The 143,434-nt window shown below is 48.0% G+C and overlaps 12 protein-coding genes across 12 annotated transcripts; 5 read left to right on the top strand and 7 right to left on the bottom strand.

Annotated features, from left to right (window-relative positions):
• Positions 1-15,993: 15,993 nt before the first annotated feature.
• Positions 15,994-16,794, bottom strand: PtA15_2A722 (uncharacterized protein; the record flags this gene model as incomplete). Its single annotated transcript, XM_053166772.1, has 3 exons — positions 15,994-16,396; positions 16,454-16,706; positions 16,785-16,794. The coding sequence occupies 3 exons, from the start codon at positions 16,792-16,794 to the stop codon at positions 15,994-15,996; spliced, it is 666 nt and encodes a 221-aa protein (XP_053017960.1).
• Positions 16,795-27,062: 10,268 nt separating this feature from the next.
• PtA15_2A721 (uncharacterized protein) lies at positions 27,063-28,580 on the bottom strand (the record flags this gene model as incomplete). The annotated part of the gene is made up of 5 exons (XM_053166771.1): positions 27,063-27,394; positions 27,460-27,687; positions 27,762-27,827; positions 27,930-28,417; positions 28,504-28,580. The coding sequence occupies 5 exons, from the start codon at positions 28,578-28,580 to the stop codon at positions 27,063-27,065; spliced, it is 1,191 nt and encodes a 396-aa protein (XP_053017959.1).
• Positions 28,581-29,371: 791 nt separating this feature from the next.
• Positions 29,372-49,502, top strand: PtA15_2A720 (uncharacterized protein; the record flags this gene model as incomplete). Its single annotated transcript, XM_053166770.1, has 4 exons — positions 29,372-29,425; positions 47,983-48,144; positions 48,234-48,784; positions 48,851-49,502. The coding sequence occupies 4 exons, from the start codon at positions 29,372-29,374 to the stop codon at positions 49,500-49,502; spliced, it is 1,419 nt and encodes a 472-aa protein (XP_053017958.1).
• A 317-nt stretch (positions 49,503-49,819) lies between these two features.
• PtA15_2A719 (uncharacterized protein) lies at positions 49,820-52,622 on the bottom strand (the record flags this gene model as incomplete). Its single annotated transcript, XM_053166768.1, has 2 exons — positions 49,820-50,207; positions 51,484-52,622. The coding sequence occupies 2 exons, from the start codon at positions 52,620-52,622 to the stop codon at positions 49,820-49,822; spliced, it is 1,527 nt and encodes a 508-aa protein (XP_053017957.1).
• Positions 52,623-54,295: 1,673 nt separating this feature from the next.
• PtA15_2A718 (uncharacterized protein) lies at positions 54,296-54,862 on the top strand (the record flags this gene model as incomplete). The annotated part of the gene is made up of 1 exon (XM_053166767.1): positions 54,296-54,862. One exon carries the CDS (start codon positions 54,296-54,298, stop codon positions 54,860-54,862), a length of 567 nt encoding a protein of 188 aa, XP_053017956.1.
• Positions 54,863-71,622: 16,760 nt separating this feature from the next.
• On the top strand, positions 71,623-72,318 carry PtA15_2A717 (uncharacterized protein; the record flags this gene model as incomplete). The annotated part of the gene is made up of 2 exons (XM_053166766.1): positions 71,623-71,842; positions 71,924-72,318. The coding sequence occupies 2 exons, from the start codon at positions 71,623-71,625 to the stop codon at positions 72,316-72,318; spliced, it is 615 nt and encodes a 204-aa protein (XP_053017955.1).
• A 487-nt stretch (positions 72,319-72,805) lies between these two features.
• Positions 72,806-73,080, bottom strand: PtA15_2A716 (uncharacterized protein; the record flags this gene model as incomplete). The annotated part of the gene is made up of 2 exons (XM_053166765.1): positions 72,806-72,851; positions 72,941-73,080. 2 exons carry the CDS (start codon positions 73,078-73,080, stop codon positions 72,806-72,808), a joined length of 186 nt encoding a protein of 61 aa, XP_053017954.1.
• A 6,828-nt stretch (positions 73,081-79,908) lies between these two features.
• PtA15_2A715 (uncharacterized protein) lies at positions 79,909-80,842 on the bottom strand (the record flags this gene model as incomplete). Its single annotated transcript, XM_053166764.1, has 4 exons — positions 79,909-79,995; positions 80,080-80,241; positions 80,347-80,468; positions 80,533-80,842. The coding sequence occupies 4 exons, from the start codon at positions 80,840-80,842 to the stop codon at positions 79,909-79,911; spliced, it is 681 nt and encodes a 226-aa protein (XP_053017953.1).
• Positions 80,843-89,909: 9,067 nt separating this feature from the next.
• Positions 89,910-90,470, bottom strand: PtA15_2A714 (uncharacterized protein; the record flags this gene model as incomplete). The annotated part of the gene is made up of 3 exons (XM_053166763.1): positions 89,910-90,100; positions 90,177-90,206; positions 90,239-90,470. The coding sequence occupies 3 exons, from the start codon at positions 90,468-90,470 to the stop codon at positions 89,910-89,912; spliced, it is 453 nt and encodes a 150-aa protein (XP_053017952.1).
• A 17,806-nt stretch (positions 90,471-108,276) lies between these two features.
• Positions 108,277-108,841, top strand: PtA15_2A713 (uncharacterized protein; the record flags this gene model as incomplete). Its single annotated transcript, XM_053166762.1, has 2 exons — positions 108,277-108,457; positions 108,549-108,841. The coding sequence occupies 2 exons, from the start codon at positions 108,277-108,279 to the stop codon at positions 108,839-108,841; spliced, it is 474 nt and encodes a 157-aa protein (XP_053017951.1).
• Positions 108,842-110,552: 1,711 nt separating this feature from the next.
• Positions 110,553-113,559, top strand: PtA15_2A712 (uncharacterized protein; the record flags this gene model as incomplete). Its single annotated transcript, XM_053166761.1, has 5 exons — positions 110,553-111,140; positions 111,486-111,748; positions 111,834-111,896; positions 111,977-112,069; positions 112,134-113,559. 5 exons carry the CDS (start codon positions 110,553-110,555, stop codon positions 113,557-113,559), a joined length of 2,433 nt encoding a protein of 810 aa, XP_053017950.1.
• Positions 113,560-115,042: 1,483 nt separating this feature from the next.
• Positions 115,043-120,405, bottom strand: PtA15_2A711 (uncharacterized protein; the record flags this gene model as incomplete). The annotated part of the gene is made up of 16 exons (XM_053166760.1): positions 115,043-115,248; positions 115,294-115,465; positions 115,550-115,870; positions 115,935-116,142; positions 116,211-116,347; positions 116,408-116,731; positions 116,831-117,079; positions 117,177-117,208; positions 117,334-117,520; positions 117,592-117,716; positions 118,438-118,508; positions 118,583-119,101; positions 119,178-119,254; positions 119,325-119,631; positions 119,715-119,779; positions 119,878-120,405. The coding sequence occupies 16 exons, from the start codon at positions 120,403-120,405 to the stop codon at positions 115,043-115,045; spliced, it is 3,528 nt and encodes a 1,175-aa protein (XP_053017949.1).
• Positions 120,406-143,434: the final 23,029 nt, after the last annotated feature.

The following is a 143,434-nucleotide window of genomic DNA, read 5'->3' as shown; positions in this document are numbered from 1 at the left end:
TTAGCTATGTGGGGGCTCATGGCGGGCTTTCTGGGAATTCAAAGGCCCATGGGCTATTCAGTGGCCCAGGTTGATACTTCTAGACCACCAAAAGCCCATGTTGAGATTTGGCCCCATCAAAAGCTCAAGAAGCTCCCAGGGCAAGGCAAAACTCCTTTAACACTGACCCAATGTGCTTTTGGGGCAGGCCCGTTGTTGCGGTTGCTCATCTGTTGTCTGCTTCAATCTTTGCTTTCATGTACATGTCACACCTTGTGACATCTAGTGGCTCATCTCTTCTCTCTATTTAACCCGGAACAGCAGCTGTTGGAAAGATTCTTTTCTTCATCCTTTCCAACACACTCGACAAGCTCACTCTGCTGTTCCAGGTAAAAATCTCTTCTTTCTTTTTCCTCTTTCTCTGTGTTTGAAATTCATCCTTTCCAACACACTCGACAAGCTCACTCTGCTGTTCCAGTCCGTTTTCATTGCAACAGGTTATGAGTCCCAGCTGCACTTAAATCAGCGCAACCTTTCTATAAAGCGAAGAAAACTCTTGGAAGCGTGGTGTGTTCACAAACAAACCTAGGATCAATCTTGACGCTGTTTCACCTGCTATCAGTGAAACACCTCTCATCATGGCAGAAATCGCTGCCCTTGACACCTCGGAACCCTCCTCACTAAAGGTCACCGGTATTCCGCAACTTCAGGCTCCCGCCCCGGATTCAAACTACTTGAACTGGACATTCGCCGTCTCCGTTCATCTTGCCTCAATCAATCTTGGCTATCTACTCAAGGAGGTCAAACCCGAGGACCGACCAGCAAAATGGGCAAAAGACAACTCTGATGTATGTTCATTCCTTGTCCGTACGGTGCATCAAGACAACTTCCGCTTCATCCAAGCCTTCCCCAGCAATGCAAAAGGAATGTGGGATGCTCTTCAGGAAGTCCATATTGATTCCACTGCAGGAGGTCGAATTTACTGGCTATGAAAGCTTGTTCTCCTTTGTCTCACAAACGATGATGTGGACGCCCACATAAAGGAAATGGCTCTATGCGCGGAAAGACTCAATTCTCTCATCACCGCCAAGAATCCCCTCACCATCGACGAAATTCATGCAGCAGAACTCCTGGGTTCACTCCCCGTAGACTGGCTACACTGTGTCTCCTCAATGATGAACGAAGACAACATTACTTCCTCTCAAATCGTCTCGGCCCTCAAAGCCGAGTCTCTCCGCTGTAAATCTTGCACAGAGGAGGATTCAGCAATCTCGGCTTCTAAGGCCAATGCCTCCTCCGGCAGCAGAAACCGTCCTCCCAGAGATAACTCACTCTATTGTTCGTTCTGCCGTATCAAGGGACATGAGCTATCGGCGTGCGAAAATGCGGCTTGAATTCTGAACGATCATCAACGTTCTAGACAACAGGATAATGACTCCAATCGCCGCTCGGATTCTGACAGAGCTCCCAATCGCCGTGGTGGTTCCGGTCGTCAGTCTTCAAACCGTGGCCGTCAACCATCTCAACCCAAAGCCAAAGCTGGCCTGACCACAGTTGTCGAGCTTGGCAGTGACTCCGCAAATGAATCAGACTATTCTGGTTCCGAATACACTGGCAACGTTTCTGCCCACACCAACACCATCCACGTATCTAAAGTCTCAATCAATGCCAATATCAATTCTGGATACTCCATGAGCATGACTCCGGACGTTGATCAAGTTACCAACATCAAAGCCGCAACCACTCCTGTCCGCCTTGCCGACCACTCAGTAGTTCGCGCCACCCACAAGGGCACCTTGTCCCTTCCACTCACTATTTCAAAATCGGTCAAAACTTTGGTCGTCCCGAGCTTGGCCGAGCCCCTGCTGTCCGTTGCTGGGATGTGTGACTCCTCTCTTTGTGTCATCTTCACCTTGGACTCGTGCGACATATATGACGCCAAGGACTTCAACGCGTCCGGTTCCGTTGTGGGACATGGCTACCAAAAAGGGAACCTCTTCTACATTCCCTCGGCTGAGGTGACGTCCCGATCCGCCTCTTTGGTTTCCTCCTCCAAGGCTGACAATTTCCTATTTGGTTTCCACACTCGACTCTCCCAAATAGGTCTCAAAGCTCTCAAAGAGTACCTCCGTGTGAACAACATCAAACCGACGCACATGAACAAAATCGATGTTCAGCAATGTGCTGTATGCATTCAATCTAAACTGCATCGTTCTCCTTTTAAATCACGTTCTCTCTATCGTTCTCGTTCCCCCGGCGAAATAATTCACTCAGATGTAGGATCTTTTGAGATTTCCTCCCGTGAATGCTACAAATATTTTGTCACCTTTGTTGATGACTGTTCCAAATCCATCTCCGCCATGCCCATGAAATGCAAGAGTGATGTTTTCTGTTGTTTCAAAATCTTCAAGGCGTCTTTTGAGAAAGATGGTCGATACAAAATTCTCTCTCTTTGATCTGATAATGGTGGGGAGTATCTCTCCAAATCCTTTGAGATTTTTCTTCTAGAAAATGGAATCAAGCACGAGCCAGGTCCACCACATTCTCCCAAGTTGAATGGGGTAGCCGAACAAACAAACAAAACTCTTGGAAACCTCATCCGGTTCCTGCTCCTTGGTGCCAAGCTCCCCAAATCTTTCTGGGCCGACGCCCTTCGCCACATCCTCTATTCCCTGAATTCCATTCCTTTTTAACTTCTCTAGGGTTTCACTTGCCAAATTCCATCCTTGGAATCCCCTCTGTCCACCTTGATGATCTCCATCCCTTTGGTTGCCTTGTGTGGTACCAGGTCCCGGAGGCTAATCAAAAGAAACTAGATCCAAAAGGGAGGGCATCTTTTTTTCTCTCCTATCTATCTGACGGGAATGGCTTCCGTGTGTACGACCTTCAAACCAAACAGGTCCTCAAAACACAGGACGTTCTTTTCGATGACTTGGTCTTTCCTTACGATCATTGCACCATAGGACCGTCGCCCACAATCACAGTGGAACTCCCATGGCCGTCTCGTCCCTCCCCTTCGTCTCTACCCCGTCTTTCCCCAGCACCCAGCCTCCCTGTTCCATCCGTCCTGGAATTTCCCCCTCTGAACATTCCTCTCAAGAATCGTTTTGATAGGAGGCTGACTGCCTTAATGCATGCCCCTCTGAACCGGCATCGCGAAAACCATCCATCATCGATACCGAGCTTGTCCAGCTCTCCCAAATCTGGAAGTAAGTCACCTCCTTCGCCAGGCTTGCTTCCTTCTCCATTTTTGCGGCCTCCCTCTCCCCCTTCTCTTTTGCCTTCCATCCCTCCGCTCCTGCTTCCATTGCCGGAGGAACGCTTACCCTCTCCGCCTCCCAGGCCAACATCACCGGACCCAACAATGGTCCCACTGCCAGATTCCCCTCCTCAGTCCACTACATCTCCTCCTGCCAATCCCGCCCGTTCCGGCCCCTCCTGTTCGCCGTTCCGCCAGGTCCCAAAAGGAACCCAACCATTATGGAAATTGGGCGAAGACCACCGCTGTCCCTGCTGAAGTTGACACTCCCAAGACATGGCGTCAACTCCAACGCTCGCCGGACAAGGACCGGTGGCTTAAAGCTGCAAACGAGGAATTCTCCTCTTTGCTCGGCATGGAGACATGGAAGCTTGTCCCGCGACCAGCAAAGCGGAAGATCATCAAATCCAAGTGGGTTTTTTATAAGGTCAAATGTCAACCCGACAAAACCATCTCAAAACTCAAAGCTTGGTTGGTCGCAATGGGTTACTCTCAGGTCCGCGGACTGGACTACAATGAAATATTCTCGCCGACTCTCTGGATGGAGACCCTCAGAATCATCTGCACTCTTCTTGCAGTCCAACGATAGAAGGGTCGCCAAGTGGATTTAAAGACGGCTTTCCTGAATGGCCATCTTGATGAACCCATATACATGGAACAACCTGTCGGTTTCGAGGACTCGGCCCACCCAGACTATGTATGTGAGGTGTCGCACTCTTTGTATGGTCTGAAAAAATCGCCTTGACAGTGGAATCAGGAGCTTCACAAAGCTCTCATTGATCTGGGTCTTCAGCAGTCTCAGTATGACGCCACTCTATATTTTCATCTCTATCAAAACAAACTTGTCGGTGCAGTCACGGTCCATGTTGACGATCTAACAGTGGTTGGTGAACCACATTATTTTGATAACCTGATTGCATCCCTTGGTTCTCGTTTCAAAATTGGAGCCAATGAGGAACTCCATCATTTCCTCTCAATAAAAATCACCCGCGAAATAGAAAACCGTCTTCTATACATGTCCCAGGAACACTAAATTGAGGACCTTGTTACTCGATTTCTTTCCGGTTCTCACGTTTCTGTCCCCACACCCACCGACTCTTATTTCAAAGACCTTCACAAACAAAAGCCGGACAAGCCTTCCTCGACTGGACCCTACAACCAATTAATTGGTTCACTTTTGTGGGTAGCTCAATGTACACGTTGTGGGGACTACTCCGTGGGATAGAGATAGCTGTGGAGGGGATGAGTGCGTGAAAAGGCTGCCCTCCGGGTGAAATGCTAAAGAGTAGAGGACACCAATAGAGTAATGAAACTCAAGAAAAGGTGTGGCGCAGAAGATCAAGAAGATATCAGGGTAAGGTGATGAAATGGCAAAGTAAGTAATGCTCTCCCACAGAATGGTTACTGGATGTTGAGCAGGCAAGATGATATAATTGTCAAGGCAGAATGGCTACTGTAATTGACTATAAGGTAACTATGAGACTATATAACTATTGACCAACTACTGTCTGATGAGCTGATGGGGGACAAAAGTGTGGACAAAGGGGCAGTTTATATAGACAATCTGGGGGGCGGTTGACTTGTGGTTGTGGGAAAAATGAAACAGTGAAAAACTTCAATCAAGGAGAAGTGTAAGAGAAATGAACAAAAGGGATGAGGCGCATGAAGATGAGACAAGTACTAATCCCAAAGTAGGTGCATTAGTGTGAAACCAAGAGACAAGTAAAGGGCTGTTGAGTTGATGACCAATGTGGATTGATGTTTGATGCATGTCTGGATTGGGCGATGATGGAGTGTTTGATGTTGCGGCGCCTGGGTCCTGTGTCTGGTGTTCCGTGTTGTTGTCCTGAGTGGTTGGTCGCCCTGATAGTTGATTCCTGGAGCCTGCGGAGAGTGAAGGTGCTTTTGATGAGGCTCACCACAACGTCCAGATGTCTCCTTTGCAGTAAACAAGCTCTCTCAGTTCCTCAAAGACCCGTCTTCATCTCATTGGCTAGCTGGTGTTCGTGTCCTACACTATTTGGCTACTACCAAACACCTCCGTCTCCGTCTGGGCGGCTCTCTTTCATGCAGCGGTTTTTCTGACGCTGACTGGGCCGAGGATCGCGAGGATCGCCGCTCAACCTCTGCCTACTCCTACCACCTCGGGGATGGGGCTATATCTTGGAAATCTCGGAAACAAGCAACCGTCTCCCTTTCAAGCACCAAGGCTGAATACAAAGCCCTTTCAGATTCGTGTAAAGAAGCGCTCCGGAATGTCCTGAGCGAGCTAAGCCTGCGTCCACGGGATGCCCTTCCGCTACATGTCGACAATGAAGGTGCCGAGGCACTAGCAAACAACCCTGAACACCACGCCCGTACCAAGCATATCGATGCGCGATACCATTTTGTCCGCGAATGTGTCAAGGATTCCAAAGTTAAAATCTTCCATGTGTCTACTCATGACATGCTCGCTGATATGTTGACGAAACCTCTGGCGCGGGTACTTCTGGAGCGACATTGTCAAAAGTTTGGAATAGTCTAGATCATTTGTTGTCCTGTCTTTTGTTTTCTTCTTCTTCATCTCAGTTTTCAGCAAGGGGGGGTGTTGCGGTTGCTCATCTGTTGTCTGCTTCAATCTTTGCTTTCATGTACATGTCACACCTTGTGACATCTAGTGGCTCATCTCTTCTCTCTATTTAACCCGCACTGCCAGCATATAAGCCTCGGATGCGTGCATCCCTGTTAGTCTGGGATGCACACAACCGATTTAACATTGGTTGCGCGCATCCGATGCAATCCGCATCCGAATTGACATCGGGGGACAGTAACCCAAGGGTTTTGCCACCCGATTCAAACTCGGCTGCTCCGCGGCCGAGCCAAAATCGGCAGGCTGTCTGGCCGAGGAATTGAATTCCTCGATCAGTGGCCAGCCGAGTTAACCTCGCCCGCCACCAATCGAGCAATGGAAGCTCGGTTGACAGTTCAACCGAGCTTTCATATGGTCATTCATAACCGATCATATGAAAGCTCGGTTGCGGACCCACCGAGCAAAATGAATATCGGCTGTTAACTCACCGATGATTTCGAATCATCGGTGGGTCAACAGCCGATGATTTTGAATCATCGGTTGTTAGCTCATCCGACGAAATCGAACTGGTCAAGAGAAACTCTCCGGGGAGAAGTTACCCTCCCCGGATAACTTTCCCGGGGAGGAGCCCTCCGGCAGTTAGCACGTCGAACCACAGTGGCCGGAGCCTGCTTGCTGGTCCAAGACGTCGACTTGCCGGTCCAAGCAGACTGCTCAGACTGGCGAGCAGTGCTGGCCGATCACTTAGAGGTACCTCCTTGGCGAGCAGGTCAGCCTGCTTGCCGAGCAGATACTTATACCTGCTTCGCCAGTAGGTCAACCTGCCAAGCTGCTGGCCGAGCAGGTTCAGGTACCTGGTCAGCGAGCAGGTCAACCTGCTGGCCAGGCAGGTAACTGTGCCTTGTCGCCAGGCACCTGAGCACCTGCTCGGCGAGCAGGTTGACCTACTCGCCGAGCAGGTAAAAGCTCGCCGAGAGGGTACTTTTACCTGCTCGGCCATCAGGATGACCTGCTTGCCGAGCAGGTACAGTTACAGGTACCTGCTCCGGCTCGGCCGGCAGGTCATCCTGCTGGCCGAGCAGGTAAAAGCTCGGCGAGAGGCTACTTTTACCTGCTCGGCCATCAGGATGACCTGCTTGCCGAGCAGGTACAGTTACAGGTACCTGCTCCGGCTCGGCCGGCAGGTCATCCTGCTGGCCAAGCAGGTAACAGTACCTGCGCGGAGCAGGTTGACCGACTCGCCAAGCAGGGAAAAGCTCGCCGAGAGGCTACTTTTACCTGCTCGGCCATCAGGATGACCTGCTTACCTGCTCCGGCTCGGCCGGCAGGTCATCCTGCTGGCCAAGCAGGTAACAGTACCTGCTCGGAGCAGGTTGACCGACTCGCCAAGCAGGTAAAAGCACGCCGAGAGGCTACTTTTACCTGCTCAGCCATCAGGATGACCTGCTTGCCGAGCAGGTACAGTTACAGGTACCTGCTCCGGCTCGGCCGGCAGGTCATCCTGCTGGCCGAGCAGGTAAAAGCTCGCCGAGAGGGTACTTTTACCTGCTCGGACATCAGGATGACCTGGTCGCCGAGCAGGTACAGTGCTGCTCCGGCTCGGCCAGCAGGTTGACCTACTCGCCGAGAAGGTAAAAGCTTGCCGAGCAGGTACCTCTACCTGCTCGGCCATCATGATGACCTGCTCGCCAAGCAGGTGCTTTTACCTGCTTTGTAAGCAGGTTGACCTGCTCGTCAAGCAGATACCTGTAGCCGCTGCGAAGTCAAGCGGGAACAAGTACCTGCTTGCCGAGCAGGTACAGGCATGTGCTGCTCGCCGAGCAGCAACCGTGAAACCATTACGACACATGTATCGTAATGGCCAATACAGAGCATCGGAAGCGGCAAAAAATTCATGTATTTTTTGAAAGTTGTAGCACATTGCTGTAACGATGCGCTACTGCTGCAATGTATCGGCCTCGCAGATCTGAATTTCTCAGCGCATGGGGAAATCTTGGCCGGCCGCTACAAATACTGCTAAAGCAGTTTTCCTGGGAGCAAACTGCTAAAGCAGTTTTCCTGGGAGCAAACTGCTAAAGCAGTTTTCCTGGGAGCAAACTGCTAAAGCAGTTTTCCTGAGAGCAAACTGCTAAAGCAGTTTTTGTGGGAGCAAACTCCACAGTAGGGATGGCAAAGAGGTACCCGGTACCACCCAGGGGGTACCGCTTGTACCCGCCTGACACCCGTCCGGCGGTGCCGGGTGCGGTGCTGGGTACGTGATTTTCCCAAAAAAAAGGCACACAACCGGGTACCGCCCAGACATACCCGCCATCCCCGTCCATATCCCCCTACCCCCGCCGGGGGTAGGGGGATTTGGACGGGAAGTCCAAGCCGGAAATCAAGTTCCACCTTGACATCCAACCACAAACCAACCTGCGATGGCCACCCGCAAGCAAAAAAAAGCCAACCCATCCCGTGATTCATCCGCCTCACCCCCTGCAAATGACAAACCCAAGGCAGCCAGCAAAACTCCTCTCAATATTACTCCATCTAGCAGTCAGCCGCCTGCGTCTGGAGGACGCCCTCTCACTGACAAGGAAGAGTTATGTGTGTAAAACCTTCCATTTTCTATTTCAATATAGTTTGACATTGCTTTCTGACTAAGTAATTATCCAGGAAAGGCTCAGAAAGTAGCTACAAATGGAATCAGTTCCAGCTACAAATCATATGCAACACCCGAGCTGTCCAATCAGCTTGACAAGCACGGTCGTCGAATGATTGCTTATCCTTGCCAAATGTAAGATTGAATCTGTCTTCTAAGTCTCTCTTCCAAAATAATCTATGAGCTAACATCCTTAATCAGATGTGGAACAATAATCAACCACCCAACATCGGACTCCTCTTGTGGAAACTTAAACAAACACGCTTCAATCTGCCTCCGGAAACAAGCCAAGGACAAAAAGAAATCCAATTTGGCCAGTTGTGGAATCAGGGGGACCGGAGACATCAATCCAAAAGAGGTAAAAATCTTAATGTGTGAATTGATTGTGATAAGAAAGCTGACATTTAAACTACCCAACTAGGTTGCCCAACTCTGTGCGGTATGGTGTGCCGAGGCGGCGTGGCCCTTTTCAGCTCTGGCTGATCCTAGCCATTGGGCAATCCTCCATCCAACAGTTGACAAGAACTTACCATGCAGACAAACGGTTTCGAGTGACATCCACATGCTTTACTCAGCAATACAACAGAGCTACTGTTCTGTTTTGAAAGTGAGTCAGTTTCCTTTAATATTGATTTGTTGGCTGACCCTTGTTCAATGTTATCTTAGGCACACACCGGGGCAATGTACTTAGGTGTGGATGTGTGGCAGTCCCCCAACGGGTTTGACATCCTGGGGGTTGTGATCTACCGGTTAGAACTCCATGAAACCGGCGATATAGATACAGAAGCAACGCTAGAGGCCATGCCTCTTGACTTTATTTGTCTCTCCCAGAGTCACACTAGTGAATACTTAGCTGAGACGGTACGTCTGGTAGTTGAGAAATTTGGGATTCAGCAAAAGGTTAGACTTTCATCATCTTTTTTTGGTCCACATTGTCTTCTTTTGATCGCTCCAAAGGCTGAACATTCTTATTTACTTCAGATATGGGGGATAGTAAGCAACAACGCTTCCAACAACAAAGTCATGGTAAACGAGCTCAAGAAGCTCAAGTTGACTTGCTTCCAAGGGGAGGCACAGTGGGTACGTTGTTTCGCCCATGTGCTTAACTTGATTGTCCAAAGTATCCTCCGCCCCTTTGGAGCTCAGAAGAAAGCAAAGTCTTCACAAAATCCAACAACAACGGTCCCTGACGGCTCAGACACTTTGGAATCATCCGACAATGACAATGCAGCACTGCAGATAAGGCCGTAAGCACCACTCCACCTTGTTTTGGATTCAGGCCCTCGCCCCTGAGTCTCTCTTTTCTCCCAGCTTCACCCGCGAGATAGACGACCAATCTGATGAAGAAGATATTGGAAGCGAGCGGGATTCTATCAACGGACAAGACTCAGATGATACTGAATTGCTCAGTCTGGACGACATTGATAATGCTAGCAATGAGGACAATGATGATTGCTATACAAGTGATTGCTGCAGAAGATCTCTGGCTAAAGTAAGACCTTAAATTGATTATATTGATTGAAGGAATCAGAACTGACACCTTATTTTACAGTTTTGTGCTGTTGCTAAGAAACTGAGGTACTCCCCAAACTCCAAGGCTCACTTTCCCAATATCTGCGCTGAAATGGGGTGTGCAACACCTCATACAATTGAACGCGACGTACGTACCCAATGGAATTCAACTCTTTTGCAACTCCAGGGCATTATCAGATGCGAGTCCGCCATGTAAGTCATTATTTTTCCAGATTTCCTCATATATCTACAACTAATGCTTCACCCCAGCCTCAAGTGGCAGTGTCATAAACGGCATGGGTTTGACCGGAAGTACTATTTGAACCAGTCAGACTTGGACTTGGCTCATGATTTGGTCGATGTGCTCAACCGTTTCTACAAGATTACGCTTCAAGTGTTGGTAACAGGCTCGGATCGCTTGGCAAACATTGTCATGTTCATTGATCAAATAACTGAACATCTATCAACAGCAATCAGTTGTTCTAAATATCCACCCGCTTTAAGGAATGCCTGTCGGCTTGGTTTGAAAATAACCAACAAATATTACAGCCTAACCGATACATCCTCTCTTTATAGGATTGCAATTGGTATGTTGAAGTTTCTTATCTACATCTCATGCGTTTGATCTAATACATTTCAATCCAGTCCTTCATCCATCTTTTAGGGACGAGTACTTCAAATCAGCCAAATGGTAGCCGGAATGGATTGCCAAAGCTATACAACTGACTCGGGATATGTGGGTAACATTTTATAAGCCTGAACCACCAAATTCAACCCCTGTGGCATCATCGACAGTAAACACAATTACTTCCAAGGTAAAGTTCTCCGTTTTTTGACAAAAACTCAGTTGGTTTTGTCATCCTGAAGACTAATATCCACCTTAATATTCCACAGCCTAGGACCAGCAGGCTTGCCGGACTTGGTAGTGCTGCTGCACCTTGAGGCGGACACCTCTTGTCTGACCCGTTGGATGCTTGGCTTGCCAGGGGACTCATACTGGATGGTAACGAACCCGTAAATCCGCTGAGGTGGTGGCTCCAGCAAAAGATTTCTGGAAAAACTCATGGGGGTCTCTTATATATGGCACTGGACGTCTTGAGCTGTCGGGGTGAGTTTGAAATTTAGAGAAATCTTTCATGTGTTAAATTAACTAATCATCCGATTCAACCATCTAAACAATTACAGCAACCTCTGTTGATGTGGAGCAGGCGTTCAGCTTTGGGCGCGATTATATTTCAACAAGAAGGCACAAGCTCTCAGCTCAGTCCTTAAGCAGAGGTATGACGGTGACTTTCTATTCAAAGAAGGGAAAGATTGCGGTAGGGACCTTGGCTAAGTGGAAGGATGATATTCAGCAAGCAAAGAAAGGAAAGGCAACAGAGACAAGAGACAAGGGGGGGAGAAATATTATAGTAGTAGAATGAGTACAGACCAAAGAAACACAATCTAAACCTTTTTTTGAGTGTTTTTTTTAAGGGCGGTACTGCCGGTATACCGGCAGTATACTGCCTGACACCGCCCTGGCGGTGCTGGGTGCGGTGCCGGGTATGAGGTTTGGCCCACAAATCAGTCTGGTACCCGGACCCGCGGGCGGTACCCGGGTCCTGTTTGCCATCTTTACTCCACAGGCAAACTGCCAAAGCCGTTTTCCTGGGAACAAGGCAAACTGCCAAAGCCGTTTTCCTGGGAGCAAACTCCACAGGCAAACTGCCAAAGCAGTTTTCCTGGGAGCAAACTCCACAGGCAAACTGCCAAAGCAGTTTTCCTGGGAGCAAACTCCACAGGCAAACTGCCAAAGCAGTTTTCCTGGGAGCAAACTCCACAGGCAAACTGCCAAAGCAGTTTTCCTGGGAGCAAACTCCACAGGCAAACTGCCAAAGCAGTTTTCCTGGGAGCAAACTCCACAGGCAAACTGCCAAAGCAGTTTTCCTGGGAGCAAACTCCACAGGCAAACTGCCAAAGCAGTTTTCCTGGGAGCAAACTCCACAGGCAAACTGCCAAAGCAGTTTTCCTGGGAGCAAACTCCACAGGCAAACTGCCAAAGCAGTTTTCCTGGGAGCAAACTCCACAGGCAAACTGCCAAAGCAGTTTTCCTGGGAGCAAACTCCACAGGCAAACTGCAAAAGCAGTTTTCCTGGGAGCAAACTCCACAGGCAAACTGCAAAAGCAGTTTTCCTGGGAGCAAACTCCACAGGCAAACTGCAAAAGCAGTTTTCCTAGGAGCAAACTCCACAGGCAAACTGCAAAAGCAGTTTTCCTGGGAGCAAACTCCACAGGCAAACTGCAAAAGCAGTTTTCCTGGGAGCAAACTCCACAGGCAAACTGCAAAAGCAGTTTTCCTGGGAGCAAACTCCACAGGCAAACTGCAAAAGCAGTTTTCCTGGGAGCAAACTCCACAGGCAAACTGCAAAAGCAGTTTTCCTGGGAGCAAACTCCACAGGCAAACTGCAAAAGCAGTTGTCCTGGGAGCAAACTCCACAGGCAAACTGCAAAAGCAGTTGTCCTGGGAGCAAACTCCACAGGCAAACTGCAAAAGCAGTTTTCCTGGGAGCAAACTCCACAGGCAAACTGCCAAAGCAGTTTTCCTGGGAGCAAACTCCACAGGCAAACTGCCAAAGCAGTTTTCCTGGGAGCAAACTCCACAGGCAAACTGCAAAAGCAGTTTTCCTGGGAGCAAACTCCACAGGCAAACTGCAAAAGCAGTTTTCCTGGGAGCAAACTCCACAGGCAAACTGCAAAAGCAGTTTTCCTGGGAGCAAACTCCACAGGCAAACTGCAAAAGCAGTTTTCCTGGGAGCAAACTCCACAGGCAAACTGCAAAAGCAGTTTTCCTGGGAGCAAGCTCCACATGTCAGCCTTAGAGTCAACACAGCTGACCTAAAGTCTGCCTTTTTTCTACTTTTTACATATGAATTACTACATATCGTTTTCATCTTAAGAGATATCCTTGTTCTGAATTCAGATTCTGCTTCCTCATGCAATTTCAAACCTAGTCACAACTTACCAATTCTTTGTAACTCTACTCCTTCCCTGAGTTCTTGAGTTGTGGCGCGCATGCGCAGTTGTGACGTGTCAGCGCCACCAGGCGCGCCAAACACATGTACATATGTAATTACATAAGCAAACTATGAAAATTTTAGAAGTCAGGATTCTACAAACCACGCCCCAGATAACCCAGGATCACCACCAAAGAGGATACCACGCTGCCAGTACACCTGCCGTCACAGGCGCCTAGGTTATTGACAGTAAGTATAATATTTCTCTGAACCTTGATTATCCAGAGTGCTACTCTGTGTCTCTTGATTGCTTCTCTTTATTTCTCTTCACACCAACCCCTCAAAAGATCAAGGTTACTCTGTTAATCCTAGACTTAGTCTAAAAATCAGAGCAGATTAGATTTACTATTCTGTGTCCCCCCACCGTCTCCTTGTGCGCGCGGAGGCTGTAGCCCCTGTTGGTATGGCACAGCTGTCCTTACCACTTTTCCAGGTGGTTCAAGTTGACTTTGAGGATCGTCTTATAAAGAGTAGATAGACCCCCTCCAGATCGTTTCTTTCTCTTTCTCCTTCTCTTTCTCTCTCTTTTTCTCTCTCCTTCTGTTTGTAGTTCTTTATCCCAAGAAATACAACCAGTGTCCCCCATTTCTCTTGTGTCCTGTAGTCACTTTAGAGGCTCAGGCTCACACCACAGGCAAACTGCAAAAGCAGTTTTCCTGGGAGCAAACTCTGCAAAAGCAGTTTTGCTGGGAGCAAACTTCCAAATCAGTTTTCCTGGGAGCAAAATCCACAGGCAGCTTTGCCAGGACGCCAAACTGCTGGCCGAGCAGTTTAAGGTGCTGGCCAAGCGGGTAACAAGATTTTTGTCCTATTGATTGATTAGGGGGTTTCAAAGTTGGCCAGATGCGACTTGCATGCACTTTTGCAAGTCAGTGTTCAAGTTCATTCTTGAACACCGAGTTGCAAAAGTGCATGCAAGCCACATTGTACTACACCCCTTAAGCCTGCTTGAATTTATTTTTGAAATTTGGTGTTCAATAAAAGCCTTGAACACCAACTTGCAAAAGTGCATGCAAGTTGTGCATGGCCAACTTTGAATCCCCCTATTAAACTTAAACAGATAACTCAACCTTCAGTCTCAAAAGTCTCAGCTTTCTATATCTTTAATAGCTTCAGCCGGCTCCTGTGCCACTCTTAAGTAAAAACACAGATTTCTAGCTTACTAAAAGTCCAGTATTTGTAACTAGTTCTAGCTCTATCATTGAAGCAATAACACTCTTAGTTGTTCAAGTTTTACAGTCTTGTAACACTCGAACCAGTCAACCTCAGCAAATAGCTAGGAGTGGAACAAAAAATGGCTGGTAGATCTTGTGAAACAGTAAACTCCAGTGCTTTCAAACCCTCTGCAGTAAATTAGAGTACAAGTGACAATCAAGACTCCATAAAGTGCCCATAACTGGAACCAGATGGCAACAAATTTCTTATCTGGAAGCAAAAAGTGAAGCTGTGGTGAGATCAATCAACCATTAACAATGTCAAGATAGTATAGTTTTAAATTATAAAATACATTATAAACTACATATTAATCTTTTTAGTACAAATATTTTACATTAAATCTTTTTCCTCAGATTTCACGTCTTTTTATCACCCAGAAAACCTGTGATAGTTCACTCAGCAGAATTCAATAACGCCACAAATTAGCACAGTAAAGTATTAGTTTCACACGTATATTCAAGCTCATATTAGGCGCACAGCCACTTCTGTCTGTTTTGTTTTCACACAAAATTCCCCACAGTGATTTACATTTCACATGTTGGTAAATCTCATCTTAGATGTGATTTTCTTTCCCAATGTAGCCATTTCATTTCACAACACATTAATTTCTTTTCAAACCACATTAATTTCTTTTTCACACTATGATAATTTATTTCACACTACATACATTATTGCAAATCACTAAAACCACTCTCAGACAAGTTTTCATCTATAAAAGGAGGCCTTCCTTGCCCCTTCCTGTTACCTTTTTCCCCATGCTTGCACTAAATAGTAATATTAAGAGATTACTTCCGCATTCATCACTTTATTATAGTTAGATCATCATAGTTAAGAATTAGATCATAAATTTAGAAATTGATAATTATAACTTGCCCTTGACAACAAACCCAATCACGTCATTCATAACATCTCTTTATGCGCACAAAACCTGGTTCTTAGGTTCTGAAAAAGCTAGATAATAGAATAATTCAGTAGATTGCGCCACACTAAAATTCTTAGTGTCAAATTTTTCCAAAGTTTATTATAGAAAGGCAGCCCTTCAAACACCTTTAGCCTAAACTTCCCTAGTTTTGCTATTATTCCCTTCCAAGCTCAGATCACGCCTTGTGTAGAAGTCCCACAATGCACACCCCTCTCCCGGGGGGATGCCCACGCCAAAGCCCTTGAAAAAGGGCGTGTGGGGCCACATGCCCGCCCCACTCCCTATTTTATCCCTTGGTGTGGGACCCAAAGGGCGTGCAAGGGCGTTCATGCCCCTACTTACATAATGCACTATGTAAATCCAAGTTTATTAAAGACACAGTTTTTCCAGAATTAAAAAAAAATAAGATCAAGGGTTCCCCCTTACAATTATACAAAATGAGAAAAAAACATCATGGGTTTCCCCATCAACCAAAGTTCAAAAAAAAAAAAAAAAAAAACAGGTGGGGTTTTCCCACTACAAAAACCAGGATACAAAAAAAGGGGAATTTTACATAAGAAAAATCTGAGTTTATTGACAAGAAAATCTCTACCAGCCTTCCAAAGTGTGTGACTTGTCCCTCGCCGTCGGGCCGGCCTCTCCCTGCTGTTGTCCTCGGCGGGGGTGACCGGCTGGGGGAGGCGGGACCTGCTCAAGATGCAAGGCTTGATAAGCCTCCAGATTGCTACCACCAGAGGGTTGTTTGACGGGTCTGACGACCACGGAATGGTGGCTGGGCAAACGTGGTCTCTGATGTCCAGCGCTGGCAGATTGAGGTGCTGTGTTGTTTGGATTGTCGCTCTAAGCAGGGGGAGTGCCTGGATTGGTGGTGGGGCTCAATTGGTGATTGGCTGGAGAAGGTTTTCCCAAACGGTTGGCGGAGTGGCTCAAATACAGTTGGGGTTCTTGAGCAGCTGGGGGTGGTTCCGAGGGAGCAGGTTGTTTGCGCCGGCGCCCTAGTCTGATGGAGGTGAGCCCATTCCAGGAGTGGTTTCCATGGCGTGATTGATTGCTATATTTGCCGCTTGGGTGCTCGCCACTCCTCCCAGGGCCTATCAATAGGCCTCGGATACGTGATCTGGAGCGGGATTGCAAAGGCGAGGTCTGTTGGACGGTCCCCGCTGGGCGATGAGAGGAAGTTGTCCGACTGGGTGCATTGCTGGCACCCATGTTGGAAGCCAAAGTTGTACAATCAGGCGTGTGACTGCCCAAGTGCGACACATCAGATGGCTTGAACGGCAGCCCATTGGGAAGAACTCACTTGATTTCAGGCACGTTAGAATGATCAAGAACAAACACCTTTTGACATTGGGATGGTGGCCAAGATTGGGCGGGTTTGCTGGTGCGAGAGTCCTTATCTTTGATGGATATCAACCAATTATTTTGTTTGATAAGACAGACGATCTTGTAGATTTTGATTATCTTCTTACTTTGAGGGATTTTGTCCAATTTAAATTTGAACAACAAAATTCCAGCGACCGTAAAGTAGCAAGAGCTTGTGGATAGCGTTACGGCTGTTGATGGTAGGGGCAAAAAATTAGCATCAATTATTTGAAGCTAGCAATGATTGAATGATCATGATTACATTCAACCCAACACCATCTCCACTGACCCCTAACTGTTTGGATAGCTGGGTCACATTGAGATTGAGAAATGCCTGGCATTGCCAGGCATTTGCCAGGCATTGCCAGGCATTTGCCAGGCATTGCCAGGCATTTGCCAGGCATTGCCAGGCATTTGCCAGGCATTTGCCAGGCATTGCCAGGCATTTGCCAGGCATTGCCAGGCATTTGCCAGGCATTGCCAGGCATTTGCCAGGCATTTGCCAGGCATTGCCAGGCATTTGCCAGGCATTGCCAGGCATTTGCCAGGCATTGCCAGGCATTTGCCAGGCATTGCCAGGCATTTGCCAGGCATTGCCAGGCATTTGCCAGGCATTGCCAGGCATTTGCCAGGCATTGCCAGGCATTTGCCAGGCATTTGCCAGGCATTGCCAGGCATTTGCCAGGCATTGCCAGGCATTTGCCAGGCATTGCCAGGCATTTGCCAGGCATTGCCAGGCATTTGCCAGGCATTGCCAGGCATTTGCCAGGCATTGCCAGGCATTTGCCAGGCATTGCCAGGCATTTGCCAGGCATTTGCCAGGCATTGCCAGGCATTTGCCAGGCATTGCCAGGCATCGCCATGAACAGAGCCAGAAGTTCATCAAGGCCACCTTGATCATTGATGACCGGAGCCGGACAGTCATTAAGGCATAGAGAATGTCAAAATGGACCTGGGTACCGGTTGGACTGCCTGTCAGCTGGTGTACCCGCGTAGGGAACAGGCTGGACAAGGAGTTAGTAACTCTATATATATAATTACTACAAAAATCTGGATACAATAGTAATAGAGAGGAAGAGAATATAAGAGAAGAATTAGGAAATTTATTTTAGCATCTATAGCGCTTATACTTGTCTTGTCCTTATGGACTGTTTAAGCTGCTTATAGCTAGCCTCTCCAATAGAATTCTATCAGAGGTTAGATCAAAGATATTTCTAACATATTTTGGTTTCTTTCTGGCTATGATTGCACGGTTGGGTTATTACCAAAAAACCCAAAGTAAATTTTTATAGTATTTGTGTTTGTAGGAATATTCATTATGGATAGTAAAAATGGAAAGTGATTTGGAAAGGATATTTATAAGAGGGGACTATCCTATAACCTTTTGTAAGGTTAGAGAGTTTAAACTTACAGAGGAAGTACCTGGTAGCAATATCTCTATTGAGTACAATGGCTTAACAAGTTCTAACGGATCTGAGAAAAGGGTCAGAAGATATTCATATCAATTATTCTCCTGTTCTGATTGCTAAGGTAGAGTAAAGAAGATACTAGATAAAAGATTCTGACACTTGAGTACTAAAATTTAGCAGTCTAGTACAGACTCATCCTGAGTAGTATGTTACTTTTTGTTTACGATTTTGGGTAGCAAGTTGAGTAAAATTATTGATCTATTTTTTCTCTGAGGGGGAGAAGAGAATCTCTCCAACTATTTCGAAGAGAAAAATATTCTCTCTTCTTTGGCTTTTAGAGATCACTGAGTGGACCTGGGTACCTGTGGCGGGTGCGGGTGCCTGCGGTCATTTTGGGCATATTTAGATACCCGGACTCGGACCCAGCACCCGTAGGGCAGGTACCGGCGGTACCTGTGGCGTCAAGGATGGTGTAACCTCTTCATGACCAACACAGACCGGTCATCAAGGGTGTATATACCCTCTCAATGCCTGACCTGGGCCGGGTATTGAGAGGGTGTATGTATACCCTCTCAATGTCCAGTCTGTGCTGGACACCAAGAGGGCATACAGTCTTGATGACCAGCACAGACCGGACATTGAGATGGTGTGTGTATACACTCCCAATGTCCGGTCTGTGCCGGTCATCAAGAGTTTACACCACCCTTGAAACCAGCATAGACCGTCATCAAGGGTGTATATACCCTCTTGGTGCCCAGTCTGGGCCGGATATTGAGAGGGTATGTCTGTGTGTGAATTCTTGATGTCAGTTCTGGGCCGGACATCAAGAGTGTATGCCCTCTTGGTGTCCAGCACATACCGGACATCAAGAGGGCATACATACACCCTCCTGATGTCCGCTCTGTGCCGGACATCAAGAGTGTATGCCCCCTTGGTGTCCAGCACATACTGAACATTGATAGGGCATACATACACCCTCCCAATGTCCGCTCTGTGCGGGAAATCAAGAGTGTATGCCCTCTTGGCGTCCAGTATGTGCTGGACACCAAGAGGGTTAGGTTAGCGGGGGCCATGATTGCGCTGCAAAAGGTCGTCCGCGACTGCTTGTCTCCAGACCTTTTGCAGCGGGTACCTGGACGGGTACCCGCCATCCAAAATTTACCTACCTGGACCCGCACACGGCACCCGCGGGCGATCTCTACTGGCTTTGTTTGTGATCTTCTCATCAACATGCATGTCAAAGTTTTTCTTCACTATTTGCTTTCTTTGTTTGTTAATCCTTGATTATCATTTCTACAGCTTATGGTTGTTCTTACCTTAAGCATGTATGCATTATTCTGTTTTCTTGCGCGCAGCTCTTGCGCTCCATAGCACTGATCTATCACATAGCTTATCATTACACATTCTTTAGCTCTACGCTCTGTGCTCTGCGTTTACATTTAATTAGAACAGTTTAATCTCTGCGCCTGCACATCTTATACAATTTTATATTATATTAGTAGTTATGATATTTTGCAACCCTCTTGGACGTTCTAAATGTCTCAAGGGTTGACACCGCCAGTACCCGCGTCTTTTTTACCAAAATCAGGTACCCGGCACCGCCGGTACCTGCCGGGGTTTTTTCAATCAAACCTCACTCTCACAATGGTTTCACCGTTGCTGCTCGGCGGGCATCACATTGCTGTACCTGCTTGGCGAGCAGCACATGCCTGTACCTGCTCGGCAAGCAGGTACTTGTTTCCGCTTGACTTCGCAGCGGCTACAGGTATCTGCTTGACGAGCAGGTCAACCTGCTTTCAAAGCAGGTATTGTGTTTTGAAGAATCCTTGGACGGATCTGCAGGATTTTCCTGGATTTTCGCCCAAGGTTCAAATTGCTGTCCTTCGGTTTTTACCCCTCCAAGGCCATGATGTCGTCATTGACAATCATCTCGGCCACAGCAGCCAGTAGTCAAGTGCACCCGGCCGGCCCCAGAGCAGTCAACTAGCATCCAGCCCTCCACCACCGTCCAACAAACCCAAACCTCAAAGCCTCAGCGACAAAAATATTGCAGTACGGGATTGATCTTTGTGCTAGGGAAACCCCACTTCCAGGGTGCCTCTCCAACATCGAGCACTGGCGCATTCACCAAAATGATCCGCTACTGGCTCAACTCTGCTCTTTCCAAGCTGTTCAGTAGGCTTGCGAAGGGCAAGCAACTCAAGGATTACAGCCTGACAAAGAGTGACTGGAGGGTGATGAGCAGCGAGATGAGGAGGGGCGAGTTCATCATTGATTTTGCTCTTGCTTGGTCCATCAGAATCCCAAGACTTGTTCTCAAGCAAAAAGAAGTCTCTGTAGGCGCAGCCCACCGCAGACAGGACTTAACTCTCACAATCTGGCAATAAAAAAAAATCTGGAAGTGTCGCAGGGAACTGTTTTTGTTTCACAATATGATCAACGATACATGAGTCGGACGCCAGCAGCATCACACAAGGCTGGAGCTTGCTCGCCTCGATGGTAGGTAGCGTTATCACATACAACAAAGGGTTCATGTCAGGGTAGCATTTGATTCTAGGAAGCTTTTCAGCGGGGGAAAGTCAGTGGAAATTCTGATGATACTGGCAACTGATTGGCTCACCAAGCCAAATTCCAAAAAATACTCGGATCGGCGACCGCTGAACATCTGAAAGGTTTTTGTGAGGGTCACCAGTCCTTCAATTGATATCGCTGGGAGAAAGCTGAGTCGGGCTACAGAGCAGGTCCTTATTGCAGAAGGCACTCTCATCTAGACAGCCAACCAATCAAAAACTGTCAGCTTTGGGAGCAAAAAAAGACTGTTTGGTTGGATATACACACCTGTTGACACTAAGCACTTGGCTGGATAAAACTCCATCCGCTCCATGAACGCTTATTTAGCAACCAGACATTTCCGAATGTTTTTGGTTTCAGGTTTTTTCAGGGTGATCACCAAACATATGACGAGGTTACGGTGGACACCTGTGGTGCTGAGAAGGACTTCGGTTGAGTTATACAGTTTCTCTTGAATCTCATGCAGAAACACACCTGGTTCGAGTCGTACGAGCTCGATCACAAAGGCACATTTGTCTCGAGAGAGGGCCGCCGGTCGGCCACGTGTTTTGTAAGAATCCGGGTCCCTGATCACACACCGAGTTTCTTGGTAAAGATCCAGCCGTCGAGCAAATGAATGCCGCAAAATCGGACATCAAGGAAGCTGGCGAATCATTCGGACGGCATGAAACTTTGTGTCCGGAGCGTAGGGCCGGAAACCCATTGTGCGATGCGTATTTGTGAGGCCACCGTTGTTGAGAGAAGCGGACCAAAGGCTGCCGTGGTCGTGATCGGATGAGGTGGGACGCCTGCCAATGCTTGATCACAGCAAGGCATGTGATATGACAACTTGCCGCTGTGGGTGGCAAAAACCAAAGGCAAAAATTGCTGCTGTGCAGCAGTAAGGACATAACTCTAAGTCATTGAGTTGCTCGTTTGTCCAAGACTTCATCAAAACACAATAAAAGCACCTGCTTGGCGAGCAGGTCATCATGATGGCCGAGCAGGTAGAGGTACCTGCTCGGCAAGCTTTTACCTTCTCGGCGAGTAGGTCAACCTGCTGGCCGAGCCGGAGCAGCACTGTACCTGCTCGGCGACCAGGTCATCCTGATGTCCGAGCAGGTAAAAGTACCCTCTCGGCGAGCTTTTACCTGCTCGGCCAGCAGGATGACCTGCCGGCCGAGCCGGGGCAGGTACCTGTAACTGTACCTGCTCGGCAAGCAGGTCATCCTGATGGCTGAGCAGGTAAAAGTAGCCTCTCGGCGTGCTTTTACCTGCTTGGCGAGTCGGTCAACCTGCTCCGAGCAGGTACTGTTACCTGCTTGGCCAGCAGGATGACCTGCCGGCCGAGCCGGAGCAGGTACCTGTAACTGTACCTGCTCGGCAAGCAGGTCATCCTGATGGCCGAGCAGGTAAAAGTACCCTCTCGGCGAGCTTTTACCTGCTCGGCGAGTAGGTCAACCTGCTCGCCGAGCAGGTGCTCAGGTGCCTGGCGACAAGGCACAGTTACCTGCCTGGCCAGCAGGTTGACCTGCTCGCTGACCAGGTACCTGAACCTGCTCGGCCAGCAGCTTGGCAGGTTGACCTACTGGCGAAGCAGGTATAAGTATCTGCTCGGCAAGCAGGCTGACCTGCTCGCCAAGGAGGTACCTCTAAGTGATCGGCCAGCACTGCTCGCCAGTCTGAGCAGTCTGCTTGGACCGGCAAGTCGACGTCTTGGACCAGCAAGCAGGCTCCGGCCACTGTGGTTTGACGTGCTAACTGCCGGAGGGCTCCTCCCCGGGAAAGTTATCCGGGGAGGGTAACTTCTCCCCGGAGAGTTTCTCTTGACCAGTTCGATTTCGTCGGATGAGCTAACAACCGATGATTCAAAATCATCGGCTGTTGACCCACCGATGATTCGAAATCATTGGTGAGTTAACAGCCGATATTCATTTTGCTCGGTGGGTCCGCAACCGAGCTTTCATATGATCAGTTATGAATGACCGATCATATGAAAGCTCGGTTGAACTGTCAACCGAGCTTCCATTGCTCGATTGGTGGCGGGCGAGGTTAACTCGGCTGGCCACTGATCGAGGAATTCAATTCCTCGGCCAGACAGCCTGCCGATTTTGGCTCGGCCGCGGAGCAGCCGAGTTTGAATCGGGTGGCAAAACCCTTGGGTTACTGTCCCCCGATGTCAATTCGGATGCGGATTGCATCGGATGCGCGCAACCAATGTTAAATCGGTTGTGTGCATCCCAGACTAACAGGGATGCACGCATCCGAGGCTTATATGCTGGCAGTGCCGGAACAGCAGCTGTTGGAAAGATTCTTTTCTTCATCCTTTCCAACACACTCAACAAGCTCACTCTGCTGTTCCAGGTAAAAATCTCTTCTTTCTTTTTCCTCTTTCTCTGTGTTTGAAATTCATCCTTTCCAACACACTCAACAAGCTCACTCTGCTGTTCCAGTCCGTTTTCATTGCAACACCCGTCTCAGGCCCGCTCAAGGCCCGCTCAAGCCCGCTCCAGGCCCGCCAGGCCCGTGAAAAAAAACCATCCCAAAACATTGTCCAATGTTTTTTGCTCAGTTTGGGACATTTTATTTTTTTGGCTCAGCATGCTCAGTTTGTTCTCCTGAGTGAAATTTTGGTTTTATTTTTTTCATATTGACTTTTATTTTTTTTTTGGGCAAAATAATAAATGTTTGTAGTGGTAGCAGCCCCATTTAATCAGCCGCAAACTATTGCCTCATTTTTTGTGTTTCTGCCACTATATTTCAACCAGGAATGTTGATTATTTCATGATATTGGTACCAGAATGTTCATCCATTTCCAAAGAGTATTTTGGTGTAGCTTTCATGGATTAAAATCCCAAAACCGAGCTACTAAAGTCTGATTTGTTTCAAAATATTGCCTAATTGTTTTTTTTTTTTTGTTTCTGCCACTGTATCTGAACCGGGGATAACATTCACTTCATGATATTGATACCATTATAATAAGACATGTTGAGAGATTAATTTGGGTCAGCTCTTGACCATGAAAATCCCAAATTGTGGCAGCTACAGTCTCATGAGTCTCAAAATATCACCAAATTGGGCTTTTCTTTCTGTTTCTGCCACCATATCTCAACTGGGAATGGTGATTATTTCATGATATTGGTACCAGAATATTCATTGATTTCCAAAGATTATTTTGGTATAGCTTTCCTGTATGGAAATGCCCAAAAGGAGCTGCTATAGTCTGATTAGTCTCAAAATATTGCCTAATTGTGTATTTTTGGTGTTTCTGCCACTGTATCTCAACCCGCAATGGGAATGATTTCATGATATTGATACCATTATGATAAAAGATTTTGAGAGATTAATTTGGGCCAGCTCTTGCCCCTGAAAAACCCAAAATGTGGCAGCTACAGTCTCATGGGTCTCACAAAATCACCAAATTAGGTTTTTCTTTGTGTTTCTGCCACTACATCTCAACCAGGAATGGTCATTATATCATGATATTGGTACCAGAATATCCATCCATTTCCAAAGATTATTTTGGTATAGCTTTCACCAGGAAAATAAAATGATCAGTTGATGACAAGTGACATCACAGCAGCTCCAGCCAGCTACCCACCATCTATCCAATATCTATCCACTATCTACCCCAATCTCCCAACCATCTCATCAACTTCCAAAATGTACCAAAGACCTCCTGTTCAGTTTTTGATGAGCCCAACTGATCCTCAGTTCTGTTCAGCTGATACTCAGCTTTGGTACCCAGCTCATACTCAGCTTTTTTGCCCAGCTCATGCTCAGCTATTTCACACAGCTCACTCTCAGAATTGGAGCACCATTTGATTTGACGGATTGAGTTTGTTTTATTGCAATTTTTTTAGGATTAAAGCGAGAAAACCAGCTTATAAGGAGAAACAAACTAGCTAGCTGAGATGAACTAGCTAATGAGAAATGAAGATATAAATTCAAGATAATATTGATAAGGAACTTATTGATAGAGTCAAGGTTCTTCTTCAAGTCAACCTTTGATCTCCCCTCTGTGGAGCTGAAAATGTGTGCTAGAGTCTCTCATTGAATAATAGTTTTCAATGAAATTGGAAAAGGAAATCGATGAGCCATCTCTTGAGATGTTGACCTCTGTGATGATTGCACCAGTAGGGTTCTTGTCAAAGGTATATTTAAGTCCCCCGTTCATCCTCCACAACCATGTTGTGGAGGATGACACACGCCTTCATGATGTTTGCGAGGTTGTGATGCTTCCATCCTTGGGCTGGGCGAGCAACAACAGCAAATCAACTTTGAAGTGCCCCAAATGCGCGCTCCACATCTTTGCGTCGGGCTTCTTGGAGCTTTGCAAAGTGTTTCTGGTCTGCTCCCTGGGGCTGCGTGAGCGTCTTAACAAAGGTTGCCCAGTATGGATAGATTCCATTGGCAAGGTAGTACCCTTGCTGGTAGTTGTGTCCGTTGATTGTGTATTCAAATTGGGGTGCCTGACCGCTCAAGAGATTCTCAAATAGTGGTGAAGTATCAAGGACGTTTATGTTGTTGTGAGAGCCTGGAAAGCCAAAGTAGGATTGCCAGATCCACATATCTTGTGATGCGACTGCCTCAAGAATGACTGTTTGTCGCTGAAAATGATAGTAGGAGGTCAGCATGGTACATCTACCCCACCTTTGATGTGGGGCCCTTTGAAGCTGATAAGCCTTCATGGCACTATATTTCCACTGGAAAGATTTGCCATGATACTAGGGCAATTTAATTGCATGTGTAGTATAGACCATGAATGCAAATCATACATTCAAAGGAACTCAATCCATCAAAGCAGTCGGTGAGGGACGATAAGGAAAAAGAAATTTAATACCTTTTCTTTTCCTTGAAATGCTCCTGCCCAACCGGATGGGCAGTTCTTACACTCCCAGTGCATACAATCGAGCAATCCAAGCATTCCTGGGAAGCCTCAGTCGGCACCTTTGGAGAGGAGTCGCTCCAAGTTGGCAGTTGTTGGGTGTCAAAGATATTCAACCGAGTAGATAGCAACAATATTGTTGCAAAATCTGTCCATACACTCTTGAGAAGTGGACTCCAAAAGCTGTAAGTATTTGCCGTTGCAGTTGGCAGCGGCTCCATACGCAAGCATTTGCAAAGCCGCCATTATCTTGACAAGGGGCCTCACCCCAGGTTTTCCCAACGCGTTGGCCCTGAGCTTAAAGTAAAGATCAAAATTTTCAACAGCCTCTGCAATCTTCAAGAAGAGGGGCTTTCCCATTCAAAAACGTTGCCGGAATACTATTTCATCGTAGAAAGGCTGTGCGCAAAAGTAATGACCCACAAGCCTCTGGTAGGCTCCTTCGAAGTCGCGGGGACGGTTGGGCTGTTTGCCTGGTTTTGATCCACCATGTGAAGAAAAATCCACGTCCTTGCAGGATTCATTGTCATCGAGCAGCAATGGCATGATTTGAAGAGCTGCATTGATTGTTGATCTGAACCTTGCCACTAGATGCCTTTGTTGGATTAGTATCTGCAGGACGTTGGGGTCAATACCCATGCTGATTGTGCCTTGGTTGATCTCCTCATTCTCCATGTTGGTTGCGTGTGAGTTTGCTGGTTGCTATCTTTGGCTATCGTGGTCACAATCCGGGGGTGAAGTAGGGGGAATTGGGGGTACAGCCTTTCACAAAGTCAAGGTGCTACTGTTAGGACCTTGCGGTCTGAAAGAGTCCTTGGGCAGGGGACTATAATTGCGCCGCAGTCGCGCAAGCTGAGGCTTTTTTCCCTCAGATAGTCCTGCGCAGTGGAGATGCTCTAAGGCCCTGTTTGGAGCCGATATAATCACACAATATAATCTATATTTTTGTGACATTTGATCAAGTTTTGGCGGACCTGATCAGATGTCACATAGGATGTCAAGCAAAAAAACTCATATATCACCCCATAGAAACCAGAAAGCAAACAATGACATGTATATCACGCTTGGCTCATGCAAGCTTTGTGTTTTAGTGCATAAGGCTCTCTGGTGAGACTGGGCTGCAGTGCCGCCCAGACCCGCTCATCACGAGTGGCCTAGTTAAGCTTGGGAAAGAGGGCTGTGGGATATTGAACCAGAAGCTGCCAGAAGTTAATCTATAAATTGAGAATTAGACCCATACAACAAAACAGAAAAAAAAATGAAATGGTCCAAGCTTCTCAGAAAACACAATAATATTTATGTTAACCTTCATCTTGAGTGATCCCTAGACCTGTGATAACAAACCCCAAAAGGTTTATGTGAAAACAAAACCGGGTTGTTAGGCTTTAGCCACTGTATTGAGACGGCTTGAACTTGAAAGATTGGACAGTTCATAGTAAGTTTGCCACAAACATGAGCTGCGGGTGTGAAGAAGCATGAATCAGATGGAAAATGGGTGTTGGAGCGAACAAGCCCAGCATTCAGGATAAACAGTTTTTCCAATTTGTTGTCAAGGACAAAACAAGAAATGTAAATGTCGAACTTCCGCCAAGAGGTCATGCACTCTTGATCAGATCTGAATTCCCTGAGCAGAGCGAAGGCACGGGATATCCGGCTATATTGTTAAACTGGATCGCTCGTCATCAGCCACCTTGCACAGACTACTGCTTTCTCGACTCCTTGACAAGCACTTCCATCGCACAGAGGGCAGGTTTGCTTTGAGCCGTAACGACCGATGATCTGGAAGGGGGAGGATACAGATCCCTGGAAAAGGCAGAAGCTGGTCGGAAATGAAGAATGTTTTGTTGTATCATCTCTTCAACGACTGCATTGCCGAGCTCTTCTGAAAGTTTGCGATAGTCAACATAGCCAGGTGAATCCACAAGGAGCTTGCAGACTTCCAGAGCAGTTTCTCCGGTGTACGTTTTTGCCTTCCCTAGCAAGTCATCTTCCATGAAGGTGTACGCAAGTTGCGTCGGCGGGAATTCCATAGCTAGAGTGAAAGGAAAGCTGATAAGCTTCTTGGTGTATTACTGTTCAGACACATTTCATACTTACGATTCTCAAAATAACCAAACACATGAACGTGATTGATATATTTCTTGATAAAGAACATTCTCCCTCCAGTTATTCTGAAAGGAATTTGGAAGTCGACAGATTCCAGACGGTCTTTGTTTGTTTTGGTGAGGTATGGATGGTTTTTGACCTTGTGAAGGAAATAATCTTTAGCCTCCATGTAGGGTAGGTCACCAACGACGAGTGTCTCAAAGTGAGCGTTATTGACATCTAAAGAAATGATTGAGAGGATTTGTTCAAAACATTGATGATTATGAATGCCTATTTCAAGAAGTCAGACTTACGTTTTTTCAGCCAACTCTTGAAGAACGAGTCGGAGGATGTGAATACAACCTGCATTTTCGCTTCTTCTTTTGAAACTCAAACGACGAATTTGAGGAACGTTTGGATGACCTTGAAGCCAGTTTGTCAATCCATCAGGCTATCATATGAACTGGCTGTGAGCAACAGACTTACCTCGTCACTCATCTCTTGGAAGACATTTGCCTCGTCAATGATTAAGACACAAGGTCTTGACCCGTGTGAGATTTTCCATGGCTTGAGGCGGTTTCCAAAATCTTCGAAGATGTTTGCGGCCGATTCTGTCGAAATTTTGGTTTCTCGAAATTTCGCAGAGAAGCCAAGTGCCTCCACCTTGGAGATGCTTGACACAACGTCCCGGAAGGAATCGGCCATATGCGCATGCTTGACAAACGCCTTCATGAAGCTTCCGTGTTCTGAAGTATCCACTGAACGGAGGTTGATTGTCAGTGAATGAAATTCCGGAGTGTCATCGAGTCGTTTTTGAGATGCAACTTCTCGAACTAAAGCCGTCTTGCCCGAACTCGGCGGACCTAGGATGACTCTAAACAAAGGGCTTAGTTTTAACAGAGAAGTAAGCTCCTTGACCTCTACACTCTGATTGTAAAACGTGCGTGCGGGTATTCGATGAGGAAACCAGCTGGGAAGTGTCAGAGGTAAATCAGAATGGTTAGGATGTGTGGGAAAACAAAACTCAAACAACATGCAGGAGGATTGATTACTCACGCTGGCCTGTGTTTGAACGCGCGCTGGCTGTTGGGGGCGTATAGGTACTTGAGAGTAGAGCAAGGTCGATAAAGCATGCTGCCGTTGAGAAATTGATGTTTGGTACCGGGAGCGCTAGCGGGAGGTGTAGCGCTGGAACCCGCAGGGGTACCCGGCCAATTCGACCCATCCCGGCTCCGGCCCGGAGGGTATACCCAACCCGTGTGTCCCGCATTTAGACAGCCCGGACAGATACCCGCGGGTACAGGGTACATCCCCTGGTTACCCGTCTAGCCTGACGGGGTGCGGGTATCCCCTGTCTAGACAGGCGCATACCTGCCATCCCGCACAATTATGCCCGCGGGCAGGCGGGTATACCCGCAAAATGGCTTGATTTAGACAGCCTAGACGGGTATACCCGCGAACAGGCCTGCCAGTACCGCCAGCCTCCAGGTACCACCTATGCACTATGTAACACATCACTGTTACACCGTGTATCCGGATTCTGTATCAGCATGTATTAGGACACTGGCTGATCCAACATATAGATCTGCCCTGTGAAGTTTTTGATGAAGGCCAGGCATCACATTTGAAGGGCCTTCCCTGTTGCTCATGGCGATTTTTGGCCGCTGAAAGCCTGAATGTGCTGATTGGGATCTAAAGTTGTAAAAGTCTAAACAGCCAGATCATTGATTGGCACTCCCTCTGGTGATCCAAGCCGAGCCAACAAAGCTTGCAGGGACCTTCTGCTGCTCTTCCTCCGGATGGGTTGGTGACTCAAAGCGTTAAAACAGGACCTCATCCCAGTGATGTCCGTTCATCTCCAGTTCAACTTCCATGCACAACATCATACAAACATGGAAGATATCAAAGTTTTTCCAGATCCAACATGCAAACGGCATCCTCTGAGTACCACCAGCACCCCAGAGTCACCATCACCCAGGTCAGCACCAAAAATACTACAAACATTGATCAATATTCCTTGCGGTATATTGATCAGTGTTTGGTATATTGATCATTTTTTTATTGATCTTTTTTTTTTACATTTTTTTTTTTGTTGTCTGACTTTTTTTTTTTTTTTTGATGGTTGCAGTTGGTTGTTTCTGGCTGTTGTTGTTGTTTTTTTTCTTGTCATTGTGTTTTTTTTTGGGAGGTGTTTTGATTTTTCTGATGTTTTTATTTTTTATTTATTTTTTCTTTTGTTGCTTTGTTGTAGTTTTTTTCTTATTTAATTAGACTTCCACTTATTTTCCCTTTTTGATGAGTCATATTTCATTGCAATTAAACTTTTCAATTTTTATACATATCATATCAATTGGTATAATTGAATCATTTCTGCATAACAAGATGAGGAAAGAAATACTGCTCAATGGATCAGCAAATTTGCTGATCCATTGAGCAGTATTTCTTTACATGCTTCCAAGTATTTGAAAGTTTCAGCATGATTTCCTTCACCTTGGTTTCTTGATTTTTTTATTTCTCATCTTTGATAATTCTCATTTGTTTGCTAGTAATTTTTCTTCTCACCTTTTTGCCTCTATTCTCATGTAAACAATTTAGAATATTCATGTTCTATCAATTTCTCTCAGGGATATCACCTAATTAATATGGTAAATTTTTCACAAAACTTGTTGTTGGCAAATTTGTCTGATAAATATCCCTGTTTTCACTACAATCTTTATTTCAGAGAAAGAATTTTGAAATAAAAATAATTACCAGAAAGAACTTTGATATATATTTCCAAGTCAAGTTGGAAATAGAAAATAAATGGTCTGATTGTAGATTAAACAAGATATATATGCAGGGTCGCCTACTTCAAATATCATCTTCCAATTCTCCATCAGTGCAGGTCAACGGTGTGAGAATGAAAGCTGGTTAGTTGGTGAAGAATGTCCGCTAACCGCCTCCTTCAAGAATATTGATGTCCGGGCTGTGTGATTGTCGGTAACTTGGCTCCGCACTGCTACTTTCCGCTAGCCTTCAGCGCTCCTCTACTGAGCCTGATCTATAGCGTAATAATCCGCAAGTGAATAAAGCTTCGCACTTTGTAAGCACAAATCCGCAAGTAACTCTTGAATAAGGATAAGAACACAGATAATCTCCCAATAACTCTAGTACGTCCGTAGTTGTCAGTACAATAATGAGTAATCCGTAAGATGATAGGATAATAGGATAAGGAAAAGAGAAGAGAAACCCATGAGCCACCCCCACCCTTCCCTCCACGCATGTCACCGTTCCCACCCAATACCGCACGCCTGACACTTTCCCGCACTAGTCCTCCAGCTCCGCCCGCTATCCCGCTTGTCACTCTCCCAGACTCTTCTCCTCTCCGATGCTTGTCCTCCCACCGTCCTCTGTCTAGCCCCTGTCAGTCGTTCTCTTGCCACCGCCTTCACCCCGGTTCCACCCGCTGGTGGAACCCGCTCTGGCTGTCATGGCTCACCGGCTGACGCGCTGCTGCTACCAGTCCACGTGTGTAGTCCCGCCGCAGTCCAGCCCTGTCTTTTCCGCTCCAATCCGAATATCCAATCCGAAATCCGCGATCCGCAATCCGCAATCCGTGCATTCCGGTCCGCGCGTGACTTTCCGTAAGCTTTCTTAGTGTGCTTTCCTGACCTCCTCCTCAGTGCTTATGTCACCGGAATGCACTCTGCCTGAGCGGCTTTGTGCATTCCCCGCCCGCGCTATCCCCGCGTAGACATTCTACCGCGCTCGCCTATATAAATCACCACATCCGCCCCAGTTTTGAAGTCCTGCCCCCAGCATCCCAAATATCCAATCCGAAATCCGCAATCCGCAATCCGCAATCTGTGCATTCCGGTCCGCGCGTGACTTTCCGTAAGCTTTCTTAGCGTGCTTTCCTGACCTCCTCCTCAGTGCTTATGTCACCGGAATGCATTCTGCCTGAGCGGCTTTGTGCATTCCCCGCCCGCGCTATCCCCGCATAGACATTCTACCGCGCTCGCCTATATAAATCACCACATCCGCCCCAGTTTTGAAGTCCTGCCCCCAGCATCTTCCCACACATTCACCCGCTCCCACACTCGTCACACATACCCCATACACATCATCCTCCTTTCCCACACATCTCTTCCCGTTCAATATGGTAGCTTGCGATCGCTGCACTCAACTCGGACTACCCTGCGTCTACTCCCGCGCTGGTCGTGCGTGTAACAACTGTAGGGATTCAAAACGCCGCTGCTCCGCCTTCACTCCCAAATCCGACAGCTCCCGCAGAAACCGCGAATTGCAAAACCGTCCACCGCCGTCTGGATCCCAAAGCTCTCGTGCGGAACGTTCCCCGTCTGTTATCTCGGTCAGTTCCCGCACCAAGTCGCCCTCCGCACACGGTGAAGACCTTATGACGCCGCCACCCAATTGTGCCGACTGCTCGAGCGCCAAAGAATACGTCCAACAAGCCCAGGCGTGGGCCTGTAAACACGGTGTCAACAGGCCTTTAGTCAACAAGCGTCTCAACCGTCCTCAAGAACCCGCATCAACCCCTGCCGCTGGACCTTCATCGGCTGCCAGGCCTTCTCCCACTACTGGTTTGAAGCGCCCCTCGGTGGATTCTACGGATTGATCCTCGAAGCGTCCATGCCCAGCCGGTTTGCAGACTCTGGGTCTCGCAGCCCGTTTTTCCGCTTGTCCGCGTGACCCAACGCCGATCGTTCTCTCTCCAGAGCCCACGTTTCCCCAGGCTCCCGGTAGGCAACTTTCTGCTTCTACTTGTCGTGCCAGCGCTAACCATTGACCGCTTTTTCCGCTCCAGCCACCCCAGCAAAGGACACCGAGGTGGAACCGAACGACCCTTCCCATACTCCTTCCGGTTCACCGCCGTCCGCTCCGCACACCAAAACCCCGCAAGCCAGAGCCGCCCGCGCCTCTTTGATCCATACGTTGGAGTCCACGAACCCGCCTTCTCCGCCGGCCGATACCACTCCCATGGCGCCTCGACTCCTTGCCCCGCCAGCCGCTACTGTACAAGCCGCGTCTTGTGACTCTCCGACTCCACGCCCTCGAGCCTTGTTGGTACCTATCCATCTACCGCCGCCTACCGAGCCTGCTGAGAACAATGCAGCTGGGTTGCTCAATCGTCAAATCGCGGAGATTGCCCACGACTTGCGCGACACCTTCCCCGAGAATCCCCTCTGGGAGCAAGCCGTATTCCCCGCCGCCGCCGTACTCGAATGTGTAGGCGCTTTCCGCAATATGTACCACGCTCTGCTTCACCTCTCCGCAGTAACACCCGCACAACGCCGCCGTAGGTACGCAGTCTTCCTCATCGGCATCAACCAGCTCGTCAAACGACTAGAGCTAGCCATTGTTGTTCCCGCCGACGAACGTACTCTCCGAGCTCAACAGAACATGGAGGAAGCGCTACAGAACAAGCCGCACCCCGCACAACCTACCGCCGCAGACTACAACACACCTATCCCTGCAGAGCGCCTCCGTACTGAGCGTACCCGCCGCTCCTCTGACTCCCGACTTCCCTAGTCTCCCCCTTTTTCCGCTTTCTCTTCTCCTTCTCTGTTGTTGTCTCCTCCCTTGTATATAGTCCTATCCTGCGAAAAAAAAATGCTCGAAATACACGCGCGTTCTGAGCTCCGCACCCGGATAACTTCCACCTAGAAAGAGAAAACTACTGAGAATCCAAAGCAAAGTGAGCAAAAAGGTCCGCCATCCCAAAAAAAAAAATTTTTATAAGTGCCTGGACCGCCCCAGAATGAGAACCACTTTAGTCCCTGCACTACTTTTTTCCTTTTTTTTTATTTTTACCGTAACACCAGAAACCGCAATCCATGAGAGAGAAAACCAGAGAAAAACTGCAATCCACAAGATAAAACCAGAAAAGCCGTGATCCACGAGAGAAAAATTCCGCAAGGTACCTGGTCCGCCCCAGAAGGATTTTCCGCACAAAAATCCCCATTGTGGTAGACGGAAAAGTGAAAAATCAAAAGTTTTTTCTCATACATATATTTACTCGTAATACACCTCAAGATACCATCAAACAGACCTCAGAAATGGATTCTACGGCCAATTTCACCCCTAGTCACCACTGGAAGCATCACCTGAACCCCACTGGATTGGAACCTACACTTCTTTGGACACTGGACACCCATCACACGTTCAACATACCCAGTCACCAGCCTGTCACAAGCCTCAAGTCAAGGATCACAGTAATATGCTTATACAAATCACAGGATACAAGGATAAATCTCCCCATCAGACTATAGTCATCACATAGTATCAAGTACTCTTCTATTTCCATATTATGATGTCATCATGCACTGACCCTGCAGCCTCAGACACATTTATGCACCCCCTGCATCCACCTGTCAACTAATGCAGTCTACTGTCACTTTACGCAGCCTTCATGCAGCCCTACTGCATTCTTATGACATCATTTATGTACCCCTGACACATTATGACATCATTTGTATCTACTCTCACCAGCTAAAATCCCTCACCCTGTTGTCCAAATCAGCTGAAACCCTAACCCACAAGCCCTCTGGGGCTCCACTTTTGTCTATATAAGGAGCTCTCTCCTCCCCAGTTGTCAGCTCCTCAGCTCAGTACTCCCCAGTTATTTACATACCACCTTCACACTTACCATCACATCTATACCTCACCACAACCCTCATATTTGCAAATAACTACTGAACTCACTCTCAACTCTTACATACCTGTCATCAAACAACTTCATCTGGAACTAGACCAGACCTATCACTTGATTAAAACTTGCCAAGTATAGCTTGGTGGGTCTTGTTGACTGATAGCATAGAAGGGCAGCGTTTGCACCTCCATCATCCCCTTCTCCATTCAGCAAAAGTTTCTCAGGAACACTTTTGAGTCTTACACCGTACCCTGCACCTAGAAATACAGATAGCCAACAATCCAGTGAAACATATAACAAGACTGAAACCAAACTCTATAAGATAACAAACATTCTGGGGTGGCTATGTAACCTGGCTGTAGACCAGATAGCGCACCCCCTCACCAATAATCACTTGTGGCTTTTGCCTGCCACAACTTTCCCCGCCCCAGCCTTTTTACCGCTGTCCCCAGCGGTCCGCAAACGCCGACTCTGTCGCAACGGCGGAGGTGCCTGATCCGCACCGTCCTCTTCTGACACAGCTTCCGAACCAGAATCTCCCTCGCTAGACGCCGCACCCGTGTCCTCCGCACCATCTGAGCTCGCTGAAGACAAGGCGTCTTCAGGGACCCAAACCTCCTCCTCAGAGTCATCCGATTCTGCGGTCTGGTCAAAATCTGTAGAACCCCGCGCATAAAACCGCTTGACATGCGTCGCCGCCGCCCGCCGCTTCAGAAGCGTCCCGTCCAGTTCTTCCAACTGATAACTTCCACCAGGAAATTGCGACACAATGCGATAAGGGCCATTCCATTGGTTAGCAAACAGCTTACCCCACTGAGACTCAAGGCTACAATTGTAAAGAAGAACCAATTCCCCCTTGCGGAGAGAATCCCGCAAGCAATGAGAACACCGACGGTCCCAGTACCGGACCGCCTTAGCACGACTCTCCTTAAGGCGCGCCGCCGCCTTTGCAATAACTGAATCCCGCCGCAACAGCTGCTCCGCTCGCGCCAAAAGCAAGTCGTCCACCAATTTAACTTTCCACCAGTCTACCGCCAGATACGTAAAAATTTCTATATCTACCGGCAAGACCGGCTGGCACCCAAACAACATCTTGTACGGCGAATACCCCGTCGTCCGCTTAGTGGAGATCCGATCTTCTGGGTAGTACTCTTTTACTTTGCCAAACTTAGCGCCACACAACTCCACCAATTTCTGCAAGCCGCCACGAAATTCCGCACCACTGTCCACCGTGATAAGTCGCACACTCCCGAACCGCGCAAACCAGTCCTCTTCCAAAAACTGTTTGACTTTCGCCGCCGTAAGATTAACCAGAGGCCGCGCCTCCACCCAACCAGAAAGATCATCTCGCGCTACGATCAGGTACTTGAATTTCCCTGCCTTAATGTGCACCGCATCCATTGATATCCCACTGAATAGCGTGTCCGTTTCCGTAGGTTTCCCGATTTCTTTAGGCAGTTGCTGACTACGCCTCTGACATTGCTCGCAACTCCGCACCCATTGCCGCACACTCCTACCGCGACTGAACTCTCCGTCTAGTTTCCGCTTCGCCTCGATGACCCAGCTCCTTGTGCAAACTCCGCAGGACAGCTTCCTGATCAATACGCCGCGTCACTACCACCAAGTGTACTGGTGCGCTCCGACGCCATAGTTGACCCTCATGTACGAAGAAATTCGCCGCTTTACGCTTGATCCAGCGCTGAACTGTCGGCCCAATTCCTGCAGGATAGCGAAGAGTCGTCAGGAACACCACCAAGTACTCGTACCTCGGCGTCTGAGTCACTGGCAAGCCTCCGCCCTCCTTCACAACCGCGTCCTTCGCCATTTGCACATCAAGAATCCGCCCCTCCACGTCCAGCTGTTCCGCCAGCGCAAATCAATCCTCATTGTCACCCAAGGGAATGCGGGAAAGCGCGTCCGGCAACGTGAACGCCTTGCCCGGCACGTGCACCACTTTGAAAGAAAACAGCTGCAAGAATGCCACCCACCGCGTCATAGGGGCATTAGGCAACGATGGACAGTTGATCATCCGCACCAACGCCTCCGCATCAACCAGTAATTCAAAATAGACGCCCCACAGTATGTGTTGCAATCTCCGCACAATTTTTGCCACTCCGCACAGCTCCAACTTTGGCTGGGAATACCGTGATTCCACATCTGTAAACGTCACCGATTCATACAGCACAGGCCGATCCTTCCCGTCCTCTTCCTGGGTGAGTACTCCGCCCGCACCAAACTCACTTGAGTCCACTGCCAAACAAATTCCGCCGTTATCGTAGTCGAGTTCCTTTAACAAGATCTTTCGGCCTACAATGTCAGCATTGCAAACGCCTCGTCACATTCTTGGGTCCAGTTCCATTCCGCATTCTTGCGCGTCAATCTCCGCATCGGGCTCGCAATTTCCGCAAACCTCTCGATAAACATGCGCACGAAACTACATAACCCGAGGAACTGCAGGATGTGAGACGCCGTACGTGGTTTTGGCCAATCCAGTATCTTGTTCCGCTTAGGTTCCGCAACCCGCCGCCCGTCTTTAGACACCTCGTGCCCTAGGACCTCCAGCACCGGTACACAAACCGCAAACTTCTTCCCTGAAACCGTAAGACCCGCTTCCTTGATCCAAAACAAAACCCGCTCCAGAGCTACTGCGTATTCCCAGATAAACCGACGAATATTAGGTTTTTCCGCTGTAGTCACTCCTCGGTCCTTTCACAGCCGCATATGTGGTGATCCAGATCTGTTGCGTGCAACAAAACTGCCAAAACCTACAGCCTACAATACTAGCATATGATAGAATATTATTAGAGAAATAGATTCTAAATACAAATTTAACCCTGGTCACTCACTTCAACTACCCAGCTAGCTCTTTTAGTTTAGAAGTTAGTTACAATTATAGGTTTAGTACAGGCCATACCCAGGTGGAAAGTCATATAAATCATAAAAGGCATGCATATATAGAAGAGTATAGTTAGATGTACTAGTTAGGCAGGCCTCCACTATTAGCTACAGATCACCTCACGCAACCTGCGCGTTGGAAACTGCATCGACTAGGCCTCCACTCAACAACTCAACAGATTTGGGCGGACCTTACATTGATGCATGCGGTCAGAAAGCCTCCAATTTGGCAGTGCAACCAACCTAGGCGGCCTTTGCCTTAAAAAGTACAAATCACACATTGTCATGCGGAACATCAGTTGTCATGCGGAACATCAGTTTAAGTTATGCACCCCTTGCAGAAGGCAATGCAATCCACAGGGTCACCACCAGCAGAAATGCCTCGAGTGCAGCCCTCACCAGCAAAAATAACTCAGAAAAGAATATATAAGGAGGCCTTCCTCCTACCATTTTTCCATCATCACCCAGGCACCCCAGCTCAGTGGTCACCAGTCATCATTTTGCCATCATCACGGAAGACACAGTCATCATACCTTAACATAGAAATCTCATACCACACGCCATCATCACTTCCCTCTGCTGAAACCATTAAAAACCCAACAAAAAATATTCTCACTTGATTATATTCTTTGCCCATCTCGCCATATAGAGGTTGTATACGCATCTTGTACTTGTTAAAACTGATCTAGGTTTGATTAGGGTGTTCAAAGTTGACTTGCATAAAATCATAACACCATAAAATCATAAGATTCTGAGGTGAAAAAAATATGTACACCCAAACACTCAAATTAGAGCAACATTTCTAAAATGGTACATATAAAATCATCATTTGAAAGTTTTATGATTTTATGATTTTATGTAATGAAGAATTTATGATTTCAACTTTGAACACCCTTGATAGAGACTACTACATACAAGTTTTCTCCGTCATAAAAGTCACACCACAACAATAAATAAATTTGTTGTCAGAATTCTGTAGTATAATAGAGGGGCAGGTCTTTCAAACCACCCGTAACAGTAGTATTACTTAGCTGGAATATCATATTGTTATTTCCCCCTCAAAGGACTGCCAACCCATCCCAAAGGAGTTCTCACACCGCATCATCAATAAATATCTGCGCCGTGTGAGGTAACTCATCCTGAAGAATCCAGGACATCTGCGCCTGATACACCACCACTGAATTTGTAGCCCCCTGCAGAAGCCGAGTAAGCTGCAAACGACCCAATTGTGTCTTGAACGCCGTCAGAGGCCTTGACTCCGTATGCAATTCCCGCTGATTGTCTCCAGCCATCACGTCCACCAGACCGTAGCAAACCCGCCCCGCCGTAGTGTCAATGAATTCCTCTATGCGTGGTGGCAACCCAGCGTCCCGTATAGTGACCGAATTAAGCCGTTGCAAGTCGTGCACAATCCGCAGACTCTTCTTGTCCTGCTTAATTACTGCAAAGATCGGACTAGAATAGCTGGAGCATGATTGCTCATACAACCCTGTCCGCAACCGTTCCCGCACCAGTTCCGTCATCTCTCCACAAATCGCCGCCGGTATAGGGATGGGCCGTATCTGCCATGGCTCATGCGGAACCGTGGGTATTTGATAAGGATCCCCAATACTCCGCTTGAGTAAGCCCTGATCTTCCGGTCTGAATGACAACACCTTCTCCCGCAACGTGATGGCTTCAGCCAATAAGTGGAACTCCTCCTCGTGGAGCCATTCCGGTGGCCCAAAGTTGAGACTGGCCATCCGTTCCGCCGTAATCCGCTTTGTTGGCTCGAACCTTGGCGGAACCCGATGCAGAGGTGTCTTGAACGGGTCCCGGCTCCACTTGATCACCCTCAATGGCGGGTTGAGCTCCTGCGGCATCGCCACCTTCCGCGGCCGTCTTTGCTATTGGTTTGTACCTCCCGCCGTTGACTTGGCCCATTCTTGCTTCACCGTTGTCGCCAATCGTCCTAGCCACAATCAAACCCCTGCGCGGACGTCTCACTTCGCTCACGACCGTGGCACAATGGTAGGGTTTCGTAGAAAGCCGACTCGGAAGTGCATACTTGGGAGGACTTACTTGTACACTACTCGCCTCCGCCGCGCAGTTCCCGGTTTCCGCACCAATTTTTCCGCCCTCGTCCATTCCCGCTTTCCGCTCTTCACTCATCCCTGTCGCAGAGTAACGGCTCACCACAGTGGCGCTGTGGTAGTGCTTTGATCCTTCCACACTCAGAGATGCACACGTTGGAAAGCTCACTTTGGTATTGGACTGCTTCGCCGTACTTCCGCCAATACCCTCCTGCTTCTTTAATGTCAACCGTCCAGGCTGAGTCGAAGCTTCCTCCGCCCGGATAGCTCGGCCGACAACTAAAAATCCTCCGCAGGAGGCTCCGCACAGTGATGCGGTGCCCCATTGCCCACCTCCTTCACCCAATCTCCACTTTGAGGCTGGCAGATGATCGTCTTGTACTGCTTCCCGTGAGTCCCTTCCACCCGCATCACTTCCTCATGCCTTGCGGGGCAGAAACGCAGTTGCGCTCAAAAAGCAAACAGTGCTGGTCGACCAAGGATGATCTTGTGAGACCTAGTCACCAAGAACAATAACTTATTGACCACTTTCGCCACCTCCACGGTCTCCACCTCTGCTATCCTGTCCACTTCACAAGTAAACCCGCCCATCGTGCGGATTTTTATGTGAGTCTTCCGCAGCACCAAGTTAGCCTCCGACGCCAAATCCGCCGGGAGAATGTTGATCATGGACCCTGTGTTTATCATAGCCCATTTTTTGACGTTTCCTACCCTCATACTCATGTATCCCAGTGGGCAGGACACGGCCGTAGATGGTAGAACGGGAATTGAATCCAGCGAGTGTCCAAACTCCGCACACTTAACCTCCGCAGTTTCCGCGTTAGTGGTGACAGCCGTCGCCGCTGGCTTCCTTTCACCTGACGCCTCTTTCAACACGCTGATCATCTCATCCGCCATCACCGGGGAAATTGCCGCCAGCTCACTCAAGGTAAGGGCTACCGTGGTTTCCGTGCCCATTGCTCGCCGTGCAGCTTCTGCCGCCTTTTTCTTGTTGCCCCCCGCCACCGGAGCTACCGGAATCTGCTTGACCGGCTCCGGTCTGGCATTAGGAGCGGGAACGGGATCCCAATCCATCTTCTCCAAACGCTCCCCCAAGAAGACTTCCCCCGTTTGCACGCACTTCACACTGCTGGCCACTGCCGGCAGCTTCCACACCATGCCATTGACCATCCCAATATTCACTTTCCCTTCCACCTCTTTTCCTTTTGCCAAAGGTTGCCCGGCCCGCACCACATCCCTCGGAATCGGTCCATCCACTGGTGTACGATCCGGCCAAAAGAAAGCGCGCCCCCACAAAGAAACCTTTCCCGCACCCCGATCCGTTTCGAAGTACTTGCACTGATTCCGCATATGGCCAGTTTCCTTGCAGTAGTCACACACCGGAGGTCCTCGCCTCCACGGCGGCATCCCGCCAGCCTGCGGAGCACCGTCTGCCTGAGGAGCTGCTGGAGCGGCTGCTGGTGCCACGGCCGCCTGTTGTTCCTTCGGTTGCTTGTGCGCCGCTTTCTGCATGAACAGCTTCAGTTCTTTCAGCGTATCCGCCAGGTCACTCACGTCTTTGACCGTCACCGGCGCCTGCGGAGCCGGTTCCGCCCTCACAAACGCATCTCCTTGGCTGTTGTTCATGAGCTCCAACACTTTGAGTTCCGCCTTGACAGCGGACCGCAGCTCCTTCATGCTGGGCAACATTTTTGGCCCACCAAGTCGTGGTTTGACCATCAGTCCCCAAAGCACCTTCTCAGTGAAGGTCCGGTCGAATCCCTTCAAGAAAATCCGCTTCGTCGTACCCATATCGGCCGTCACAATCTCATTCCGCTCCAGATACCGCAGAACCTGGTCAAAACTGGTAATGTAGGACACATACTCCGCGCGTGTCTGAACACCACCCTTTTCCGCACGCTCCAAAGCCACTTTCTCCAAGTTGCTCTCCCGATACCTGGGTCCACGGTCTTCCCACCTCTCAAGTATCTCCTCCTTGAGCTTGGTCCAATCCTCACTCTCGAACCCCTTCATGTCCTCCACTTCCCGCAAGTCCTTGCCTTCCGGAAAGAAGTTGAACACCTGGTACGCTTTATCCGCATCCGTCAGACCTTCTTGCAGAGCCGCTCTTTTGAACCAGTTGATAAAACGCTCCACCTCCGCCTCTGAAAACTTAAGGTGCGGATAATCCCTGGGCCGTATCTTTGCTCCGCTCGGTGCAGGAGCCGCAGGTCGTTGTCCACCTAGCGCTTCTTCCATGGTCTCGTCTTCTGTCTCCTCTGGTCAAACTCCGTAAGTTACGCTCGTCGTTCCTCCCGCTGGCACCGCTGGTCAATCGTTCAGAGTGCTCCGCTGGTACAACTGTCGCCTTCTCGCTGTGATTGACTGATTAGGTGAAAACTGACTCCGCGCCAACGAAAAAGATATCTGTCCTAGTCTTGGTACTCCCGCTAATCCCAACCACAATTGTCTTTTGGCTGGTCTTGAAGAAGAACCTTCTCCGTTTTCCGCAACTACTGTGTCTCCGCTGTCCGAGCCGCCTGATCCGATCTGAGATTCTTCGTCACCTGGAGTAAAGAATTCACCTTCCAAAGGGTTCATTCAACGTTTCCGCGCAAGTCTAGTTCCCGAGTATCCGATAACAACACAAAGTTGGGTTCCCGGCCAGACCCCCACTTGTGAGAATGAAAGCTGGTTAGTTGGTGAAGAATTTCCGCTAACCGCCTCCTTCAAGAATATTGATGTCCAGGCTGTGTGATTGTCAGTAACTCGGCTCCGCACTGCTACTTTCCGCTAGCCTTCAGCGCTCCTCTACTGAGCCTGATCTATAGCGTAATAATCCGCAAGTGAATAAAGCTTTGCACTTTGTAAGCACAAATCCGCAAGTAACTCTTGAATAAGGATAAGAACACAGATAATCTCCCAATAACTCTAGTACGTCTGTAGTTGTCAGTACAATAATGAGTAATCCGTAAGATGATAGGATAATAGGATAAGGAAAAGAGAAGAGAAACCCATGAGCCACCCCCACCCTTCCCTCCACGCATGTCACCGTTCCCACCCAATACCGCACGCCTGACACTTTCCCGCACTAGTCCTCCAGCTCCGCCCGCTATCCCGCTTGTCACTCTCCCAGACTCCGCTCCTCTCCGATGCTTGTCCTCCCACCGTCCTCTGTCTAGCCCCCGCCAGCCGTTCTCTCGCCACTGCCTTCACCCCGGTTCCACCCGCTGGTGGAACCCGCTCTGGCTGTCATGGCTCACCCGCTGACGCGCCGCTGCTACCAGTCCACGTGTGTAGTCCCGCTGCAGTCCAGCCCTGTCTTTTCCGCTCCGATCCGGATATCCAATCCGAAATCCGCAATCCGCGCGTGACTTTCCGTAAGCTTTCTTAGCGTGCTTTCCTGACCTCCTCCTCAGTGCTTATGTCACCGGAATGCACTCTGCCTGAGCGGCTTTGTGCATTCCCCGCCCGCGCTATCCCCACGTAGACATTCTACCGCACTCGCCTATATAAATCACCACAACGGTGCACTTGATTTGGAATCAGCTTCTTCTAACTCAATGTTGTTGGACCAATCAACTTCGTCCGCATGGCCAACCACCTCGTCTTCTTTGCCAATCACGGTATCCTTGTCAATATCCGAGTCGAGATCAGATTCATCAAGGTTGCTGGCCGACTCGTCTTCCCCTGACTCATCGTTTTCTAACTTGTTGCTTTCAATCTCGCCATTGGTTTGGTTGGCTTCGGGTGCATTAGTGCCAGTTTCAGTTTCTTCTGAAGGTTCCGGTGATGGCAAGGGGTGTCAGAATGGGATTGTAACAAACGTTGTGGTATAAGCTTTAGTACTGGATGGAAAAATTCAAAAATTTCTAGTTTGCATATGTAGTGTTACAGAGTTTTGTCCCTTTTTTTCTTTGGCTATTAGCCGAAGAAAATAATGCATTTTTCTTCAGCTAAAAGCCAAAGGACAGTGGAGCTGGCCGGGCCAGCTCCACTGGAGCTGGCGCGCTGCCTGGCGCTGGCTAGCGCTGGAGCTGGCGCGCTGGCTGGCGCTGGATGAGCTGGCATACATTGTATTGGTGTATCCGATACATACCAATACAATGTATTGCTGTATCCAATACAATGTATTGCTGTATCCAATACAAATACATAGCAATACGTATCCAATACATAACATATTCAATACATAACATATCCAATACATACCAGTACAGTGTACTAAAATAGATACCAATTAGGGTGTTCAAAGTTGACTTGCATAAAATCATAACACCATAAAATCATAAAATTCTAAGCTGAAAAAAATATGTTGCACCCAAGCACTCAAATTAGAGCAACATTTCTAGAATGGTACATATGAAATCATCACTTGAAAGTTTTTTAATTTTATGATTTTATGCATTGAAAAATTTATGATTTCAACTTTGAACACCCTTAATACATATCCAATACATAGTGATACGTATCCAATACATAGCAATGTGTATCCAATACATAGCAATACCTATCCAATACAATGTACTATACACCTTGCCACGTTTTTTTTTAAAAAAACTGCCCTAACCCCTAACCCCTAACCCCTAAAACCCAACCCCCAAAAACCCGCCCCCTAACCCCCAAATGGGCCATGGGGGCAGTGGGAATTGAACCGGCAACCTTGCTGTAAGGAGGTTTGCAGCTGCGCTGCAAACCACTAGGCTAACAACCATTGGTCGCGCTGCCCAGGCTTTGTGGCTAGGTTCCTATGAACTCAGCTCCGCCAGCCCGGCCAGCTCCAGCGCTCCTTCGGCTTTTAGCCAAAGAAAAATGCACATTTTTCTTTGGCTAAAAGCCAAAGAATTATAGTGCCACAGGTGGTGTTACATTACACCATCTTTTGCTACACACACTCCCTTCAGTTTACATACACAGTTTTACAAAACTGCATGTATATAGCTTACATACTACCCTTTTACATATATATGTGGCTGCGTAGCAACCAGCCAGCCTCATATGCAGCTGTGTAGCAACGGTGGGCTGATACACTAACTGTATTGTTAGTGTAGTGTATTGTTAGTTTTTTCCACTGCACTACACAAATAATACTGTTATCCTTGATTTTATTGCAATAACAATACATCTTTTTGATGTTATTCTTTTTGGCTGTTATTGTATTGTTAGTGTAGCTGAAATATGCCAGGTTAACAATAACCAAATCCTAGTTTCATGATTGTTATCTGTTGTTGTTCCTGATAACAAATACAATAACTTTCAGTTTATCTCTGCAATTAATGATAAAATTACTTTCAGTGTATTGATATTTTTGGTAGTAAAGTTGGTTTTGTGTTACAAAAAAAATAAATCTGGGACATGATGTTTTGAGAATCATTTTCTAGAGGCTAAAAACCATGAAATAACAGATACTGTAGTGCAGAAGATTGTTATCCTAACTCTGATACACTAACTTTCAGGGAAATGTTGGTTATCCAAAATAAATACACTACCTGTTAGTGTATTTTGAGTGTATTCTGGATAACAATACCCAAGATCTTCAATGAGAAACTTTAGATACACTAACTGTTAGTGTATTGGGCTATAATTGGGGATAACAATACCCCAATTGTTTGGCCAAATAACCACGGATACACTAACGGATATTGACCCGTAGCGTAGCGTAGCGTAGTGGCCCATCATTGTGTGTAGCAACAACAAGCCACTTATTACAGTAACCCAGCAACCACAAGCCACATTAATAAAGCGGCATAGTAACCATGGGGCTGTGCAAGTCACTCAAGCAGACTACACAGCAATACAGAAAGCTGTGCAGGTCACTTGAGAAGACTCCATAGCAACCAGAGGGCTGTGTAAGCCACACTTGTAACTAGATCACCAGCTAAATTTGCTCATGTCACTGCCAGCATAATTGGCTGGGTTGAAGTTATCCCAGTTAAACTGGGATGAACTCCACCAATTTAAACTCGGTTGATCTCAACTGATGAAATATAAATCCAAGGTACCCCCCTTGGGTTTATATTTCATTGGATGAGATCAACCCATTTTAAATTGGTTGAGTGCATCCCAGTTAAACTCGGATGACTTCATCTTAGCCAAATATGCTGGCAGTGTGTCTACACTGCCACACTGTACATAGCTGTATTTGCACAGCATTTGTAAAGGCACACCAGCCAAAACCCCTCATGTACATAGACCACCAGCATAAATGCCTCAAATTTTCAAGGAGGGGCTCTCTCTTCCTTTGTCCTGCATGGCATCCAATCAAGGAGATCATTCCCCCCAGGAGATTCAAATAAATTGTCACCCTCACACTCTCCGCCACATAATAAAATACTAGCTTTATATTTTGCAATACACAGTACATTGTGAGCCACTTATGAGAAAAGCATTCAACTACACCAGACCACTGTCTTCTTGCTTCCAGCCTAGCTGGGGGTGTTGTCAGTCTTTGTCTTTCAGAGAAGCAGGGGTTTCCCCACACATACTTCTCTAAATTCAGCCATAAGAGGTGCAAACTGCTTTTGGAGTCTCACAACGTCAACCAATTGTTTATGGTTTGATGAGCGTTGGTGTCTTGTCCTCCCGATGTCTGTAATGAAATTGAATCAGCTTGAAAGCTTCAGTAAGATGATTGTAGCTGAATTTACAATTTTGGGTTGATTAAAACTCATGGTCAAACGAGCTGAAGTTGAAGTTTGCTGGGCACGTTTCGAAGGGGGGGGATTTGATGAGTGAAGACAGTAGGACCAAACTGATTGAATCAGAAATTTGAGCCCTGGCAGGGGTCCTTGTAGTTCGGGACAATGTAACCTAGTTTTATTGGTCTTATTAGTTTCTTTTGGTTCTAAAGATTATTGGTGAAGAAGCGGAGGGAACTTATTAGCGGTTTTCTTGGCGCTAGGGCTATCAGAAAGTCAGTAGTCAAAGGTGATATGTAATTTGAGAGTATGGAGAAAAAAGCTTACTAGCCAAGGTATTGTTAGAAGAGCCTTGGAGCCGTTGAGATGCTAGTTTAATCAGGACTAAGAAAGCAATCGGCTCAATGTTAGTTCAACTCAAAGACAGCAAGTGGGATATGAGTAGGGTATTGTGTATTGTGTTAAAGCATAAGGCCCACCGGTTAAAGTTCATGTATAAAACACCAGTCTGCCAGATTTTTTTTTCGGTTATGTTGGAATCTAAGAGAGTTTGAGCCAGTTGGAGATGAATCAAAAATTGTTCAAGAGCTTCAAGCAACCAACACTGAATCTCTCCCTGGTTCAAGAATCGCTGAGAGTGTTTCAAGCAACAAATGTACACTGAGACTGCTATCATTCAATCAGCAATAACATCAAAAATATCATCTGCTCACTTCATCTGCACTCCCCTCTGGCGATCAAGGTTCCCCATCAATATCCTGGCTACCATTGCGTTATAAGCTATTCCCAGTGCGCAAACAGGTCAACCAGACTATCCCGAGAGAGGCAGGCCTGATCAAGACCAGGATTGAGCAAGCCAATTTGAGCCTATCGGTTACAATGACCAATCTGAATCAATTGGCAATTTAGCCTTGTCAGATCAGAGAAGGTTGGATCAAACAGCTGGAACTCAATCAAAATCTAGGGAAAAGTGTCAAATATGAGAACTTCTAAATCAGCCATCAGTATCACTCAAAAACGCACAAGTGTTGTATGTCAAAAAGCAAACAAAAAAGGTGCACCTGTTTAACAATAAAAATGCCAGTCTGCCGAGCCAAATGGTTTTTGGGCAGAAACTTAGCCTTGACGGATCAAGCTTACCTAGTTGACGGATCAAGCTTACCTAGTTGACTGATCATAAGCTGGGATTGAAAAAAGGCCAACAGATAAAACCTAACCTTTTGATGACAAGAATCCAAGGTAGTCTGGTGTAGGCCGCAAGAATAAGGATGCCAGTCCACCTGGAATGGAGCAAGACTGGATTTCAGCTGTTATTCATTCCACAATCAAACAGATGAGTGTTTTTCTGCACATCAAGTCACACTATGAAAAAAAACTCGAGAAAGCGCTGTCAGTTGACATGTGCAATCCAGGTTGAAACTTCAAGTTCATCCAGGTTCATTCCATGGTTTATCACCGGTTAGCTCAGCATCATAGGAAGATCTGTAGCTCAGCTTTGGACTTAGCACAGTATTTGCATGTGCTAAGGGTGTCCTGATCCGTAAACCTCATCACCTGCAATGCTGACTGGTCATCCATACACATCCATACTGGCCCTTGTTGACCAGCCCCTGGGATGAATGCCCCTCATATTGGCAAGAACACGCGCCTGTGTCGACTAGGTGGAATCCCTCCTGGTCAACAAGGGCATACCTTCGCCCGCCAAGAATACGCGCCCGTGTCAACTGGAAGGGTCGACAAGGGCATATGTACCTTTCACAAAAAGGGCGTGTTGAGGGGCACGCCCTTAATTTCCCTGCTGTACACTCCCACACACGCCCAGCGGGGGAATGTGGGGGCGTACGAGGGGGATGGCCCCGGCGAGATGGTATGACCAGCTCGCCAAGAGATACTCTCCTCCCGACAAGCTGGTATACACATACCAGCTCACCGAGAGGAGATTGCCGGGAGGAGAGTCCCTCTCGGCGAGCTGGTATACACATACCAGCTCACCGAGAGGAACTCGCCGGGAGGAACTTCCCTCTCGGCGAGCTGGTATACACATACCAGATCGACAAGAGGAGAGTCCCTCCGAGCTGGTGTATACACATACCAGCTCGCCGGGAGGAGCTTCCCTCTCGGCGAGCTGGTAAACATACATATACCAGCTCGCCGGGAGGAGCTTTCCTCTCGGCGAGCTGGTATACACATACCAGCTTGCCGGGGGGCAAGTTCCTCCCGAGTCCCAGTGTATACAAATACCAGCTCGCCGGGGGCTATCCCTCGCACACCTGTGGCCACCCCTAAACCCTATACCCAGCGTGGACCCCCCTCGCGCTCTCATGCATCCCATACCATCACTCGACGCGCCAAAACCAAAAATCTCTGGCGTCCCTGGCTTCTCCAGCATCCCTGGTCATTCCGCATCCTCAAAAATTATTTCAAAGTCCACTCGAGCGCTCGGAGTCACTCACCTGGCCCAGTAAGTCCCTACAACATATTACACCTCTACTAACCGCACGTCACACCCCTTGTAGCTGACATCACCACCCGGCCTATCTACATAATCAGCACCAATCACGCCTACTGCAGCTCAGCTTACCGCACACCCCATTGATTTCTGCAACACCAGAGCTCAACCTCACACACCACCCAGGCATCAAGCATCAACCAAAAAACTCGCCTTGCTCACCGACCTATGAGCAACCCCGTCAAGTAACAGTCAAGCGGTTCACGTTCAGGAAGGTGGGGAGTACCCCATCTTTCTGCGTGGACTTCGATCTACTCGATTTATCATCACCAGCGCTTGCTCGATGGCGGGGATCATCTCAAAACAATAATCTATCCGAACCCAGCCTGCTCACCAAAAAAACTGTAACCCGCTTGCTTGAATCGGACAACCCCGCCGACTACACGCTCCTCTGCTTTTCGCTCTCCTCGATCTTCAGCACCTCACTTTTCCTCCTCCCCGCCACCATATCTCATGCCCAAATCCTCCTCTACGGCCAGCTCCAGCGGCTCCATCGCTTAGCCTCCGATGCAGCGGGTGTAGGCAGCCGCTCCACTGTCAACGGCAATGGGCTCAATCCAGGCTGGGACGACCACAACCTCTACATGTCCTAGTCTTCCCTCCTCATCAGCGTCACCAGCATCACCACCTCGACTGACCCCAAGACCGGTAATCTCAGCCCGACAATCAAAACCCTGTCTAATACCTCTCAAAGTACCTCGGCGCGGGAGAGGAGCATCTCCCCCGGGGACAATCTCATCAAGACCCTAGTGCCGTTCCTGACCTCCAAACAACCCCCCTTCAGGGAAGCAACGATTTGGGCCATGAGCTCGATCCACGTCTCGATGTACCCGACCCTGCTGGAAGGCCTCTCAGGCCTTGCGCACCATCTCACCAGCGAGCGCAAGATGATCGAAGCCCAGAAGGACCGCTCCGCCCGGCCCAACGGGACCGTCAAGATCATCAGGCTCTTCTCGGCCATTGGCAAGCTCCATGAATCGACTACTAAGCTCTTGTCCCATCACGACTATCGCATCGCAGACCGGACTATTGACATCCTGTCCACTTTCTCTCGCGAAACTTGTATTTTTTTGAAGTCCCAACAGAATCTCGATGACCTTGTCTCCCTCTCTATCTGCAAATCTTTCCTCATTTTTGCCAAAAGACTGTTAAGGAAGGCCGCCATCTCACGACCATTGTCTTCAGCCACCGTTGATCACACACATCTCTTCCCGAATGAGCTCTTCCTTGATTTCTACAATCTGGCTGAGGATTGGAGCACCCGGGCAATCAATTCGTCGGAATCAACCGCTGATTTTGAGCTAGATTGACCGACCAACGCCACCAGCTAACAAATCTTTGCTGCAGAATGAAAGATACCAAGCTCTTGATTTCAATCTCTCTGCTTTGTTCCGGTCTGGTACTCATCTAAATAGCCACTGGGAAAAGTGTGCGGCCGTTGTTTTGAATATATCTTTGATATTCAGCTTCAGAAATAAATGGAAAAAAAAACTTTGAAACAACAGAATTAGCACTAGGCATGTTAAGCTAAGACTTTGTGCCGGATCGATAGGTGCATGTATGCGACATGGAGTGCAAAGAAAGAGAAAATGTAATGCAATTTTAAGGGGCAGAGAAGAGAAAGAATTCAGATGTTTATTGGATCCCCAGTAAGGACATTGTCATTGTCTAATCTACTACCATCAAAGGATTCCAATGAGCCACCATCGTCCTCAATCTCAATATGTTTCTGTTTCTTTTTGGGATTATTGGTAATTGGGATGCTGTCTTCCTCAGTGTCCGAATCTTCAATGACTACCCGCTTCCGTTTAGATTTTGTATGTCCAGTATTTTTTTTCTTGTTGGCTCTAGCTCTGTTTGCTCGGTGATTAGTCGTAGGATTAGATTTGGTCGCTTTGGTCTTCTTAGCTGCCATCTTCTTTTGAGGCCTTTTTGCACCAACACACACAACAATCCGTCCAGTATCATTAGCCTCCTGTGAGCTTTCCAGATCTTCATCAGCACCACCAATAGTCCTACACCCGCCGATATCAATTTCAGGTGCTGGTGGGCCAATCAATTCAACCCAACCCTCTGCAAACGCCATGAGAATCCGTTTCAGTCGCCTATTTTTCATATCTGAGGGCCAAGCGCAAAAGTCCTCCGGTGTGACCCCAATGGGATTGCTTTTGACCCTCAATACAACATCAAGCGCTTTCAGAGTGGCCTTAGTTGATGTTCCCGGCCAACCTTTATCGTACGTGCCTTGAGTGGCTTTGACTAAGTAAACCAAATAATGTATCAGCAAAACAAATGGGCAAACGTGGATCAATTTAGCTCACAGATTGCATTGGATAGCTTTTGGCGTACTGCCGATAAGTTCTTATCCTTTCCCCCTGTGATGAATATACAGATTAGCCATTATTATATACGTGAAATGTCCGAACACTTCAGACTCACCAAGGCAGTGCACGTCCTCAGGCTCTGTATTCTTGGTGGATGTGGCCCGGCTATTAGTTTTGACTGGAACTGTTGGTTCCAATCCTGAAACCTGTTGGATTGCAACCTTCCCACTTACAAATCCAAAGAAGCTTTTGCAAGGATTGGGAACCCTGTGGTTCATCATGTCAACAAATTGATCTCCGAGTAAACTACCGCCAGTGATAAGTAAATTTGATTCGGGATCCCTAGAAACAAGTACCACAAATCCCTCAAAGTTATGGGCACTGCTCAAGTTCCTCATCTGCCAAGCAGGATAAGCTGAAAGCACCTAAACAATCTACAAACCAGGATGAACTCACATCCTTTTTCATCTTACGGGCCCATTTGTTGATCTTGAAGCGGGACTTGCGAATTGACAACAATGAAACAGTACCTGTAAGCTGATCGTTGTTTTCAGGTTGACCACGCGCACACATTTTTGACTCTACATAGTCTGGATCTTTCCATTTTTCCTTGATATCGTCGTTGACTTGTTTCCACAGTTGACCACATAATTTCATGCAATTGTTGACATGTATTTATGGTGTTCAAAGTTGGTTTGCATAATTTTATGCATGCATAAATCATAAAATCATAAAATCTTTTTTGCAGGGGATATGACTGTCTGATTATGTAATACAAAATTTCCTCACCAAAATATTTTTATGATTTTATGATTTATGCATGCATAAAATTATGCAAACCAACTTTGAACACCATAATTGACTCTGTTCAGGGTGAATAATTTAGCTACACGGACCAACCTTTAAGCCAAGCTGAGATAAAACAGACTTACGGTCATAATATGTGACACTTGCCACCTCATCATACCTACAATAGTTGATGTAGTTCATGGCCCCCCGAATTCGAGTTAATAATCCCAGATGTTCTAGCGGAGGGTTGACATGAAGCTTTCGTTTGCATATGAGGAGGTAGATTTCACGCTGATAAGCAAAGTATGCCTGATTCAACTCAGTCCGGTCTTCAGAGGTAAGGCGATGATAATGAGCGTATTTCAAAGCACGCCGTCGCAGGTCGTCCAGCGTCACTTTACCCAGCTCCTCCATGATTGCTGGTTCAAGCTGCTGCCTACTGGCTCCAGAATGGGGATTATCGTCCTCAAATAGAATGTTTTCAATGTTGTTCTCGTAGTCTGTGAATTCCCCAATCGTCATTAGAGAGGGATCCTGGAGGGCCTGGGTCTCAACTGCTGGTGCTGCTCCACCAAAGACACTAGACTTCCCACCATGGCCTCGGCCACCTCTAGATCCTTGACTGCCCCTAGATCCTCTACTGCCACTGCCCCGACCTCGACCTCTAGTTCCACGCGTCGCACCAGATGTAGCTGCATTGAAGTCAGCAATTTCAGCAAGCATGTCACTTTCCAGCTGCTGCGCACTGCGAACTGGCGGGACATGTCTTGATGGCGAGGTTGATTGGTTTGGTTGAAGTTGCCCATGTTGTTGGCTGTTTCGTGTGGGTATTTCTTGGAGTTGTCCTACTTGATTGAGTGGGTTTTGTTGGTGGAATTGTGAGTGGATCCCGTGAGGGTTGAGGCCATTGAAGTCCAAGTTCCGCTGAAATTGTAATGTTTGCGCGTGTTGGATGTTTACTGGGTTGAATTGATTTCCTAGGTTGCCTGGAAGAGGGATGCCAGGGGGGAGCGGTTGTTGCCGGTTTTGTAGAGCTTGATGAAAGCTGGAGATCTGTGAGCTGAATATTGGTTTGGTTCCAGGATGAGGATCGTGGTTCAAGTCCCTTGTGATTTCTGTTGGAACATTGGTATGAGGCCAACCGCGGGAAGCCATACTGTTTAACACAAAATGCGAGGGTCTGTCTCCTGGAAGTTCTAACTGGTTGTTTGGTCGTTGGTAAAGCGTAGGGTTACCAAGGATGTTTGACTGATTAGAATTTGAGTTTGAAAAGTTCAAAAGAGGGGTGCCGTATGAGGTTGAGCTTTCTGAGTTCATGTTAGAAGTTATCGCAGGTTGCCTAGCCGGATTTTTTGAGAATGCACAGTTCAGGTTGTTGAGGCAGTCAACAGAGACTATTGCTAGCCTGACAAAAGTGTTTTATCAAGTGATAGATTCTCACCAGTGTAGATTCTGAGATTCAGGGGTCCCCGTCTGCAGACGGGGATGAGAACTATAGGCATTTCAATTTAGCCACATTCACTGTGACACATGGACCGGTGGTGGTACTGGTGCACTCCAGTGCTGCAGAAATGCGTAAATATCAATGAAAATTTTAAAAGTGATTGAAAAATGATACCAAAATTTTGTATGATCAGGAAGAGTGAGTATGATAAAAAACAGTTAGTCACTTTCAGATGAGTGCTTTTAGAAGAAAAAAAAAATTCAGCAAGATTTGGGATTTATAAGTAAAGCAGTGGAATTGGGGGAAACAACACCTTGTCAAATGGATGTTTTTTTCCAAGAGAAATTTATTCTAGTGAAAATGTTATTTCTATCATGCTCACTCTTTCAACTTAATTGGAATTATGGTATCATTTAATTCACTGCCAGCATATTTGGCTAGGCTAAGGATATCCCAGTTAAAATTGGAAGCACTCATCCAAGTTAGACTTGGTTGCATCTCAACCAATGAATTATAAATGTAAGGTCTTGTTTTAATTGCAGTGAGTGAGATGCAACCAAGTTTAACTTGTTGAGTGGATCCCAGTTTAACTGCAATATCCCAAACCTAGCCAAATATGCTCGCAGTTTTTCTTAATCACCTTTAAAAAAACTTTTAAAGCTCTTGTCATCCCTTGTCATAGATTCAAACTTCCGAACTTGAGAGAAATGAAATCTTCTCACTGGAATAGATGTGTTTTCTAAAAGGTGCATGTTTTCCAGTGTGGTATCCTGCATGAATCTCATGTTTGTTGACAGTGTCCTAAAAATAATCAGAAGCTGTCAATTGGAGAATAGTGATCATGAAAGCTGATAATACACACTCAACTCATTTTTATGGCTGATGAAACTATTACCACAAAACCAGAATCCCCTGAATCATTCCCTGCAGGAAATGCTAAATGTACTAATAATCATGAGAAAAAGCATCCAGTAAGGCCATTTATGTTAGTGTGATACAGTGCAATATTGAAAACAACCCACATTTTACATACTGTGCATTGTTTGTTTTGGGCTGATATTTTTGTAAATAAACTGGCACAAGCCTGCATAACAAAATCTATTCACTTATCTTGGGGTGAATGGTTTTGATTGATTTGTTTTTTCATGGTGTATTTATTATCACGCTATATATCAGGGTAACAAAATTCAAATGTGACCTTAGATTTCACATATCACGCTAAACATTCATAAAAATAAAAATAAACTCCAACTTGATGATGCAAAAAGATTGAGTCTTTTGGTTGACTGGTAAGGAATCTATAACCAAAATTCACATTTTCTTGGATTTCCTGCCGCCATGGGTGGGCCTGGGCCGCCAAATGGCATTTTTGGCGTCTGATTTTGTTGAGTTGGCTGGCCACTCCGGCCCGCCCAACCAATCATCTGCAACTTTTTATCATTCAAGTCGCGATATCTTGGTGCCCTCCACTCATCGCACCCTTTTTCAGACACGTTCAATTTCCAGTTGACCAAAACCAGATCTTTCAAGACCCAGTGATATCCAAATGGCGCGAATCAAATTTAAAATTCCCACTGTCAGTCGCACAACACGGCTCCGACGTGCAAGGAATGCTCAAGAGGACAGGGAAGCCCTGAATCGCCTGGAACTAGCCGAACGTCAATGGAACATTCTGAATGAACTGCGAACAGAATTTACAGCGTCAGTCGATAATCGCCATGATACATTTGATGATCATCGAGAGGAAACCGGTCAATTTCCAGGGCTAGAAGATAGTTCGGAAGACGGAGAAGACCATCCGAGGCCGGCCAACGAATGGGTTGACTTGGAAGAGGATGAAGTACTTGATGATATAGATCTGATGGTTCAAATGAGCAATGAAAGGTATCGGCAGCGCGCTCGGGATTTCAACTGGAATGTTCTGATGGGCCCACTTCACGGCGCTTACATGGTACAGAAGTCCTTGCCCGACGATTGGAGTGGTTCAAACTCTTACTCCGATTTTCAGAACAGCAAGCCTTGCAACTGTGGACCAAGATCTAAGCACTCCCGATATGTTGACTTGGTCGACATTCATTGTATGCCAAAATCAGTACTTCTCATCCCCAGTTAGTTTTTGTCTATCAGCTGACTTTGGCTTCCTTACGGGTTTCTTAGACCAGGAACGTACTTTAGTTGAATTCTGCCAATGCACTCTTGATCCTGTTCGATTGCTTCGTCTTGGCTACTTGGCAGGCTCCCCTGTGACCCCACAAACTGCTTTTTCGGTCCCCCTTCTCATCTTCCACAACAGCATGTGGAACCATTGCCACGTGGGCGCATTACCGTTTACTCAAGCACTTGCATCCTTTCTAGAGCCACGTTCTAATATACTCTATACGCGGAGAAAGCAACATGTAAGTGTTTCATAGTATTATCCCTCTCCCCAATGGGCCGATTAACTAATAGGCTTCATTTTTTGCAAAAAGCGACTTGATTTGCGCAAACCATTTAGTGCTGCGGTGGATTTGTACCGTAGACTGGAGGAAATGACCAAAAAAATTACACACTTGGTTCTTAAACTGAACAACGGACAGATCCTAGCCAGTCTTTCGTGTCCGGCTTGTTTTGGTCCTCAACCACTTGATACTTCATGCTATCCAGAGACTACTCGGGACCGTCTGATTGTCTGTCTAGATGGAAATTTCCAGCACCGCCACCACTCAAAGGCCAGTCGGAATCATCAACCACTTCGTACACCGCGAATCTTTCTTTCTCAAACGGATATCGATAAGGTGAAATGTGAGATTAGAGATAAGGAGTTAGATAATAATACTCCAGAACAGGTCAGAAGAGTTTTGATATTATCCATTTTTTGCTGTTAAGTTTGAATTTCTGTCAGGTTGATCGATGCACTGAGTCACACAAGGCCGCGGATGACAAGCAAAACGAGGCAACATGGAAAGGCTGTGATGACACCGGTTTGATGGGCTGCTGCTGCCGTCACGATGCAGCAATTTATAAGGCTAACATTTATAAGTCTGGGGAGCAAAGATGCTTCCCACTAGCAATCATAAAGCAGCTGATGTCAGATGTTGAGCCTAATCAACCAGTTGGTATCCTTTATGATATCGGGTGCTCATTGGATAAATTTGTCGACTTGGTAAGTTTACTTAAAAAATGCCTGCGCACCAATATATTCATCAACTCCTTATTTGGTTAGAGGAAGCTGCTTGTGAAGGACCGTTCACGCATCAGATTTGGTACATCTGTCTTTCATGCATATGTACACAACTGGAATTGCCAGTTGAAGTATCACCCTCGCTTCAACAAGGGATGGGGGCTATCTGATGGAGAAGGATTAGAAAGATTGTGGTTGTACATGTCACCATTGATCAGCTCTTTGAGGTATTCTACTCGTAACCATCGCTTTGGCTCTGTTTCACACCGCCTGGCACACCACAACAGAAGGGGAATATTAAAACTATGTATGCTTTTTGTTATTCTGTCTCACTTGAGCACCCACAACCAAACAACCGGGGAATTGGACTGAATTTATTGTTTCCTTTCAATACCAGTGTACTGGTTGCGACGAAAGTTTATTAAAGCTGTCCGACGGCAACGGGAGACTGATTTGGCATTGACAGCGCTGCTGCAGAAGACTAATCCACACAGCTCTTCTGGTCGTAACTATACCAAGTCTTTTTTCTGGCGACAGTGGTTGGAGCAACAAGCTTTTCAAGCTGACCACACAGATTTGGAAGAAATGTGTATGAAGAAAATGGCAGCTTTGTACCAGCGGGAGAATGTTTGATCTTATGCGGTGAGGTTAATTTTTACAACCTTAACAATCCTTATCAATGATGTTTTATTGTGTTCACTGCCAGCATTTAAGCCTCGGATGCGTCCATCCCCGTTAATCTGGGATGCACACAACTGATTTAACATTGGTTGCGCGCATCCGATGCAATCCGCATCCGAGTTGATATCGGGGGACAGTAACCCGAGGGTTTGGCCACCCGATTCAAACTCGGCTGGTCCGCGGCCGAGCCAAAACCGGCAGGCTGTCTGACCGACGAATCAAATTCCTCGATCAGTGGCCAGCCGAGTTAACCTCGGCCGCCACCAACCGAGCAATGGAAGCTCGGTTGACAGGTCAAGCGAGCTTTCATATGATATGAAAGCTCGGTTACGGACCCACCGAGTAAAATGAATATCGGTGGGTCAATCACCGATGAGTTCAAATCATCGGTGGGTAAATCACCGATGATTTCAAATAATCGGTGGGTCAACAGCCGATGATTTTGAATCATTGGCTGTTCCACCCTCCTCGGAGAACTTTCCCGGGGAGGAGCCCTCCGGCAGATAGCACGTCGAGCCACAGTGGCCGGAGCAGTCTGCTCGCTGGTCCAAGAAGTCGACTCGCCGGTCCAAGCAGACTGCTCAGACTGGCGAGCAGTGCTGCCCAATCACGTACAGGTACCTGCTCGGCGAGCAGGTCAGCCTGCTTGCCAAGCAGGTACTTATACCCGCTTCGCCAGCAGGTTAACCTGTCAAGCTGCTGGCCGAGTAGGTCGACCTGCAGGCCAAGCAGGTTCAGGTACCTGGTCAGCGAGCAGGTCAACCTGCAGGCCAAGCAGTTAAAAGAGGTTAAAAGTACCTGCTCGGCGAGCATGCTGACCTACTCGCCGAGCAGGTAAAAGCTCTTTTACCTGCTCGGCCATCAGGATGACCTGCTCGCCGAGCTTGTACGGTTACAGGTACTTGCTCCGACTCGGCCAGCAGGTCAACCTGCTGGCCAGGAAACAGTACCTGCTCGGCGAGCAGGTAAAAGTTCGCCGAGCGGGTACTTTTAGCTGCTCGGCCGTCAGGATGATCTGGTCGCCTGGTTACAGGTACGTACTCCGTCTCGGCCAGCAGGTCATCCTACTGGCAAGGAGGTAACGGTACCTGCTCGGCGAGCAGGTTGACCTACTCGCCGAGCAGGTAAAAGGTCGCCGAGCAGGTATTTTTACCCGCTCGGCCATCAACCTGGTCGCCGGGCGGGTACAGTTACAGGTACCTGTTTCGGCTTGGCCAGCGGGTCATCCTGCTTGCCGCGCAGGTAACAGTACCTGCTCGGCCATTAGGATGACCTGCCCGCCAAGCAGTTGCTTTTACCTGCTTGGTAAGAAGGTTGACCTGCTCTGCAAGCAGATAGCTGTAGCCGCTTTGAAGCGGGAAGAATTACCTGCTCGGCGCTGTTATTTGCTTGGCCAGTTGACCTGCTGGACGCGCCGGAGCAGGTACCTGTAACTGTACCTGCTCGGCGAGCAGTTCATCCCAATGGTCGAGCAGGTAAAAGTACCTGCTCGGCGGTCTTTTACCTGCCCAGCAAGCTTTTACCTGCTCTGGGAGCAAAACTCCACAAGCGAACTGCTTTAGCAGTTTTCCTGGGAGCCTCCACAGGCAAACTGCTTTAGCAGTTTTCCTGGGAGCCTCCACAGGCAAACTGCTTTAGCAGTTTTCCTGGGAGCCTCCACAGGCAAACTGCTTTAGCAGTTTTCCTGGGAGCCTCCACAGGCAAACTGCTTTAGCAGTTTTCCTGGGAGCAAAACTCCACAGGCAAACTGCTTTAGCAGTTTTCCTGGGAGCAAAACTCCACAGGCAAACTGCTTTAGCAGTTTTCCTGGGAGCAAAACTCCACAGGCAAACTGCTTTAGCAGTTTTCCTGGGAGCAAAACTCCACAGGCAAACTGCTTTAGCAGTTTTCCTGGGAGCAAAACTCCACAGGCAAACTGCTTTAGCAGTTTTCCTGGGAGCAAAACTCCACAGGCAAACTGCTTTAGCAGTTTTCCTGGGAGCAAAACTCCACAGGCAAACTGCTTTAGCAGTTTTCCTGGGAGCAAAACTCCACAGGCAAACTGCTTTAGCAGTTTTCCTGGGAGCAAAACTCCACAGGCAAACTGCTTTAGCAGTTTTCCTGGGAGCAAAACTCCACAGGCAAACTGCTTTAGCAGTTTTCCTGGGAGCAAAACTCCACAGGCAAACTGCTTTAGCAGTTTTCCTGGGAGCAAAACTCCACAGGCAAACTGCTTTAGCAGTTTTCCTGGGAGCAAAACTCCACAGGCAAACTGCTTTAGCAGTTTTCCTGGGAGCAAAACTCCACAGGCAAACTGCTTTAGCAGTTTTCCTGGGAGCAAAACTCCACAGGCAAACTGCTTTAGCAGTTTTCCTGGGAGCAAAACTCCACAGGCAAACTGCTTTAGCAGTTTTCCTGGGAGCAAAACTCCACAGGCAAACTGCTTTAGCAGTTTTCCTGGGAGCAAAACTCCACAGGCAAACTGCTTTAGCAGTTTTCCTGGGAGCAAAACTCCACAGGCAAACTGCTTTAGCAGTTTTCCTGGGAGCAAAACTCCACAGGCAAACTGCTTTAGCAGTTTTCCTGGGAGCAAAACTCCACAGGCAAACTGCTTTAGCAGTTTTCCTGGGAGCAAAACTCCACAGGCAAACTGCTTTAGCAGTTTTCCTGGGAGCAAAACTCCACAGGCAAACTGCTTTAGCAGTTTTCCTGGGAGCAAAACTCCACAGGAAAACTGCTTTAGCAGTTTTCCTGGGAGCAAAACTCCACAGGAAAACTGCTTTAGCAGTTTTCCTGGGAGCAAAACTCCACAGGCAAACTGCTTTAGCAGTTTTCCTGGGAGCAAAACTCCACAGGAAAACTGCTTTAGCAGTTTTCCTGGGAGCAAAACTCCACAGGCAAACTGCTTTAGCAGTTTTCCTGGGAGCAAAACTCCACAGGCAAACTGATTTAGCAGTTTTCCTGGGAGCAAAACTCCACAGGCAAACTGCTAAAGGAGTTTTCCTGGGAGCAAAACTCCACAGGCAAACTGCTTTAGCAGTTTTCCTGGGAGCAAAACTCCACAGGGAATCTACAGGATAGAAAATGGGAAGTTGGAAGCGCTTGAAGAAGGTGATTCTGAAGGCTGGATGGAAACTGGGTAGTTTCTGGCGAAAAAATGAGGCTAAAAATAACTACTAAGGGTCTTACCAGGCTGGAAACAGGCTATTGAGCACATGTTGAAGGCGGGTAAAATATAATAGTGTAAATAAGCATCGAAAATCTCCTTTTGGGCGGAGAAAGAGCCCTTTTTATAGCCTAGGCAGGCCTCCAGGGGCGCCCAGGGGACATGGGGACACTTGTGGGCGCCTTCTGAGGCAAATTGGCTGCGCAGGAGGGCGCTGATGGTCGTGGAACCTTGTGACTTGGATACAAGGGTTGCCAAGGATCAATTGCGGAGGTTCTGCGTGATTTTATACCATCTTTACCACGTCATAGGGGCTGGTTGGGGGGTTGTGTGACACTTATTTCCGTGGAAATGTGCCACAGAATGTACTAGAACTGGATTCTGTGGAGTTGTACATGTGTAAGCAGTGGTTAATACATGTTCTGGAGGCGCTCATTGAATGCTCCAGTTCATTTGCCCCATTCTACATATTTATTACATGTGTAGGTCATGTGTGCTGAGGCGTAGGAGGGAGCCAGGGCGCCTTCTATGCTCTCCTGCACACGCTACAAGGGGTATTCTGGTCTCGTGAGACGTGTAAGATGTCCATATTTGATGACATGGTTATTATACCTTATCTAGCTGTAAATTACATGTGTGTGGTACGTGTAACACATGTAATATTCCTATTGGGGCGTATTCTGGCCCATTCTTGGGTACTGGTAACCCAGGCGCTTTGGTTGCGGGCTGGTTTATGCATTATGCATATGTGTACACCACGCGTGGGGGCTTGAGCTCCTGGCAACAGGGCTCTACTGTTGTCAGGTGCGCCTGGCTACAGAGCACGCGGGCTTGGATGCGCCACACAACAATATTGCTATTTTCTAAACTATACACAACACCTCAGTTTCGTCACTGAAACTGGGGTAAAAGCATATGTGCTTATGTACATAAGCATAAAGGTGCATCCACGCAGGATGTGGTGCACCTATTAAACTTTGAAGTCAATTTACACAAGGAAGGAATAACAATTAAGGGTACCTTTAAGTGAGTTACCCTAGTTTAAATTAGGCTTAGATTCAGAATCCAAGTTTATTAAAACCACAGTCTCACAGAAACTGACTTCATGGGTTCATGCTGCATTTCATTGAAATTGCAGGCAGAAGAAATTAAAAGTTTGAAATTTGTGTTCCTTAAGTTTAAAAAGTTTAAGTTTTTTTCATTATGTACAGAGTTTATGGTTTGTTTGAGTTTATATAATTATTGTTTTTGTGTGAGTTTATTTTATGTTTTTGTGTTTTTTGATTGTGTTCAAATGTTTTTGTTTTGTGTGAGTTCAAAGATTAAATTTTTTTGTGTTGTGTGAGTTCAAAGTTTAAATTTTCTTGTTTTGTGTGAGTTTAAAGTTTAAATTGTTAAAGTTTTGTTTGGGTTTGGAATTTTTGTTTTTTGAAATCAAGAAGGGGCCTACTCAAATGAAATAGGGGGCCTTCAGGGAGGGGGTGGACGAAACCAGATCCCCTGGGGGGACAAACAGCTCCCCCCCCCAGCCCTTTAAGTATCCGACCAAGCTCACAGGGCCCTGACATCCTTCAAACCAAAACTTTTGGTTGTCAGGGCCCTGCACCTGGGCAGACACAATGCTGGCCTGTACACACTCATCCGAGTGTTTACAGGTCAGCTTGAGAGCTTGAATCCTCAAGATGACCAGTCAGGGTCATCGAGACATGTTCCGGAGAGGCATCCTCCCCGAGGTCTCCATCTCGTCTCGATGCCAATCTGTAGTGGTATCGGGGGGATTCACACGACGATCGAGGGGTAATGCACTGTGGAGTCCCCTCGATGACCGGTACAGACCGGCTTCGAGCAGATTCTCCTCCTCTCCAATGACTGGTCTGTGCCGGTCATCGAGAGGAGTCATAGCTCTCGATGACCGGTCTGTGCGGTCATTGAGGGAGGTAACACCTCTTGATGACCGGAACAGCCCGGCATTGAGGAGATTCATACCTCTCGATGGCCGGTCTGTACCGGTCATCGAGGGGACTCCACAGTACATTACCCCTCGATGGTCGGTCCGACCGGTCATCGAGGGGTCTCTCACTTCCCGATGACCGGTCGGACCGGCCATTGAGGGGTCTCACACCTCTCGATGACTGGTCGGACCGGCCATCGAGGGGTCTCATACCTCTTGATGGCCGGTCGGTACCAGTCATTGAGGGGACTCCGCAGTACAGTACACCTCGATGACAGATCAGTGCCGGCCATCGAGGGGTCCCTCACCTCCCGATGAGTGGTTGGACCAGCCATCGAGGGGTCTCATACCTCTTGATGGCCGGTTGGTACCGGTCATCGAGGGGTCTCACACCTCTTGATGACCGGTCGGACCGGCCATCAAGGGGTCATCAGGGGGGCTCCGCAGTACGATGACCGGTCGCGTGCCGGCCATTGATCTCTCACCTCCCAATGACCGGTCGGACCGGCCATCGAGGTCTCACACCTCCCAAAGACTGATCTGTACCAGCCATTGAGGGGTCTCACACCTCTCAATGACTGGTCTGTACTGCTCATTGAGAAGAGTTGCACATTAGCTGGTCATCAAGTGGGGTGTGCCCTGCTTGATGACTACTGTGGGCACTCCAGTTCATATTTGCACACTGGAGTGCAAAGCCAAAATCAGGGTGGAGTGCATCCCATTTTGGTGTATTTTGGAGTGCCGAGGCATGTGCTCCAACAAACATGGAGTTAAGAGTAAAATAGGCCCTCCAGATTTTTTGGAGTACCATCTTCCTAACCCACCTCCCCCAAAGCCAAAAATTAGTACAAGTTTGGAGTACATTTAGGCTTATCCTACTTTTAATTCAGAGAATATTAATTTGATATCAATTCAAAGGTACATCTACAGTTGCGCGCAACATTCTACTGTACAGAGCTACCCGTAAAAATTGAAACCCCAACTGGGTTGGGGGTCCAGCACTCTAACAGAGTATAAAGAGTGTGTGGATTCCAAATCTAAAGTGGCAACCAATTTGGTCCAGCCAATTTTTTTTTGTTCACAGCCCATATTTTGGGATCCACCTCCCAAATAGGGGCATAAGTACATATGTATGGGCTCCTAAACCCATACTTCTGCCTTCTGGTTGGGCACTAAACCCACACATGAAGGCAGAAACTGTCATGCAGTGCTTTGAGGAGTGTCTTGTGGGTGTAAAACCATAGCTAGGACACCATACCATGTCCCAGCCGCCCAAAAATATGTGAAAAAACTGTATTTTTTAGGTTTTGGACCCCAAAATTTGGGACCAGACAAAAACCTTGTACAGTGGAATGCTGCGTGCAACTGTACAGCCTAAAGACCAGCCTGAGAGAACTTGGGGATCTCAATCATAGAAGTATATTCCACCTCCTTGTGGATTAAAAACTTTGAAAACAGTACTCTGGTCAGATCAATGTCTAATTTAATTAATCTCTTTCCAAAGTATGTATGTATATCCTGAGGAAGAGGATTTTGATTTTCAGACTTAGGCTAGGGGTATAATTGTGGCATCATAATAAATAGAAAATTGAGAGAGTACTCCATGAGTACCACAAATATTCCATAAATCTTAGATACTGGGACCTGGGAGTGCAGCGGCGAAGCCGCCTTGGCCTCTAGTATGGAATAATATTCCAGGTTTTAAATGTGGAATCATAAGTAATAGCAGTAATAATGTCTCTTTCTTATGTAATGATATTTCATGTTTGCTTTTGATATAATGTCACAGTGGCTCTGACATAGTAGCCAGCTGACACTTGCCCCCCTCCTTAAATGAAGGGCTGGTGTAAAATCCCATGCTCCATGCAGGTTTCAAAACTCAATCACTTAAATATCTTGACTTGCAACCTTCATCCCTGGCCCCTGCTCCCGCCTAGATCAGTAGAGAACTGGAATGGGTCAATCTTCTCCTGAGCTCTTTAAGCTCCCATTTACGTTTCACTACATCTTATCACGTGCTCCCAATCCGCCCACAATTTTATCACCTTCAGATGAATAGGGGAATCCTGCCACTGCAGCTGACTACTGTGTTGGTATATGTTGGAAAGCAGTGTAGCATTTCCACTCACCGCAGCGTAAATGGAAAGCAGCATACAGCTGAGTATAAGGGTGGAAGCGCTGCACTACAACAAGTGCAGCACGATTTGCCCCCGCTGTGGTAGAAGAAAGTGGGGCTCCGGTATAAAATGACTGGAGTGACTCTTCTACGCAACATATATCCCAGGTAGTCGAGGGAACATCCAAACTCCTGCGCGTAAAGCACATGAAGAAATCGGCAGAAGGTAAAGGAAGAAATCCATAAAGCAAAAAGAGTAATAATACCCACAAGAATCCACCACAAAAGTAAGGTAAACCACCGCAGTAAAAGCTAACATAGAAGCCGTAAGAAAACACCACCACAAAACGCAATCCATCAAGAAATAAGCAAGAAACCGTAGAGTAAAGCAAAATCTATGATCAGATCAATAATCCATGGAAGAGTAAGTTAAATCATAAAATAATGAGATGATAAGATGAGGGGGGAAGAAAGAAACTGTGACTGTATAAGTAGAAATCCCCCCCTCTCCGCCGTAGAAAGTAGAAACCAGTAAACTCTGCCACACGTCATAACCCAATAGAAATAGAAATAACAAATAACAGTAGAAAAGAAACTCCTCCTACCATCCCACACACACCACCTGCCTCCGCTCCCCCATTGTCATATGCTTCTCCGCCGCTCGCCGTAGACAGCCACCAGCCCTTTGATCATCCATCATCCACCCCCCCTGTCTAGCCTGCGGTGTTGAGATCCCACACACCACCTCGGCCACAGCCACGCCCGCTGACGTGACCTGCTCCGGCTGCACTGGCTTCCCCCAATCACCGCGCTGCACTGCCTGGACTGAGAAAGTCCGCTCTGCTCCGCACGCCGCAGCTCCGCCGCCTTTGACCGCACGCTCCGCGCCTAGCCACTGCGCTCCGCCGCTCCGCATCCGCTTAAAAATGAAGGCCCTGTGCCGCTCCAGCTGCCTGCGAAGCCCTTGTGCTTCGCAGCACTGCACACCCCAAACCCCCCGTTGGACAACTTGAAGCGCCGCGCCGGATTCAACGCTACACCGCTTTGCTTCACTGATTTAAAGCGCTAGGCCGCTGGCGCTTGCGCTTAATGGTTTGGGGCCTGCTCTTTTTATGTTTTCAGCGCACAAAAAGCGCATAAACGCTAATTATAGCGATAGCGAGGCATGCTTGCGCTTTAAAAGCGCGGAATATAGCCCTGAATTCCTCTTTTTTATTGCTGATGTGAGCTTTTAAACCGCTTAATATCCGGTACTTTTAGGGGGGTGACAGGTGGAAATAAAGACATTCAAGAAAAAAAAAAACCCAATTTTTTTATGGGGGAAAAACAGATGCCGCGGTGCTGCAGTGGGTCATCTGCAAGGAGGTGCAACCTGTGGGCAATTCACCTGCCAATGGGCCCTCTCCCGCGCTGCGCTGCGCTTGTGCCGCTGCGCAGCGCACTACGTAGCGCGCAAAAGCGGGCAAAAAGACGGGTTTGGCACTTTTGATGCTGCAAAATAGGTCAAGCGCAGCGCAAATCCGCTTTGCTTGTGCTGATGGCTCTGGGAGAGAAGCACGAAATTGCTAAGCTTAGCGCAAGCGCAGCGCGCGGCCGCTTGCGCTTGCGCTGATTGTGCTGGGGCTGCAGGGCAGGCCGGCTTTGCTTCACTAAACGGTGTGCTTTCTGTAGTCAAGTGCAGCGCTTCACCCTTGCTGAGCACAAAAGCTCTAAATATTGAAACTGAGGTGATAAGCAGGTGTGCTTATGTATTTCACATGTAAGCTGAGGAAAACCTTGAAAGTACTACATACCTACAACAGGATGTGGGAAGCCTGGCAGTGGCAATCAGAGAAGCTGCTGACCTGGGGACTCAACACGGGTGCAAAGGAGCTGGGGTTTGAGCCATGTTCCGTACCTGCGGACTTAGTGTTTTGGTAGGAGTAGGATGGCTGCGGAAATCATGGACAGACTTACTGGTAGGGGCGCAACACCAGGTGAACTGGGGCGGTGGAAGCTGATGGCAACAGCAAGCAATGTTGCATGTGCTTTTGATCTTTGCTTCAAAAAGTGTGGTTTAAGAAAATCACAGTGGGGGGCGCTTCACAGCTGACCCAAAAAGCGGCCAGGCAAGCGGATTCCCGCTGCGCACATCTTACCCTGCCTATAAAGCAAAAGCAAAGCACAAATATTGCACTAATTCCGCAAAATAAGTGCAGTGCAACACTCCCAAGGCGCTGCATGCTGTGCTTCCACACTTTTTTGCGCCTGCTGCACTGCAGGTAAGCGCAGCGCTAACCGCTGTGCTGCGCCCACAACGTTGCTCCAGCTCAATGAGTGGAATTGGTACTCCTGGTCTGTTTTGCTTTGACTTTGCCGAAATATTGGATAGGGAATTAGCTTTTATCTAAACATCAATCCTTGAGATATCTCGCACTGCTTAACTTTGGCACAGGTTGTGAAGAAAACGAGTTAGAAAATGTAAAGACATCCAGGCCTAGCCCTTTCCCCTTATTTTTTTTATCTATACACAGTCAATACATACTTTATTACAAAATACTCACCCAATACATGCTCAATAACACATTCTTGATCAAATGTTTTCTTACTTTGACCTCTGACTTTTGAATTTTCTTGGCCCACTTGCATTTCTTCTCTGAGATTACGAGGTCTTTTTCTTTCAACAGTTCAAATACCCTTTTCATATGGGTCTTGTGTTCTTCCATAGATTTAGAAGAAACAATGACATTGTCAAGATACACCAAAGCATATTTACCTAGGCATTCCCAAAGAATTGAGTTCATCATATTTTGAAAGGTTTTTGGGCATTACAGAGACCAAAAGGCATAACAAGGAACTTGTACGCGCCGTTGCGCGTACTGAAGGCTGCTTTTTCAATTGATCAATCCAAGAGTTTTACTTGCCAAAAGCCAGACTTTGCATCAATAGAGCTGAAGACAGACACTCCTTCTAAGAATTGGTATGTGTCATCAATTCTTGGCAGCGGATATGAGTTCTTGATTGTTAGTGAATTCAGTTTACGGTAGTATACACACACCTGCAAAGATCCATCCCGCTTTTTCACCAGGATCAGGGGAGCTGACCAGGGCAATTTTGATGGCCGCATGATGCCATCTTGTAGAACTTCCTTGAAGAATTTATCTATCAGCTGGCCAAGCAGTTAAAAGAGGTTAAAAGTACCTGCTCGGCGAGCATGCTGACCTACTCGCCCAGCAGGTAAAAGCTCTTTTACCTGCTCGGCCATCAGGATGACCTGCTCGCCGAGCTTGTATGGTTACAGGTACTTGCTCCGACTCGGCCAGCAGGTCAACCTGCTGGCCAGGAAACAGTACCTGCTCGGCGAGCAGGTAAAAGTTCGCCGAGCGGGTACTTTTAGCTGCTCGGCCGTCAGGATGATCTGGTCGCCTGGTTACAGGTACGTACTCCTTCTCGGCCAGCAGGTCATCCTACTGGCAAGGAGGTAACGGTACCTGCTCGGTGAGCAGGTTGACCTACTCGCCGAGCAGGTAAAAGGTCGCCAAGCAGGTATTTTTACCTGCTCGGCCATCAACCTGGTCGCCGGGCGGGTACAGTTACAGGTACCTGTTTCGGCTTGGCCAGCGGGTCATCCTGCTTGCCACGCAGGTAACAGTACCTGCTCGGCCATTAGGATGACCTGCCCGCCAAGCAGTTGCTTTTACCTGCTTGGTAAGCAGGTTGACCTGCTCTGCAAGCAGATAGCTGTAGCCGCTTTGAAGCGGGAAGAATTACCTGCTCGGCGCTGTTATTTGCTTGGCCAGTTGACCTGCTGGACGCGCCGGAGCAGGTACCTGTAACTGTACCTGCTCGGCGAGCAGTTCATCCCAATGGTTGAGCAGGTAAAAGTACCTGCTCGGCGGTCTTTTACCTGCTCAGCAAGCTTTTACCTGCTCTGGGAGCAAAACTCCACAAGCGAACTGCTTCTTTCCATAAGAGTCCACACTCTTATATCTTTTTCTTGTTCCCAGAGAGGCAGCCCATTAAAGCACCATTGCCTCTCCAGCTCTATTCATCCCAAGAGTAGTTCCACAGCGCTTGTTGTAGTGCAGCGCTGTGGTAGATGCTTTGGTTCCGGATGGAAAAATTCAAAAATTTCTAGTTTACATATGTACTGTTACATTACACCACCTAGGGATACACACACTCCCTTCAGCTTACATACACAGTTTTACATATATATGTGTGTATATATGCGGCTACATAGCAACCAGCCAGCCTCAGATGTGGCTGTGTAGCAACCACAAGCCACTTATTACAGTAACCTAGCAACCACAAGCCACATTAATAAAGCGGCATAGTAACCATGGGGCTGTGCAAGTCACTCAAGCAGACTACACAGCAATGCAGAAAGCTGTGCGGGTCACTTGAGAAGACTCCATAGCAACCAGAGGGCTGTGTAAGCCACACTTGTAACTAGATCACCAGGTAAATTTGCTCATGTCTACACTGCCACACTGTACATAGTTGTATTTGCACAGCATTTGTAAAGGCACACCAGCCAAAACCCCTCATGTACATAGACCACCAGCACAAATGCCTCACATTTTCCTATATAAGGAGGGGCTCTCTCTTCCTTTTCCCCCCATCCATGGAATGGCATCCAATCAAGGAGATCATTCCCCCCACGAGATTCAAATAAATTGTCACCCTCACACTCTCTGCCACATAATAAAATACTAGCTTTATATCTTGCAATACACAGTACATTGTGCGTCACTTGTAAGAAAAGTATTCAACTACACTAGACCACTGTCTTCTTGCTTCCAGCCTAGCTGGGGGTGTTGTCAGTCTTTGTCTTTCAGAGAAGCAGGGGTTTCCCCACACATACTTCTCTAAATTCAGCCATAAGAGGTGCAAACCGCTTTTGGAGTCTCACAGCGCTTTCACCCTTATACTCAGCTGTGTGCTGCTTTCCATTTTCGCTGCAGTGAGTGGAAATTCTTAACTGCTTGCCAACATATACCACCACAGTAGTCAGCTGCAGTGGCAGGATTCCCCTATTCATCTGATGGTGGTAAAATTGTGGGCGGATCAGGAGCACGTGTTAAGATGTAGCAAAACGTAAATGGGAGATTAAAGAGCTCAAGAGAAGATTGATTCATTCCAGTTCTCTACTGATTTAGGCGGGAGCAGGGGCCAGGGATGAAGGTTGCAAGTCAAGAGATTTAAGTGATTGAGTTTTGAAACCTGCATGGAGCATGGGATTTTACACGAGCCCTTCATTTAAGGAGGTGGGCGGGCAAGTGTGGTTGAGCTCCCAGGAAAACTGCTTGAGTGGTTTGCCTGTGGAGTTTTTCTCCCAGGAAAACTGCTTTAGCAGTTTGCCTGTGGAGTTTTTCTCCCAGGAAAACTGCTTTAGCAGTTTGCCTGTGGAGTTTTTCTCCCAGGAAAACTGCTTTAGCAGTTTGCCTGTGGAGTTTTTCTCCCAGGAAAACTGCTTTAGCAGTTTGCCTGTGGAGTTTTTCTCCCAGGAAAACTGCTTTAGCAGTTTGCCTGTGGATTTTTTCTCCCAGGAAAACTGCTTTAGCAGTTTGCCTGTGGAGTTTTTCTCCCAGGAAAACTGCTTTAGCAGTTTGCCTGTGGAGTTTTGCTCCCAGGAAAACTGCTTTAGCAGTTTTAGCAGTTTGCCTGCGGAGTTTTGCTCTCAGGAATTGGCTAGCACTGGCAGGTTATGACTCACATACTCGCCGAGCAGGTAAAAGCTCGCTGAGCAGGTAAAAGCTCGCCGAGCAGGTACTTTTACCTGCTCGACCATCGGGATGAACCGCTCGCCGAGCAGGTACAGTTACAGGTACCTGCTCCGGCGCGGCCAGCAGGTCAACTGGCCAAGCAAGTAACAGCGCCGAGCAGGTACTTCTTCCCGCTTCGAAGCGGCTACAGCTATCTGCTTGCAGAGCAGGTCAACCTGCTTACCAAGCAGGTAAAAGCACCTGCTTGGCGGGCAGGTCATCCTAATGGCCGAGCAGGTAAAAGCTCGCCGAGCAGGTACTGTTACCTGCGTGGCAAGCAGGATGACCCGCCGGCCGAGCCGAAACAGGTACCTGTAACTGTACCCGCCCGGCGACCAGGTTGATGGCCGAGCAGGTAAAAATACCTGCTCGGCGACTTTTTACCTGCTCGGCGAGTAGGTCAACCTACTCGCCGAGCAGGTACCGTTACCTCCTTGCCAGTAGGATGACCTGCTGGCCGAGACGGAGTACGTACCTGTAACCAGGCGACCAGATCATCCTGACGGCCGAGCAGCTAAAAGTACCCGCTCGGCGAACTTTTACCTGCTCGGCGAGTTGGTCAACCTGCTCGCCGAGCAGGTACTGTTTCCTGGCCAGCAGGTTGACCTACTGGCCGAGTCGGAGCAAGTACCTGTAACCGTACAAGCTCGGCGAGCAGGTAATCCTGATGGCCGAGCAGGTAAAAGAGTTTTTACCTGCTCGGCAAGTAGGTCAGCATGCTCGCCGAGCAGGTACTTCTAACTGCTTGGCCTGCAGGTTGACCTGCTCGCTGACCAGGTACCTGAACCTGCTTGGCCTGCAGGTCGACCTACTCGGCCAGCAGCTTGACAGGTTAACCTGCTGGCGAAGCGGGTATAAGTACCTGCTTGGCAAGCAGGCTGACCTGCTCGCCGAGCAGGTACCTGTAGTTGATCGGGCAGCACTGCTCGCCAGTCTGAGCAGTCTGCTTGGACCGGCGAGCAGACTGCTCCGGCCACTGTGGCTCGACGTGCTATCTGCCGGAGGGCTCCTCCCCGGGAAAGTTCTCCGAGGAGGGTGGAACAGCCGATGATTCAAAATCATCGGCTGTTGACCCACCGATGATTCAAAATCATCGGCTGTTGACCCACCGATGATTCAAAATCATCGGCTGTTGACCCACCGATGATTCGAAATCATTGGTGATTTACCCACCGATGATTTGAAATCATCGGTGATTGACCCACCGATATTCATTTTACTCGGTGGGTCCGTAACCGAGCTTTCATATCATATGAAAGCTCGCTTGAACTGTCAACCGAGCTTCCATTGCTCGGTTGGTGGCGGCCGAGGTTAACTCGGCTGGCCACTGATCGAGGAATTTGATTCGTCGGTCAGACAGCCTGCCGGTTTTGGCTTGGCCGCGGACCAGCCGAGTTTGAATCAGGTGGCCAAACCCTCGGGTTACTGTCCCCCAATATCAACTCGGATGCTGATTGCATCGGATGCGCGCAACCAATGTTAAATCAGTTGTGTGCATTCCAGATTAACGGGGATGCACGCATCCGAGGCTTAAATGCTGGCAGTGGTTACTAACCAATTTCATCGCAGGAATCGTTTACGTAACCCAAGAATTTTCTTGGCCTCCGAGTTGGAAGTCCGGGAGCTGATAGACTCAATTGAGACTGAATCCAAGAAGCTACAGGAGGAAATGGAACAATTATCAGGAAAAAACATACCTGCGGAAAATGGTCAGCTTTCTGCCTACCACTTGACTTTGGTTCCATTTGATTTATTAACTGATGCTGGGCAAGTCTAGTCAAAGAGCAAAAGATGCGGCTCTTGCTCTGGCATGCCAAATCGGAATTATTTTTCCAAGCTGTTCATCTGCGGGCCGAGAGGCAGCCACTACTTGATGCTAAACATACCGGCTCACGCTTGGGAACAAAGCTCAAGCAGAAAGTGTTCAAAGCAATCAACGCCCGGCGACCTGCGATTGTCAAGTTGATCACAGCTTACAATGACGAATACTCAAAGTATAAGCTCAAATACCCCAATTGACTGGGATCCGACGTGCAAGAAGACGACCTGCTAACTTACGAGAAGCTAAGTACAATGCCGTTGGAAAACGCGCTTTGGAACGATGGTTTGTTTTATCATTCGGACGCACCATGGGTGATTGATCCGAATGTACGGGAGGGTATACACTGTGTACTTGTACTGAGTCGGGTTCAAGAAGAATTTGAGCTCATTGCCCAAGAACTAGTTCGTGCAATGTCTTGGGCAATTGAGTTTCACAATACCCTTGTAAACAGTCTTGCTTACATGGGAGAACGTAAGCTGGTTGATCCTGTTGGTCATTTTTGCACTACTGTTTCTTTATCTCTAATAATGTGATTTTGGCAATTATTACCAGGGATTTCTGTCCTGAAAGTTGGTGATCCAGAAGTGGCCGCAGATCACATAGACAAACAGAAACTAACAGGTGTAACTCAAAGGGATTCAGTCAAAGTTATCAGGAATGAAGTCAACCGTCAACTTCTTTCGCATTGCGAGTTAGTCAAAGGATGGTCTGAAGATGTCACATGGCTGTGGCAACACTGTCAGCCAGCCCAAAATGCTGCCTTTCTTGACACATGGAATAAATTTGTGGATCAAATCAGGAAAGTGCGACTGGGAGGAAGCAGCAATGATACAGAAAGGACAGACGATGCCTTGGAAGATGCTGTTTTGGACAAATTAGTTGATGATGGTGAGGATCTCGACAATGCGGATGATGGATCCGTCTTCCAAACCAATTCTACAGCTTGAAATTTTATGCTTGTCATTGTGATTATCATTTACTTTGAAAAAAAATATGTTCAACAACAAACAAAGGAAAGTAATGGGTTGTTATGACGAGCTATGCCTAAGATGTATGCAATTAGCAAATGAGTTGATAGAGCCGCTGGAGCTGGCCGTAGGGGAGGATTCGGGCATGAGATATGGTGGCGGGGGGGGGGGGGGGGGGGGGGGGGGACGAGCAAGGTGCTGAAGATTGAGGAGAGCAAAAAGCAGAGCAGTGAGTAGTTGGCGGGGTTGTTTGATAGAGCTGCTGAAGCTGGCCGTAGAGGAGGATCGAAAAGCAGAGCGCGTGTAGTCGGCGGGGTTGTCCGATTCAAGCAAGCGGGTTGTTTTTTGGTCAACAGGCTGGGTTCGGTGGATAGATGACTGGTTTGAGACGATCCCCGCCATCGAGCAAGCGCCGTATGCTTGATGCCTGGGTGGTGTGTGAGGTTGAGCTCTGGTGTTGCAGAAATCAATAGGGTGTGCGGTAAGCTGAGCTGCAGTAGGCGTGATTGGTGCTGATTATGTAGATAGGCCGGGTGGTGATGTCAGCTACAAGGGGTGTGATGTGGGGTTAGTAGAGGTGTAATGTGTTGTAGGGACTTACTGGGCCAGGTGAGTGACTCCAAGCGCTCGAGTGGACTTGGAATTAATTTTTGAGGATGCGGAATGACCAGGGATGCTGGAGAAGCCAGGGACGCCAGAGATTTTTGGTTTTGGCGCGTCGAGTGATGGTATGGGATGCATGAGAGCGCGAGGGGGGTCCACGCTGGGTATAGGGTTTAGGGGTGGCCACAGGTGCCCTCGCACGCCCCTACACACCCCTTCCGGGGCGTGCACGTCCACGCCTGTACACGCCCGACAATGGGCGTGCATAGGAAAAAAAGGGTGTGCCGCCCCTCTTGCCCTTCTTCAAAGGGCGTGGGCATTGGCGTGGGGGACATGCGTTTATCAACGCCTCTCCCGGTCGGCACTCAATACAATGTCGTACAATGTCGACCGGGAGAGGCGTTGATAAACGCATGTCCCCCACGCCAATGCCCATGCCCTTCGAAGAAGGGCAAGAGGGGCGGCACACCCTTTTTTTCCTATGCACGCCCATTTTTGGGCGTGCACGCCCCAGAAGGGGTGTGAGGGGCGTGCGAGGGATAGCCCCCGGCGAGCTGGTATATGTATACACCAGCTCGCCGGAACTCGGGAGGAACTTGCCCCCCGGCAAGCTGGTATGTGTATACCAGCTCGCCGAGAGGAAAGCTCCTCCCGGCGGGCTGGTATATGTATGTTTACCAGCTCGCCGAGAGGGAAGCTCCTCCCGGCGAGCTGGTATGTGTATACCAGCTCGCCGAGAGGGACTCTCCTCTTGGCAAGCTGGTATATGTATTGTGTTTTTATGAATGGTTGGACTGCTTTTCAGCAAGGTTCACCAAAATCATCAAATATGAATTTTAGGTTCCACATTTTTGTCTTCCCTCGAAAGCCATGATCTGTTGTCATCAACATCAACAATCATGGCGGCCACAGCAGCCACTAATCCTGTGCTTCAATCAACCGCATGGTCAACAGCTCCTCTCATCCGCCACCATTCCCTGGCCAAAACGAGTCCCATCAATACCGGTTTCCAGTGTTCCTTGGTCACAATCCTTTTGCCAGGAAGAACCCGCTTCCAGTCAATTTGATCCGATTTGCGCCTTGCCGGTCGGTCTTTTTTTCTTAATTCTCACAAGCTCATTATTGACTGGATTGTGATTGTTGCTTATTATTTTTCTCTAATTCTTCATGCAGCTACCTGCATGAAGCCAGTCTGAATGCCCAACACCTCCGCTACCTTCGATGGAAAAATTGTCAACGGAATGTTACACTGTCACCATCAACTCTGCTGATTGGATTATCTTTTATCAACTCCGAGCCAGCTTCCCAAGAAATTTTCATCTTGTTCAGGAGACGCTGAACACCTTGACTATGTGCTTTTGCGGCTTGTAGAGATTTGTTGAATAGAGACTTTCAACAGTCTCATAATAAGCTTGAAGGCTCAGCTCATGAAGTCGTCTCGATTGTCTTCAAAGGATTGGCTAAGAAGAAGATCATCTTCCCCCCAACTTTTTCAGGTGAGGATCTTCCTGCTCCGGTCCCGATCTGACCACATAGATTGACAACTCCCTCTTCTCTTCAGTGCAAATGGACAAGCAGCAGTGAAATGCAACATGAACGCGAACGAAGGATTGCTGTACTTCCTTGACAAATTTGTGTTATTTATATCGAAGCAGCCGATCCTGATCAACCTAGCCGATCTGCATTCGGTGAAGTTTGCACGAGTAGGATGGGCCTTGCAATCGGGCCGGACGTTCGACCTGGTGCTGACGAAGAAGGACGAGGTGGATCTTCAGTTCTCGAGTCTGAGTCGCGAGGAGCATCCGGTCATCGAGAGTTATTTCGACACCAAGGGCAAGAAGATCGAGAACGAGATGAACGAGGACGTCTTGAGCGCCGCCGTCGGGCCCCTCTCCGACGACGACGACGACGATGATGACGACGATAACGACGATGAGGATGGGGGCGGTGGCAGAGATAAGAAGGGCAAATCAAAGCCGAAGGCTTCAACATCAGCCGCAAACGCCAACGATGATGACGACGAATCTGGTAAGCTTTTTTTTGCAGTCTTTGTACCCTGCCCCACGCCTGCTCATATCCCTTAATGCTTTTTTTGGGCAGATGATGCAAGTTTTCATGGCGGATCGGACGACTCGGATGTCGCGGAAGAGTTCGACTCAAACTACGGAGGTCAACACCCATCCTTTGCCCCCGCGAAAAAACCCAGAGATTCATGCCTTGGACTGACGCACGATGTGTTTTGATTTATGGGGATTGGATCGCAGGTTCCGACTCGGACGATTCGGAGTCGGAGGATGAGGGCGACAGCGCTGCGGCCAAAGCGCCAGCCCCGTCGTCCAAGAAGAACAAAGCTTCGGGAGCCAGGTACGCCGCACTTGTCTGACCTCCTCGCCCCTTCGCTCTCATCTCGTCACTCACGGCCTCTCTTCCGCTGCTGGGCTGCTCGTCGGATTTAGCTCCGACTTGCCGCCCTCGAAAAAACAAAAGAAGTCCTGATCTCCTCTTCCTTTTTTCCCTTTTTTCGCCTTGAAGAGGGGCGGGAAGTCTGGTGTCCATCGTGTGTATTTGCCCTCCCATCGGGCCCACTCGCCATCCCAAAATAACAAAAATAATCTTGCCAACACGCGCTGGGGTTGTGAGACACACATTCCCTTTCGGAGAGGGAATCCGTTCAAAGCTCTCCTGCCCCTCCGTGGGTCGCTCGTTTTCATATCCTACTGGTGGTGCCTCTCATGTGCCATTATATTTTGTCCCAAAAAACACAGAGAAGTGATTACAATCCTTGATGAAAAGGATGTCAATCATCCTAGGTACTCGCAAGCAGAGGAGTCAATGGGGCTTAAGCATAATCATTGGTCAATTAAAAGATAATATATTCAAGTTTGAAGAACATTTGGCCTCTCAATAGCCAGATCTCGTTTTCATCTGTGCTGCCTAAATTTTTTCCTCTGCATCTTATCAACAGTATCTTACCCCAGTTTACAGAATGTATTGATGAGTTAAATTAGATCGCCTTAAGTTTTTTTCTATCTTGTACTGCTCAGATCTATCACACATTATCAAGATGGTTTCTATTTCTTTGGCTCATTGCTTCTTATCCATCTACTTCAAGCTACATCACAAATCTATCAATATCAATCATATTACTGGGTTTTTTTCTTGCTGATCCGAAGGGCTTTGATAGGCTGCAACATAAAAGAAACTATCCATCTCCAAAAGGAGAATCAAAACGGCATATTCTTCTTCATGTGACACCTCCAAGCTCTACGGTCATCATCTCCTCCTTCCCAGAGATGATCTCGTCGTTCGCGCGTCGAAAGCCGGCCAAGAAGGCATTGAGCCCGGAGCCTGCTGGCTGCCTGGAGGCAGAGCTGAGAAGGAAAGCGGTCGTACTCGCCGGGGTTGGAGGTATATTACCGGGAGAGCGGGGTGGGTGAGCTAAGCGGAGTAACACTGGCCAAAGAGTGTGAGCTTTGTTGAGAGGAGCCGGGCTGCTACCAAGCGCGCGAACGGGGATGACTACGCTGCAAGGCGGAGATGAGTTGATCGTGTCTGTCGGCCGCTAGGGTGGGAAGTCAGCGTGCACTGGGCTGCTGAGGCGAACGCGTCAAACAGTCCAAAGTCAACGAGCCCATTGGGAAAGCGTCCGGCTTGTCGTCCATCGTTGTATCGCTGGACCATCAGTATTTGACATAGTCAAGTGCTCCGATCACGCTCTTAATGAGTTTTGCCTGACCAGGGGACCCATATATCCCCAGCTACAAGGCTGTTGAGCATTGAGACACCTGCAACATTCACTTTTTTTTAAAAAAAAAAAACCAACAAACATCAGATTGGTCCACTCAAGTGCCAGTCATGGTTTTGCAGTAATAAGAATTGGATAACGTAGCGGCCAGGGTCCACAAAGTGGACATATAAAAAACAAAATGCACAGACCTTGTTGTGCCATACGGACCACGGCCTACCAGAGCGATTTTGGATTCCGCGGCATAGCAATAAACCATGGTATGGTTAGTATTGATCTGTGGGGGCGTTGGTAATCCATGTTGATTTGGGTGGTGTCGCTTGGAATAGGTGATATCGGGTGGGATTGATGATGGATATTGGGTGGGATGGATGATGGGTGCCAGCTCCTGACTGCACAGCTGCCTTCAGCCGGTCATCCAATCACAGCGTGAGATTGATCCCCCCCGGAGCTGTGTATGGCAGAAACCCGGGGATTAAATGGGTGCTGTGGCCTGCTGTGCGCCAATTCTGGGCCCGAAGTCCATAACTTTACTATCCAAAAATGCTTGGAAAGTCTAAGCATTAGTAAAAACACAATATACCAGCTGGCCAAGAGGGAAGTTCCTCCCGGCGAGCTCCTCTCGGTGAGCTGGTATGTGTATACCAGCTCGCCGAGAGGGGCTCTCCTCCCAGCGAGCTCCTCTCGGTGAGCTGGTATGTGCATACCAGCTCGCCGAGAGGGACTCTCCTCCCGGCGAGCTCCTCTTTTGGTGAGCTGGTATCTGTATACCAGCTCGCCAAGAACTCTGCCCTCTCGGCGAGCTGGTATACACATACCAGCTCTGTCTCTCTTGGCGAGCTGGCCTCGCACGCCCCTACACGCCCCCGCTGGGCGTATGTGGAAGTGTACAGCAGGGAAATCAAGGGCATGCCCCTCAACACACCCTTTTTTGAAGGGGATGGGCGTGGGCATCCTCCTAGTCAACACGGGCGCGTATTCTTGCTGATATGGGGGGCATTCATCCCAGGGGTTGGTCAACAAGGGCCAGTATGGATGACCTTGTTGTGCAGGAGGGGCAAGTGTGCTCCCAGCTGAGCATTTGCCTCAGGAAATCCGTGCACCTCAGACTTAGTTTTTAACTCAGTCTAGTGTGTTGTGCACTGTAGACTAAAGCTGAGGATCTTCCAAAAATTCCAGGGTGTACCACCTAGGATTCATATGTATGAGCCTGGTATCAGCTAGAAATGAACTTGAGTATGCTGCATGTCAACTGCCAGCACTTTCTTGAGTTTTTTTCATAGTGTCATGTATAGAAAAGGCACAATTGAAGAAGGTCAATAGAAAAAAGCTCACCTTTACTAGATAAAAAATTGGCAGGATCGGCAGGAGTGTTGTACATTTTGGTAATCAGCTGTGTTTTCCACTTTTGGACGCTGGGGTAATTTGTTAGGACGTTAAGAACCGTGGAGAGGGAAGAAGTTGGACATCATTTTGAGGTGGTACATAAATAGATTGCGTTTTGCAATGGGTGGAAAAGGGTGGACCTGGGTGGACATGAGAGGGGGGGTTGTACATACCCTGATCTCTGGCATCGGGCGTGCGGGAGGGTGCTCTGTGGGCAGGAGGACATACATAATTAATGCATACATAAATCATAGCTGCGGGTTGCTGAAACCTAATCAATTGCAAGCAACTGGTGTGGTGATTTATATAGGCAAGCGTGGTATAATGTCCACTCGGGGATAGTGCGGGTGGGAATGCACAGAGCGGCTCAGGCAGAGTGCTTTCCGGTGACATAAGCACTGAGGATGATGTCAGAAAAGCACGCTAGGAACGGAAAGTCACACGCGGACCGGTGTAAGACTCAGAAGCAGTTGTGAAACCCTTTTGCTGAATGGAGAAGGGGATGATGGAGGTGCAAACTCTGCCCTTCTATGCTATCAGTCAACAAGACCCACCAAGCTATGCTTGGCAAGTTTTAATCAAGTGATAGGGTCTGGTCTAGTTCCAGATGAAGTTGTTGGACAACAGATATGTGAGAGTTGAGAGTGAGTTCAGTGGTTATTTGCAAATATGAGGGTTGTGGTGAGGTATAGATGTGATGGTAAGTGTGAAGGTGGTATGTAAATAACTGGGGAGTACTGAGCTGAGGAGCTGACAACTGGGGAGGAGAGAGTGACATGCGGAAGAGCGGGCAGAGCTGGAGGACTAGTGCGGGAAAGTGTCAGATGTGAGGGATTGGGTGGGAACGGCTATGTGCGTGGAGGGAAGGACAGGAAAAAGGGGCTCATGGATTTCTCTTCTCTTTCCTTATCCTATCATCTGGGGGATTACTCAATTATTGTACTTACAACTTACGGACGTACCAGAGTATTAGGAAATATATTTGTGACCTTATCTATACTTTCAGAAGTTACCGGCGGATTCTGTGCTTACGGAGTGCGGAGCTTTATTCACTTGTGGATTATTATGCTATAGATCAGGCTGATCAGAGAGGAGCGCTGAAGGCTAGCGGAAAGTAGCAGTGCGGAGCCGAGTCACCGACAATCACACAGCCGGGACACTAATATTCTTGAAAAAGGTGGTTAGCGGACATTTCCACCGACATACCAGCTTTTATTCTCACACCGGTAACGGCAAGAAGCCCGCAAATACATACGTTACCTCCATCAGCAATCTTGTCAACCTCGCTGGATTGTTGGTTTTCAAAGCAAGGAGTCGAAATTTCCTCGAAAGTCCCTTGTCCAGTTGCTTAGCTCCACATTATCAGGGTGGCATGGCAAGCAGCAATCAATTATTGCACATTGTACACCACTCTCTTCCATCTGGGTCCTCTGTTCTAAAGCCTTTGTCCATAATCTTTTGTCAGCAGCATTCTGATCCAGTCAACTGGCTTTTGAGGGACCCACAAGACTTCATCAAGTTAATGATTTCAACAAAAGATAGCAAAACAACAAAAAATACTGGGGGTAAGCCATACATGCAGGATTGCAGACAAGATGCCAGCACTCAGCTGGGATAACATAAAAATGGGAGAAAATGGATGTACTATTTTACAACTGGAGAAAGAAACACTACGGTGAATTCAGAGATTATCTCGTGCAAGCATCTTGTTAGTCATAAACCCCGCTGATACCTATGCATGGCTTGGCAGTGCCACGGACTTTGTTACACTTGCCTCATGACTCTCAGTGGTGCGTGTGGGGATTGTTACGCTCGTGAGAGAGGGATAGCAATGTTTAGCTTTGGAGAAGGCCGTTCAGTTGGGCCTGCATCCTTTCGACATCTTCCAGGTCGTTTTCTTGAGCAGGTTCGGAAAGCTCGGGCTGATGATGAGAGGAACACTTCGAGTCGGTGAGGGAATCGCGTGAAGAGAAAGGGGTGAGAGGGAGAGATTCTTCAAGACGTACCTGAGGCAGTTTGCTGCTTACAGAACCCATCTGGCCCAGCTTGCCGTCAGTAATATTGAACAGTACGTTTTGGACTTCCGCTTCGGCTTCTTCCTCTAACTCCTCCTCGTCTTCGTCCAGCGTATCGATAGCATCCTCGACCATCTCAGACATAATTCCAGCCTAAAGAATAAACACGAATACATATCCGAGATTCGGTGCCTCTGGCTTTCAGCTCTCTGGGGTTAATCAGAGGACATTGACATGGAGGGGATTCGTGGGGCTGACCTTCATCATCTCTTGCGACATCTCCTGCATGGTTTTATTCAGCTCAGGCAGCTTCATGAGTGAGTTGGATAGCTTCATAATCTCGGTCGACTTCTGTAGTGTGCCTGAAATCTTCAGGGTAGCTGAACCAGTCTACAATCATTAGTTTTCTGAGAGGTTTCAGATTAGGGACAGTGGCCGACCAACCAAGTTGGTGTTGAAGTTGCATCCGAATAGAATTGAGTCTAGCTTTGGAGGTGAACAAACGGTCTTTCTGTTTGTTACTCCTGACGATTTCCTTAGCCAAAAGCTTACAGTTCTTGAGGTCGTTCTTCGAGGCTAGTTGTTTGAGCTGGATCTTCACCTTATTCTGGGCGGTTTCGATCCCGCGGATCTCGCGGTCCATCTGCCTCTCTTCTGTCCGGATCTTCGCCTGCCATTTCCGGACCCTTTCTTCCGGGCTTGGGCCGTACAGAAATCGGTTTACGGACTGTATCGTTCCATCGGTGTTGACCATATTACACGCATCAAAAAGAATTCAATGTGGGGTTTTGAGGTTATGAGTACCCGAGCGAAGTATAAGGTGAGTTGATTGACTTGAAACTGTGCTTACCTCCATGCCACTTCCCTTCTTATACGGCGGAGTTGGTGCAGTATTTATGTTTTTGTATGAGGTTAATAATCAGGTTGGGAACGGAACGCGATGTATTCATTGGCCGCCCCGGCAGCCTGTAGAGAAGCTGCTCGGGCGGGCCTGATGACGGGCCGATCTACTCCCCCGGGCTTGGGCTGGCAGCGGGCCGCCCTTGTTCTGTGATATTTGCAATGTTGGCCCGGCCCCATTGATAATCGGGCGGGCGCGGGTCGCCCCCCCCCCCCCCCCCCCCCCCGAGTGGTACATGTCACGTACACGGTGACTGTGCAGAGGGTTCACAGAGTTGTCACTCTCATGACAGCTACATGGCTGGACAGAGACCGGACCCGCAGGGGGAGGTCGCCTAGGTCCAAGCACGCGAAGGAGGGCGCCCAGGCCAGGCCGGGGGAGTCGAGGCTAGATTATGAGCAATTAGGTTTGAGACCGGGCTCATGCGCCAGTCACAACAACCTTCATAATCTAGCTCCTTGAGACTCGCCTGTCCCCGCACAAAGACTCCTCCCAAGCTCTCTCCATCATCTCTCTGAAACTCATCGGCTCTGCACCGGCAGTTTCCTTTTCAAAATCTTTTCAAACTGAATTATATCGTCAAGACAATAATCACATAATCAATTCCGAACTAGTAACGTCGCTTTCATCTTCTGAACTCGTAGCATCACATTTACTGAAGGACATGGTCAAAGAAATGGTTAAACGTGCAAACAAGCGACTTAACAGATCACCCGAGAACCAAGCCGCATCAGCAGGTCAAGGTCAGATTACGGCCACATCGGAAATGTCTGAAGATCGAGGCTTACCGATACTGGTCGATGAAGAGAGACGTGAACAGGAGAACTTAAGTAGTTAGTTCTCCTAGGAGATATTCATGCAACCTGAGTAGATGGTTTAGCGCTGATACATACGGTGTTATTTTATGCCATCCATCGCGTCTTTGAAGGTGAACCACTCGGGAAGGAGACCGCGTTGTCCCATGATACGAACAGTGAAGATAGTTTCAAAATGTTAGCCATTCTCAAAGTTGCTGAGATGGTTTTCGATATGTGTAATCAATCGTAAATTGCTCGATATGATGTTAATAATGATGGATTATAATTTGTCAATGAATCGTAATTTGCTTGATTTCATACAGAAATCCCTAACCCATTGAAGGACGGTCAAGATCGGGACACGGCTTCCAGATACCGATCCATATTATCGAACTTGCCGTTGATCATCGAACCAGGAGCAGTTAATGTCACAGAACCTCCTAAAGAACCTGAAGTCTCCAGAGTTGATGGGACGGTCTTAAACACTTCTGAATCCATCAACATATCCAACCCAGTCTCGGATAAATCTATTCAAGACAAGACCGATCGCCAAGAGATTTGGGAGGGGGCAACTGCGGCCTTTGAAAAAGGTGACAAGAAATCAACGGACTTCTTCTTAAGGCTCTATGGGAAAATGGGTGACGCGACGTCTCTGTCAGCACCGGACAAGCCAGACATACTCAGATCCTCTTCAAGTGACGCGGTGAATCCGGCTGTTAACGTGGCTAAAAGACCGGCCGATAAAACGATGATAGTGTTTATCAAGGGCTCCCTGCAGAACCATTTCAATGTAGGATTTACTCCGTACTTCGATAAAAACATTAAGGAATTCAGGGGTCCCATTCCGTTGACTATGTTCGACAAGAATTGGCAACGTGACACAATTCACTACTACACTAATCGTAGATCTAGAGGAGATGAGAAGGACGGCAATTACATTGGGTTTGAATATCCGAATGAGTGGACATCCGTCGAAGGATGGTCAAGAGCGGGACACGGCATCCAGATACAAAGCTATTCTGTCGAACTTGCCGTTGATAATCGAACCAGGAGCAGTTTCGGTGACGGAGCCACCTAAAGCTTCTAGTGCGGGTGACACGATGGCCACCGCTGTCGTAGCTTCTTCTGTTACCCCCGAAGTCACGAGCGATACGCAAGAGAAGTCGGATCGTCAAGAGATTTGGGAAAGAGCGATGGAGGCCTTCGCAAAGGGCGACAAGAAATCAACTGACTTCTTTTTACGTCTCTACGGAAAGATGGATAATGCGACGTCTTTGACCGCTCCGGATAAACCGGACATCCTTCGCTCTTCGTCAAGTGATGCGATAAATCCTGCAGTCAACGTAGCTAAGAGACCCGCTGATAAAACGACGATCATGTTCATCAAAGGCTCTCTACCCAATCATTTTGATGTCGGGTTTACTCCGTATTTCGATTGTAACATCAGAGAATCGTTTACTCCGTATTTCGATTGTAATATCTCAGGAGATCCTGATCAAGGAGGGAGTGGAATTGGTTGCAAGGAGGGTGTCGTCCAAGGATAATAAGGCGGACGCCTTATCGCGAGGGGTACGTTCAGGCCAGGCGGTGAAACACCAACTGGTCGTCCCGATTCCAGCAGACTTGAAACACTTGTTATCACAAGTGATCTTTTTGATTTGAGCTTGTCGCCGCTACCCTGGCATCGAGTTGCATGTTCCTTCTCACTCGCGTGTTTTCTCTCTCACAATGAAATCAGCTGCTTTCTTTTTTAAAGATTTCACTTCCTCGGGCCACACCCTTAGAGAACCCTCCGAACTGGACATCCTGGTGCTGCAAGGTTGGGAATCAAACACCCTTCGCAGCTATAACTCTGCGGTCAGAAAATTCCTCTCGTTTAAACGAGAAACCAACGCCATACCCTTTAATCTTCCAGCCACTACGCAAGACATCTACCATTTCTGCTTGTGGGCAGGGAAATAGGTACATCCCATGGCTCCCCAAGAGATTTGTTCCGTGACACTCGAAAAATACCTGCACGGCTTGAAAGCTTGGCACCTCTATCACGAAGCAGCGTACCCACCGGTTTGCGAGAGAAGATTAAAACTGATTTTGAAAAGCTTGGCCAAACGGGACGCACTCCGCGCGAAGGAAAAGAAGAAAAAGGCCGTTATGATCTACGACCTTATCGCGCTGACCGACGAACTCTCAGGCGGGGATGACTTCGACCTAGCACTTTTGGATCTGGTGGCCTTCTGGGGCCTGGCGAGGCTAGGGGAAGTAACCTACCCTTCGAAATTTGGCAAGCCAACCCTCGACGGAGGGGTAAAGAAGTCGGACGTCGTCTTCGCAGCTGACGGTTCGGCAGTTAACATTTCACTGCGCTTTACTAAAACGTCCGGACCACTTGGGGTTCAACACTTACGTCTGACGGCGACAGGAAATCGACTCTGTCCACTCGAGGCGGTCAAGAGACGACTACTCACCTGCCAATCGGAAGGCGACTCCCTATTTGGTTTCCAATCGTCGTCGGATAGAATCAACCTAACTAAGAATGCAGCCGTAGGGCGCCTGACTCAGGTCTGGGCAAAATTGGGGCATGTTGGAGTCTCAGGCCACTCCTTCCGAGTAGGTGGTGCTTCGATTCGTAACGCGCTCGGCGTTGACATTGCGACCATCTGCACGCTCGGCCGATAGAGATCGGCTTGTTACAAGCTTTACATTAGGCCGTACTCTATGGACGAGTTAGCTAAGACTATCACAGCTTTGGAGGTTGTGGATCATGATTCAGCAAATCCTAATTAAGGAAGGGGTGGAGCTGGTAGCAAGGAGGGTGACATCCAGAGACAATAAAGCGGATGCCTTGTCGAGGGGAGTGCGGTCGGGCCAGGCGGTGAAACATCAGTTGATTGTTCCTATTCCGGATGACCTGAAACATTTGTTATCGCAGATAATCTTTTTGATCTGATTGTCTCTGCCGTCTTGCCCCTATCAACATGTGTTCCCTCCCTTGTTTGTGCTTATTCACGATGAAGACAGCTTCATTTATTTTTACGGACCTCACTTCCTCGGGTCACACCCTTCGAAAAACCTCAAAGTCGGATATCCTAGTACTACAAGGCGGGGAAGCAAGTACCCTTCGCGGCTCTGACTCGCGCGGTTTAGAAAGTTCCTCTCCTTCAAAAGGAAACCAGCATCGTGCGCTTTGAACTTCCGGCTACTACAACACGCGTCTACCGATTCTGGAGGTGGCTACCGCCTTCGCTCATGATATCTGCTCGGGGACACTGGGAAAATCCCTTCACGGCTTAAAACTTAGCACCTTTATCACGACGCCGGGTGCCCACCGGCTTGCGGAAAGAAAACGGAACTGTTTTGGAGAGCTTGGCGAAGCGCGATGCCCTCTGCGCTACACAGAAGAAAATGAAAGCGCCCAACCAGAACTCTTGCAGCTTTAGGAACTTTAGACTTACGGAAGTCATCGCGTGATTAAACTCTCTTCCTTTTCCTTGAGAACCAATCTGGTGTTCCGGGAGGATTGAGGGTCGAAGTTTGGGGGTTCGGCAGGCTCAGGCTTCTCCCTGAGTTATGGGCATAGCCCGAACCCCTTCTCAACTTCGGCCAAGGGAAGCCATTCCCACTCTTTCCTCTTTGCTTCAGGAGGAGGGTCGTCGAGTTGGGTTACTACCCACCTAGGGGCTCCTTCCTAACAGGTCGCGAAGCCCCGCAGGTAGTGAGACCTAGTACACTCGAGACTCTCCACCGAGACCCGGACACCGGCCCCAGTGAAAACCTACCGACAGGAAGGGACCACTGAGGCCTACGGGAAGACCATTGGCTGCTGCGGCTGCGGCAAAGGTCATCCCGGAAACGTGTGCAGAGACGGACGAGTGGAGACGGCTTGGATGGACAGAGACCGGACCCGCAGGGGGAGGTCGCCTAGGTCCAAGCACGCGAAGGAGGGCGCCCAGGCCAGGCCGGGGGAGTCGAGGCTAGATTATGAGCAATTAGGTTTGAGACCGGGCTCATGCGCCAGTCACAACAACCTTCATAATCTAGCTCCTTGAGACTCGCCTGTCCCCGCACAAAGACTCCTCCCAAGCTCTCTCCATCATCTCTCTGAAACTCATCGGCTCTGCACCGGCAGTTTCCTTTTCAAAATCCTCCCACCCACCCCACGGAATTAGGTGTTGAGGGCATAGCCCGAACCCCTTCTCAACTTCGGCCAAGGGAAGCCATTCCCACTCTTTCCTCTTTGCTTCAGGAGGAGGGTCGTCGAGTTGGGTTACTACCCACCTAGGGGCTCCTTCCTAACAGGTCGCGAAGCCCCGCAGGTAGTGAGACATAGTACACTCGAGACTCTCCACCGAGACCCGGACACCGGCCCCAGTGAAAACCTACCGACAGGAAGGGACCACTGAGGCCTACGGGAAGACCATTGGCTGCTGCAGCTGCGGCAAAGGTCATCCCGGAAACGTGTGCAGAGACGGACGAGTGGAGACGGCTTGGAAAGCTGTCACATGATTTGCAACATGACTGCGCCACCTGTAGTGCAGTCATGAACTGTTTTTTCACGCAGTGAATCTGATCTGATCAAGCAAAGCAAGTGGCCTTGTTGAAGTAGATTTTCATTCTTTTCTCTCTCCTTTTCTTTTGTTTGGATTTTTTGCTTCCTGGATACAGTGGAGAAACTACTTCAGCGGCATACATAACCCTTGCCCCCTCTCAATTTTTTCACAGTATGTTTTACTAGAGGCCAAGGCGGCTTCGCCGCTGCACCCCCAGGTCTCAGCATCTAAGCTGTATGGAATTATTGTAATCCTCATGAAGTACTCTCTGGATTGACTATTTATTAAGGGCATTCAAAGTTGAAAACATAATTTTTTTGAAGCATAAAACAATTATCCTTCCAGCCTAACTCTTCTGATGGAAAGACTCTTCCTCAGGATGTACGTGCACACTTCAGGAATAGATTAATTAACCATAGACATGGATCTGACCAAAGTGCTGTTTTCAAAGTTCTATTTCTCAAGGGGATGGAATATATTTCTAAGGCCCCGTTTGGCTGCTGCGTTATACGTCATAAATCGTGTAATTTATGACGCCGCAACCCAAAGTTTGCCCCCCGTTGCCACCAAAACTTTGAAACCCACTGGGGATTGCACGTCATAAATTTGACCATTTATGACGTATAACGCGGCAGCCAAACGGGGCCTAAGGTTGAAGTAATCTCAGTTTGGTCTTTAGGCCCCAGATTTACCTTTTAATTGATGTCAAATTAATAATCCCTGAATTAGAAGTAGTTCCAGCCTAAACCTGGTCCATATCTGGAATGAATCAATGTTTTTGCAGACCAAGCACACTGCTAGAGTGTAATTTCAACATGATTTCAATCAATTGAATGTTACTCCTTGCCAAAATCTCGAAATATTAAGATGGTGTTGAGAGGTTTTTTGATCTGAAGTTTAGGTGTGCTGAGAAGATGGGAGAGTGTTGTACCACATTATAGAGGAGTTGATTCCCTCTCAATTACCGGGACAGACCAGCCATTGAGAGCAGGTCCCCTTGGTGACTGGTGGTCTGTACCAATCATTGAGGTTCATTGAATTTACTCCCCTCGGTGACTGGTGGTCTGTACCAGTCATCAAGGTTCATCAAGGTTACTCCCCTTGATGTCCAGTATAGACCAGTTATTGAGGAGAGGTGTGATTCCCCTTGATGACTAGCACAGACCGGTCATTGGCGGGAGACTTGAGTCCACTTGATGGCCGGTACAGATTAGTCATTGAGAGGTGTGAGTCTCCTTGAAAATGACCGGCCTGTGCTGGTCATTGAGAGTAGAATGAGTCCCCTTGATGACCGGCACAGACCGGTCATCAAAGTTTTGCATCCCCTTGATGACCAGCACAGACCCGTCATCAGGAGGAGATCTGAGTCCTTTCAATGACCGGTACAGATTGGTCATTGAGAGGTGCAAGTCCTCTCAATTACCGGCACATACTGGTTGTGAGGAGGATATATGAGTTCCCTCAATTGCCGGTCAGCCACGACTGGTACAGACCAGTTGTTGAGAGATGTGCAAACCGCAAGGGAGGTTGAAGTCTCCCCAGCTGCAAGGGTGAACACATTACTCCTTGAAGCCAACTTCCTTGGGTTTGGAACACTTCCAAATGACCCTGACTGGTCATCCTGAAGAATACACCTCTCAAGCCGACCTGTATACACTCAGATGAGTGTGTATACATAAATACAGGCCAGCATTTTGTCTGCCCAGGTGCAGGGCCCTGGCAACACAGTTGTGGTGTGCAAAGGGTGTCAGGGCCCAGGATGTCCTCAACTTCTGTCATGTGTGAGCTGGGACCAATACTTAAAGGGCTGGGGGGAAGCTGTTTGTCCCCCCAGGGGATGTGGTTTTTCCCACCCCCTCCCTGGAGCCCACTAATCACTTGATTAGGGCCTCCTTGATTACATTTTTGACCAACCTTTTCTGCCTGTTGCTCCGGCACGGACTGGAGGGTCAATCCAAGGTGCCCTCCGGGTTTTTTGGGGATTAATTTCAGCTTTTATGATATTTTTGCCAATGAGCACAGGCAAAAACTTTAATCTTGCCTTCCGTGTTTCTGCAATTTTAATAAACTTGAATATCTTGAAATCATATATCTTCTTTTAGAATCCATCTAAAACTGATTTAGTTTTTTTGTCTCATGCAAAGTGGATTCAATCAGGATCTACCAGCCTCAAGATCAATCCACATTTTTACAATGAATCGTCATCACCCATCAAAATTCTCAATTCTCATGGTATTATTGTCTTCACAAAATTGCTTGTTGCACCCAATTGGATCCTCTTGCATTTTGCAATTTCTTGTTGGGCTTGTCTGTTATTTCAATTAAAAGCTTGTCACATTGACCATTCCTTCTTATCTTTCTCCAATTCTTATTTTCTTATATGTCTTTCCTAAATTTAACAGATTTTCTTCAATCAATTCATTAAAAGGTTCAAAGAAAACTTCAAGCAGCAGCAAAAAAACTAGTATTTCAATTGATTTGCACCAAGATGGCCAAGCACCTAATTGCAGTCACTTTGCCCTCAAGAATTAGTTTATGGTGTACTACACCAACTGATCTTGAAGCATTTGAACAAGTCATTTTTGACAAAGACCAATCTGGTTCAATGGAAGATGTGTTCATGGATACAAATTGTTGGAAAACGTTCCTCTATTGGATCCTCTTGCATTTTGCAATTTCTTGTTGGGCTTGTCTGTTATTTCAATTAAAAGCTTGTCACATTGACCATTCCTTCTTGTCTTTCTCCAATTCTTATTTTCTTATATGTCTTTCCTAAATTTAACAGATTTTCTTCAATCAATTCATTAAAAGGTTCAAAGAAAACTTCAAGCAGCAGCAAAAAAACTAGTATTTCAATTGATTTGCACCGAGATGGCCAAGCACCTAATTGCAGTCACTTTGCCCTCAAGAATTAGTTTATGGTGTACTACACCAACTGATCTTGAAGCATTTGAACAAGTCATTTTTGACAAAGACCAATCTGGTTCAATGGAAGATGTGTTCATGGATACAAATTGTTGGAAAACGTTCCTCTATTGGATCCTCTTGCATTTTGCAATTTCTTGTTGGGCTTGTCTGTTATTTCAATTAAAAGCTTGTCACATTGACCATTCCTTCTTGTCTTTCTCCAATTCTTATTTTCTTATATGTCTTTCCTAAATTTAACAGATTTTCTTCAATCAATTCATTAAAAGGTTCAAAGAAAACTTCAAGCAGCAGCAAAAAAACTAGTATTTCAATTGATTTGCACCGAGATGGCCAAGCACCTAATTGCAGTCACTTTGCCCTCAAGAATTAGTTTATGGTGTACTACACCAACTGATCTTGAAGCATTTGAACAAGTCATTTTTGACAAAGACCAATCTGGTTCAATGGAAGATGTGTTCATGGATACAAATTGTTGGAAAACGTTCCTCTACAAACCAAAGAAAATTCAAGGTATATCCGTCGAGCAGATCAAGGACCAGCTTGCGTCCTTTCCTCGATAGGGCATATCCGTGTCCGCCTATGCATGCGCGTGAGACGTGAAAAGATGGACGCGACTGTTTTCAGTCTTTCCGAAAAGGTGATGTATGACTAGTTTTCGTCCTCACCTTGTGGATCCACAGACTTGTAGATGTAGAAATTGCTCGTCGACGGGCCCGGCCCGTTTCGCGCTTCGTCGCTGAAGTCTGTGTGGCCAAAGAACATTATATCCCAGTCTTTGGGAACATCCCTGAGAATTGTTCCAGCGAGGTACTTGAATGCGGCCTCGATATCGACATCATCTGGTCAATGAGGAAGCAACTTGGTTAGAGCAATGGCGAATGGAAGCGGGGGCAGATGTGGTCTGTGTAAAAATACCTTCGAGGATCAATCTGAGTTCGTCGTCATCTGGTCAGCATCAGCAGCCTCGATGGCCATACGATGAGACATCCGACACGCCACATGGCCCACCTCCGCGATCCCCTTATCAGTCCTAGTGTGATTGCCGACCCGCTGGACGATTTCCAGGGCACGCGGGTCGGAGTAGAGGACGGCGTCAGTGAAGCGGAGGTTTTGGAGCCGGCGGAAGGCTGCCAAGGTTTGCATGTGTGTCCTGCGGTCTGTGCGCGACTTGAGAGAGACGACGCGAACGGGGGTGAAGGTGCCCAGCATGCAGGTCGATGGCTGCCGTTGCCATGAGACCATGGTTGCTGCTACTCCTACTGCGCAATAGTTGGGTGAACGTGAATTTGCCGGGGCCTAGCCAGCATGTGAGACCGGCAATTGAGAGCAGGTCCCCTCGGTGACTGGTGGTCTGTAACGGTCATCGGGGTTCATCGAAGTTACTCCCCTCGATGACCGGTACAGACCAGTCATTGAGGAGAGGTGTGACTCCCCTCCACGACCGGTACAGACCTAACTTAACGCAAGTCCCCCACATTGGAGGGCCCTGGTACAGCCTGGGCTGGCGCGAAGCGCCCTCGCGCAAAGCGCGACCTCCGAAGGAGGAACTTGGGACTAATGTCCACATTTTGGCCTGAGGGTTTGAGGCCTTTTGGTGGGGGATTTGTGCCATTCCAATTTTGACCTTGTTCCCAAACAGCCCCACACACGCCCTTTGGACCATGAGAATCCTCTGGTTCTTCCCCATCTTTTGACGCTACACTCATCCCTGAGAACCCAACCCTTCTCTTTCCATGCTCCTTCAAACTTTTGGTTTTGGAGGTCATTCTGAGCTGTATCATGTGAATGTATTGAAAAACAGTACAGAATTCAATTCAATCCCCAGGAACCAAGCTCTGTTTTAGATGTCTTGCCCAATCCAGCTCGTGCGACAGATTTTCACTTTGAGGACAGGAACTGGAAGCCAAGAAGCTTGGCTGTTCCACCCTTTCATAGCTTCACCCGGGTTGGAACGGTTTTTGTTGTGTGAGGGGAAAAAGAAGAAATATGGCTAGAAAGCCACAAACAACCCAAACCCTCAAGCCAAAATTACAACATTAGTCATAAGCCTCTCCTACAGAGAGTCCCTTTGGGACGCTGTGGTGATTTATATAGGCGAGCGCAGTAGAATGTCCACGCGGGGATAGCGTGGGCGGGAATGCACAAAGCCGCTCAGGCAGAGTGCATTCCGGTGACATAAGCACTGAGGATGAGGTCAGGAAAGCATGCTAAGAAAGCTTACGGAAAGTCACGCGCGGACTGGAATGCACGGATTGCAGATTGCGGATTGCGGATTTTGGATCGGGTATTCGGATTGGAGCGGAAAAGACAGGGCTGGACTGCGGCGGGGCTACACACGTGGACTGGTAGCAGCGGCGCGTCAGCGGGTGGGTCACGACAGCCAAAGCGGGTTCCACCAGCGGGTGGAACCGGGGTGGAGGCGGTGGCGAGAGACCGACTGACAAGGGCTAGACAGAGGACGGTGGGAGGTCAAGCGTTGGAGAGGAGCGGAGTCTGGGAAAGTGACGAGCAGGATAGCGGGTGGAGCTGGAGGACTAGTGCGGGATCTGGTGGGAATGGCAATGTGTGTGGAGGGAAGGACGGGAGAAGGGGGATCTGGGACCCCATCTAGTATCCCATTATCCTATCATCTTACGGAATACTCATCATTGTACTTACAATTACGGACGTACTAGAGTTATTAGAGGATTATCTGGGACTTTATCTTTACTTTGAGAATTACTTGCAGATTCAGTGCTTACAAAGTGCGGAGCTTCAATCACTTGCGGATTATTACGCTATAGATCAGGCTCAGTAGAGGAGCGCTGAAGGCTAGCGGAAAGTAGCAGTGCGGAGCCGAGTTACCAACAATCACACAACCCGGACATCAATATTCTTGAAGGAGGCAGTTAGAGGACATCCTTCACCGACTAACTAGCTTTCATTCTCACAACGCGGGTGTTCCCCCCTCCGTTCAAGAGGCTTAGTTAGGCTAGGGTACAGACCGGTCGTTGAGAAATGTGCAGACCGCAAAGGAGGTCGAAGTCTCCCCGGCCACAAGCATGGACACATCTCCTTGAAGCCTCCTTGGGTTCGGAACGAATGACCCTAACTGGTCATCCTGAAGAATACACCTCTCAAGCTGACCTGTATACACTCAGATGAGTGTGTATACATAAATACAGGCCAGCATTTTGTCTGCCCAGGTGCAGGGCCCTGGCAAAACAGTTGTGGTGTGCAAAGGGTGTCAGGGCCCAGGGTGTCCTCAACCTCTGTCATGTGTGAGCTGGGACCAATACTTAAAGGGCTGGGGGGAAGCTGTTTTTCCCCCCAGGGAATGTGGTTTTGCCCCACCCCCTCCCTGGAGCCCACTAATCACTTGATTAGGGCCTCCTTGATTACATTTTTGACAAAACTTTTTTTGCCTGTTGCTCTGGCATGGGCTGGAGGGTCAATCAGAGGTGCCCTCCGGGGTGTTTGGGGATTAATTTCAACTTTTATGGGATTTTTGCTAATGAGCACAGGCAAAAACTTTGATCTTGCCTTCTGTGTTTCTGTGATTTTAATAAAATTGGATTTTTGGCTGGGGCCCACCGGCGGCCCACCACATAAACAGGTTTGGGTTGGGCTGGTGTTTGAAGCAACCTGGCCTTGTGGTTGTCATAGATTTCTACAAGTAAGAATTGAGAAATGACAGGCTACAAGTACCCTGTAAACTTGATTTTACTCAGACTAAATCTGGTTCTGCAGCCCGTGCAGAACCAATGGGAAGCTCTGCAGTTGATATTCAGATGTTTGCTTGCGGGAATTCTAATTATAAAAAAACTCTTCTATGACCAGCATTTATTGCATCAATCAAACTCATGGGTATACACAAACCAGCCTTCTTTGGGTTTGATGAGGACAGAGTTCTCAGAATGTGATTTGGTACAACTAGATCAAAACAGAGGCAATAGTACTATCTACCAACAGTCAGATTAATGTCATGTACCATATGCGAAAATTACTCTGTCAAATGTGCCAAGAAATTTGAATGAAAGAAAAAACCCTGACTGAATCAAGTTTTAAAAAACACTAGAGGCCAAAGCGGCTTCGCCGCTGCAGATCCCAGTTTAATCATTCTCAACTTATTTTATAATTCCCCCTCCAACAAATGTATTTGGCTCTATACTTCACACCACTCTATAAAAATATGGACTTACTTCGCACACTGCGGAAAACTCTTCGCGCACTGTGGGGGTCGTTGTCTCGACGTCCAGCCCCCAGTGCGCGCTTCTGCCACGGCTCTTCGCGCACTGCATTTTCCGCCAAAAAAACGGCTTGCATTTCTTGAGATATTTTTTGATGACTCAATAGAATGACTTTTTATGATCCCCCTAAAAAATAATCAAGTCATTTAGGGGTCTCCTTGAGCCTAGAGAAAATTGACATGAAAAAATCATTTTTTAACGCGGCAGGGACCTGTGATATTGCTTCCTGTGCCCCAGTAGCCCCAAAAATTTCACAGTATCATGGTACATGTGCAAATTCATGACCTGATGATTTTCAGAATTTTCACCAGCTTTCCTGTAGCCCAAATAGGTATTGTGTTTATTATTTTGTGTATATGTATAACTTTTTTGTTACACACACCAAAGGCACAAAATTTTGAGAGAACAGAGAAATATGCTTCAAATTAATTCCCTGAAATTCCTAGCAATAGTGTGTCATTATAAAATGAGATATAAGGGGTGCGCAGCAGGCTTAGTAGGAAAATTACTGCTAACTGTATAGCTTTTTTGTTACACACCCAAACAGTCCCAAAATTTCAGAAATGTTTTAATTGTGGATATTCTCTGCGCCATAAATTTCTTGGAAATAGTGTGTCATGATAACATGAGATATAAGGGGTGCGCGGAGGGCTTAGTAGGAAAATGGCTGCTACATGTATAGATTTTTTTTACCCGCTGAAACAGTCTGAGATTTTCAGGAATGTTTCAATTTTGCATATTCTCCGCGCCATAAAGCTCTTAGCAATAGTGTGTCATTAAAACATGAGATAAGTTAGCAGTCATTTTCCAACTAAGCCCGCCACACTACATCTCATGTTATCATGACACACTATTGCCAAGAAATTTACTGCGCAGAGAATATCCACAATGAAAACATTTCTGAAATTTTGGGACTGTTTGAGTGTGTAAAAAAAAAGCTATACAGTTAGCAGTAATTTTCCTACTAAGCCTGCCGCACACCCCTTATATCTCTGGGAAAAATTCTGAAAATTATCAGGTCATGAATTTGCACATGTGCCATGATACTGTGAAATTTTTGGGGCTAATGGGGCACAGGAAGCAATATTACAGGTCCCTGCCGCGTTAAAATATGATTTTTTCATGACAATTTTCTCTAGGCTCAAGGAGACCCCTAAATGACTTGATTATTTTTTATGGGGATCATAAAAAGCCATTCTATTGATTCATCAAAAAATATCTCAAGAAATGCAAGCCGTTTTTTTGGCGGAAAATGCAGTGCGCGAAGAGCCGTGGCAGAAGCGCGCACTGGGGGCTGGACGTCGAGACAACGACCCCCACAGTGCGCGAAGAGTTTTCCGCAGTGCGCGAAGTAAGTCCGTAAAAATAAATAGTCACATCATAAATAAAATCAAACATGATGTCCTCATATCAACACTTCCACACCTTGCTCAATTTCCTGTGGTATTTTTGTATTTTTTCTGCAGTCAAAATGATCCTCAGACTTTAAACTTGGTCAAGGATCATTTCAATCAATAACACAGCAAAAGTGACAAACCTAACCAGCATAATTTTGATAAATTATCTTTCAAAGCAGAAGGCCCATATATTAATACACACAAAGCATAAGCCAGGTCAAAGTAAATGACCAAATTAGTAGGATCTATGAATGAATATGTCAAGGACCTTACACAGATGATGAAATTACAAAATTATGATGATCAAAAGCAAATGAAAAATAGATTCCTTTATAATTAATAAAAGCTGCAACTTCTGGGCCCAAGACCTCACCCCCAAAGCCCGCACTGCGCCTGAAAATACAATCCATCCACCAAACACCTAAACTCAATCATCAGGAAAGGCCTTGATGTGTCATCACAGCCAATATCCCTAGAAATAAGAGAATGAATGGATTTTTGTACTTCTTGCATGTCTGATTCATAAACATTACACATGATGTGCCCCAGCCACCAAAACCTTTTCCATGCAGCAAACTCTGATTCAATTGAATTGAACCTACAAACCTGACTGGTTTCAGACAAGACACACATATGAGATCAATTTAGTCTACTAATGCACTGTTTGTTTCAAATAAAATCTTCCTATTCATTATCCCAGTTCACATTGGGCCAGGACCAGCAAAATTTTAATTAAAATTAACTTCATGTAATTTCAGTTCTTGCTGAAAGTTGGACTCTCACCACCATTTTTTGGCTTTTTATAAAGATCCCAATTTTATCAAACAGCAAGATCAATTTTAGCTGGGGACTTGAAATGCCCCAACATGAACTCATCTATTGTTTCTCAATTGAAAAACTAAAAAAAAAACGAATAGTATTTTTTCAACCACATCACAATACTTCTATCTATCAAGTCAAGATATTAATATATTGATATCTATTCATGCATGTATTTTATTTTTCTTGTTTAAAGAGAGTGTATGCCTTTTATTTTACTGAGAGAAAGAGAAAGAAACAAAGAGAAAATAAACTAAACAGAATAAATAAGTGTGTTTAAGCTATCTTATAGATCAACAAAAGAGACAATAATACTGGCACCAAAACCAAGCACCAAACAAAACAAAAGAGGGCCACAGAAATTAATTCCCAAATTGGAATTACCATTTATTTGCAGGGTCTTCCAGGACCTCGGCGGGAGCCCTTTTGAGGGACATAGTCAAGCAGGAGCTTGGCGACAGTGCGGATGTAGGATTGGTATAAAGGGCATGGAAAATCAGGAGCTTGAGGCTGGTGTGCCTGGCGCGGCCAGAGTATTGGATGAGATGTTTAATAAGGGCAACGAGGTTGGCTGGCCACTCGGGAAATAAGCTCTCAGGCCAAGTGGGTCTCATCAGAGGAGCATTGTTGGGGGAGCCGGAGGATATTCTGGGGTGGATGGGGAAAAGGCGATGGGCTGGTTGAGGCGGAAAAAGGTGTATGCTGCAAAACTATCAAGGCTTTTGAAGAGGAGCGCCAGGTACTCATGGCTGGCCCGGAATCTGTGGAGGATGAGGCGGAGTAGCTGAGCATGGTTGAGAGGTCGGTGTATGGCTGGTTCAAGTCTTTGCATATTCCCGGGTGTTGTATAGCCTGGTGAAAGGAGTCAACAAACAAGCCCCAGGAAGCGAGTGAGGCAAATCAGCTGTTCTGGAAGGTGCACCGTTCCTCTCGTACTGCTGCTTGCGCATCTTGAGTTTCAGCACGCATGGACAAAACAGCAAGCAGGTGAGATCCTCCATTGGCAGTAACTGCTCCCGACGCACACGGCGGCTGAGCATTGGCCCCAGCCGCTGCAGTAGCAGCTGCAGCCAGCAAGATCAATCTGTGTGCCAAAGGATATGGATAAATGGTGCACAAGCGGACTGGTCAAGCGGCTGCCTCGAGACTGGCATGGATGAGGCAATCGAGGTGATTTGCAGGGCGTCGACGAGCTCTGAAGGCCCTTCTTGGGTGGTTCGGGACCCGTCACCAACCCCCATCTTTTACCCGGCCTGGATAGCTGAATTTCTTGGCCCCTGATACTTGTCCTCACCCTTATGGTAATGGTCGAGCTGCCGAAGACACCTTTGATAATAACGGTACGTTATTAGAAACACGCGGACGAGCAAGTCTAGTTGACTTGGGAGAAAGCACACCTTTGATAATAACGGTACGTTATTAGAAACACGCGGACGAGCAAGTCTAGTTGACTTGGGAGAAAGCACACCTGGAGACGAAGGTGATGAGATTGCTTGAGTTTGAGTTTGATGATTGATGAAAACAATAAGAAGAATGGAAAACAAATGAAAGCGGACCTTTGATAATAACGGTACGTTATTAGAAACACGCGGACGAGCTAGTCTAGTTGACTTGGGAGAAAGCACACCTGAGATGAACGGAGAACAAGATGAACCAATGAGTGAGAAGGATTGAGCGAGGATGGGGAATGAAAGTGATAGAAATATGTCAGGCATACCTGGAGACAAAGGTGATGAGATTGCTTGAGTTTGAGTTTGATGATTGATGAAAACAATAAGAAGAATGAGGAAACGGATACAATAGCGGAAGTTATGTATACGGAATCTACATCTATGGTTAGGGTTTTCATAAGTCTAAAACTCAAACTAAAACTATCTTCATCCCGCAGCCGATAGGTTTGCCGTAGTAGTTCAATACCCCCCCTCTTTCATTGCCCGTGCATGTGCAATGCCTTGCATACATCCAGATGCTTCCTCCTGCCCAGGGCTTTCGTGCACATATCGGCCTTCATTTGATGTGTTGAAATGTAACTGATTTGAATCAATCCGCTGTCGTAGATTTCTTGGAGCCAGTGATAAACTATGTCGATATGTTTTGTACGCTGTTGAAATAGTGGATTGATGGCCAGCGCGATTGCGCTTTGATTATCAACGTGAATGGTGAATTTAGACTGAATTGGACGATTGAGGCTTTGAAGCAGAAATTTTAACCAGACGGACTCCTGAGTTCCTTCAAAGAGAGCGCAATACTCCGCTTCAGTTGTCGAAGTTGAAACTGTTTGTTGCTTTTTGGAACGCCACGAGATGACATTCCCACCGATCGTCGCGATATAACCGGAGTATGAGTGTCTGTTGTTGGTGCAGTTAGCGAAGTCGGCATCGGTGTAGACAGATACATCGTCAAGATTACAGTTGCCGTTAAGTGTGATTCCATAGTGTTTTGTGCCTGCCAAGTACCTGTGCAGGTGAATCACGGCTTTCCAGTGAGACATCCCCGGTTTCTCAAGATGCTGAGAGAGCTGTGAGACTGCAAAGGATATGTCGGGCCTTGTGGAGACGGCAAGATAGTTGAGCAACCCCAAGGCCTCGCAATAGTTGATTTTGAGCTGCAGAAAGGCTTGATGGTCGGCGTCAGTGGCCTTAACTAGTCTAGTATTGGCAACCATGGGAGAATCCGTCGTCCTGCAATCGTGCATATTGAAGTTTTCAAGAATGGATTGGGTGTAATTTTCTTGAGTTAAAGTCAGGATTTTCAAGTTGACACGGGTTAGTTTTATGCCGAGGATGTATTCCGCTTCGCCTAGATCTTCCATCCTGAAACGTTTTGAGATTAGTTGCTTGAAAGTGTCCACATCGTGACTGATGATGATCATGTCGTCCACGTAAACATGAACGAAGCATTCCCAACCTTTCACTCTGGACACAAATAGGCACGGATCGGCCGGTGATGGATGAAAGTCGATGGAGACAAAAAATTCTTTCAACGCAGCATACCATACTCGTGGCGCTTGCTTTAGCCCGTAGATTGCTTTGTTCAGCTTCAGACAGTTCCCTTTAGGCACGGACAAGCCTGGAGGCGGCCGGAGGTAAACTGTTTCTTGAAGAGTACCATTTAGGAAGGCGTTTTTTGCGTCCATTTGGTGGATTTTGTAGCCTTTGCAGAGGCCAATGGTGATGACTGTTTGAAGGCTGGCCGTTCTTCCAGTTGGTGCGTAGGTGTGAGTGTAGTCATGACCTTCTCGCTGGCGAGAACCTTGTGCGCATAGTCTTGCCTTGAATTTGACCACAACACCGGTAGAATCTTTCTTTTTCCTGAAAACCCATACCGTGCCTAACAATGACTCATCTTCAGGAAGGACCGCGATATCCCAGACTTTTAGATCCTTCATTGCTGTCAGCTCGGCATTGATTGCTTTCGTCCATGAACTTGAGTCGGAAGACAGCATTGCCTCTCGATACGTGCGCGGGATTTCGGAAGCTTGAAGTGCCATGGCGAAGTTTGCCCTTCGCTTAGAATGAAGAATGTGTGACTCGTCGATGTCCGAGCTTATGTTACAAGGCGCAACATCGGATGTGAGAACAATATCCCAACCTGGTTTTGGTCTGACAACTGGAGTGGGGTCAGTTTGCTGATTGACTCCAGAGGTGGAATCCTGATGGTGAGTTGATGTCGACTCGTCTTCAGATGCAGTGAAGAAATCCTGACGAGTATTGTCTTGATCAATGTCGAAGTCGTTATCCTCAAGATGATAGTTTAACGCTTGCGTTTCTTTGGTTGAAGGGGATTGAGTGGATGCGGTGGAATCTTCCATGATTTTGTCGAATTCTGGTGGCGACAAGGGATCGAAGTGGTGCGAAGGGTCAGCTGAAGAAAAAATAGAGACTCCTGGGAATTCTGTCTCGACGAATTTGATGTCGTGACAGCGCTCTATTTTTCCTCCTGGAAGGAGAACGCGCCAGTTATGCGCTCCCAGCTGGTACCCAAGGAGAAGTGCCTTCTTGGAAGTATCCCCGAATTTTCCGTCACGAAGCTTGTGAGGGATGTTGACGTAGCAAAGACATCCGAATGGTTTCAACCAATTGATGTTGAAGTTGGTACCGTACCATCGATTGTATGGGTTATCCCACTTGATGCCCTTCATCGGTGTTATGTTTTCGAGAAAAACCGCGGTGCAGACAGCTTCGCCCCAGTATTCAGATGGCAATTTTGCTTGCTTCAGTAGACATCGAGATTTTTCGGCGGTCGACCGGTTTCCTCTCTCCGCTACCGAGTTCTGTTGAGGTGTGTAAGGCGCTGTGACTTGCGTGCTTATTCCTTTACTCTTCAAGAAGTCCAAAAATTCGTTTGAGTTGAATTCTCCCCCCCCATCAAATATAATTGTCTTAATGTTGGCTTTGTGAAAATTCGTAACTTCATTGTAGTATTGCATAAAGAAGGAGAATGTTTCGGACTTTTTTGAGAGTAGATAGACATGACGATAGCGTGTGTAGTAATCAGTGATTTTGAAGTAATACTCCTTGCCTCCGAAGGATGGAGGGTTGATTCTCCCACTGAGGTCCATGAAGACGTACTCAAGTGGTCGAGTGGCAGTTGGAAGAGATGATGGAAATGGTAGTCGATGAGATTTCGATAGACAACAAGCATCACAGTTGACTTCTTGGTGCGATGGAATGTTTGGATACATCTTTCTTAGCGCCTCGAGGTGGGGGTGTCCGGCAGCCCTGTGAAGACTGTCGACGTCAGAGAGGATGGACAGTTTCGCTTGAGAATTGACAGACTGACCTTGAGATGAAACAACGATTCTCGCGCTGAACGTTCCCGATGATATAGCTCCTGAGAGAATTGTGACTCCTTTTCTGACGATGTCAAAGGTGAATTTTCCCGTGCAAACGATGTCGCATTCTCGCTCATAAAGGCGACCTAAGCTGATCAAGGTGCCTGCGAGCTTTGGAACGAGAAGTGCTTTGATCTTGATAGGTTCCTTTGACTTGTCGAGGATGTAGACGTAACCCTCACCGGTGGATTGCAGGAAGTTGCCGTCCGCCAGGCTAATGAGAGACTTCTTGCGGCGAAACCCATGAAAGTAGGATCGATCGGAGAACATGTGGTGACTTGCTCCCGAGTCAAGGAAACAGGCTTCACCTTCACCTGACATGTCGGCAGCCAGAGCCCGGCGTATCGCTACCAGACCGCTAGCTGTGGAAATGGATTCTGAGCCGGATTCGTCAGATGCTTGATCGACAGCTGCTTTTGCCGATGGTCGAGACTTGGATGGTTTCTTTTTTGCTTCGATACACTCTTCAGCCGAGTGCTTTGTCTTCGGATTGTGCCAGCCGGGTTTGCAAGTCGGCCAATTGGCCTTGAAGGCTGTCTCCTGCTTGATGGTTGGGGTTGATGATGATCCGGCGACGCGTGATTGACGACGCTTACCGTCGAGGGCTTCCTTCACACTTGCTACCGTGAGTGGCTCCTTCGATTGATGAAGAATGTCCACGACCGATGAGAACTCTTCAGGAAGTTTGCAGAGAATCGTTTCCACGGCATGAGATTCTTTGATGTCCGCTCCTTTTGGCTGACCAATTACTAATCCGACAGCTGCCAAGTTGCTGAGTTTGGCATCCAGATCGTCCAGGAAAGTCGCAATGTTGTTGCGATATGGGAATGTTATGAAGTCGCGGTACACGACATTTTGATTTTGATCGGAGGACGACTCGTAGTAGTCAGTGATGGATTTCCAGATCGCCGCAGGGTCCTTGATGTTGTCCTGTGTTATAAAGCGTTGGTAGTTGATCGTACCCATTGCTTGATGCAGGATACCGGCGGTGCGCTCAAGATTCTTCTTGTGCTCTTTGAGAAGTGCCGCATCAGTCGGGACGTCGGCTGGTGCGATTGGGTTCAGATAGTCGTAGAGACCATGTTGAAGACAGTATCCCCCAATCTTGATCTTCCAATCCGTGAAGTCCTTGCCGACCAGGACAGGAATGACTTTGCTTTCCAACATTTCGATTTGCGTGTATGTGGTACGAGAGTAGCGAGTATTAACAGGAACGCGGGCTCATAACCTAATGGTCGAGCTGCCAAAGACACCTTTGATAATAATGGTACGTTATTAGAAACACGCGGACGAGCAAGTCTAGTTGACTTGGGAGAAAGCACACCTTTGATAATAACGGTACGTTATTAGAAACACGCGGACGAGCAAGTCTAGTTGACTTGGGAGAAAGCACACCTGGAGACGAAGGTGATGAGATTGCTTGAGTTTGAGTTTGATGATTGATGAAAACAATAAGAAGAATGGAAAACAAATGAAAGCGGACCTTTGATAATAACGGTACGTTATTAGAAACACGCGGACGAGCAAGTCTAGTTGACTTGGGAGAAAGCACACCTGAGATGAACGGAGAACAAGATGAACCAATGAGTGAGAAGGATTGAGCAAGGATGGGGAATGAAAGTGATAGAAATATGTCAGGCATACCTGGAGACGAAGGTGATGAGATTGCTTGAGTTTGAGTTTGATGATTGATGAAAACAATAAGAAGAATGAGGAAACGGATACAATAGCAGAAGTTATGTATACGGAATCTACATCTATGGTTAGGGTTTTCATAAGTCTAAAACTCAAACTAAAACTATCTTCATCCCGCAGCCGATAGGTTTGCCGTAGTAGTTCAATATATGGTGCTCATCAGCATCAACAGCGTGTGATACGGTGGAGGGGCCCTTGTGGCCGAAGAAGCGCTCGCGATTGACCTGTCTGTTGCTCTTTGTCCGGCGGACTTCGCGGCGACTTAGCTGGTCCTGATTGGGTCAGGAGGGCGAATAAGAGGGCGGAGAGATACGGTTGAGGATATGGTAGCTACGGCGCCAGAGACGGTCTGATGGGCTGTGGGTGGAGTGGATGCTGTCCTTGGTGATGAGGTTTCAGGTTTGTACTGACTTTCATTCAAGCACTGCGGACTGAATCAGGTGAAGAGGCTCACCTGCATGGTGTTGAGCATGGCGGTAGTTCCAGTTGTGACGGTAATGTTGGTACGATGATGGCACCAGGAGCAAGGCAGCATGTACAAACAAGGTGAGTCAAGGTATGGGTTGCCGGGACCGCTCCCCCCTCGATCTACACCTGGCTGAAGAAGACCTCTCCAGTTCCCCCCTTTGACTGATTGGCACCGTGCTGATGAGCTGACCTCAAACCTGTACTGGCAACTTCATTAAACTTGTTGACACCCGTACTGACGGGCTGAAACCGCTTTACTTGCTGCACTGATGGATTGACTTGAATAAACCGCTCTATCGACACCGTACTGATGAATCAATTCGACTCCTCCTCTTTTGAATGGACTGGGGAGTTTGAGGACTCATTATCGTCAAGAATTTCAGAAGCCATCGCGGGGACCGAGGAGGGGTATGTCCCGGTCTCACCTGCTCCCCTTCGTCCCCCTCATCTGCTTAGGATGAATGACTCACGTCCCCCCTCGACCACAGCTCCGTTACAGAAGAAAGCGAGTAAAGGGGCGAGCTCCTTGCAATATCCGAGGCCAATCAACTACAACCAGGAACTTATATCAATCCCCCTACATTGCCCCTTCCTTTGTTTCCTTCTTTGTCCAATCGTCCGAATGCCCCCCAGAAAATACAAGCCCAACCCGCACAACCTTCTTATGTCTAAAGACAGAAAACTTGACAGCAAATGTACCGCGAACCTCCGACTCAGCTCTGCCATATCACGCCACCGCCCTGCGTCGCCGGGGCGTTCCATTTTCCGACACCTCTCACCTTTTCGTTCCCACTGCCATTATGGTTCCCTTCCCCCCCCCCCCCCCCGCGTCCATCCATCAACCAAGAGGATTTTTGTAGGAGGGGAGTATGTGAGCCGCGCATCTCGCGGACTCACAGAGACAGTCACAGGACTGTCACGGGACCCATTTCCCCTGGCTCCATATCCACTCGAGCTCCGCCCCTCCTAGCTCAGCAGGGAAGTACTGAGACTTCCCCCGAGCTAGCTTTCCTCCCCGTCTGCAATACAAACAGAGCTTCTAGAAGCCGCTCGTTCCCGTGCCCCTTTGCCCTGAGACCCTCAAAGCTCATCAGTGAAGCTCTCAAATCAGAGAGCTTACACCACCATCTTCTGTCTAGCCCCCGCCAGTCGGTCTCTCACCACCGCCTCCACCCCGGTTCCACCCGCTTTGGCTGTTGTTGTTGAATATCAAACTGAAGATAATTGCAATGTGATTAGATGAAGGGAAAACAAAAAGAAAAGGAAAAGAAAAACAAAAACAAAAACAAAAACAAAAACAAAAGGTACCTGAAGGCAAACACAACAGAGAAGAGCACGACAATAAAGGAGATGATGAAGGAGAGGAAGAAAAAGAAGAGCAGACTAAAAAGAAACAAGGTCAATCAAAGGCACACGAGTTTAAGGAAATGATAGCGCGACATACGACCAATGAGGAGAGGTTTGGCGAGCTTTGAGAGTGAGGCTTTGGTGGACTTGAGAGCGAGGTTTTGAAGAATTCAAAGACGAGTGTGATTGATGTCTTCTGGAGGAACAAATAGTCAGAGAAAATGATTTGAAGAGACTATTTCTGATGGTGTCAACAAGTTTTATTGAGTGAGTTCCCCAAGGAAAAAGAGCGAGTCAAAGAGAGGAGTCGAGTTTAAATATCTTGAGGTGAGGCGATTTTGCAGATGGGAAAAAGTGTTGAGGCAGATGACCGAGCGTGACGGAGAAAGACGGTTTAGGTTGAATCAAGGGATGAGCGAGGGAAACAAGGTGTGTGACTAGAGGAAGCTGAGAGATTGAGCGCAATGAGTGACATCCCTATGTCATACATGTCACAGGATGAGAGCTCAGGTTGAGGCGCGACCTTGACTCTCAACAGTTGTGACTCACCCGCTGACACGCTGCTGCTACCAGTCCACGTGTGTAGTCCGCCGCAGTCCAGCCCTGTCTTTTCCGCTCCAATCCAAATACCCAATCCAAAATCCGCGATCCACAGTCCGTGCATTCCGGTTCGCGTGTGACTTTCCGTAAGCTTTCTTAGCCCGCTTTCCTGACATCATCCTCAGTGCTTATGTCACCGGAATGCACTCTGCCTGAGCCGCTCTGTGCATTCCCACCCGCGCTATCCCCAAGTGGACATTCTACCACGCTTGTCTATATAAATCACCACACCGGTTGATGCGCTTGTACCCAAGTGGATGGGAGGCATCCATGAGGTCGCACCATGGACTTGTGCAGTCCATTGTCAAGGCTGCGTGTCTGAGGACACCTGGAGGCACAGTGCTCAAAATTGAGCACTGAGCAGCTGTGCCTTGTGGCTTGGCACCTGGCCACGCTGAGCTAGCCTGGAAGCAAGCTGGAAGTACCCTGGAAGAACCCAGATATTGATCAAAGTACTAGCATGGTAACTGCATGTCAACTGACATCAGTTTCTTGAGTTTTTTTTTGTAGTGTTTGCTAATGTAACCCTCATTTGCGTGCGTACAAGGATGCTAAAAATCACAGGTTGGGCCTCCCGCAAATCAAAAACATGGCAAGAAACATCCTGTAAATGTTGTTACATGGTGGATTTCTGTAACCAATCTGCCCCCTTTGAGCCCACACAAGCTCAGGGAATTCCAAATTTGAGCTCAAAAATACCTGGCTTCGGAACCAGTCCACAAGGTGGATTGGGCTAGTAATTATGGGGCAGTAAGCTCAGGAATGTAAGATGAGATAGCATCTACTCAGGTTTTTTTCTAAACCACAAACTACAGCTTACAAATAATTTTCAAAAAAAGTATACTGTTTCCACAAGAAAAACTTGAGTCTGTAGGGCCAATGATGTGACATGAGAGGCAAGAGACGCTTCGCGCCCCCTCGGAGAGGCTTTGTTAAGCTCGATTTTTACCAACGTTCAAAACATCGGCTTCAGCAGTACGTGAACCCTCTTCTTCTCCTCAAATGTTTTGGTTGAACTCAAGTTACTAAGAAGTCAATGTTTGTATGCACCAGTACCAACTCTGGTCCGCTCTTTTAAAAGCTTAGAGGTGCTGGTGGGCTCATGTGGGTGATTGATAGGCTTGGTTCGGGTCTCAAACCATCGGCAAAGTGAAAGGAAAACTAGATTTCGGCAGAGGCATGCCTTCAGGTCAGCCGTCACCTGATCCCGATGTTTTTTTTTTCGGTTGGGCGATCCAACCAGCCCGAATCGATCGATGCTGCTAATAGACTAGTATTTAAGTTCGTATTATTCATTTGAAGGCCAAGCTGTTGAATCCCGCAGGGCTTCTGCTTGCCCATGTGTCATGCAGACTTCTTGACTGCCCGTTTTTAATTTTAAAAAATACGTACTTTCGGCAGCGCTGATGTCTAATTTGTACCGCAGGCCCGGACCTCCGAGCGCATTGCTGAAGCGTATTTCGGATCCAAAGTCCTGTCAGATGATCTAAAACAAACAAATAGCAGACGTTACATATGCGAAATGCGAGGTACACCAGGAAATGTATGTCTGCCGAGGCCAGCGCGATGAACAGCAAGCTCTCAAAAGTGACCTGCCGGCCCGCGGAAGCAAAGGCTAAGATTTGCTCAATACTCAGGTGGAGCCATCCGCGAGCGGCACATGACTGTGATTGAAATTTCGCTTGCTTCAAGATTCTTGCAAGGTTAACCAGCTGTTCTTCTCGTTCCATCTGAGTTCTGCTGAACTCCGCCTCCGAAGACTTGGCGCTCACTTCGATCTGTTTTATGGCTGTGGTCTCATGAACGTTATGATCAGATCTATCTGCTGATCTGGTCGAGAGACAGCTGTCTCACTGATGATATGTCCAGCCCTTACTCCGGACAGAGAGCCGGCTCAGGCGGGCTGTCCAAACTGGTGACCAGACGTGACCAGGTTATGTCGGAACACCTCATGTCGCAACTGATGTACATAGAACTGGCAGGCCTATCAAGCTTTTTGCTGAGAAATAACACGAGCGGTTGAAAGTATTTAAGATACACACGTCACTGGAGTTTCACCGACTCAGTGATGAAATGCCGTATGAAATAGATCTCATATTTACATAAATACCAATGATCTCTGTTTTCCAGGGGATTCAATTCTGGCAGGCATCGCCTGGAGTACCCAGAGAGCTGGGCCCGACCGGTCTTGGACCGATTGGGCTCATGCTAGCTGCTCATGATGGTGTACCCTGTGATGATCTGTGAGCATGTATAGTGAGTTTTTATGGGTAAATAAATATGTAATTGGGGAGTATTCGACTCATTACGTAGCACTGGCAGGCCCGCTGTTTTCGATTACAGTTTCGCTGAGTTTCGGATGTTCATCGTTGGATTGCGCACGCATTTTTGGTACGGTGGACGATACAAAGAAAGTGCTTCGTTCCTGATTCTCAACTCCTATTAAAACACTCTGAAATATTATAGCCATCCATACATATATAACAACCCTGCAAAGCCCGTCACCTGTGCTGCATCACCGTACCCCCCACAAAAAGCACCACGCCAACGGTCGAGGTATCCTCGAGCCACCTTTCTGAATCCATAGTGATATCTAACACGTAAACAATCCCTTTTTAAGTTAGCGCCCATCAACATAACTGCCACTAATTGTGTTCGTGAAGTCATCTTTTTGGGGTGATAATTTTTCAATGAACTGATCATCAATCAGTTTATTCTTCCACAGAGTACAGTTTCTTCTACGAAAGCCTGCCTGAACTGGGCACCTCTACATAGTTACAGCTTAACTAGAAGCCTTGGCATCATTGTTTATCGGTTTGATTGTCTGTAGGTAGGTATTCTTTGTCCTCATTCGTCTCCTGTCCCATAATTTTACCCCACACTCTCAACCTCTCCGCCTCACATTAACTCCTGCGCTTTTATGTCCAGAGCCCCCGAAAGGGTCAAGATCACGGAGCCATTCCCAGGAGCCAGGACCCAACTGCTTGATTAAATCCAAGCTATCCTACCGGCCTGCTCCAGCTACCAGCCATCTCTAATTACTTGCCCGTCTTGTTACTATCAGCCATCTCACTTCCTAGCAACTCAGCAAGACCTGCCAAGACTCGCTCTCCACCGCTCATCACCAACAATCTCTGTGCTCAATCTTGATCTGGCTGCTCGATTTATTAACCCCATCACATTCGATTTTGGTCAAAAAACTATTTCCATCATTCCCACCTAAACCGTCCCCTTCCGCCATCCCCTCCCGCTCTGGCCTTCCCTCCATACCTCCGGAGACTCCCTTGAGCTTCCACATTGGGAGATTTCTGCCAACTTTCATTGGTCGACCAACTAAATTCACCCCTTTGTTAGTACCACCTTCCCCACACTCCATCACAACTAAGCCATTTCTTATCGCCCCCGATTTACCACTAACAGCTGTTCTGCACACATCTAGACATTAATCTCTTTCTGCCCGGTGTTTTATTGTTCTCACACTTGGCAACTCTTGTAAGCTTTATTGGCCTAGGTGAACAGGACGCTCCTGCGACACTGACTACTTGCTTGCCTTTCTACGAATCTTATATATATGATGATGGAGATAGGCAACCTCTCAGCAAAAATAACGCCGCCCATATTTGATCATGTCTGAATCTCCATCGGAGCACTCGAGCAACGGCAGCATTCTATCTGAAAGTACTCAACCCTCATCGATACGCGATTCTTCGGATGGAGGACAGTCTTCCCCGGTTTCTGAAATCTCTGAATTGAGCTGCAAAGAGATTCAAGCCTTGAAGCAGTATTCACATTCTGTACAAAACTTCAGTCAGTCTTGTCTCTTTCGCCATCTGAGCCATGGAAGTCCTAATACTGAAAGCTGACTGTTCAACTCACGCTACGCTAATTTGGACACTAGCATACCAGTTATTTGAAAACTTTCGCCTGGAGCTGGAAGCCAAAGGGCGTCCATCACCATCTGTCAACGTCAATGACCCATTGAACTTGGTCAAGCCGAAGAGCGAGATGGGAAAACGAGATAACATTGCCTTCCATTCCACCGACTTGGTGATTGATAATTCTGAGATTGTACATCAATGCAATGCCACCGACGCCCAAACCAATAATTATAGTGGTCGCCGAAAGCCAAGCGATTATCCTCGACGCAAGAAGCGTCCTGGACCTGACTTTCCGGAAGATACTGGTCTTTAAACAAACTGCTCTTTGGTGTCTGCAAAAACATTCCAACCAACTTTCTTGTATTATTAGGTATAATCACTGGCGGTATTGCATCACTAATTTCAATTTCTCTTTGTTCAGGATATTATATGCAGGCTATTAGAAAGCGAAAGAAAGAAAAAGCAAATCATAGTCATACATAAACTTTTTCCATCTTCGTATCATTTTCGTCAACAGTCTCCTACTGACTACTTGATGAACCATTTTCGCTCTGCTATCCATTGTCATGAGAATTCGCGTTTAATCTTGTTATAATCCTCACTTTTGCACTTTTTTTTCTTATTACTCAGAGATGCTTCTAAGCCAATTTCTATTAGCTTGTGCATTGTACTTTGATTCATGCCCAACATGAAAAGTTTGCCTTTATCAGAAATTGATTTATGGCCCTGCACATACCGTAATTCTACCGCATCCCATAATGTCTTGAGGGTAAAATCCACAGGCGTAAATTGCGCACATCGATTAAGCGTGGCTTAAAATCACATCCCGCGCATGAGCTTGAGTGTCTGGTTCTATGGCATCTATTCATCAGAAATATGCATTTCTTGTTGGCAAAGATTAAAGGGCACAACTCACAGAAATTGTCCTGGCAATTTAAACCAGAATATAAAACTATGAGCAGATCATCATGATGCATTTACATTGCGATAGGATAGGACACCGACAGTAGGTGTCATAAAATGAAAGCAAGAAACAGACAAAAAGGACGAAAGGCAAATGTGATTAATATTAGGAAGATACGTCCTGGAGACCCCGCATCAGCTCCCCATAAGCCCGCCCTGCACACACCTGCACACTTCTGGTCAATTGTCTGGATATGTGATATCAAGTTGATGTATGTCAGTCTAATCAGCTCGTCTCTTCCCGACATCCAAGAGCGGAGACTCGAGCTTCTCGAGCTTCTCTGAGTTCAGCGAACTGCGATAACTGTACATGGTACTGGATTAATATAATAGAAACCAATCACGGAGGCTAATCATTGCTCCGAACTGCTTGCTAGTCATGTCGTTCGGCCACTGTCGGCTCGCGTCGGGCCCCTCCGCGAAAACTAATCGACATAACATTGTATCATAAAGATGTCAAGCTCGGCGAGACATTGTTTGAACGATTCCAGCACCTTGAGGTCGTTCAGAGGCTTTCTCCACCGTAACACTTGACCCTTTGCTGTTGTCGAGACGGAAGGCAGTTCCATGTCGACCTATGTAAAACCCTAAGAGCGTCAGTGTGTCTTCTGATCATCACGCATCAAGGATCCAAGCAGCTTCATGAAAGAGCTATAAAGAGATCACTGAAAAGTGAGCCGGTAAATACTGTACATCCTCTCCCCCCCTCCTTTTTACGACTTGCTGACCTGTGTGGTCAGTGGTACGTACCTCGAGGCTCGACCCAACATGAAGTATCTTCTCTTCCATGCTTCAGCTTGTGAAGTTGGTTTTGTATGTAGATTAAACTTGCACTATAGGCTGCGAGGAATAGCCAGCGCCTTACGTAAACAAAAGTAGCATCATCGGGGTTAGTGTATGTGCTAAGATTGCCGGTCCTCACCCCATCAGAATCCTGCAGTCCTCAAAGAAACTGCCTTGTTTTTACTTTCTTTAAAAAACCTACGTATTTATTTACATAGCCTGGCTTCTCGCTGAAGCTTTCCCGCTGGTAGAGCCATTCGGCCATCAAATCAAAAAAGATGCAAAAACCTGTGCACCAACATGTTGTGAAAACCTTCGTCTTCTCCATCGCGATCATCCACTTCATCAAGAGTCTGAGAGTTTCCGTTCTGGGAAGCCCTGCGCCACCGCCCATGAACGATGCTTGGTCGTTAGCTCATCAAGGATCATTCATTGTTGCTGGCATTCCCGAACAGCTTCCCGGCATCGGGCCAAACAGGCTTGCCCATATTGAACCGGGACATCTCTACATACCTGAACAGGTGGTTCCGACCTTCATGGCATACTATGAATCTACCGGGCCTGTAGCAATGTTTGCCCCTGACAAGCCAGCCGAAAAAAAAACCCTTTCGGCTGCGGCGCCAGCATACGAACCGTTGCCCAAAGAGCTTTCTGCCGACCCGCTTGGAGCTCATCCGAGTACCCCAGAAATCAGCGACGACCTTGGAATTGAACCGGGTCAATCCGAGCCCCCAGTTAAGCAGCCGGGTATTTTGGGCGCATCTAAAAATCGAAATGGGCCTAACGAGAAGAAGGTAAGTTGGGCACTTGATGAGGATCAAAGCTCCGAGGAGCCATCTTCTTCCGGTGAATTACCCAGCCAATCGGTAAGTCCTATTTGAAATATTTTATGAGCGAGTACTAGACCTCCTACTGATACCAGCTCCTCCCAGAATAACATTTCTCCTCCAATTCTGCCAAGTGACACTTGGGCAAGAAGGGTGAAAGAAGGCTTACCACCTAGCAGTCCTGAAGATTCATCTTTAATAAAGAATAAAATTCAATCACATAAAAAAAAATCCTCAAGAAAACCTAAAACTCGCCATAGTGGACCTTTGAAAAAAATTTACAACAATATAGCACCAGATGAATTTGAAAAATCAAGCAGGGATCTCCCCCAGAGCTCTCAGGAGTTGCCACTGACCACTGATGCTTGGCAACAAGTTTCAAAGAAAAAAGCGGCAAAGCCAAGCAGGTTTGCAAGTTTGGAGCTTGTGGAGCATGATAAAGGGCAATGTTTGCCCTCCGGAAAACCTGAAGAATTAGAAAAACCTGCTTCTGGAATGATCCAAACAAGTGCTGATCAAAAGAGTGAAGGAAGTCAAGAGATTGAAGAGCTCAAAAACTCAAACAAAGAATTAGGTTCTTTGAATGCTTCTCAGAATGAGCCCAGCAATGATGAAAACCAAACCGCAGAAACAAAGGCATTTTCTAAGTGAGTCCTTTTATCTAGAAAAATGAAGGATCCATGGTTTTTGTTTCCAAAAGAGCTTATAAGATAAATTATTTGGAATTTTCAGTGGAGCAAAAAGCAAGGGAGAAAGTTCAAAGCCAAAAAAGGCCCAAGGTCCTAATCGTAAACAGTATGTGTTTTCTGTTGAAATAGAAGTGACATAAAGTCAACTGATATCTCCAAACACTTACTGTTAACTTTCTTTTGCAGGAAAGTGAGCACTCAGGATGAGCAGGCCTGGTCAAATTTTGGAATGATTGATGGCTTGTTAAAGGGAACAAATAAAGACAAAACAAAAACTGAGTAAGTTTTGTCTTTATCACCTCTCTGTATTCTCTAGTTAAGATAGAGTGTGATTTTTTATCAGGCAAGGGAAATTAGCAAGTGGAAATGAAAAATCAAATTCTGGCAAGAAGTCAAATGGAAACAAGAACAAGGTGAAAAATACTGTAGAGAATGGCCCAAAGGCAGAACTTGTGGAAAACAAGTTGGACACTACTCCTGAAGATGTTGTAGATGGGTTGCTCTCAGCCAAGGAGCCGCTATTCAGTTCAAACCCCCAACTTGAAGAAGATGTTGGTAAAATTTTCCAGGAGATATTCACACACCCCAAAGGTTTTGGAGTCCCAGAGATCGATGAAATCTGGAAAAAATACCAAGCTTCATCCCCCACTCCTGCAGATGAGCCAAGCCAAGTTGAGAGTTACAAGAACATGTGGAAGGAAAGTAATCTGGATCCAAATCTCATGATGCATGTTTCCAATCTGTTGAAGGTGGATGAGAAAGGAGAGCACATTGGGATCAAAAAGATGGATTCTCCAACTTTTCAGATGATTGTCTCAGCTGCAATTGGGGATCAAGAGCTGATGACAAAAATCTACAAGTGTTTAGAAATCAGTCTTGGTAGCAATGAAGCCTTCAGAAGGATGACAGCACTCTCAAGACAACTAGTGCAAATGAACCTGCCAGAATTGAAGATTCAGTTGGAGAGATGGGCTGCAGATAAAGATTTAGATTCCATGTTTGTAGATTCCCAATCAGGATTATTTCAAAAGAGCTTTGACATGTATGGTCATTATGGAATCTCAAAGAATATAAATGTGATGAACAATGATGTTTACAAGCACAAATCAATGCTTGATATATATAACAAAATTAAGTATTATAATAATGCCTTGGGAGGCAATGAAGTGCTCTCAAGGAGTCCACCAGCAGTCCACTTTGACCGAAATATCTTCCAAAATTTTATAAACACAAGCCAATACAGGAACATCATTCACTCTGACAAGTTCATCTCATCGATGGAATCCAATGGTCTCAGCATGAATCGGATCCTGACAGTCATCCTCGTTCTCGGCTTGGAAGACCGAAATTGGCTGGGCTCATTCCAAGATTTCGCAATGGTCCATTACATGTCAAAGGTGCTTTTCAGGATGGTTTCAGCCAGTGATTGCAACCATCTTGCCTGGGATAAAACTGCCGAAAGACACTGGTTGGTAGAAAATTATGGCCCAAGATACTCCGCCGCATTCAAGACATTGCTCGGAAAACTGGAAACAAATAGACAGAATATCCAAGTACCCCGCGCATTTTACAGCGATGTTGATGGCAGCATGGAGAAAGAACTGACCTTTTATGAGGAGAAAAGGCCTGGATTTGCTGATCTCAGGTATAAGGCTCTCTACCACCTTGAAACACACGACCCAATCTTGCTAGAAGCAGAAACCTGGACATCGAAACAACTGGCTGCCAAATTCAAGCTTCTTGAACCCTTATTGAGAAAGAAGAAGTGAAAGTCATACTTTTTTTTCAAATTTTCTCACTTACTCATTCCCCTAATATCACTTCAACCCATTCCTCAGGTATTAAAAAAAACAAATTATTTTCATTCATAAATTAAAACTTCCTTTTCTTTGGTCTCAACATGTCCAGATAAACATAAGGATCTCTCCTTGTCATATCTCTAATTAGAATAAAGGCTTTTACACCATTCCTATCCATAGATTCTCATTTGTTTAGAATACAAAGCTTGTCCGCCGTCTCTGCAAGGAATAAATGGCCGTTTAGATTGAAGAGCTCAGCCACAAAGCAGCCTGGCAGGAATGGCGGCGTAGCTGGACGAGCGTTCCCTCGAGCTGAGGGGTTTTCGCCAGCACCCGATTGTTGTTAGTGTCTGCGGCGAGGGCTTGGCGGCCGGCGAGTGCGATCGCCAGGGCCAGGGCCGATGGGGGCTGTGAGAGTTGCGGGTCTGGGGAGGCCTTGCGGCTGGCTTGCGGGCAGGAGGCACTGGTCTTGATCGTCTGTGAGAGCGACCCGGTTCTGAGCGGCACAGGCCTTTGGGATCGTGAAAGAAAAACGCATCTAGGGCCTTCCTAGCCTAGCTTGCCTTATTCCCTAAACAAAGAGGGGATGCTGTCCCGCAGGGGACTTAAATACTTGACCCCTAAACCTCACACACTTGTGGGTGGACCATTGTTGATCTCCGCTTGATTTCGGGGACGGCTCGAGCTGCCCTCCCCCTCGGTCTGTGCTCCCTGCCAAGACCCTCATCCGCTCTCGCCGCCCAGCAACCAGAGGCTTCTGGATTGCGCACAGGTAAGGTGCTCGAAGCTGACTCCATGAGATCTGCAACACATATACAAAATCAGGAAGTGATAAGCCTTTTAAGAGATGATTTCTGGTGTGCTTCTTGTTTAAGAAATAGTGCTCTGCTCAGAGTGTTTGATTCTTGATGACCTTGGGCATCTGGAGGCCTCCTAAAGGTTGCAGATTGCCCGGCAAGAAATGGCGCGTCCGGTGCCGGACACCGTCCCGCGCCACCAAAGCGACTTCCTCGCCTGTATCTTCCCCACACGCTCTCACCTCCTCCTGACCGACCACTGCGCCTCATACATCACTTGGACTTGCACTTTCATTGACGCTCAAAAAACACAACAACAGCAAATAAACAAACAGGGAGAGGAAGGGCCGAGCGGGCGGGCCGATGGACTGGAAAGACGACAAAAGGGGGGTGTACAAACAGTCACGGAAAGATGACGGGCGACGATGGATGCGGATGCGAGAGGAGACTCGGGGGTGTGTACACGTGGCATGAAGCAAGTATACAGGGCGGACGAGGGTACAAAAGCGGTGTGCAAGTGGCGGGCGCCGAGGCGGCGGCGGGCGGGGCGAAAACGACAGATAAGCGGGGGCAATCTCGCGGACAAAAACGAAAGAATGGGGGGCAGAGCACGAAGCAAGGGTGGATGGAGTAAAAAGCGCGGAGGAGAAGGGGGGTCAGACGATGAGGCATTCTTCGGTTTTCTTGGCCTTGGCGGTCTGGATGCCCATGTCGGCGAACGAGTTGAACTGGGTTTTGGGCGCGGCGGGGGGCGCGGGTTCGAGGGGGATAGGGCTGGGCGGGTTGTCGGAGAGCTGGAAGCTGTTGAGTCTGTTGATGATGTGTCCGGAGGAGGAGTGGTTGTTGAGGTGTGGCCGAGAGGCTTGTTGGTGGTGATGATGATGGTGGGGCGGGGTGGAGGGCTGACGGGCGGTGCGTTGGGCGAGGTTCTTGGGGTTGGAGGAGCGGGAGGGGGAGTAGGCGGATCCGGGGGTGGTGGGGATCGAGAGCGGGGGGGAGGGGGGCGAGTGGGTGCGGGAGGCCTGGAGGGCGGGCGGAGCCTCGGCGGCCCTGCGGGCGATCTCGACCCTGCGCATGGTCTCGGTCCGACGGACGCGGGAGGGCTCGCGGGCGAGCCGCTCGTCGGCGGGCGTCCGGGCGGCGGCCAGGGTGTGCTTGCGCACCAGCTTCTCGTCCACATGGTCCTCGTGCTGCTCCCGCGACAGCATGTGTCCCCCCGCACCCAGACTCGCCAGCCGCTCCCGCGCATCCTCGTTCCCCCCCTCCTCCCACGCCCGCTCGTACCACTCCAGCGCAAGCCCCCCGTCCTGCCGCCCCGCGATGCCCACCTCCAGGTAATACCCGATCGCAAACATCGCCGAGCCCAGCCCTTTGCGCGCCGCTTTCTCCGCAAACGTCACCGCCAACGGCTCGTTCGCCGCGAAGTATCCATCCGCCCCACACAGGAACCATTTCGATAGGGCCATGTCCGCCTCACTCTCGCCCTACACACCTCAGCAGGAAACGTCAGGGGGGCAGAGGCTTTCGACTAAGCAGAAGATGACTGACTTGTTGGGAAGCCAGCGAATAGTACTCGACGGACAGCAGCGGATCGAACGGGCAAGTGATTTGCGAGTATTCGTAGCACCAGCCGATCTTGTACTGGGCGGCTGCGAAGCCCAGGTAAGCGGCCTTCTCGATCATGTACCGGGCCTCGCCGAGGTTGGGGGGCAGGATCTCGTGGGGGATCTGGGGCAGGGACTCGAACTCGCCCGCACTAAACAGAGAGAGAGAGCGTCAGTGGTGGGCTTTCTTTTTGGGGGGGTGGTGTGGGATGGTACTTACAGGATCATCCCGTAGATGTACGCCGGCTGCGGCGTCTCTTCGCTCGCTAGCTGGGCCGCCTTCTTGAGATAGACGACTGCCTGGGCCATGTCGACAGGCAGGTTCATCTGGCCGAGCAGATAGGACATACCCAGTCTCTGTACAAGACGTCAGTATGGCAGGGTTATATAGTTTGGGAGGTAAGAAGACGGACGTACATAGACACAGGCGCATTCCTCGAAGGCCAGGCCGTGCTCGTAGGCGCCCACGGCCCGGTCCCAGTCCTCGCAGTTCTCGTACTCCCTTCCGATCCTGAACCAGGCGAGATAGTATCCGAGCTGGGCGGCGTTCTCGAAGTCCCTGAAGGCGAGCATGGGGTCTTTCGGCTGGTAGGAGGGGAAGGCGCCGGTGGCGAAGAGGTCGCCTCTGAGATAGACGGCCTCGGCGCCCCCGTTGGCCAGATGGGGGTTGGGCCCGTCGGCGTGTTTGAGGACGGTGGTGAGGGCGATGTCGGTGTATTTGACGAGGAGCGGGTCGGAGATCTTTGTGCTTGGCCGGGCTTTCCCTCCGCGTGAGGAGGAGGATGAGGAGGCGGAGGAGGAGGGCGAGCCCGGGGCGGAGGCGGAGGCGGGCTCGGCAGCCTGGGAGCGTTCGAGGAATTTGAGGAGCTTGGCGGCCCATTGGACCTGGCCTGCGGGGTCGTTCTGGGAGCGGAAGTGGAGCTCGTAGAGGGTGGTGAGCATGTCGAGGTCGAGGACGGGCAGGGCGATGGGCTTGCTGCTGGGCGAGAGCAGGCCGGGGCTGGCCGGCTGGGAGTGTTGCCGGTGGTTGGGGGGGAAGTTGGCGAGCCTTGGGCTGGGTTCGAGGAAGGGCAGGGCGTGGCTCTGGTTCTGGTGGGAGTGGGCGCGGGCGAGGGGTGCGGTGGCGGGGGGGTAGCCTGGGGCGGGCGAGGAGCGCGGGGGGAGTGCGGAGTGGGAGCGCAGGGGCTGTGGCGGCGGGGGGTGGTTGAAGCAGTCGATCTGGCGCAGGTTGTCGGCGGTCAGCGAGAAGGGGGTGCTGATGGGTGCGGGTACCTGGTAGCGTTGTTCTGTGGATGAGAGTGTCAGTGTCAGTTAGTGTGAGTGGTGGTGGTGGTGGTGCGTACCCTGGGTGCGGTAGTTGTGGGGGACGGGGGGGAGTGGGGGGCGGTGGCTGTTCTTGAGCTGTGGGGGGATCGGTGGCAGGGTGGGCCGTGGCTGGTTCTGGTAGAAGGAGTGGGCCATTGCTTGGTTGTGGTGGTGGTTGTGGTTGGAGTTGGATGGATGGGTGGGTGGTGGGTGTTGAAGTTTCGACTGCAGAGACTCAGCCAGCGCTCATCCCTTCACCACCCGCAATCAAGGGGAGTATAAGACCCCAACAGCACCACCCCACCACATTCCGAGTTAGTATATCGGCTAGTATATCCGCCTTTCACCGCCGAGGGGCGCGGAGGAGACGGGTTCGATTCCCGTACTCGGAAAACCACACTTTTGGCAACCCCGGCAGATTCTGGAAACCATCACACGGCGAGAGCCTCAGGATCATCAGGATCGGCCCCAAGGAGTCTGGCCAGAAAAACCAACTTTTAATCTGCAGTACATAACTCTGCTCTCGCCGTCAAGTCACTCCGGCGTTGCAGCTGGCCTCGCGAACCATCCGATACGCACAAAAACCATCAACAAGCCGAACAGAATGCGCCCGTCGGTTGGGCATGTCCAGCCAGGCGGCCCTCAATAAGCGCGAAACATCTGACATACATCCCACAGCTGCCTTCTGGAAAACACAGAAGAAGCATTCTCACGGGCTCTTCCAGAGGCGGGTCATGTACGCAGACAGCACGTCTGGAATAAACAGCACAACGACAGCGCTGGGCTTTTTCGTCTCCACGTTTGTAAGACACTCGGAATCATGTTTGGATGGATAAATATATTATGGAGATTACATGTATGGCGAGCAATCGGGGTTTTCTTTTTGGGGGGGAACAAGGGGAGATGGGAGCTCGGGTAAAAAGTCTGCGGGAGAGGGAGGATTACACAAGGGTGGGGGTACATCTTCACGCATCGGCGCAGGGTGATCGCAAAGTTATCTATCTAGGGATGCTCGGGAGGGGGCAGGCAAGACTCTCAATAGCTGCCTTCCACCGGGTGGTATTGTTTCACTTTGTGGTGGTGGAGGCTGTGCTTGTGGTGGGTGTGGTGGGCTTGACGCTGCTTGTGGGCGCGATACCCACCCTCGGGCGTGGTGGACGAGTTGGACGGAGGATGGTTGCTCTTCAGGTTGTCCCACTTGCTGCCAGGATAACTTCAAAAGGGGGGGAGAGAAAGGAAACGATCATCAGGAATAGCTCTCATCTTCAAATCCGATCTCCGACTGACCTGAGATGGTTTGGGGTCGAGTCCAGCTTGCCCAGCAGTTTCGCCGCCAGGGGAATCAGCGCACCCTCCGAGTTCTGCTTGTCGCCCGAGCTCTCCCACCACATCACTCCGCCCAGGCCGTGCTTCTCGATGTACTCGACCTTCCGGCGCACCGTGTTGGGCGTATCGAAGGTGACGAGCTCCCTGTTGGTCGGATTGTACGTGTAAGCGCCGACTGCCTTCATATCTTCAACCAACTTGGCATGGTCCATCGGGATCGTCTTGTAGTCGTAAATCCCCGGCTCCCAATTACCTTGGCCAAGACCATTGTAAGGCTGTCCAATCCCCTTGGTGTCCAGGAACGAGCGGCCGTAGAGAGGCATGCCAACAACAAGACTCGAGGCAGGAATCGATTGGGAGGTATAGTACTCCACAGCAGCAGCCGTCGAAAAATTGCCCTGGTTCACGGCGGAGGTGTTCGTCAGATGAAGATTTGCTTGATGGCCAGAAAGTGTATCCCATGATCCTGCATAGTCATAACTGTTTTGAAGGTGCAGGTTAGAAAACGCTTCTTATTGCAATGCCCTTGTGGAGCGCTGGCCAAAGGAGAACTTACGCCATCAAGTTAATGAACGACAGATAGCGAGCCATCTGCTTGAGGTGAAGCTGCTTGTAATGATTGGGTCCGCATGGCTACACAGGCAAGTGATGATGTCGGTGCACGTCACCCGGCAAGAAACAGAGGTGGGGGGAAAATGCTTACAGCGGCTATGGTGAGAACGTAAGGGCTTTGATCATTCTTCTTCTTCTTCAGTTTGTTCAGTCCGCCACGGGCTCGCCGAAGTACGTCCACCAACTGGTCGGCCTCTTTATCACTGGTGGGGTATTCCCAGTCCAAATCAAGGCCATCAAGGCCGTAGTTTTCCACAATGGCGATCGCCGAGTCCACAAACTTCTGTCGCTTCTCTGGCGAGTCCGTCGCTGGAGCAAAGTTGGCGCTGTAGGACCAGCCTCCAATTGAAATGATAAGCTTGAGGTGTCGGTTTTTCTGCTTCAGCTGGCGAAATTGGCTGCTCGTACAGAGGCAGTTGCACGATGTGGTGTGTCAGTCGCCCAAAGAATTAAGCACAGCGGGCAGGATCATCATACTGACTTGAAGCAACCATAGAGATTATTTCCGGAATCATTCCAACTGTCACCCTTGTCGGCCCAATGTATCTTGTCAAAATTGAAAGATATACAATTCAGTCTCGATTTGTAGTTTAAAGAATGAAACTACGGTGGACGGCTATATCAGAATAGGGGGTGCTACTGACTTGCTCATCTGCCCAAGAGTCGGTCAGGTACACTTCACCGGACTCGGGTCTCACATTGGCAAACGCATAGAACACGTGCGTGACGGATTCCACTGGGACGTCCCAAGGAAAGTGATGGCGACCATAGATGGCCCAATTCACGAAGTACGTAGCCGAAACCGCTCCATTCTTGTAACTCTCCTGAGAATCGGTATCATTGTAGCCGGAGTCGGAATCCGATGAGGGATATCCAGGCCCTGGTCCTGGGCCAGTTTGAGGGTCAGAGCCGGAGTAGTGGGAGTGCATGATGTGCTTAGGAGCGGGCTTATGCTTGTGGGCGCGATAGTAGGCGGAGGGAGAGGCAGCGTGGGCGGAAATCAGGAAGCAGTCCAAGTTGGCCAGCAGGATGAATGCGCTGATGACCGCATAGAACCCGATGAGAGAACGATGGCTCAGAGGGGGGGAAGATCTGGATGGACGCGACCGTGCGCTTGCGGCGGGACTCGAACTCGTCCGAGTGACGCCAGGTACCGATCGAGTGCGAGTCATCACAGCCAGGCCGCAAAAATTCTCAGCTCGGCTGAAGACAGGACACCATGAGGTCAGTTCAAGCGATGCTGTCGACGGGGACGTAGAGGAACAGGCTAAACGCCTCCTAGTCTCCCCGATCACTCCTCCAGGCAGAGCTGAGGGAGGGGTTTGTATTTTAAAAAAAACTAGTTGGACTCTCAAGAGTCATCCGGTCGAAACAAATGGTGCGAATGAAAGTCAGGGAAGCGCAAAAAAAAAGTACGAACCACCAGAAAGATAGGATGTCTCTAACACCAATGGGGCGCTCTGCGAGTTGCTCAAGAGTCCTCGTTGAAAAAAAGCGATGCAGGCGCTCACGAGCTGGGATGGAAGGTGATGACGAAGCTTTCGAATGGACTGGTTCGAAGGGCTAAAGTTTAGGATGAAAGATCAGACGAAGCGAGAGGGTGAGGAAGAATGTTAGATGGTGGAGCGCAAGATGATGAGTTTAAATGTCAGGTTTTAAGCCATACATACCCCCTTTCGCCAAATGCGATCGATCCGGATCAATCAACAATGTACCTGTTATTCGCGTAGTAAACAACTTGAGAACTCTGAGAATGAAATTTAATCTGCCAGCAGGTTAAGTGTGGAGGTGGTTCTGTTCCGCTCGAGGTTATTTTAAGGAGCTAGGCTGGCTTCAATTTCTATCACCTGATCGCCCGAGGGGCAAAGCTGACATACACGCGCATCGGACTCATTCCCGGCTCGCTTGACGCAGGCATCTGAGGATTGTTAAGAATGCCCATCAAGCGGAGTGCACCCAGTGTAGGCATCGGAGAACAAGCACTCCTCAGTTATTCCCCTGGGATGCGCATACCCCTGGGATGCGCGTACGGACAGTTAGGTCCCAGGGAGACTCCAGAGTTTTCTTTTTTTTTTTTTGCGAGGCGGAATGGTACATCCCCGAATCAGAATAAGTGCGCTTTCTTTGTGCATCAGAAGCACACCACCTCCAATCGACGCGTCTCGCCGCGAGGGGCGTGAGGTATACACGATAAGGAAAGGCTCTGCGGACTGAAAGGAGACGAGAGAGAAGCAGCGATATTCCACTTACGAGGCTTGCGAGGTTATGTACAGCTAGGAGCTGCCTCCTTCGGGGCGGTGTCGGAGTCTACCAAGTTGGAGGAGACACCTCTGGAGGCGAGCTTCTCGGGTTATTTTTCTGACCGGCCGCAAGGAATGGGCCAGAAAGAGTGCAGCGTTTCTGGACACAGAGTCAATCGCCAAGCGGTGGGAAAGAGTGCCGAAAAGAAGATCAGTACTTCTTGCTGCGAGGACAAGACACGGCTGCAAGCTAGCTCTCCTCACTTGAGATGGGGAATCAAATTTCAGAAGAGCTGTATTGTCGATTTTTTCTATAATAAAAAGAACCGTATCATGATTGCTTTTCTTTTGCTTTTCGAAGGGAAAAGTTGACGTACGTCTCAGCAATTTTAACAGGATCACTAGGATAACAATGGATCCGAAATCTTGAGTACGGTGGGCTTGGTCGAGGGATGGATTCTGGGAGACGACCAGCGCGAAAGCTGAATCTTTTATACAACGCCGGTCAGCTTCTATTCGAGTGAAGCATGGTGTATCTTTGGGAGTTGCTGTTGGTGCAAAGCGGGCGATGGATGCTCAACATCGACCAGAGCATGTTTGGTCGTTCTTTTTTGCGCACTCTGCTCGCTACTTTGCGAAGCCCACACGCTGGGGAAGCGAGCATACACAACAGGTGTCCTAGCGCTCTCTCATGTGTTTGGACGCACACTGTCTGGGACGATGCCGTTCTGCCGAACGGCAAATCGAATCCCATCGACCAACAGACTCCATCCAATCCTTGACGAGTTGAGACCACCATGAGCTTGGGCAGATAGGCGCGCGCCGCCAGCTTGTTTCTTGGAAGCCAAGCCAAGCCGAATCGTCAGCTCGTCTGCAAGGCTGATGATCTCCGAAAACCATGCAGTCGTTCCCAAAGGGAATGCAAGTAGCTTCCATCCATGTTGGAGTCTTCCCTGGGATGCTCGATAGCTTTGGCAGATACTCACAACTTGTACAGGTCGCAGCTACGGCCGGAGGCTGACGGTGTACATATTGCGGCGAGAGGGCAGAATGGGGGTTTCCCAGCTCGGTACATGTGTATCGGCTCGAGACCGGAGCAGGGGAAAAGACTCCTTTTTCCTGCCGCCGGGCCGAAATATCGGTACCGGTCCGAGCGAGCAGGGGGAAAGACTCAAAGGTGGCATCGCTCCCCAAAGCCACTCGAACGGAGGTCCGGGGGACCCGCGCAGAGCGCTCTCCGTACACCCGGGGAGTCCTGCGACGAGGATATCCCGAGGATTCCCCGTAGTGCCCCTGCGCGAGGTCCACACGTTCACGTGCTCTCAGGACCCCGGCATCTGGTTGTCGGCGCCAGTGCGCGCCCCCGGGGGCGCCCACCACAATCTGGACGGTTTTGGGTGGGCGCCCGCTTGGGCGCGCACTGGCGCCGACAACCAGACGGCCCGGCAAGCCCATACTAGACACCCTTACGTGATACCCCGGGAATTTGCCATTTTGAAACGGCTGTAGGATTGATTTTTTGGAGAGAACCAACTGTTTGAAACCAACTACGTCAGTATGTTAAATTTTGCAAATTTTGGAATAGTGGATTGAAACAAGTTACGTAAGTAACATCTGCAACCATTTGTGGGGGTTTTGGATAAGAAAAGTCCAAAATTGATGTTCTGGTTATCATTGCTGATGTATTGATTAAAATCAATGAAAAATCACTTTTAGAAGCCTTTCAGACCTTCCTCAACCCTTATAATGTAACATGGGAGCAGGAGAGAACAGGGAGGAACTAACATGTATGCACACTATGCTTGCACCTTTAAGCACAAAAACAAATTGAAACAAAACACGTAAGTATGTCATTTTTTCCCTTGAAAGGGAAGACCAGATTGAAACAGGGTACGTCAGTATGTCCAAGAAGAAAAAATTCCCAGAACTGTCCATTTGAAACAAGTTTCACAGGTTTACGTAAGTATCATTTTTGCCAAAAAAATCATTTTGAAACAATTTACGTAAGGGTGTCTAGTAGGGGCTTGCTGGGGTCCTGTGCTCTCCACCAAATGGATCACAGGGGCTCCTTGTGATGGTCATCCAAGAGGATACCGATTCCACCGGCCGTGGAATCCACGTGGAGCACGGTACCGAGCTGGTGAAAAAAGGCCTGCACCCAAAAACGACGCTGATGGGAGTCAAACCAGAGCTCCGTGCCAGGACATCCCCAGCAGCGCTGATTAGCAGCTTATAAATACACTATTCCAGATTGTGAGAGAGCTTGTTTTTGAATATTTGACCCACTCAAGAAGCCGTTTGCAAGTTGATTTTTCAACTTTTTTTTTCTTCCTTTCAATTACATATTTTCTCAAACTTTCAACACTTCAGGACCAGCCTGAGCTAGTCCTGGTTGGAAGTGAAAAAAAAGTTTGTGGAGGTGGAACCGGCGTGAGCAACAAGCCAAAGTGGTCTCCACATGTTACAGGAGTGTGCTTTGTGGAACCAATGGGGAAAAGTGACAGACCTGTTGGTTCCACGGTGTGGTAGACAGAAAAGTGAAAAATCAAAAGTTTTTCTTTCATTTGCATAATTAGTCATAGAATGCCTCACGGTACGACCATATGGACCCCAGAAATGGAATCTACGGCCAAATTACCCCCTAGTCCCCACTGGAAGCATAGCCAAAACCCCACTACACTGGAAGTTAGCCCTTTGGACAACCTGTAGCATCCCATCAAACCCCTGTCACGCATCTCAAGTCACCTTTCCCTCACTATACACATACACACCCATATGTTCCCTGTTCCACTCTAGCTCCACTACATATATTAGTTTGTATTTGTTTGCCATCCGCATTACATCATGTAGCACTGCCCCTGCGGCTGTGCCCTGCAACCCCATTGTTCCCCGCCTCATTTATGCACCTCCTTGCATAAATTAAGCACAGCCTCACTCATGCACGCACTCCTTGCATAAATTGTACACAGCCACTCCTGTATTTGCACAGCCCCCCCTGGAGCAAAAATCCCTCACATTTGTCTATATAAGGAGCTCTCTCCCCCCCATTTTTGTTCCTCAGTCTATTACTCATCAGTGATTTACTCACCACCTATACTCATAACACTTACAACTTACTAGTACACTCATAACAACCCTTACATAGCAATACAATCTTATACTGTGTCTCAAACAAAACTCATCTTGAGCATACCACTCCTATCACCTTATTAAAACTTGCCAAGCGGAGCTTGGTGGGTCTTGTAGCTGGTAGTATAGAAGGGCAGAGCTTGCAACTCCTTCATCCCCTTCTCCATTCAGCAAAAGGGTTTCACAACCACTTTTGAGTCTTACAAGGGAGTCCCCAACGTGATAGGATAAACTTTTTTCGATTGACACCGTATTACAGATTTCAACAACTCGAACTAACGTCAAAGGAAAACGACTTCTAGCGGCAAAAGGATTGAATTCATCGACAAAATCTACAAACTCAACGGCATATTCAGTTATTCTGTTGGACAACCAGTCAAATAATAGACACCATCTTACGAAACAAATTACGTACCTCTGAAAAGAAACGTTACGACCACTCTGAGACGAGGATCTTGAAGAAGCAGCATAACTTATTAAACCAGGAGACGGGCAGAACGACCTTAGGAATCTGGATAAGTTAGGGGTCTGTTGAAGAGAACTCTGGAACTACTCGAGGTGCAGCTTGATTTATTTTTGAGAAGACGGCAAAGAGACCCTACCTTCTGGATAAATTGGTGAACTGTTGAAAAGTACTTCCCATAGTGTTAAGTAAATTTTGATATTTAAAGAAAGAAATCCCCCAATTTGCCCTGGTAAAGAGACCAGAGACCAGATATTATTGTTTCTTTTTCAGAGCACAGTAAAAACAGTTATCAACAAATCGTGATATTACAAAACTAGGAATCAACAAGACAACATGAGTTTACCGTTCAGCGCACCAGATTTGGAAAATGGATTTGCTCCTCCCTCGACCCCTTTTAGGAACAGACCTGCGGCTGGAACTTCAGCCTTGAATTGGAATACAGATACGACGAATCCACCTGCACCACCCAGAAAAGACAAAGGGAAGGGAATCGACCTTCAACTCAGAGACCAATATGAAGATGAATTGTCAGATTCAGACGAAACTCCTCAAAACAATATCTTACCGCAACGTAACAATACTCCACGTCAACCTATATCCGGATACGGAATCCACAACACGGAAAATATTCGAGAACCTATGTATCAACCTCAATTTCAACAACGACAACAGCCAATTCCACCCCCACCGGTTCAACAACCACCTATTCAGCATCCACAAGCTTTTTATCCGCAGTACTACCAACCACCAGCGGTCCAACAAGTCAAACCGGTCATTATTAAGGAACCTGGTCTCTTCTATGATGGCAACCAATTCGTGAAGTTCTTAAAACGTTTTGAAAGAACGGCCAACGCTTTCCAAGCAACGGATTACGATAAGGCGCTTCAGATTGGACGATTTGTGCGGACGAAGGAACTCAAGAGCGAACTTGAGGAGATGGACGGATACGACGACTGCGACTGGAAAAAATTACAAAAAGAAATGGTCAAAACGTGGGGGGACTTAGATAACACCATTATGTACACCACGGACAACCTAATCAAATTGGCTAAACAACAAGCCAAGAGCGGGATTACAAACTACCAAGAATATAAATCTTACCTTGGAAAATTTACCTCAATCCTCAAGTATCTTGTCAAGAATGATCATATTAGCAAGGAGGAGGACGCGGCCCTGTTATTCTTGAGTGCCTTTTCAAACAAAAGTCAAAGAAGCATTAAACAAACCCTAGTCAACAAAGGGCAACTCCCAAAAGCCAAGGACGGAAGCAACAAGGCACCCAAATGGGAAGACCTTGTAGCAGCGGCAGAAACCAAAATCCGCATTGACGAAGGCTATGTTAACTTCTCAAGCTTTTCCGAATCAAACCAAATAATGCAGAAGTCTCTGGACGCAAAGAAAGGCGATAGTCAATGACGAGATTGAATGGTTGCGGAAGCTCCCACTGCAAAGGTGGTAGACAACAAAATGGATGAAGTTATTCAAGAGCTTGCTACACTTAAACAACAACTAAAGAGTGTATTACCAGTCTCGTATAATCGATCTGGACCTTCTGACAAACCTGAATTCGCTCGTGGAAACACTTGACCAGCAACACTGTTATACGAGAGCAAGACATGCTTTTATTGCCTTCGGGATGGACATCTGACCTACAAATGCCCAGATTTAGCCAAGGACGAAAGTCAGGGTTTAGTTGCTCGCAGGGGGAAGGACTATTACCTGCCAAACGGGCAACAGATACCTTGGGTATCCTCCCAACCTATACGATCAGTAGTTGCAACAGCTTCGGCAGATCCCCAAATGCAAGATGCGATAAAGAATTTGGTGGAATCCAGACAAACTGGAAACACCGCAGCAGGAAGTACTCCAGTAATGCAAAGCTCCGCACAGACCATTGACTGGCAACCACCACAAATTGGGGCTGAGAACTATTTGAAGACTCACACAATTACTCAATCAGAAGCCCAGAAGGGTCGTCGTAACGTCAGGATTCAGGAACCAGACAAAGATGATATGGAAGTTGATCAGGAAGAAGAGATAGCCGACCTCACTCAAAATGAAACTCCTAGAAGAGCGCCAGAGAAAGTTTGGAGTCGAGCCCACACTCCACCTGTTATCAAGAAGGATTCACCAGAAGACGCCTTGCTACAAGACTTAGATCATGTGAAAATCCCAACAACATTTGCTCAACTCACTGCAATTTCACCGTCTTACACGGAGCAGGTCATTGCTAGACTACAGGGACGCCTCCAAGGCCAGAAAAACACAACTTACATGGCTACAGAAACTACCAAGGTTGCCGCGGCAATGGCCAATTCTCCGCAAGAAGAAGATCCATCAGACCCTTGTTACTATAGCTGCGCTTTAGGATACGTAACAGCCGAAATTGGCGGAGCTAAGGTCGACTTTATGGTTGATTCCGGATCCATGGTTAATGTCATGCCTCAAACTGTAGCAGATGACTTGGACCTGGAAATAGTATCAGTTGACATACCTATGAAAGGAGTCGGCGGAGCTAGGTGTGATATAACCGGTGTAGCCAAAAACTGTCCAGTAGGAATCGGTCGATTTTCCGGACCAGCCCATCTTTTTGTTTCGCCAAAAGCACAGGACTGTATTCTAGGACGACCTTTTCTTTTCGACTACAACTGCACTTTGGAGTACCACGAAACCGGTGAAACACTCTCTTTCCAAGGAACCAAAGGCAGGAGAATATCTGTACCTTTAGCTAGGATTGGTCACGGAAGAGGCTGGGATAACAGGAAGGACCTTAGTGCCAATGTAATAAGGCCATTTACTGGATCGACTCCTAACCAGGCGGATAATGAAGAACATCGAATGTTTACGAAGAAATCTATTCAGCATTTTTTATGAACACCGGTGTTCACTTAGGGAATAACTCACTGAAGCTAGTTGAGCGGGTTATATCTCGAACGCTGGTGTTCCTAGACTGGCTCAAAACATTTTTTCTTGACTTATTCAAAAAACTATCAAAACAAACTAAAAAATATTTCTTTAAATTGATGCTACTAAAAAAGAACATATTGATTATTTTCCTTCTACTATTAAAAATCTGTAAAACAAGCGCGACTGGACTTACCAATACGAAAACGATAAAACACAATAAAAAATTTCAAACTTCCAAGATCTCTGGTCCAATTTCATCTATCAATACTGTACAATTATCTCCACCAACAAAGCCAATTAGCTACCAAGAGATGGGACGACTATTTGCAAAGGGCCTAGGATTAACTGTTCAAACCAAATTATGCCAGAGCTGGAAAGACGGAAGCCTATGGTGCATGACCAAGTACAAACCTGTTGCAAAGAAAATCCGGCCCATCAACCAACCCATTCCTCAAATGCTAAATCCACCACTTCAACGACCACCACTCTCACGAGATCCGTACAAGACACCACTCACACCAAATCCACCAGAATTCGAACCCACCGCCAGGATTACAGAGGATCGCCTGAAGGTAGTCAACTTTGGACCAGAAGGATGGCTTTGGGAAGAAGAATTAAAGCTCTTCAAGCACTTAATTGTAATTCGGGAAAAGGCAATAGCATTCACCCCGGAGGAGAGAGGACTCTTGAAGCATTCCTATGGTCTACCGTATATTATACCAGTGGTGGATCACCAACCTTGGCAGAAAAAACCAATCCCAATACCTGCGGCCATTAAAGACAAATACGTGGAGCAAGTACGGGAACATGTACGAAACAAGCTTTACGAACAATCAACATCCAGCTATTCCAGCCCAGTTTTCTGTGTCCTCAAGCATGACGGAAAGCTAAGAATTGTTCATGACTTACAAGAAATGAACAAGGTCACCATCAAGGATGCTGGGCTACCTCCTGCGACAGAAGAATTTGTGGAATCCTTTGCAGGGCGCGCCTGTTACGGACTAGGCGACATCATGGGCGGCTACGACAAACGAGAATTGGCCCCAGAGTCAAGACCCTTAACCACCTTTGATACCCCACTAGGAAGATTCCAACTTGCAAGGCTTCCCCAAGGAGCAACAAATTCTGTGGCGGTTTACCAAGCTCAAATGATGTGGATTCTCCAGGACGAGATACCGGAACACGTAGGCGTATTTATTGACGATGGTGGTATAAAAGGACCTGTTTCAACATACAATGACAAGGCACTAGAAGAAAATCCGGGAATTCGGCGGTTTATTTGGGAATATGCTCAAACTCTTGAAAGAGTTTTATTTCGGATTGAAGAAGCAGGACTTACCATCTCAGGAAAGAAGTTTGCGTGTTGTGTACCTGCTTTGGACATTGTTGGACACGTGGTATGCAGAGAAGGAAGGCGTGTTTCATCCCAGAAGAAAAACAAAATCTCAACCTGGCCTACTCCAAATAATGTCACAGAACTCCAAGGCTTCATGGGAATAGTAACCTATGTCAGAATTTTCATTAAAAATCTGTCAGAGATTGCTGCACCTCTCAGGAAACTCACGCGAAAGGATGTTGAATGGGCCTGGGACAAGGACTGTGATCAAGCTTTCAACCGTCTCAAAAAGATCATTGGAGAAGACATCACCCTGAAAAGCCTTGACTATTCTGAAGACGCCGGACTTATTATCTTAGCCGTGGATTCCAGCTTCATTGCGGCAGGAGGAGTACTTTCTCAGCAAGAACTACAAACAGGACTTATTCGAACAGTTCTTTACGAATCAGTTGTCTTCTCACCGGTGGAATCAAAATATTCCCAGCCTAAGTTAGAGCTCTGTGGCGTAGCCAGGATCCTCAAGAAATTACAGACACTTCTTTGGGGCCAACACTTTGAGTTACAAGTGGACGCCCAATCCCTAATCCAAATGATCAACTCTCCTTCGCTTCCCAATGCACCTATGACCAGATGGGTGGCTTTCATTCAGCTATTCTCATTTGATATGGTACATAAGCCAGGGAAGACGTTTACTTTACCGGATGCCTTATCAAGACGCCCAATAAGCGATGACAAGGACGAATTTTATAACGATTCAGACAACTTTGATGAAGAGGAACCACTGATTAAAGTCTGCTCCCAATTTAGAACATTCTCAATTTCCACAAACATTCTGGAATGGGAATCCCCTGGATTTTGGAAAGATCTGAAGGACTATTTACAAACCCTGTGTAAACCACAAGGATTGGATCCTGAAGAATTCCAGAAACTCAAACGAAAATCAGCAAATTATTTTATTCAGGATGGACGACTGATGCGCCGGCACTCTCCAATGGCGCAACTAGTAATCTCTAACATCTCGTACCAAAGCAAGCTCTTACAGAAGGTTCACGAGGAACTTGGTCATCGAGGACTTGAAGAAACATACCAACGCCTAGTCTGCCGATTTTGGTGGCCAAGTCTGAAGAAAAAAGTTTGCTTATGGGTACAAAGCTGTGAACCGTGTCAAAAACGGGACCCACTAGTACCTAGGGAAATTCGAAACCCAACTGGTGAAAACACTTTATTCGGACGAGTAGCGTTGGACGTCTGTCACATCAAGGCTGGAAGATATAAATATTTACTTGTGGCTCAAGATGACTTATTAGGATGGGTAGAGGCAGCTCCTTTGGTCAAACTCACAGCGGCAACAATTGGAAAATTTCTCTTGGAGGAATGGGTTTATTGGTACGGGGCAATCAAGACGGTTACGGCAGACAATGGACCCGAATTCAAAAATGAATTTATCAAAGCTGTGGAAAAGATTGGTGCAACTTTCAAACCACCTACACCTTATTATCCAGAGGCCAACGGTATGATAGAAAGAGGACACCGACCAATTAAAGACACATTGATCAAGATGTGCGGCGAGTCTGGAGGAAAATGGAGAGAATATCTACCTCTAGTGCTTTTTTCAGACAGGATTTCGACAAAACGTACAACAGGTTTCTCACCATTTGAACTGGTTTTGGACAAAAAGCAGTGCTACCTGTGGATCTAGAAATGGACACCTATCTAGGAATTGATTGGACAACAATCAAAACTACGGAAGAACTCTTGGAAGCCCAAACAAAGCAGTTGGAACAACGGGATGATATTTTGGCAATAGCTTACGAGAAACTAATGAAAGTCAGAGAATCCTCTGTCAGGTACTGGGACCGAAAAATGGCGGCAAGACTTCGAAATCCTCTTGAACCGGGCAAACTAGTTTTAATTTACAATAAAAGCTTGGAGGACCAATGGGGAAAGCTTTTTATTAATCGATGGAATGGTCCTTTTAGAATCACTAAACAATTACCAAAGGGGTCATATATCTTGGAGGAATTGGATGGTGTAGAACTTAAAAGGGCTTACGCAGCTTCTCATATCAAACGCTTTTACCCACGTGGACGTGAACTTGAGGAGATTCAACAAGATGAGGACCCAGATCAACCTGATTTGTCGGACAAGGACGACACGGGTGAAAATTCGCATGAAGATTCTGATGAAGAACTGGACAACAATCTGAATTGGTGCCCATCTCCAAGTTGGGGGAGAAAACAACATTCTATTTGAGAATGTTTTAACACTTTCCCTAGCAAAAGTATTATATTTAGATTTGAAAATTTTCTCTTTGGATTATCCTTGAACAACACATTTTCTTTATTTTGAAGTCATTCAGAACACTAAAAACTCACTTCTCAGGCAAGGTTGAGGACAACCTGTTTAAGTTGGGGGAGGGGTGTTGGTAGATATATTTCAAGCTAATAATAAGAGGAGAATAAAAGAAAAAGACTAGCCTACTGTACAAGAGATAAAAGAAAAGAATAATACTTTTTTTTTTTTTTTTGGTTTTACGTCATATAAGTTTTTTTATTTTTTCTATTATCTATTGATTTTTTTTGGGTTTTGTGACGATTTTTACCCCAGGAAACACGCGGCATAGGCGCTCAAAGAAGCAAAAACAAAAACAAAAAATTAGCATACAGAAGAAGACATATAAAAAAAATAAAAATAAAAATAAAAACTCACCTATTGTCATCAGTCATTGACGAACGTAGTGATCAGCGGCAAGGTATCGATCGGCCCAGGCCTGGAACAAATGAATACGCTCCATGCGATCAAAATTGTTGGGAGACGGGCTGCGGTTTGAATATGCGATGAAGTCCTTGACTAGCCCGGTATAGAAGTGAAAGAGCACAGCCGGCTCAACGGTGATGGGAGGCGCGGGAACAGGATCATGGCAACGGTTGAGAAGGGCCTCAATCTGGTGAGGGCGAAGAAAAGCAAACTCGGTGATACCGTAATCACCACGAACCGCGGGCGAAGGAATGCGAGGGTACTCGGGGTTACTACGGTAACCATCTTCTGATAACTCGTCATGCTCATGATCGGAACTAGTGGGAGCAGCCTCCTTACCGCTCTGAGGGAGGTCAGGATGATTATCAACCTCGATTGGCTGATGATCGGCAGGCTCAGACTCGCAAGGAACCGTTGGTTTGGACATCCAGTCTGGCAATTGGGTCCAAGAATCGTTGAAGGCAATCTTGTTAGACAAAAAATCCTGGAGAAAGAAAGAAATCAACAACTGAGCATCACATGCAACGGTCAAACAGCAAGCAATAAAAGTCTACATACTGGGACAGCAGGACTTTCCAAAACCTTGGCTGGATAGACCGGAGAATCAGCGGAAGGACGACGACCAGGAGTTTGAGGTTGATAAGTGGGCGACTCCCACGTGGAAGCGGTTGTATCCGCAGAGATGGCAGGATATGGGGTTGGCATTCGGTATCAAGGATGAAGGCCAACGAGGCCAGGCGGTATTGCCAAGCCGTCGACCTCTGAGGAAGGAGATGGGTGAAGCACTCTTTCATTGCTCGAGGGAGCAGGGACATCTTGACCCGAGTTCACAACCTGACGAAACAAAATCAGCACCCGAAATCATAAACAGAAGGAACGTGGAACTTACTCTCTTCAAGGTATCCATTGTTGCATCGCCAACGATGATCTCGCGAAGAGCTTCTGGGGAGTCGGAGCAAATATCAGACATCACCAGCGACTGGGTGAGGTAGTCACGGCGCTCTCGGGTCCAGTTCATGCGGCCAGACGATGCGCGAGCTGCTTGCTCAACGGGGGTAGCATCAGCATCCTGGGAGAAGAGAGATCATTATCAGTTTTTTCTCTCTAAAAAGACAATAACAAAACGTGAACAACTTACTCCAGGGAACGGCTGCCCTAATGGATGATGATTAAGCAAATTGCGATTGAACCCGAGGGGATCAATGGACGGGTAATCAATCTATGAGCAGGAAGAGCACCTCAGCACCAATCAACGAGTGGTGTTGAATAAAGAACGCACTCTAGTCGTAACGGAACTCGCACGAGGGCGCAAGCTGTATGGATGAGACGCGCGGTCTGGAAGAGGAAACATGACTGCTAGTGAAGACTTTGATGCAGAGGTTGTGTTGAATACTGGAAGGGAGGATGATGAGCTGCTCTGATTGCCAGGGAAAGAGGCCTTTTTATAAGCCAGCCCCTCAAGCACACACCACAAAAAAAAAGAAACACAACTCACCCAGCGGCATCTTGACAACAAAGGGCTGTTTGGCGATGACAAAGGGCTGCAGGCCCCGCGATCTGGACCTTCGATCTTGAAGAGGCGGGGTAGTTTCGAGGTAATAAAGCCAAATGCCTCTGCAGTTAAGCAGGGCATGACCTCAACAAATCAACCTGGACATAGGGACTATGAAAGGGAAAATCAGCGGGGTCAAACAAGCAAATAAGTAATATAAACAAATAAATACGTACGTCGTGGTGCACCCGGCTCCAAATGTTGGAGATTGTTGGCAGAAGGTTGCAGAAGTCGGTCGTTTGGTTCGGGTTCATTGGAATCAGACTGGTGGAAGGAGGTGGTGATTTCGGCGGATTGGATCTGAGGCACCGCAGGCGCCTCAAAGGAATCCGCCCCCTGGAGATGGTAGAGGTGGTCCGTTAAGTCGTCTATGTAGTGTTCGTCGAGGTCGTTTGGATCGAGAAGTCGGCGGAAGGTCGGGAAGTTTGGTCCCATGCAGCTCGAGGCTGCAGAAGCGAGCTCAAATTTGATCCTGAAGCCAGCGGTGGTGGAGGCGAAGACAGCTTGAAGGATTGCGATCAAGGAAGCCCAGTATTCTCTCAGAATCTGGGAACCCCACTGCGAAGAGGGTTGCGACAGACTCTGAGAGAATACTCTCGAGTATGTGTCGGGAGGATTACCTACTGTTGTGGTCCGAGTCGGACCTCGGGTATGGTTGGAGCCAAACACGATCGGCTAGCTTCGCAGACGGGGGATCAAACAGACTGAACGGGTAGCGCGCGCCCCCCGATCAATACTCAAAACCAGGAGGTACATGCATGTCACACGCACAAGCGCAGCGCGGCGCTCAGCGCGAAAAAACTTCAGACCCCGAACTCGGACACGAATCACACGGGTATTGGGTCCCCGATCAATACTCGTTGATCTGGGCTCGCGGCTTCAAGCGCGCGCACTCTGGAGCTCTAGCGCGGCCACTACGCACAGCGGCGACACAAAGCCACATGCTGCGGAACTACGCAACTGCGCAGCTGCGGAATGCGCGCAGCACTTCGACTCCCAGAGCGATCAAAAATTTCCCTTTAAGAAAAATCATAAAATTGACAAAAATCAATTTTTTGACCCAATTTCACTCCGCTACATCTTTCAGTCACCACACCCAGAAGACGTCCAAAGGCCCATTTCCCAAGGATTCCTCATTTCACCCGGTAAAACTCAAGCCTCAAGCTTCCAAAATTCAAGATACGGCACTTTTCCGGTGGAATTGTCTGGGGACAGACAATAAGTTGGGGGAGGATGTGGTAGACAGAAAAGTGAAAAATCAAAAGTTTTTAATCTTTCATTTGCATAATTAGTCATAGAATGCCTCACGGTACGACCATATGGACCCCAGAAATGGAATCTACGGCCAAATTACCCCCTAGTCCCCACTGGAAGCGTAGCCAGAACCCCACTACACTGGAAGTTAGCCCTTTGGACAACCTGTAGCATCCCATCAAACCCCTGTCACGCATCTCAAGTCACCTTTCCCTCACTATACACATACACACCCATATGTTCCCTGTTCCACTCTAGCTCCACTACATATATTAGTTTGTATTTGTTTGCCATCCGCATTACATCATGTAGCACTGCCCCTGCGGCTGTGCCCTGCAACCCCGTTGTTCCCCGCCTCATTTATGCACCTCCTTGCATAAATTAAGCACAGCCTCACTCATGCACGCACTCCTTGCATAAATTGTACACAGCCACTCCTGTATTTTCACAGCCCCCCTGGAGCAAAAATCCCTCACATTTGTCTATATAAGGAGCTCTCTCCCCCCCATTTTTGTTCCTCAGTCTATTACTCAGCAGTGATTTACTCACCACCTATACTCATAACACTTACAACTTACTAGTACACTCATAACAACCCTTACATAGCAATACAACCTTATACTGTGTCTCAAACAAAACTCATCTTGAGCATACCACTCCTATCACCTTATTAAAACTTGCCAAGCGGAGCTTGGTGGGTGTTGTAGCTGGTAGTATAGAAGGGCAGAGCTTGCAACTCCTTCATCCCCTTCTCCATTCAGCAAAAGGGTTTCACAACCACTTTTGAGTCTTACAACGGGGAAAATGATGTTCTGTGGAACCGACGAGCTTACTAAGCACTTACCAAGCTGATCCTTGTTGGTTCCGCAGATCAACAGCTCCTTGTCGGATCCACAAACCTGCTTGTGAGGAAGTACCCCCGGCGTGTAGGAGAGGCTTACTCCTAACTTACCTAATTCCCAAACTTAACACAAGTCCCTCCCTGTGCTCGCGCCCCACAAGCACAGTTAGGGACTAATTGCGCCTAATGTCCGACATTTGGCCTGAGGCTGCCCAGCCAAATGGCTAAAAAATCCATCTGATCCACATATCACCGCATACCCCTCTGATTTCTTCACAGCATCCAGTACCATTAGAATCAGCTCCTTGTTGTAAATGTTACCATGTATCCCATCAAAGCTTTATCCTCATCCCTTGAAAGTAATTGTGATTTAAAAAAACTGCCTTGGGAGTTCTTGTGAGCCAAAATTGTGAGAACCTGTCTAATCTTGACCAGCGAGTGGCCCAATGGGTCCATCACATTGCTCAGAAACAGCCCTGGCAAGAATGGCTGCTCAGCAGCCATTTTTTGTTGAGAATACTTGGAAAAATGTTTACAAGATAGCTGAGATCAAGGGCTACAGCATGGTCAGCTGGGATTTGGAGTAAAGCTGTAGAGCTAATCATAAAATAAATGTAAACACAAAATTGCTCATTTTCTTCAAAAAATCTTGTCAGCCTCAGGCCAAGAATCCAACTTTAGTCCTAAGCCTCTCCGAGGAGACGCGGAGAGGCATCGTTAAGCTTGGCTAATTCCCTCCTCCTTGGGGGAGCGGGAGGGTCAATGCGGGATGGTGTCCCCCCTCCACAAAGAGAGGGACTTAGTTAAGTGAGGGCTTACTCGCTATCCCTCAATTTTGGCAGGAGCAGAAGGGATATTCAGTCCAAAAAATAAAAATACAGCCCTATGAATTGTAATAAATACAATAACCAAAAACTGAATAGACAGTCTTGTAGCCTTGATAAATGCACCAATTTTGAAACCTGTTCAAGCCTCTCAATCCAAAGACTGCAATCCCTAGTGGAAAAAGTGTCCAGGAATCTAGGTGAAGGCAGCAAAACAAAATTACAAACCATGTCTTAAGTTTGGAAGATCCATGTGTGGATCTGCATTTGGCCAGAGGCAAGCTCAGTGGTGATCTTAGCTTATTTACATACAATGTGTCAATTTACATACAACCTACACCACAGGCCGTCGCGGACGTTGATCGGACATGCATTTGGACATGTCCGCAGATGTCCAGCTCTGGCGCGGCAGGAAACGTCCGCTGGATGCCACTTGCATTGCGCGATGGCGGACATTCCTCTTGTATGCATCCGCTGGATGATGAGCAAACATCAGCGGGATGTCAGCCACCATGCCCTTTTGGTCAAAATATCTGGTCTGGCTGTATCGCGGGTGGCCTGAGGGGCTGGGTGCGGATGATCAATTGGAGAGCAGGGTCATGGGGGGAGCAGACCCGGAATCGAACACAGGAGTGGGTGGGGGAATGGCTGAGATAAGGCAGTAGCTACCAGCTACGACATGCCAACTATGCTGAAGGGTCCCACACACCCAGCAAAGAACACTGGAGACTCGTTTCCAAACATCCATCGGACACTCTAGCCAGAGTGTCCGATGGACGACAGTTTTGGTGTCCACCAGACACTCTCAAAGGAGAGTTTCCGGTCAACAGCTTTGTCTCATGTTCATCACTTGATGACCGGCAGAGCCGGTCATCAAGAGAAGACCTGATTCCCCTCGATGACCGGCGAGACCCTCTCAATGACTGGTAGAGACCGGTCATCAAGAGGAGACCTGATTCCCCTCAATGACCGGCGAGACCCTCTCGATGACTGGTAGAGACCGGTCATCAAGAGGAGACCTGATTCCCCTCGATGACCGGCACAGACCGGTCATCAAGAGGAGACCTGAGTCCCCTCGATGACCGGCACAGACTGGTCATCAAGAGGAGACCTGAGTCCCCTCGATGACCGGCACAGACCGGTCATCAAGAGGAGACCTGAGTCCCCTTGATGACCGGCACAGACCGGTCATTGAGAGATGACCTGATTGAGTGTTTTTGGACTGTCAAGATGTCCATTGGACACTCTCAATTTGAGAGTATCCAATGGACAGCGGCAATTTTTGATGTCTGCCCAATGGTTTGAAGGAAAAAACATCACTTGGACGCTTCCGGAAGCGTCCGAGTGATGCTCATTGCCCCTTGCGTCCGCTGGATGCTCCACGGACATCCTCTGGACATTTCTCAGTCAGAAATGTCCGCGGGATGCAGCGCATTTCCAGGAATGCGCCCCGTGGTGTAGAAAGCATGCAGATTTGTTGGTCCACAGGATCTACAAGCAATACAGCCTTCTGAATTCTTGTGCAGAACCATTTCTTGAGAAGTCACTTTTCAAAAATTTATTAAAAATACATTGATGGTTATACAAAAATTCTGAGGAGACAGAATTGTAGACGAGATGTCAAAGGTTCAAAAAGCTGTGGGTCAGACCTTTGGAGGTGCTGGGGGCGGAGCTATTAAAAAGTTAAAAAACCTTACAGCCATTTGGTACTTTCTGCTCCCCTATGAAATTGGGGGATAATATGCAAGTCCCTCCCTGCAGGAGGGGCTGCTTCATGGCCAGCCACAGCGAGCCTGCAACCAGGGGGACTTGTGTCAAGTTAGGCTTCCTTGGACCAATACACTTGCCCTGGTCCAAGCAAGCAGAAGACAAGGAGTCCTCTCCACCAGCAGTGGGCAGATACTTTACCCATGTGGGTAACACTGCCCGTAACATAAGAAATTATGTTACTTTATCCGCTAGTTACGGATAGCTGGTCAGCCAGTACAATATCCATTTGAAAAAAAATGGATATCAGAATTTGGGTTACAATAACGGGTAATGTAACTGGTCATGTTTGCCGTTATCACAGTGGCCAGAAAGCTCTCTATAGTCTTGTTGGCAGGGGTCAGTCTGGTGCCTGCCAACTATCACATTGGTTGAGGGTTTGAGCCCGTGGGTGTTGCGGTCACCTGCACTTGCTTTTGGCCCTCTGACAAGGGTATGTTGGCTAAATTACCCAAAAATTTAAGTTACGGATAACTTACCACCAGGAAAATAAAACAGTCAGTTGATGACAAGTGACATCACACCAGCCCCAGCCAGCTACCCACCATCTATCCAATATCTATCCACTATCTACCCCAATCTCCCAACCATCTCTTCAACTTCCAAAATTTACCAAGGAGGTCCTGTTCATCTTTTGATGAGCCCAACTGATCCTCAGTTCTGTCCAGCTGATACTCAGCTTTGGTAACCAGCTCATAATCAGCTTTTTTGCCCAGATCATACTCAGCTTTTTCACGCAGCTCACTCTCAGAATTTGAATAAAGCCTTTTGACCAGTAATTGCCCAGGTGATGCTCAGCTTTGTACTAGTCCTGGCGCAGCTGATGCTCAGCTTTGTACAAGTCTTTGCTCAGCCTTTTCCTAGTCCTGTCCCAGCTGACACTCAGCTTTGACCCAGTCCTGGGCCAGCTGGCCAGCTGATGCTCAGCTGAGCTAGGCCAGGGAAAAAGATGGGAATCAGCTTGGACAGGATCAGAGCTGAAAATCAGCTAGGCTAGGGCCAAAGATGAGCATCAGCTGAGCCACGGCCAAGGCTGAGCGTCAGCTGTGCCAGGGCCAAAGATGATAATCAGGTGGCCAGTGCCAAAGCTGAGCATCAGCTGGGCCAGGGGAAAAACTGAGCATCAGCTGAGCCAGGGTAAAAGCTGAGCATCAGCTGGGCCAGGGCCAAAGCTGAGCATCATCTGGTTTTTTCACATTGAGTGCTTTGATCCTGACAACTATCATGTGAGCCCTAGATGTGCTGGTGCAGAGGAGCAGCATTGGAGCAGTGTTGGAGCTGGAAACAAATCTGTGTCATGTCACTTGCCATCAATTGACTACTTTTTTTTCCTGGTGTACCGGCAAGAATTTAAGTTAAAATGTTGTAACTTCATTTCCCAGTACGTTATCCAGGCCGGGGAGGAGTGCCCAAAAAATTAAGTTACTTTACAGTGCATCCAATCTACTCTTGTGTTTCCTCTGTGGCGGACTGGGGATTAATCCTCTTCCCCAGTCTGTCTATTCAGCTTACTTCTTCAGCCTCTAGCCCTCTATTTGGCGCTAGTTGCCTAGGATGACCCGGGAGTTACACCTATAACTCCCCAAGCCCTCCAAGTGTGGGATAAGGTTTGCTTCTCTTCTCCCTCTCCTCTCTCCGCCTGTTGCCGCGACGGCTGAAGGTTGAGTGGAAGGTGGGAGGATTGGAAAGAGATCACCACATTCCGCCTTGGGATGTGGATCCTTCTCTCTCTGTGAGAGTACTAAGCCCGACCCGTAACTCCAGGTGGCCTGGAGCCTGCTCAGACCCCGTAACTCTAGGCCTCCTGTAGAGTTGCCACTACTTATCCAAGCTTGTGTCCATCTTGTTTTTATTACTAAAGGTAATATCTGCGTGAAGTGATGTTCCTTTCGTGGTTTATTTAACTTCATCAAATTATCATGTCTTTTATATCATTCCCCAGTTATCTGTTCAATAAGTGTTTCAAGGTCTTGCAGGACCTCTATCCTTAGCTGATCTCTATTACGGTGTTCCAAACGGATTCCTCTTGACAAGGTGTTGGCTCGGTTTTCTGCGGATGTCACCCTTTTTGCGACCAGGTTAACCTGGCGCTCAATCAACATGCTTTGGATCTTCTTCCATTCCTGATTTACAAAGCAGTCCTTTGATTTCCTCTTGAGTATCACACTCTCTGTTGTTTTGTTATTGGTCCACACTATGAAAGTCTTCCCTTTCCGTGCGCCTAATTTCAGCAGCATTATGAGTCCGAGTCGTACCACCACTGTCTTGAGTCTAGAAATCTGTTTCTCTTCCTCTTCCCCCTCCTCCATGTCTCTGTCCAACTCTTCCATTGATCTAAGGCGGAATTGAGCCCACCGCCGGCCAATTAACACACCAATGCTGTAGCCAGTAAATGAATCCCCTACCCATCCTATCCCGGTTGGGTCTTGTCACGCAATGAGTCGCGTTGGCGTGAAGTTATTCAAGGTTGTTAGCCACGCGTGTGGGTCTTCTTCAGTGTCTTTAGGGATTGGACGGTGCTTGTTCTTGTGCACCCAGTCTTTCAGCCAGCGATATACCCCGCATAGATAGCACCGTAGTTGTGGTAAGATGTAAGAGACGTTGTGGTGATTTATATAGGCGAGCGCGGGCGGGGAATGCACAAAGCCGCTCAGGCAGAGTGCATTCCGGTGACATAAGCACTGAGGATGAGGTCAGGAAAGCACGCTAAGAAAGCTTACGGAAAGTCACGCGCGGACCGGAATGCACGGATTGCGGATTGCAGATTGCGGATTGCGGATTTCGGATCGGAAATTTGGATCGGAGCAGAAAAGACAGGGCTGGACTACACACGTGGACTGGTAGCAGCGGCGCGTCAGCGGGTGAGCCACGACAGCCGGAGCGGGTTCCACCAGCGGGTGGAACCGGGGTGAAGGCGGTGGCAAGAGAACGACTGACGGGGGCTACACAGAGGACGGTGGGAGGAAAAGCGTCGGAGAGGAGCGGAGTCTGGGAAAGTGACGAGCGGGATAGCGGGCGGAGCTGGAGGACTAGTGCGGGAAAGTGTCAGGCGTGCGGGATCGGTGGGAACGGTGACGTGCGTGGAGGGAAGGATGGGGGGATGGCTCATGGTTTTCTCTTCTTTTTTTCCTTATCCTATTATCCTATCATCTTACGGATTACTCATTATTGTACCTACAACTACGGACGTACAAGAGTTATTAGGAGATTATTAGTATTCTTATCCTTATTTGAGAGTTACTTGCGGATTTTGTGCTACAAAGTGCAGAGCTTTACTCACTTGCGGATTATTACGCTATAGATCAGGCTCAGTAGAGGAGCGCTGAAGGCTAGCGGAAAGTAGCAGTGCGGAGCCGAGTTACCGACAATCACACTGCCCGGACATCAATATTCTTGAAGGAGGCGGTTAGCGGACATTCTTCACCCACCAACCAGCTTTCATTCTCACAAGTGGGGGTCTGGCCGGGAACCCAACTTTGTGTCGTTATCAGATACTCGGGAACTAGACTTGTGCGGAAACGGTGAATGAACCCTTTGGAAGACAAATTCTTTACTCCAGGTGACGAAGAATCTCAGATCGGATCAGGTGGTTTGCACAGCGGAGACACAGTAGTTGCGGAAAATGGGGAAGGTTCTTCTTCAAGACCAGCCAAAAGACAATCGTGGTTGGGATTAGCGGGAGGACCAAGACTAGGACAGCTATCTTTTTCGTCGGCGCGGAGTCAGTTTTCACCTAATCAGTCAATCGCGGCGAGAAGGCAACAGTTGTACCAGCGGAGCACTCTGAACAATCGACCAGCGGTGCCAACGGGAGGATTGACAAGCGGAACTTACGGAGTTTGACCAGAGGAGACAGAAGAAGAGACCATGGAAGACGCGCTAGGTGGACAACAACCTGCGGCTCCTGCGCCGAGCAGAGCGAAGATACGGCCCAGGGATTATCCGCACCTTAAGTTTTCAGAGGCGGAGGTGGAGCGTTTTATCAACCGGTTCGAGAGAGCGGCTCTGCAAGAAGGTCTGACGGATGCGGATAAAGCGTACCAGGTGGTCAACTTCTTTCCGGAAGGCGAGGACTTGCGGGAAGTGGAGGACATGAAAGGGTTCGAGAGTAAGGATTGGACCAAGCTCAAGGAGGAGATACATGAGAGGTGGGAAGATCGTGGACCCAGGTACCGGGAGAGCGACTTGGAGAGAGTGGCTTTGGAGCGTGCGGAAAAGGGTGGTGTTTGGACACGTGCGGAGTATGTGTCCTACATTACCAGTTTTGACCAGGTTCTGCGGTATCTGGAGCGCAATGAGATCGTGACGGCCAATATGGGTACGACGAAGCGGATTTTCTTGAAGGGATTTGACCGGACCTTCACTGAGAAGGTGCTTTGGGGACTTAACAAGAGGGGACTGATGGTCAAACCACGACTCGGTGGGCCGAAGCTGCTGCCGAGTATGAAGGAGCTGCGGTCCGCTGTCAAGGCGGAACTCGAAGTGTTGGAGCTCATGAACGACAGCCAAGGGGATGTGGTTGTGAGGGCGGAACCGGCTCCGCAGGCGCCGGTGACGGTCAAAGACGTGAGTGACCTGGCGGATACACTGAAGGAGCTGAAGCTGTTCATGCAGAAAACGGCGCATAAGCAACCAAAGGAACAACAGGCGGCCGCGGCACCAGCAGCCGCTCCAGCGGCTCCTCAGGGGGACGGTGCTCCGCAGGCTGGCGGGATGCCGCCGTGGAGGCGAGGACCTCCGGTGTGTGATTACTGCAAGGAAACCGGCCATATGCGGAATCAATGCGAGTACTTCGAAACGGATCAGGCTGCGGGAAAGGTTTCTTTGTGGGGGCGCACTTTCTTTTGGCCGGATCGCACACCAGTGGATGGACCGATTCCGAGGGACGTGGTGCGGGCCGGGCAGCCTTTGGCGAAAGGGAAAGAGGTGGAAGGGAAAGTGAATATTGGGATGGTCAAGGGCATGGTGTGGAAGCCGCCGGCAGTAGCCAGCAGTGTGAATTGCGTGCAAATGGGGGAGGTCTTCTTGGGGGAGCATTTGGAAAAGATGGAATTGGATCCCGTTCCCGCTCCTAAAGCTAGGCCAGAGCCGGTTAAGCAGCTTCCGGTAGCTCCGGTAGCGGGAGGCA

Source organism: Puccinia triticina, chromosome 2A (assembly GCF_026914185.1).
Source record: "Puccinia triticina chromosome 2A, complete sequence".
Taxonomy (NCBI): Eukaryota; Fungi; Basidiomycota; class Pucciniomycetes; order Pucciniales; family Pucciniaceae; genus Puccinia; species Puccinia triticina.
This window is presented reverse-complemented; position numbering and strand designations above follow the sequence as displayed.